Source organism: Hemicordylus capensis, chromosome 2 (genome assembly GCF_027244095.1).
Source record: "Hemicordylus capensis ecotype Gifberg chromosome 2, rHemCap1.1.pri, whole genome shotgun sequence".
In the NCBI taxonomy this organism is placed as follows: Eukaryota; Metazoa; Chordata; class Lepidosauria; order Squamata; family Cordylidae; genus Hemicordylus; species Hemicordylus capensis.
In genome coordinates this window covers 238033671-238174261 of record NC_069658.1, presented here as the reverse complement: position 1 = coordinate 238174261, position 140591 = coordinate 238033671, and the positions used below count along the sequence as shown (strand labels likewise).

Here is a 140591-nt window from a genome sequence, read left to right as displayed (position 1 = left end):
AAGAAATCATGTCAATGCTCAGTGTCTGTGAAAAGCTTCAACCAGAGCACAAACCTGAAGATTAAAAAAATCTACACACAGAAGAGACTATATCACTAGTAGGTAGTATGTTGTACCTAGACTGTGGAGAACCCTCTAAGCCAGGAAGCTTGCTGGATTAGTGTGAGCAGAAAATGGAATTTAATCAACAATTTAATTAACAACAACAACAAAGTTTAAGATGCTTGAAATGCTGGTGTGTGCTTTAAAAATTATTCAGATTGCCTGTTAAGGTGCCCGTCTTCACTTAGGCACCATTTAGCCTGTAAAAGCTTTGAACAGTCTTGTATATTATTTTGACTTTAGAGATGAGGCATAATTTACATTGGTCATTCAGCTCGTGATTGGCTGAAGTGGATGGGCCCAGGCAGAAATCTAATAAGGTTCTGTTTCCCTCATGACTTGCTAGAGATACCCCAGTGAATTTGTCCCTGATTCATCTCCAGAAGGCACAGTGCTTCTGCAAAGTGCCACCTGTATAGATGTCCATCCACAGTCACTTTAGACAGATACACCTGATGGATTTTGTGTGATGCATCTTTTGAGGGCATCTATTTTGCCAACACTTTCCCTCCCCTTAAGGAGTGTAGAATCAGTTTTTCAGTTGGAGATTACACTGTTTGTAAATTATTCTTGCTCCTTTATTTGGCTGAACTCTGAATGAAGTGGGAGCTGCTCCCGTGCTTCCATTCCCCCCCCCCCCCGAGATGCCACCTCAGTTTGCTTTGTTTCTGAGTATATCTCATTGCTGTATCAAATGTCTGTGGTGAGCCTGCCAGCACTGATGGAGTTAACTAAAAACAGGCACCAGCTGACCTTGACTGGCAGCCTGGAGACACTAGCTCCTAACCAATCAGTCAACCAGGTGGGTGGGACATGATGGCTCCTGGGAGCAAGAGTGTGCCGAGGGAGAGGAATATGGAGGATGACTGTGCTCTCACTTTAGGTGAGTCCCTGCAGATTCAGAATTCAGAGACAGAATTGCAGGGGTTTGATCTCACCAGGGTTTTGATGAGCTTCAAGGGGGGAATGAATTCAAGGTTTTGTGGCTTTGGAAGTTAGTGCAGGAGAAAGTATTTCTAGTAAGACTGCGTTGGAAGTTATTTTACTTTCTGTGTGTTGCTTTGCAATTACTAAATACCTGTTTCTTGCAACTGAATCTCTAAGATATGTGCCACCTACAAAAGATCTGGGCATTCTGAATACTCTTGTAACCAAGCTAAACCTTTTCTAAGAGCAACCAAAAAGCTAAAGTTTCAGACCAAATAGACTGTAGCAACTGAATAAACTGTTCATATCTCTCTTTCTCTCTCTCTCTCTCTCTCTCCCCCCCCCCCCAAACCCTCCCAGAGTGTTTGATTAACTCTCAGAGGGTGGGAGCAGAGGGGAGACGCCTCTAGTACAAAATGTCCAACAGGGTTGCTCAGCCCAGCTACCCTTCGCTCTCACCATGTATAGGCATACCTGGGGGTAGGATGTCGATATTTTTGCCTGTTAGAAAGTGAAATGGGGATTTTTGATCACTCCTATTCTCGTTAAGAAAAAATAATAAGGAGTGATCTGGTGGCAGCAAATAAACTACCAGAGTCTCTTCCTTTGCCTTTCTGGTCTTAAAGTTAAAGAGTAAACCGCCCGCTCCGACGGAGACATGACTCAGCTGATAAGGCCTTTCCTCTTGAGCTAGCTGGCCAAGACTGGTTGTTTGGGTTAATCAGTTACCTGGTTAGTCCACTACATGGTTAATAGACCTCTACAATGTCTTTGGGTTCCACAGATCAGTCAAGAAACCAAACGGTAATGGTTATTTATTTATTTATTTATTTATTTATTTTCATTTTTCTATACTGCCCTTCCAAAAATGGCTCCGGGCAGTTTACACAGAGAAATAACAAATAGATAAGATGGATCCCTGTCCCCAAAGGGCTCACAATCTAAAAAGAAACATAAGATAGACACCAGCAACAGTTACTGGAAGTACTGTGCTGGGGGTGGAGAGGGCCAGTTACTCTCTCCCTGCTAAATAAAGAGAATCACCACGTTAAAAGGTGCCTCTTTTCCAAGTTAGTAGGGGTTATATTATATCTTCTCTGTTTACAGATGCTAGTAAAGATTTCAGGTTTGAAAAAAAGTTCTTAAATGCTTGAGAAAGAATAAATTGCTTGATTCAGTTATCTGCAATTCCTCTGGCTGCTTTTAACATGTTTAGCTGAAGTGTGTGCAACTGCTGTCAACCTGAATGCCTTTCCAGCACAGGTTATTGGAGGAGTACATCTGGATACTGTTACAATTCATGCTACAATGATTGACAGAAGGTCATTGAGTGAGTTCATGACTTGCCCTCCAAAAGTGAGGCCTTAAGGAGGTAAAGTCTTCTTCGTTTAGATCGAAACATGCCTCAATAAATGTAGATAAATCTGATAAAGTATGCTGATTGGAGTTGAAATGTTTTGCACTTGATGGTTCTGGAGACTTGAGAGCTCACATTAGGAACAGGTCTGCTATCATCAAACTAGAATAGAATAGAATAATAAAATAAATGGAACCACCAACTGCAAAACACTTTCACTCCAATCAGCATACTTTATCTGATCTGTCTGTATTCCCTGTTGATCAACGCTTTAGGGCCAATACAGTAGACACAAGGAAGAGTTGTTTAGATCTGTAAGTTGAGGACTTGTGGTCTCAGTTTGGAGGACAGTTCATAAACTATCACAGTGATCATCTTCCATCCCTCTCACCTGTCCATCTGCCACAGAACTCTTCTGCTTATTTTACATCTGATCCAAAACTGGAGGAACTAACCTTTATAAGCTAGATTGTGGCTCCCAGTAAGCATGCCTGCCCATTCTTACGACTGTCTATACCTAGGTGTGGACTCCGACCTGGTTTGTATATGGTTGTGTGAATGGTGTTATGCGGGGTTGGGGTTTTCCCCACCATCAGAGCATTCAAGGGAGGAAGACCCTGGAGGCCTGATACAATTTTGACATTAATAGAAGTGTGGTACATGCACATCCTGTTTCCAGATAGAGGCTTCTCCATTTTAGCTCTCCCAGACGGTCTCTTTTATGGTCAAACTTTCAAGGATGTGTCTTCCTGGCATAATATTCTTCTGATCACCCCAGGTGGTTGGGGTTAAATAGACCCATTTACTCAACATGTTGCAAAGTCCCCAAGGTTTCATTTGGGGAGTCTCTTAGGGCACATGTCTTTCCAGGAGACAAGATCCCTTGCTTCTTTGTGGTGCAGATCTATGTTCTGCCTTCACCCAGCATTTTGCTACTTCCCTGATTATGTCATGGGTACTCTCCATACACATAGACGATTGCTCAATAGCAAAAATAAACATTAGGCTGCTAATGGCATCTAAATTGAACTGTGTCATGCTTGAGCAAACAATGCTGGGGCATCTGGATTTCAGCAAAACTCATACCTTTTTTGAGGTATGAGTTTTTGAGGTATGATTTTGAGGCCTGAATCAAATGTTTTTCATGACTAAGAGTGGGGCACAGATTTCCTAATCCCTTCTATGCACAACAATTGGCACATGTGTACACACATGCCCCTTCACACAACCATATACAGTCAGTCTCTCTACCCAGGCAGAGGTGCTCTTACCCCTGGACTTCAGGGTCGAAGTCTAGGGCCTCCACACCCCCTGGGGACCTCCAGATCCTTTTTAGTCTGTCCCCGGTGGTGTGTTCACGTAAAAAATGTGTTTAAAATGCTGCTTGTGTGGGTGGGTGGGTGGGGACCTCCAAAAGTCTTTAGGTCAAAGCTATTATTTATTTATTTATTTATTTATTTTCCATTCATTCAATTTTCATGACGCCCTTCCAAAATTGGCTTAGGGCGGTTTACAAATAAAAACAATTAAAATCAATCAACAATTAAAAGTTATAAAATACCATTAAAAACCTAAACAAAAAAACCATTTTAAAACCCTGAAAAACAGGTACATTTAAAAACCCTTTACAATAATTTTAAAACCCTGGAAGGCCAGGCCAAACAGATAGGTCTTAAGGGCTCTCGTAAAAACCAATAGAGAATTCAAATTACGGATTTCCGCAGGGAGTGCATTCCAAAGTCCAGGAGCCGCTACAGTGAAGGCCCGCCTCTGAGACACCACCAGACATTCCGGTGGTAACTGGAGACGGACCTCCTCAGATGACCTTAATGTGCGGTGGGGATCATACAGAAGAAGCCATTCAGGGCTTTAAAGGTAATAACCAGCACTTGGTATTTTGCCTGGAAGCATATAGGCAGCCAGTGCAACTGTTTTAAAACAGGCATAATATGGTCTCTCCGAGTTTCCCCAGAGACCAGTCTGGCTGCCACATTCTGAACTAACTGAAGTATCCAAACTATGTACAAAGGCAGTTCCATGTAGAGCCCATTGCAGTACTCAAGCCTGGAGGTTACTAGCTGGCGCACCACTGTTTTGAGGTCATCCTCTTCAAGGAATGGCGCAGCTGTCGAATCAGCCAAAGCTGATAGAAAGTACTCCTGGCCATGGCCTCCACCTGAGATACCAGGGTGAGGCCTGGGCCCAGTAGTACTCCCAAGCTGCATACCTGCTCCTTCTGGGGGAGTGTAACCCCATCCAGCACAGGAAGATCTAACTCTTCCCTCAGATTCTGAGCCCCTACAATAAGCACCTCCGTCTTGCTTGGATTCACCTTCAATTTGTTATTCCTCATCCAGCCCATTACTGCCTGTAGGCAGGCATTTAGGGAATGAACACCATTTCCTGATGATGCAGATGAAAAAGAGAAGTAGATTTGGGTGTTGTCAGCATACTGATAACACTCAGCACCAAAACTCCTGATGACCTCACCCAGCAGTTTCATGTAGATATTAAAAAGCATTGGTGACAGAATGGAGCCCTGGGCGGGGGGGGGGCTCCATATAACAGCTCCCATTTTGAGAAGCAACTGTCTCCAAGCTCCATCATCTGGAATCTACCTGAGAGAGGAGTGGAACCACTGCAAAGCAGTGCCTCCTATCCCTAATTCCCCCAGGCGGCCCAGAAGATACCATGGTCGATGGTATCGAACGCCGCCAAGACATCCAAGAGAATCACACTCCCTCTGTCGATTCCCTGGTAAAGGTCATCCATCAGGCCGACCAAGGCTGTCTCAACCCCATAGTCCATTCTAAAGCCAGTTTGAAATGGGTCTAGATAATCAGTTTCCTCCCAAACTGCCTGGAGCTGGTCAGCCACCACCATCTCGATCACCTTGCCCAACCAAGGGAGATTGGAGATTGGCCTATAACTATCCATTGCTGAGGGATCCATGGAAGGCTTCCTAAGTCTTCTGTGCATGATACGTATGTTAGAGTTCTAGACTACAGTCACCAGCCTCATTCTTCTGCTTGCAGGACCATCCTTGGGCACTCGATAGTGTTGTGGGACTAAAGGTGTGTGGGACTAAATCCAGAACACAACTGGGACTGGGGGGCGTGGGCATCGATCTCGTGGATCGGTCGACGGTGGATGTTATTTGCTCAGTTTTGCCAGTTCTGCTGTATTTCCTGGAGGATAACTCACGTTCAGACGTTCTTGGGTCCACTTGGGTGGAAATGATCTAGTTAGGGGTCTCCCTTGTCCATAAGGCTTGGGCAGATCTAGATTTGGGCCTGCACTGGTCCCCAGGCTTGATTGTCCTCTGGTCTGGCCTGCTACAACAAGGGTGTGGAGGGGGGCCAGCAAACCAAGGAAATTGGCAGGGCTAGAAGGAAGATCAATGCCGATTTGACCCCTTTTTGTGCAAACTGTGGGGGGAGGCGGTTTGGCACACTCAGATATAGTTTCTCAGTTCCAGAGTGTATGGGGGTGTTAGGGTCCATCTCTTGCCTCAAGGCATTGAGATAATTCTTAGAGGACCTATGGAAGGGATTGGCTGTGGTTCTGGTGGGCAGTACGGGGTGTGTTAAGCTAGGCTAACCTCCACTGTGGCAGGTACAGTGTGGTGGGAAGTAGCATCTAAGCTTTGGTGAGCACCTTCAGGTAAATGTTTGGCTACAGAGTGAGCTATGGGGCCCTGGAGCCAAGGTGTTTTCGCCCATGTGAACTAGGCAAGGCTGCCATGGAAGTGGCATGCCTTTAGGGACCACCCCGTGGGGGTGGACAGCCAATCCCAGTTTCTGTTTACAGTTACGGTGAATATTACATTAATAAAATGGTGGCACTTTTCAACATAACTCAGTGTCTCTTGTCTTCTTGGCGTGTGGGAGCATAAGATTCCTAAAGGAGGAGGGCATTGAATGATGATCTGATAATTTGTTATGAAAACAGAGAGGACAGCTTTGAAATAATAAAGCATCTGAATAGTGAGATAAAAGTAAAATAACTTGGGCCTATTTCACACTATCTTGGGATACACACATAGAGAGAGAAGAAGATGAGATCTATTTGCTTAACCCAAACCAGAAAATAAATGATGTACTAGAGTATTTGGGACTTACCGAGGCCAAAGAAACAAGTACACCTATGGAAACCCTAAAACAGAAGGAGGAGAGTGAACGTCTGCCAGACAACCGTGAGTACAGGACAGTAATAGGAAAGCTTTTATATGTAGCTATGAAGCCACCTAATGGTGCAGCAGGAAAATGACTTGACTAGCAAGCCAGAGTTTCTAATCCCCGCTGGTATATTTCCCAGACTATGGGAAACACCTATATCGCAGCAGCGGTATAGGAAGATTCTGAAAGGTATCAGCTCATAATGCACGGGAGGAAGCAATGGTAAACCCCTCCTGTTTACCAGGGCTCTGTGGTTGCCAGGAGTCGAAACCAACTCGGTGGCACACTATAGCTGCATCTGTGGGAATCTTGAGTAGAGATTCTTCATTAGGAAAGTAAGCACACCCAGCAAAGATGACAGGACTGCTGTAAAGAGACTAAAGGACTTGTAAAAACCTTAGAACATAAGAACAGCCCTGCTGGATCAGGCCCATGGCCCATCTAGTCCAGCATCCTGTTTCACACAGTGCCCCACCAGATGCTGCTGGAAGCCACAGGCAGGAGTTGAGGGCATGCCCTCTCTCCAGCTGGTACTCCTCTGCAACTGGTATTCAGAGGCATCCTGCCTCTAAGACAGGCCTGTAGCCCTCCAACTAGTAGCCATTGTTAGACCTCTCCTCCATGAAGTTATCCAAGCCCCTCTTAAAGACATCCAAACAGAGAATTCCACAAGTGGATTATGCATTGTGGAAAAAAGTACTTCCATTTGTCTGACCTAAATTTCTTGGCAATCAATTTGATAGGATGACCTTTGGTTCTAGTGTTATGTGTGTGAGAAAGAAATTTTCACTTTCTCTATGCCATGCATAATTTTATAGACCTCTATCATGTCTCCCCACAGTTTTTTTCCCTAAACTAAAAAGCCCTAGGTGTTGTAGCCTTGCATCATAAGGAAGGTGATCTAGGCCCCTGATCATCTTGGTTGCCCTCTTCTGCACCTTGTCCAGTTCTATAATGTCCTTCTTTAGATGTGGTGACCAGAATTGTGCACAGTACTCCAGGTGTGGCCGCACCACAGTTTTGTATAAGGGCATGATAGTATTAGCAGTTTTATTTTCAATCCCCTTCCTAATGATCCCTATCATGGAATTGGCCTTTTTCACAGCTGCTGCCATTGAGTTGACACTTTCAACGAGCTGTCCACCATGACCCCAAGATCCCTCTTCTGGTCAGTCACCGACAGCTGCAAAGTCTCATTGTGACCATAGGGTGGGGGTGGATTTGGGGTCATGGATAAAAGTGCTGGACTCCTCCCCACTTTGTTCTTCTAGTATTAGTCTCCATTTTTGTCTCTCCAGAGATTGCTGTTTAGTCTCTCTCCCCTTTCAGCCTTAAGCGCAGCGTTCCTATCCTTTTGTAACTTCTGAATAAATCCTTCTTGTTCTTCAAACTTAAAGACCTATCTCCAGACCTCTTGCTTGGCTGAATTCTCCCCAAACTGGCTTTGCTCTGCTAATGGGAGTTGATTCCCTGCCATTCTTCCTCTACAGGATCCATCTTATTTATTTATTTTTATGTACTACTACAACTATTTATATACCACGTTTCAACAAAGGTTTTCAAAGCATTTGTGTTGCTAGTGTGTTGGTGTCGTGTGTTGCATCTGTTTGTACATTTCTGCATTGTACACGTTATGATTGTGCGTTTCTGCATTCATGTTGCATGTGGGTTTGCATATTTGTGTTGTGTATGCGTGCCTTTGTGTTTGGCATGTGTCATTTGCATGTGCCTATGTTGTATGCATACTTTTGTGTTGTCTGCTTGTCAATAGGCAGGCTAAATGTAGCTGAGATTACCTCTGTGTATTTTATAGGAATATATAATAGATGTATGTAAAGAAGTCCTTCCCAGTGAAGCTAATGAGAGCTTCTTATTGCAGAGGTCAAGTGCAGTTTTCCTGTCAGCAGAGGAAAGTCTGAGGTATTCTGAAGCCTGCCCATGAAGGTGGCCTCCTTTGGTCAGGAGGGAGAAGAAAAGGAAGCCACCTTTATGGGGCAGGCTTACTCAGAAATAATCCCACACTCTGCTTCTTCCCCACACTGCTCACCTGGCTTTCCCAATATATGTCTTCCTCTTCCCTCCTTCCCTAAGGATCCTTGCACCTCTGCTACAGAATCCAATGGCTGACTCCCTGTGCTGATGTCAGACTAGTGGCAAAATGTGACAGTATACCAGCTTCATCATCCAAACTCACATGCTCTGAATAATTTTGCCAGTGCTTGCTTCTCATTGACTTTACTGGGGGAGGAAAACCTTAATAACTTGTGAAGCGCAGAACTTCAACAAACCAAAAGCAGCACTCTTCCTACACAACCCTAAGAGGACATTGGTCATTTCCTCCCAAATTTGCAACAGATTTCTGATATGCTGTTCCAAAGTGGGAGGGGAGGACCAAAGTGTTAATTTTCTATTTAACCTGCTGTAGCTGTGGCATTTTTAAAAAATCAAATCTTGAAATTCAGCACATTTGTTGACTTCATTAAGTAGATCACACACGCCATGTTTTCAGATTAGGTCAATTATTGCCATATTTGTAAGCAATAGAATCTTTAGGTTTATAATGGCGGAAACTTTGTTTTGCTACAGCTTTTAACTAAAGTGGCACCACCCTGCCCCTTTAATGTGTTTCTCATCATTTTTTATCCACCTATGTCCTATTGGAGAAGAAAGGGTTGTAGTGAGGGATCACTTTCATGGAAAAGAGCAACTCTCAAGGCATTTTGGTGAAAAGCTGGTAAGCTCATCCCCACACATCAATGTGTATGTCCTAGATTCAAAAATGCTGTTTACCAAGCTCCATTTTGTAGGTTTGTACTTGAAAATCAAAATGGCAAATGCAGTTTGTTCCTAGTAGAGCTGCATAAGCAGTTTGAATAAGGACTAATGTTTTCATGCCATGACACCCCAGAGTATACCACATATCATATACCCTCCATGACTGGGAGACTTTCCTCTATCAAATGCACAATGATTCAGCCCAGCCCAAAGTGCTGCTTTCATGTAAAATGTACTGACACACCATGCCTCTCTGGCAACACTTACCATTACAGAACTAGGGGTGTTACACTCTAAAACCGATCTTGAGCTACCATAAACCATACACCCCAACGATCAGGAGACTCTACCCTACAAGCTGTAGCAGCACAATGTCCTGCTTTGTTTCTGCACAGGAGAATGATATTTAACTATAGGAGACTCTTCTGGTCTTGAAGGTATATGGTCTGAGGGGTGCGAGTTCCACCCTGCCTTGTTGAGATGCACCAAGCAGAAATTCCTCAGGGGCATTTCCAGGAAGTGTTTGGGGGAAGTAGAAAAAAGAGGTCTTAGGGGCAGCATAAGGCTGGAGGATTCTAAAAGGTAAGAATGGTTTTGAGGAAGGGAAAAGAGAGTAATTCTTGATATTTGGTTTGTTACTTGCTTAACAAGAAAATTTCATAAGAACGTGGATGGTAATTTGGTGCAGGCTGTTACCAATATGCTGACAACACTCAAATCTGTTTCTCCATATCAACTTCATTAGAAAATGGCATAGTTCTCTAAATGCGTGCCTGGAGGCGGTAATGGGCTAGATGAGGGATAACAAGCTGAGGTTGAATTTAGATAAGATAGAGGTACTGATTGTGGGGGGCAGTGGCGGTCAGGACTCTAAAGTAAAGTTGTGCCATCAAGTCAGTGTGGACTCCTGGTGACCACAGAGCCATGTGGTTTTCTTTGGCAGAATACAGGAGGGGTTTACTATTGCCATCCCCCGCACAGTATGAGACTATGCCTTTCAGCACCTTCCTATATCGCTGCTGCCCAATATAGGAGTTTCCCATATTCTGGGAAACACACCAGTAGGGATTTGAACCAACAGCCTCCTGTTCTCTAGGCAGGTTACTTCCCCACCGCGCCATTAGGTGGCTCTAGCAACGGTTTATACATGCCTGTTCTGGATGGGGTTACACTCCCCCAGAAAGAACAGGTACTTGGTACATTTCAACTCGCATTAGCATATTTTATCATATTTATCTACACTTCTCAGGGGGATGTTTGGATCCATAGGAGGAAGACGACTTTAGGCCTCACTTTTGGACGGCAAGTCATGAACTAACTCAATGACCATCTGTCAATCATTGCAACATGAATTGTCACAGGATCCAGGTGAACTACTCCAATATCCTGCACTGGAAAGGCAGTTTCAGCCCTGCAGAATAATCCACGTTGACAGCATCTTCTCACAATTCAGCTAAACATGTTAAAAACAGGAGGAAGAATTGCAGCCAACTGGATCAAGCATTTGATTCTTTCTCAAGCATTTAAGAGGAACTTTTTTTCCAAAAAAGAAGAAGTTTAAAACTGAAAACTTTAATAGCACTTATCAACAAAGAAGAAAGTATTGCCATTACCGGTTGCTTTTTTGACTGATGTGTGGAACTCATTAACATTTGATACATTCATGATATACTTTACACTCAGAAACTAAGGTAGCATCTCTGACAAAAAATGGAAGGACAGGAGAAGACTCCGGACAGCAGCTAGTGCATTCAGAGCTCAGACAAATAAAAGAGCAGGAGTAATTCGCAAACATTTTCTTCTCCACTTGAAAAACTGATTCTGCCCTGCTTGAAGAGAGGAAACATGTGTGCATGTTCTGAGGCAACCAGGCTAGGATCCCCATCATTTTGTTTTTGACTGGCATGCAGAGAAATGCAGCTAAACACAGCCAACAAAATCAGAAAGATTCCCATCCCTTTCCTCCCTCAAAAGATGCAACAGACAAAATCTATCAGGTGTATCTGTCTAAGGTGACTGTGGCTGGACCGAGGTCCTGTTGCATATCTGGTCGAACACTGACTATACAGGTGGCACTTTGGGGAAGCACTGTGCCTTCTGGAGATGCATCAGGTAGAAATTCACTGGGGTATCTCTAGCAAGTCATTAGGGAAAATGAACCTATTAGATTTCTGCCTGGGCTCATTCCACTTCAGCCCAATCCCGAGCTGAAGGACCAAGGCAAAGTATGCCTCATTTCTAAAGTCAGTATAATATACAAGACTATTCAAAGTCTTTACAGCCTATATGGTGCCTAAGTGAAGTTGGGCACCTTAATGGGCAATTCCAATGATTTTTAAAGCACAAACCAACATTTAAAGCATCAACTCCTAATCTTAAACTATCTTTTTTGAATGAGTAAATTCCATTTTATGCTCACACTAACCCACCAAGCTTCCTAGTTTAGAGGGCTCTGAAACTGGCTCTCCAGAGTCTAGGAACAACATGTTACCTACTATTGATATTTTCTCTTCTGTGTGTGGATTTTTGATCTTTACTTTTGAGCTCTGGTTGAAGCATTTTCCACACACTGAGCATTGACATTTCTCACAGCAAGTAGGCTGTGAACTGAAGCTGAAGCTTTTTACACACACTAAGTCTTTGATATGCTTGCTACCCTGTATAGATGCTTTGATGGCAAGCAGGCTGTGATATCTAGCTGAAGTTCTTTCCACATTATGAGCATTGATATTTTCTCTTCTATGTATGGATTTCTTGATGTTTCTTTAACTCTGAGCTGCACTTGAAGCTTTTTCTGCATACTGAGCATTCTTATGGTTTCTCCCGTGTGATTTTTTTAAAATGGCAAACAGGCTGCAAGCTGCACCTGGTTATTTCCATATTCTGAGCATTGATTAGGTTTCTCCCCTGTGTGGATTCTTTGATGACAAGTAAGCTGTGAGTTGTGGCTGAAGCTCTTTCCACACACTGAACATTAATATGGTCTCTCCTCTGTGTGTATTCTTCGATGGAAAGTATGCTGTGAATTGCAGCTGATGGTCTTTCCACACACCAAGCAATGAGATAGTACCCCACCCCCACCCCGGGTGGATGCTTTGATGATTAATAAGATGTCTTCTCAAATGGAAGTTCCTTCAACATCCTGAGTATTGGTACGGTTTCTCCTCATGTGGATTCTTAGATGGGAATTAAGTTGTCCTTGCTGACGGAAACCCTTTCCACACATTGAACATGGATATGGCTTCTCCCCTGTGTGGATTCTTTGATGGGAAGTAAGGTTAGCTTTCTGACTGAAGCTTCTTCCACACATTGAACATGGATATGGCTTCTCCCCTGTGTGGATTCTTTGATGACAAATAAGCTGCGAACTGAAGCTGAAGTTCTTTCCACATTCCCTGCATTGATATGATTTCTCCCCTGTGTGCATTTTCTGATGGGACTTAAGTTGTCCTTGCTGGCTGTAGCTCTTGCTACACACCAAGCACTGATATGGTTTATTCCCTGTGTGGATTCTTTGATGATAAATAAGGTCACTTATCCAACAGAAGCTCTTTTCACATTCTGAGCACTGATATGTTTTCTTATCTGTCTGAATTCTTTGAGGTGTGTGAAGGCTTGAGTTGTGGTTTATGACTTCCACACGTTGAGGGTATTTATCCCTTCCATTTCCAGTGTAATCCTTTGTTTGGACCGGAATTTTAGGGGCATTATTGCATTCAGAAGTAGCAGATTTCTTCTCCCAGAGATATTTTGCTTCCCTTTTCCTACTCGGCAGTTCATCCTTTCTCCCACCTCCATCATCTGCAGGAGTAAAATAAAGAGAGCCTCCCACTAAGGGAGAAATAGAACTCAAGTTACAGAAGAGAATTCTTTTCTCATGGGGAACCTGATCCTTTTGTATTAATCAGCCCCTCTTCATTGTCTCTAACTGGCAGCCTGGGGGGTGTTGGGGAATTGATTTTCTGGTGCCCCGCAAGCATAAAGACCCAGGTTCAATCTCTTGAGGAAAGATCTGAAGTAAGGGAGCAAGAAAGAACTTGGAGGCTCACTGCCAGTCAAGGCACACAATACTGGACATGGTGGACCAATGGTAGCTTCATCTGCTGGCAAGTTCTAGGAAACCTGCTATGACAAAGACTCTTCCTCACCCACAGTTTGGACCTAAATGATCCTTCACTATAACCTCCTCATCACAGTTCCCAGAGTCCCCACCAGATATTTACTGCATGGCTACTGTAGTTGGCACTGCCTTTCTGGGGTGCCCCATGCCCCCACCTCTCATGTTTGGGGCTACAGGCTTTTAGTGTATTTATTTATTTTATTTAACATATTTATATACCATCCAAAACCTGCATCTCTGAGAGGTCTGTAGTAAAAACAATACAGATTAAACAAAGTTAAAATGATAAAAACATTAAAATCATTTAAAATCAAACATTAAGAGTTTAACAATGATAAATCTAATTAAAAGCCAGGGTGTGTTTTCAGTGCCTTATTAAAAGTTGCCAGTGATGGGGAGCTCTTATTTCAAGTGCATTTCAAGTGGGAGTGCATTCCAAATCCCAGGGGTAGCAACAGAGAAGTCCTGTCCCCACAGAAGAACCTCTCCAGCTGATCTCAACGGGCGATGGGGCTCATGGCAAAAAAGACGTCCTATTAAACAGGTCTAAGCTGTTTAGGGCTTTATAGGTAATAACCAGCACCATGTATTTTGCCCAGAAACTTATTGGCAACCAGTGTAGCTCTTTCAAAAAAGGAGTAATGTGGTTTCTCCGAGGTGATCCAGAGACCAACCTCGTTGCCGCATTCTGTACCAACTGCAGTTTCCAGACTACGTACAAAGGCACACAGAACGCATTGCAGTAGTCCATTCTAGAGGTTACCAGCATATGTGCCACCATTCTGAGGTAGTTTTCCTCATGAAACTGATGCAGCTGGCCCTTCAGCCGAAGCTGATAGAAAGCACCTCTGGCCACCGCCTCAATCTGGGACACCAGGGAGAAGTGTGGAGCCATAAGAACAGCCCTGCTAGATCAGGCCCAAGGCCCATCTAGTCCAGCATCCTGTTTCATACAGTGTCCTACCAGATGCCACTGGAAGCCACAGGCAGGAGTTGAGGGCATGCCCAGGCAATGTACCTGTTCCTTCTGGGGGATTGTGACCTCATCCAGCACAGGCAGATCAAAATCATCTCCCGAGTTCCAACCCCTAACAATAAGTACCTCAGTCTTATCTGAATTCATCCTCAGTTTATCCCTCATCTAGCCCATCATTGCCTCCAGGCAGACATTTAGAGAGGTTATGCCTTCTCCCAATGAGGTTGACATGGAAAAATAGATTTGGGTGTCATCAGCATATTGATAACATCCTGCACCAAATCTCCTGATGATCTCTCCCATCAGCTCCACATAGATGTTAAACAACATCAAAGACAATATGGAGTCCTGAGGGACACCATATGAAAGAAAGTTCAGATTTTGAAGAACAGTCTCCAAGAGACAACATCTGGAATCTGCCTGTGAGGTAGGAGCGGAACCACTGCAAGGTGGTGCCTCACATCCCGAAACCCTTCAGGCAATCCAGAAGGATACTATGGTCAATAGTATCAAAGGCTGCTGAGAGATCCAAAAGGACCAACAGAGTCACACTCCCTCTGTCAGTTTCCAGTTGGAGATCATCTATCAGGCCCACCAAGGCAGTCTTCACCCCATAGCCCACCCGAAAGCCAGTTTGAAATGGGTCTATAATCAGTTTCCTCCAAGACCGCCTGGAGCTAGGAGTCCACCGCCCTCTCAATCACCTTGCCCAGCCATGGAAGGTTGGAGACAGGCCTGTAGTTGATTATCTCTGAGGGATCCAAGGCAGGCTTCTACAGAAGTGGTCTAATGATTGCATCCTTGAGACAAGGAGGCATTCTGCCCTCCCTCAGAGACGCATTTATAATTTCTAACAGGCCCTGTATAACAGTATCTCTGCCAGATAGTATAAGCCATGTTGGGCAAGGATCAGGAAGGCAAGTGGTAGGCTGAACCATGCCAAGTAACTTGTCTATATCCTCAGGAGTCGCAAAATGAAACTGATCCAGGTTCACCACATAAGAGGACCTGCTGGACATCTCAGCATCAGACACTGTAACAATTGTGGAGTTTGAATCTAAGTCAGCCCAAATACAAAATATTTTGTCCACAAAAAACTCATTAAGAATGTTGCAGTGAGTAATTGTTGGTTCCAAGTACTGATTCAAGGGGGAAGGGGCAAGCACTAACCTGTTCACAACCCTGGACAACTCCACTGGATGTGAATTTGCGGACGCGATATGGGCAGAGAAGAATTGCTTTTTGCCATACTTACCACCTGAGGATAGATCTTCAAATGCACTCCATGGAATAATCTGTTGGATTCAAGTTGAGTCTTTCTCCACTTGTGCTCTAGTCGTCTACCTCGCCGCTTTAGCCCTCATAGCTCTTCCATATACCGGAGATTCGAAGCGGGTCAGAGAGGACACTTAGGACCGATTGTGTCCACTGCTCTGGTGAGTTGGCTGTTCCAGTTCTCCACCAGGGTATCAACAGGGTCACCGGCAGAGCCAACATTAAATCCCTCCAAGGCTTATCGGAATTCTATTGGATCCAATAACCTTCTCGGGTGGACCAACCTAATGGGCCCCTCGCCCTTGTGGAGGTGGGAAGTGATCATGAGTCCGACCTTAACCAGATGGTGATCATGACAATGGGGAAATCACAGGAGTCTCCACCCACGGAACACCATACTGTTCAGAGTTAAAGACCAGATCAAGCATGTGACCATCAATGTGTGTTGGTCCCAAGACTACTTGGTATAGGCCCATAGTCATCATGGCTGCTATTAACTCTTGAGCCAACCTGGACAAACTGGACCAAAGTGAACATTGAAGTCCCCTGCCACCGGAACCTGGGAGACTCCAACACCAAGACTGAGACCAAGTCCGCCAGTTCTGTTAGGGACTCTGTTGGGCAGCAGAGTGATTGGTACACCAACAGACCAGTCTATCCCTGGTCCCCAAACTGAAGTACATATATTCAATATGGTCAGACACTTTGTCAGGGATCCTGGCAATGGAGATGTTGTTCAGCCATTCCACCTCCCCGCCCACATCAGTGTTCCCTCTAACAAGGATTCCCAGATGTGGTTGACTACAACTCCCAGAATCCCCAGCTGCAATGGCTTTTGCTTGGGGATTCTGAGAGTTGTAGTCAACAGTATCTGAGAATCCCTGTTAGAGGGAACACTGGCCCACATCCCCTTCCCTGCTCCTCAACAGAGTACCCTGGAGAAAGAAGCTGGGACCAGACTGGGCCACCAAGCCACCACAACCAAGTCTATATGATACATACCAGGTCAGCCCTTTCATCCAGAATCGGATTATGGATTATTTCAGTTCTGGCCTGACCTGGCATTACAAAGGAGCAAGACAAGGCTCTGTGGGTGGCTGGCACTGCTCCCCAAGGTCAAAGAGCTGACAGGACAGCCAGAAGAGGAAACAGCTACTAAGCTTCTGATTTTCCTTCCCCTGCAATGGCCTGCTGACATCCTAATATTACTTCTTCTATTCCTCACCACCACTGGAAGAGCTGACCCATACTCAGTAGGTACACCCCGTCTCCCCATCTCCAGAGAAACCTAGGTGCATTGGAACTAAACTCATACAGGATTTAAAACAGAAGCCAAATTAAAAAATACCCACTCACCACTATCACACCTACGAAGAATGCAGGGCCAAGCAGCCTGGCCCTCACCTTCATTATCCCCTGAAATGGATGTCCCAAAGGGCTCTCCCTGCCACCACCATAGAGGTGGCTTCTATCAGCTTTGGCTGAAAGGCCAGCTGCATCAGTTTCATGAGAAAAATGACCTCAGAATGGTGGCATATATGCTGGTAACCTCTTTGCCAGCCCAATCTGTGCAGCATGTCTGGCTGCTATGATAAACTGGTCTCATGAATCCAATAAATGCAGGTTAGGCTGAACACCAGTCTAGCCTGGACTAGATAGACCTTGGGCTTGATCCAGCAGGGCTGTTGTTATGTTCTGAGCACTGAAGGAGAAAGGGGGACGTTTTAAGCCTAAGGGAGTTTGGCCATAACAGTTCAAAGACTTCTGGGGTGGCAGCTAAGAAACTTACAAATGGAAGCCAGGCCTCTAAGCCAAGAGTTTTGTTATCCCAGGAGTAGAAATTGCAGGTTTGGGGTTCCAATTTTATGGAACAGAGCCCTCTTGCACTGGATTTAGCCAGACAGCCCTGTTCCCTCTAAGGCGTGTGCATGTGTGCGTGCTCACAAGTTTTTTGATGTCTGCACTTAGTTTTAGATCCCGTTCAGGTTGAATCAGGAAGGCCTCATTCTGAATGCATGTGCGCACATGCTGCCTTGATACTGCCACCCAGAGATGAGAAAAATTAGAAGGACCACTGACAGACAGATGTTGATTTGACTTTAGGAGGGGAGGGTGGTGGTTGGATACAACAAGTACCAGTAACTATGCCAGCAAACAGGTGTGTGGCCTTTCAACCCTCTGAATAAATTCTGCCTCCCAATGAGGAATGGGCTGGGGGCTTCCTTAAAATGTGCACTTAGAGCAGAGATGACAGTGGGGAAAAAGATCTTGCAGACATCGGAGAAGGGTCAGATCCCACATTGTAGTTGTAGTCAATAACGTCGGGTAATCCCTGTTACAGGGGGAAATGGTGCTAATCTATTTTGATTGTAAGTATATGGCCTTGTGCATGCAAAAGCTGGGAAGAGTCAATAATGTCCTCAACCACAGCCCTCTAGTTCACTGTTGCAGATCAACAGCAGCAGCAAAGGGAAGGAGAGGCCTTACCCAGAGAGGCCAGATGCCCACAGATCTCCTCCATGACTTCTGAATGCAGAGCCCGTTGGTCTGGATTCAGCAGAGCCCACTCCTCCTTCCTGAAACACACAGCCACATCCTCAAAGGTCACTGGACCCTGAAAAAAAGAAAGAAACATTGTCACTAATGCAGTAATCCAAGAAAGGAGGAAAGGTGAGGTGGCAAGCAATCCTCCTTCAGGGCCCAAAGCTTCCCAAGTGGGTCGCTTGGACAGTCTAAGCCAAGGGAGAGAGATGGATTCTTTAAGACCCAGAGAGATGCACAGGGAATAGAGGTCCCCAGGCAGTGCTCCCTCTTCTCCTGCATGAACCCTCCTTTACCTGGTTCAGTTGGACAGAGGCTGTCTCCGCTCTCCCAGAAAGAGGGGAAGGTCTGGATGGAAGAGTCAATGGGACTTCACCACCTGGGAAGGAGACCAAAACAGATGCCTGATCATCACTCAAAAGGCCTGTCCCTATGCTGCTTTGGTTTATGTAGTATACACAGTTTTCCATCCTACATTTAAATCCCAAGATGGCTCACATTTTAGGAAAACTATATACAGGTTTTTCAGAAGTAAAAAATATCCCAAGCAAAGATTCAATCAGCCTCCATGCAATGACTAATATCAGATGGCATTAAAAGCCACAGAGAATAAACACGTCTTCAGCTGCTACCTAAATGTCCTTCCCCACATACAGGTTCCAAAGAGGCTGTCAAAGCAGCTGATGAATATCGGCTATATTCAAGAGAATGAGATCAAGTTAAAATATGCCTCATTAATGCTCCATGTTAAAACTGCTGCTCTTGCATCTACCAAGGAAGGCGAAGAGATGATTAGCAGGCAGCCTCCTGGGATACCAGATTTCTGGCTACAGGTGGGCAAGTTCATCCTGGGACTCCTTACCCTGCACCGTGGCACCTCCTTCACTTGCTTGCATGATCCACCTGAATGATGGCCTCTCTCTATGGTCCAAAGAAGCCATCTCTGCTAGAGACAAATCAGTTTCTACTTTGGGTGCCTTCTGGCCCTAAAAGACAAAGAGCGAATTAACGGAGAGAGGGATTAGCAGATGGTTTACAATTCGGACTGCTTTCCCTCACAGGACGGATCTAAGATCTTCCATGCACTAAGATCTTTCATGGGACACTGCTGTACCTTCCCTCAAGGTACCTTGCACAACACCTCACCAACAGGTTTTGAGAGGTTTAAAGTGGGATATATAATCAGCGGCCACAGCCACTTGAGGAAACTCTCAGCACTCACCCTGAGCCCTAGAGCCTCTCAGGGTAGCTGTTTTGTCTGGGCACAACAATTTTATCTTCAAATGGAAGATAAGCTTGAAGCATGCCACCTAGCCCAGGATAAAGCCACTACCAAGGATTTATTGTTGTCTGAATACAATACTTTTCTCCTTCTCATAGAACTACAATCAAGCACATCTTCCATCCAGAAACAGTCTCACTCCCAACTGACATTAACTGGCACAGACTCTCTCACCCAATCTGTATATGGAATCCCCACTGCCCAATCACCACAGCCCTTTTGCTGCCTCTGCTACATTCAGTATGAGAGTTTCCACAGTCTATTTGGCAGAATGCTTATTCTCCTCATTTCCTCATGACTGCTGCACACTAAACTTTGGAGAAAGATCAGTGTTCCACTAGGGGGGAAAGGGAGGTGGGGAGATTTGACCAAATGGGGCTGAAAAGCCTTTTGAGAGATTATAAATCCCTTACCTATCTGAATTGTTAAGCAAAATGGATTTGGGGGGAAGATTCCTGAACATTTTAAAATCCTTATACTCAAATTCAGAAGCTCATACGAAAGGAAATAACTGTCATTCTACTAACTGGCTTCAAAATATCAAAAAGAACACGCAAAAGTTGTCCTTTATCTCAATCCTTTTTGCTTCATCAACCAAACAACTAACTAACTAACTAACTAACATTTATTTATTTATTTAGAGGCATTTAGATCAGATGATACTTTTTAAAGATGTAAAAATAGGAAATCTTAGAAATGTATTCAGTTTATCAGCAGACAATTGTGATACTTTTCATCGCAAACCCAAAGGATGGTTTGGAGAGCATAACTAAAATATAGTTCTGCTTTCAACAGCTTTCAAGTTTTAAGATAAACTATTCAAAATTAGAATTTTCATGTGTTAACATGCATGATGAAAGAAAGAGTCAACAAGGAAATAATGAATTACAACAAGCTCTTTTTTAGAGTTAAAAAAATTCATTTAAATGTTCAAAATTAAACCTGTCATAGTTAATGAGAATTCACACTATAACAATCTTAGTGTTACAGAGAAAAATCAGAAAACTTCTGTGATTGGTAGAAAACAAATGGATTTGGAAAAATGTATAAATAATATTTCCTATTCAAAAGGCTCAATATATACCATTTATAAATTATTAAATACATGTACGAGGAACAGAAAAAGCCATAATTATATGAAAGGGTGGAAATTGGATTAAGATACAGTGTTGGGATCTGGCTGTTGGACAAAAATATGGAATCAAACCTGTTTAAAATCACAAGGTTTGGATATTAGGGAACTAAATGTGAAGGGGAGTATTAGGTAGTATGGAACACTAGTATGGCTGCTACTACTACAACAAATATTTATATAAAACTTTGGAGCAATTTTGTTGTTCCTTGTTGCTTTCAGAGTGTTTAATTACATCTAATGTGGCTAAATTCTGTGCTGCTGCCATAAATATACGTCACCAGATGGTTAATAAGGATATTTTACTGTTTTAAATTTTTATTATCACTATGTTTTCAATTTTGTTAAAAATTTTTAACTAATTCTAATTTCAGCCTGTTTTAACTATATACACTCAATTTATTGTTATATAACTGTAATCTTTCTCTTCTGTTTTGGCTTGTGGCTGTAACATTAAAGTATATAAAACTTTTCAACCAAAGTTCTCAAAGCTTGAAAAAACAAACAAGATGGTTTGTTTGAACACCACTCCAATTGTCGCATATGTTTAATAATAATTCTCCATGTCAGAGAAAATGTAGTGAACTTGGATCTTATACTCATATGTGCTCTAGTTGTCTACGGATCATACAATTCTGATTCAGAATTTGCCGTATATAACCAATATTAATCTACAACTAGATTTAAAGTTCCTCTTGCCAAATTATTTAGATTAGGGGTGTCAAACTCAAATCAAGTGGTGGGCTGGATTTGATTCCAATGCATCTCTTGGGGGCTGTGCATAGCCTCCTACCGCTTTCCATCTCCCTCCTCCTCCACCCTCTCTTCCTTTCTTCTTCCCTCTTCCTGAGGTGGCAGCAGGTGGGAAGGAATGGGCCGATGAGGGAAAACACAGGAGCAGCGGCTTCTTGGGGGCTGGATTGCAAAGCTCTGTGGGCCAGATGCAGCCCACAGGCTGCACTTTGACACTCTGGACTTTGATAAGCTGCAATTGGTTTGTAGCGTATAATTCTTGATTATACAACTAGTAACAGACTTGGTATAGCAAGGAATAGTCTTGATATAGCAAGGAACTGGAAGAACAAAAAGCCTCTTTCTTCTACCAGAACTTGGTTTGACAAGATATGGAATCTTTTAGTGTAATACAAATTTTCGCAAAGTATCGAAGTGACCTTAAATTTGAGTCATATTGATATTTTTCTAGTAACATGGTTACCATTTTTAAATTTTATTTTCAGAAATAGGATTAATTGTAAGAGACCACAACAATTGTAAGCTAATTATATTGTGTAACAATATTTAAAATCTGGTTTTGTCTATGGATCAAATGGATCTAATGGGATAAAGAAAAATTACATACAGGTTTGTACATATTTAGAATTATCTTATTCTTGTAATTTGATGATTTGTGAAATTTTTCATAATTTTTTTTCTTGTATTAATTGAACTGTATATATGTTTCTGAAAAATAAATGATAAAATCTCCAGCACAACCCTGTACCTTACCTCAAACATAAATACAAACCAGTATTTTCTACCTGAAATTCTAGAGTAAGCAAAACACCAATTTCAGCACACCTTGGACAGGGCCTTCTCACTAGTGGCTCCGAGATGGTGCAGCTCCATTCCCAGGGAGTCCTCCCTGCTGTCTCTCTTGGCTTTCAGGCACAGGACAAATGCAGATATATTTCAGAGGGTATGGGGTGGTTGAAGATAGTGGTAGATGGTATGACTCTATTAGCTGTGGCTACTGCAGTTTTTGTCCCAATTGATTTCTACTAGGGGTATCCACAAAACCTGTTTGTTTGGTTCGAGTCGGAACCGGACTCGAACTGAACCAAGCATGTTTAGTTCCCCACCCCCAAACAGACCCCCTGGCTCAGCTCAAATTCGAGCCCATCATGCAGATGGCCAGTGTGCATGCACTGTAGCCTCCAAAATAGCTGCCACCAGTGCAGAGAGGCCCAGAATGGCCCAAAAATTCCCTAACCAAGCAATTTGAAACCAGAGGAGGGGGGGGAGAAAACTGTCAAGAGACTCCACTGCAGTTGCAGCAGCACCCCCTAGAGACAGAGAGTGTTGGATCCCCACCCCCCATCGAGCCGGCAGAGGGTGTGGGGTTGGCTCGACCTCGAGCTGAACCAGGCTTGGACGGAAGGTGAGCCCCTGAGGCAGACCAGTTCGATGGCAAACCAGCTCATGGTTGAGCGGTTCGCACATCCTTAACTTCTACTACTTTTACAGCTACTATAACACGTTTTGTTAGCGACCTTATAGACTTTTTAATCAAAAGATGACATATAAATATCTCAGAATCATCTTCCAGGTATGGTGCAGTCAAAAGGAAAAAGCTTGAGACAGCCTTACCATCCTGAAGGGCCAACAGCGGGGATGTCTAAGATAGCCTCATACATATGTTTTGCCTCTAGGAGGTACCAGGATGAAAGAGATGCTCTCACCTGCTGCTCTTCCTGCTTCTTGGCCTCTGCCTGGCTCAGGAGGAAACCTTCTGCCAGCGCCACTGCCTGGGAACTGGTCTCCACTCCGCATTCTCTGACCCAGCTTTCCATCTCCGGGGGCATGACGCTCAGGAACTGTTCCAGAATCACCAGGTCCAGGATCTGAGCCTTTGTGTGCTTTTCTGGCTTCAGCCAGTGACAGCAAAGACTGTGGATTTGGCTGCAAAGCTCTCGGGGCCCCTCGGTCTCCTGGTAAGAGAACTGTCTGAGCTGGTGGCACTTTGCAGCTGAGCTGGTGGCATCCTCACCCAGCATCTCCTGCACGGTTCTTTCCCAGAGTTGCTCACTGCTCTTAGTCTGTTTGGCTAGAGGGTCCCTTCCTGCTTCAGGGCCAGCTGAGTGTTCCTTTTCCATCTCCGCTCTGCCCTCCAAGGCGCTTCCAGGAATACTCCTTGCTCTTTGGTAAGTCTCTTGGTAAAGATCTCCTTGCTCTTTGGTAAGTCTCTCTTTTAAAGCAAGGACTAACTAGGCAGATGGAGCTCTTCAGTCCTGCCAACGCAACACATTACTCACTCTGCAGTATCACAAAAGTGAGTGATCCTAGCTAGCAACCAAGGTTTCTCCCTCTAATACAACAAGAAAGGTAAACCCATTTGAAAGGAGTGCCAAGGCTTCTAATGGGCTGTCTGGTTGCCTTCCCACAGGATTCCACCATCAGTACCTCCTGGCTAAACACACCGGGGGTGGGTGGGTGGAATCTATGGGTATGGGTGTCTCAGGGTTCAATGTGTGGTAAGGGATCTCTCATTTCCTCTTCCCTTCCCACTTCAAGCCCTACCTCCCTTGTGTAAACCACCCAGAGATTTGCAGATGGGGCAGTACAGAAATGTTCTAAATACATAAATCACATTACATAGGTAGGAGTGTACATACATCTGTACACTTGTACAACATAACATCTTACATAGCCCTACCTTGGAGATTCCAGGGAAGGAACTTTGAATCTTCTGCATGCAAGCATGCAAATGCCCTTCTCAGAGTGGCCCCATCCCCTGAAGGAAATATGTTACAGTGCTCACAGCTCTCCCATTCAAATGCAAATCACGGTTGACCCTGCTCTGCAAATTCATGCCTGCTGCCATAAGACCACCACCTTAAGTGGTGCAGCGGGGAAATGCTTGACTAACATGAGAAGATTGTCATTTCGAATCCCTGCTGGTATGTTTCCCAGACTATGGGAAACACCTATATCAGGCAGCAGCAATATAGGAAGATGCTGAAAGGCATCATCTCATACTGCATATGGGAGACCATAGTAAACCCTTTCTGTATTCTACCAAAGAAAACAACAAGGCTCTGTGGGCACCAGGAATTGAAATCGACTTGACGGCACACTTTACCTTTACCACAAGACCAGCTCTCCTCCCATAATATGGCGGGCCATATTAACGTATCATGCCCTATTGTGTCTCCGGGTGTGAGCTCTCTCACTTTCTCTTTCCAGCCCCACCTCCACGTGGAGCTACCCTTCTGCCTTTTCTCTCCATCCACTACCTGAGGATCTCCACATGAGCATTTCCTATGCCCACTCCCCACTTTTTGGCCAGGAACCCACTCTTTACCCTGGGAAATTCTAGACCACCGCCATCCTATATGGGCTGGGTGGTGGGGGCTATGCAATGCATGATCCAATGCACAGTCCTTATTTTATGCAAATACCCACTTATGAATGTGGAGCCCCCTTGCTTCACCCCTGAGACTGAGTCTGCCAGGGCCGCTCTGGCTGATGCCAATATCCTGCCTTTGCCTCTCTTCATGGCTCAGAGGCTGAAACTGCCGTTTGTTTTTTTTTGTAGGGGGACGAGATAGCAACTCCCCAGTGAACAACGAGGATACCACCCTACCCCCCACCCCAGCTCCCCTAGCACTCCTTAGCCCCAAGGTCACCAGCGTTACATAGGAAGCGGCCATATATTGAGTCAGACCATAGATTCATCTAGCTTAGTATTGTCTTCACAGACTGGCAGCGGCTTCTTCAAGGCTGCAGGCAGGAATCTCTCTCAGCCCTATCTTGGACGCACAAGGCGTCCTTCCCTTTGGCCCGTGTGGTAGCATTTAAGGAGGTTGAGCGGGGAGGCCTAGCAATACCAGCCCTGCAACCCTATTTTGTAACTGAATTCATGTCCTACAATTTTGGAAACTGGATTTTCGTGAATGTTCATAACATGTCCAACCTCCTACAAAAAACCTGGGTTTCGCTTTTCACTCTACATTGACGAAAGTCAACATGGGGCATAGCGTGGTGGGGGAAAGGTTCTTTCAATGGTAATATTACACAAGTATTGAAAAGAGACAACCCAGACTACTTGAGAGATTTGTTATTCACACTAAAAAAACTGAAGGTTAACCGGATCTATTTAAAGGATCCTCCTCAGTTAAGCAGCTAAGGAAAACAATTTATAGAGAGATTCTAGATGTGGCTTTTTAAAAACCCGATTTAGAACGTAAACTCTACAAACACCGCACTTCACAGTACTTGTTGCAACTCGATCACACTATCGCTCTCTTTAAGGAGAAAAACGTCCCTTTTCATTTATGGGAAACAAGGTGGCACTTATACCACCAAGTACTGCCGCTTGGCTCCCAGAGGACCAGCAAGAGTGTCCTAAAATCACCTGCAAACAGAAAGCTGGTGAGTTAGGCAAGACATTCAGGGAAACTCACTCACATTTCTTAAAAGTGTGTGGTAGCCAAAAGAGTGTGGCAGGGAGTAAGCAAGTTTTTAGAGTGGCCTGATTTGGAAAAACAGACTTGGGAAGAACTAACTCGGGTTTGAGCAACAGAACCTCTTTTTGAGGTCCCAGAAAGAAACCTTCAAGGAAACGAGACGGAACGGGTGCCCTCATACTAGGGAATTGGAACATTCCCCTTCTCGTAATCAGGTTAGTAAACCTGTATGTCATTTATGCTATGCTCCTGCATAGGAATAGGGAGGGAAGACACAACCAAGAGGTTCACATGGATGAGACAGTAAATCTCTTCTGGAAGTTTGTATGATTATGTGCAAAAAGACAAGTGTATCCCTTCTAAACAGCAATGGGACAAACCCTCCCCCCTCATTACTGGATGTGCCTTGAAATCCACCACCCCGTTACAGTACTGCCTGCATATACTTTATAACCCTGTAGGTTACCAAATCCTTGTGTGTAAATTTATTATTATTATTTTTACATTTATATCCTGCTCTTCCTCCAAGGAGCCCAGAGTGGTGTACTACATATTTGAGTTTCTCTTTCACAACAACCCTGTGAAGTAGGCTAGGCTGAGAGAGAAGTGACTGGCCCAGAGTCACCCAGCTAGTTTTATGGCTGAATGAGGATCTGAACTCGGGTCTCCCCGGTCCTAGTCCAGCACTCTAACCACTACACCACACTGGATCTACAATAAATCTTTGTAGATATATGATGTACAAACAACCACTTTGTATATAATTGTGCTTTGGTAACGTACTGTATGCTTTGGTAGTTTGTTGGTTGTTGGTTCAATAAAAAAATCTTGTCCTATTAAAAAAATCTTGTCCTATCTTGGAGATGCCAAGGAGGGAACTTGGAACCTTTTCCTCTTCCCAGAGAGCAGCTCCATCCCCTATGGGGAATATCTTACAGTGCTCACACATCAAGTCTCCCATTTATTTACACTTTATATCCCGCTCTTCCTCCAAGGAGCCCAGAGCAGTGTACTACATACTTTGGTTTCTCCTCACAACAACCCTGTGAAATAGGTTAGGCTGAGAGAGAAGTGACTGGCCCAGAGTCACCCAGCAAGTCTCATGGCTGAATGAGGATTTGAACTCAGGTCTCTCCAGTCCTAGTCCAGCACTCTAACCACTACTCCACGCTGGGTGCGTTTAGCTCAGGGGACAAATCGTGCTTGCTACCACAAGGCCAGCTCTCCCTGCTGCAGCCCACATAGCCTTTTGCACTCACCAGATCTCCCGCCCAGCCTGACGCCGGCAAGAGGGAAAAGCCAAATCTCCTCCAGGCAGCTCTAGGACTCGCCTCTCGCTCCCTTTAACCCTCCGCTTGCTTTGTGGCTGCAAAAGCCAGAGTTCAGGAGGAGAAGGAATCCGGCGTCGTGGTAAAGCTCCCACCGCTTCCCTGCTCCACCTCCTCCTGGGTATCCCCTCCCTGCTGTCTTTGTTCCCAGGGGGCTGGCTGGAGGGGAAGTTCAGCCACCACCACCCCCAGTCCCGGAGCGGAAGGGTTAAGTTGCCAACGCTGCTAGTTAGTCGCGCCTGTGCTGCGCTAGTGAGACTGATATGTAAACCTGAGGGGCTGAAACGCACCTCGGGAGTCAGTGGGGATCCCTCCGTGGCTCCAGATTGGAAGGGAGGGAGCCCTTAGCAAACAGGGATATAATGGATGGACTGACAGAGAGAGCACAATAACTCCTAAACCCTAAGTTAACCCAAACGTAGCACTCAGGAAATTTGGATCAATCCTTGGCAGCATCTCCTGGTAGCAGGGCTGGGAAAGACCCTCCTTTCTCTGGAACGCTGCCTGTCGGTGAAGTCAATCAGGAGCTAGGCGGGAAATGGTCTAACTCCAGATAAGGCTGCTTCATCTACTGCCATAAGACTCAGATCCCTACATAGCGCACTGCCGACTTGCAAAATCTCTCCAATATATATTGGGGACAGAAATTGGCATAATATTCTGTTGTTCGAAATACCTTGGAACAGGTTTAGGAAACTCTTCTTGAAAGCCTGGAGAACGGGCAGCTGCCAATCAAAACTGAGCTGATTGGTCCAATATTCTCAGCGAGGCAAATAGCCCAGGAGCAGTGTGTGTATGTGATTTCATTTGCAAAATCTGTGATAAAATTAATGAAGATGGTTTTTTAAAAAATGAAAATGAAAATGAAAACTTCTCTAGATGAAGAATTCCCTTGATGTCACTCTTCCATGTGTGAGGCTTGGTTGTGATGACTTCATCAAGATGACCACCATCACTATAATTATCAGAAATTATTTGATCAATTTTGTTGTGTACCGTGTCACTGGAAATGTATTTTCAGAAACTACAAAGCATGACCACATGACATCCAATGGGTTGGTTTTTGGGGGGAGGGGGGCTTCCCCCCCATAGACCAAACAAGAAAAATGGTGTTTTAACATCAATTTTGAACCAATTAGCCCTACTCATCGAAGATCCACTGAAATAATGGGACTTCATTTACTCATGACAAACTTAAATTCCATTATTTCAATGGGTCTACTTTGCACAAATTTAAGTTCAGATTGCGGCCATTGCGTATAGTAAGGTTGCAGGCAGACAAGACCACAAGGGCCCTCCTATGTTAAGTGCCTCAAGCCTCCCAAAGCCTTAATCTGGCTCTGGTTAGAGCAGTGATCTTCCTTAAGCTGGCCACAGTCCCCTCGTGGCCCACGAAAACCCCACTAGTGGCCTCTGGCTTGTCTCTTCATTTCAGGATGCCTGAAAACATCTGTTTCCCCTTCTCTCCCTCACTGGAAGGAGAGGAAAGCGGGGGAAAGGCTCCCAGGCAGCAAAAGCTACTTGAAAAGGACAGGGGAGAGCTCGCTTGGGGCTCTCCAGAGCCCAATAGTAGGCGGGGGAAATTCACTTGGGGCTTTTCCAGAGCCCGAGCCACACACCCCTGTGGGCTTTGGCGGCCTTTTCCATTGGTGGCCCGGATTCTTTGAACCCATTTACACAATGGCAGCTCTGCCCCTGTAGTCCTCCCCACTGCCCACCAGCACTGGGGAAAGCACAGCAAGGTGTAGTGGCTAGAGTGCCGGACTAGGACTGGGGAGACCCGAGTTCAAATCCCCATTCAGCCATGAAACTAACTGGGTGACTCTGGGCCAGTCACTCTCTCTCAGCCTAACCTACTTCACAGGGTTATTGTTGTGAGGAGAAACTCATGTATGTAGTAGACTGCTCTGGGCTCCTTGGAGGAAGAGCGGGATAAAAAATGTAAAAAACAAACAAAAAAACCAACAAAACAAAAACAAAACAAGGAGGTGGGAAATGGCTCCCACACTGCAGATTTTCTTTTTTTAACCCAAAGTGAAACTTGAAAAATAATGATGATCACTTCACTGCCCTGTGGAGTTTTGTCACTGTAAGGCAAAAGTCCTGCTCCTTCACGCCCCACCACACGCACACACCCCAAAGTTTAGGAGACAGCCAGGAGAGCAATATTAGCCAGTTGGTCATGTGCAGTGCCAGTTTTCCTGTCAGCAATCTGACAACAGAGAAAAGTGTGAGGTGATTCTGAAGTGTTGCAGGGTAATCACTCTCTGGTCAGGTGGGGGAGAAAAGGAGGCCACCTTCATGAGCAGGCTTACTCAGAAATAATGCCACTCACTGCTTCTTCCCCACACTGCTCACTTGGCTTTCCCAATATGTCTTCCCCTCTCCGGCTTCCCTGAGAATCACCCCTTCCATCACCCCTAGGATCCTTGTATCTCTGCGACAGAAGCCAATGGCTGACTCCCTGTACTGATGTCAGACTACTGGCAAAATGTGTCAGTATTCCGGCTTCGTCATCCAAATACTCATGCCGGGCTTGCTTCTCATTGGCTTAAATTGGGCTGGAAAACCTTAAATAACTTGTGAACTGCAGCTCAGAACTTCACCAAACCAAACACAGCACTCCTCCTAGACAAGCCTGTTAGAGGACATCGGTCATTTCCTCCCAGATTTGCAAGACATTTCTGATATGCTGTTCGAAAGATGGGGGGGGGGGAGGGCCAAAGTATCGATTTTCTATTTAACCTGTTGCAGCTGTGGTATTTTTAATCAAATCTCCTTGAAATTCAGCACGATTGTTGACCTCATCAAGTAGATCACACACGCCATGTTTTCAAGTTATTAGATCAACTATTGACATATTTATAAGCAACTAGCTTAACCCGCGCAGAGCATCTGCATGCTAGCACTTGATTGCTCCCCTCAACCCCTGCTACAGCCCCACTCACCTCAGAGAGATCTCCACCCTCACCTGAGCTGAACCCCTGCTCCTCACCCTCACCCCTCTTGGTTGCGGCTGCAGTGTTGTGGTGCCTATTGGCCAAGCTGCAACCCCCTATCCCCAGAGACCTCTCCACCCTCACCCAAGCCTCGCTCCTGCTCCTCTCCACAGAAGCAGCAGCAGTTGACTGGGCCGTGGGCCCTTTTCTCGCTGCTGCCACCACCATGGCTGCTCAGGCGTTCCCCTCAGGCCGCTGACAGGCCCAGGCCCGTCCCTTGTCTGCCTGCCTCCCTCCGTCAATGGCCTCGGTAGCCCCAAACAGCCACAGTGGTAGACTGGGCCCTTCCATGCTGCTACGATTGCCATAGTAGCTCATTCCCCTCCGGTCGCTGAGAGGCTTGGGCTCGTCCCTTGTCCTCCCTTCTTTCTTTCTCCCCCTCCCTTCTTTTTCTTTCTCTCTCCTCCACTTGCTCTTCACCTGTCTTTCTTCCTCTCTTTTTCCCTTCCTTCCTTCCTTCCTCCCTCCCTCCCTCTCTCTCTCCCTGAGTTAACAGATCTTGTTCATCTTGTTTCCTCATCTAATTCCCACAACCCTAATTCTCCTGAAGGGGCTCTTTCCTCCCTCACAACCCCTCTCTTCACAGACCCCTGCCCACTATCCTTTTATAGAGAGAGATTCCTCTCCTCTACAATCAAGAACATCTTCCGACCAGTAACAGTTGAATTCCAACTGACCTTAACCATCATTGGCTCCTCCTCCCTGCCTGCATATGGAATCCCCATCGCGACTTCTTTTACCTACCATGCCCCGTTCATTCATTCATCTTTTATCCACTTCAGCTGACATGCCAACCATGCCCATTTTTAGAGATACACAATGTCCAAACAGTGGTACATATGCTGGTAGTTTCCAGGTGAGACTTCTATAATGTGCTATACTTGGAGTTGCCATTGTACCATATGTAGTTCGAAAACTGTAATTGCTGCAGAATGCAGCAGCCAGAAAGATCTCCAAGGTGTCCCGAAGAGACCATATAACAACATCCCTTTTAAAAGAACTGCCCTGTCTACCAATACATTTCTAAGCAAAAATACAAAGTGTTGGTGATGACCTATAAAGCCCTTAATCGTCTGAGTCCAGGGTATTTAAGAGAGAGCCTTCTTTGTCATGAATCCCACTGTTTACTGAGACCACATGGGGAGCTTTGATTGCCATGGACTTGTTTAGTGGCTGTATAGGAGCAGGTCTACTCTGCAGCTACCTCAGGGCTTTGGATTGTTGTCCCAGTCCATACAAGAGCTTCTCCACGTCTGGCTGCCTTCAAAAAAACCACTTAAGACACATCTGTTTTCTCAGGCCTTTTGCTGAAACTATTTTAAAGTGTCTTTTGTTAAAACCATTTTTAATGTTCATGATTTTAAAATTGTTTTCTTTTGAGTTTTATCTATTTTGTGTCACGTACGGTTTGTAGATGTGATAAATAAATAATAAACTAAAAACATGTCACCCCCTCCAACAGCATTTGTGTTTCTGTGAGTGAGAGAGACCTTTTTTTTTTTTTTTTTAAGGACAGGCTCCTTTCTTTTAGCCCCTACACAGATGTTTCCACATGAGTAGAATAGTTACATAATCACCTCATTCACACGGTTATATATACCTGGGTTGAGAGACTGACTGTATATGGTTGTGTGAAGAGGCACATGTGTACAGATGTGCCAACTGTTGTGCACAGAAGGGGTTAGGAAATCTGTGCCCCAATACTAGTCATGGAAAGCATTTGATTTAGGCCTAAAAAATCAGAGGTATAAGTTTTGTTGAAATCCAGAGGTGCTCGGACACAGTTCAACTTAGAAGTCATTAGTAGCCTAATGTTTATTTTTGCTAGTGCGCAATTGTCTGTGTGTGTGGAAAGAGTACGTATGACATAGTCAGGGAAATAGCAAAATACTGGCTGAAGGCAGAACATAGATCTGCACCACAAAGAAGCAAGGGATCTTGTCTCCTGGAAAGACATGTGCCCTAAGAGACTACCCAGATGAAACCATGGGGATTTTGTAGCATGCTGAGTAAACAGGTCTTTTCACCCCAACCTCCATAAGTGGGGTGATCAGAAGATTATGCTGGGAAGACGCTTCCTTGAAAGTTTGAGCATAAAGGAGACCCTTTGGGAGCTAAAGCGGATAAGCCTCTATCTGGAAACAGGACGTGCACGGACCACACTTCTATTAATGTGATTCTCTTTATTTAGCAGAGGGAGAGTAACTGGCTCTCTCCACCCCCAGCACAGTACCTCTAGTGACTGTTGCTGAAGTCTATCTTAAGTTTCTTTTTAGATTGTGAGTCCTTTGGGGCAGGGAACCATCTTATTTATTTAAAATAAACTGCCCTGAGCCATTTTTGGAAGGGTGGTATAGAAATTGAATAAATAATTAAAATAAAATAAATAAATAAAATAATGATGTCAAAATTATATCAGGCCTCCAGTGTCTTCCTCCCTCGAATGTTCTAATGATGGGGGAAACCCCAACCCCGCATAACACCATTAACACAACCATATATATCCAGGTCGGAGTCCGTACCGAGGTATATACAGTAGTATGAATCGGAAGACATGCTTACTGGGAACCATAATCTAGCTTATAAAGGTTAGTTCCTCCAATTTTGGATCTGATGTAAAATAAGCAGAAGAGTTCTATGGCAGATGGACAAGTGAGGGGGATGGAAGACGATCACTGTGATAATTTATGAACTGTCCTCCAAACTGAGACCATAAGTTCCCAACTTATAGATTTAAAAAACTCTTCCTAGTGTCCAATGCATCTGCCCTAAAGCGTTGATCAACAGGGAATACAGAGAGATCAGATAAAATATGCTGATTAGAGTGGAAGGGTTTTGCAGTTGGTTGTACCATTTATTTTATTATCTAGCTCGCCAGGTGCAGAGTATCTATGCCTCTAGTTGTCCCTCCCCCCCATAACCCCCCCTTGTTCTCGTCTCTCCCCCCATTCTTGTCCCCCCCCCCGCCACCACCGCTTTCTCTCCCCCTCCTTCCCTCCCTCTTCCGGCAGCTCGCTCGCTCGAGCTGCCACACACAGGATCAACCACGAGTACGTCTTAGCAAATTATATATAGAGAAGATTATACTAGCTGAACTCGCATAGAGCATTTGTGTGCCAGGACTTTGTTGCTCTCCGTGCTGCCTGCCCCAGCCCAATTTATTGCTGTCAGCCACCCACTCTCAGCAGCCTCCCCGCCACCACTCACTTCCTCCCTCCCCACCACTCGCTTGCTTACTTGCCCCCTCTGTGCCCCTCCCTTGCCCACTCGCTTGCCCCTCACTCACTCGACCCTTCCTGCCACATTCACTTGCCCCCGCCCACCCCCTTCTCACCGCTTGCTCACCCACCCCCTCCCTGCCGCTCACTCACTCACTCCCTACCCACTCTTCTTCCCTATCTGGATATGGAACCCCCGCTGCCCAATCACTATGGTGATTCTGCTGTTACCTCAGCACTGTGTGAGTGGGACGTGCCATGTATGTCCTTAGCATATTACATATATAGATTATGATGATAGCAGACTTGTTCCTAACTTGAACTCTCAGGTCTGCAGAACCATCAAGAGCAAAATATTTCAGCTCCAATCAGCATACTTTATCTGACTTATCTACATGTATTGGGGTATGTTTCGATCTAAAGGAAGAAGACTTTACTCCTTAAGGCCTCACTTTTGGAGGGCAAGTCATGAACTCACTCAATGGCCTTCTGTCAATCATTGTAGCATGAATTGTCACAGTATCCAGATGTACTCCTCCAATAACCTGTGCTGGAAAGGCAGTTTCAGTCCTGCAGAGTCATACATGCTGACAGCAGTTCTGCACACCTCAGTTAAACATGTTAAAAGCAATCGGAAGAACTGCAGATTTATTCTTTCTCAAGCATTTAATAACTTTTATCAAACCTGGAAACTTTAATAGCACCTGTAAACAGAGAAGATATAATATAGCCATTACCATTTTTTTTCTTGACTGATCTGTGGAACCCAAAGACATCATAAAGGTCTATTAACCATGTAGCGGACTAACCAGGTAACTGATGAACTCAACCAACTAGCCTTGACCAGCTAGCTCAGTAGGAAAGGCTTGATCAGCTGAGTCACATCTCTTTCGAAGCTGACTAGTGGTTTAATCTTTAACCTTTAAGACCAGAAAGGCAAAGGAAAAGGCTCTGGTAGTTTATTTGCTGCCACTAGATCACACATTAATTTTTCTTAACGAGAACAGCAGTGATCAAAAATCCCCATTTCACTTTGCTAATAGGCAAAAGTATTACAAAAAACCACTCTCCCCCACCCTGGGTATGCCCGTACGTGGTGAGAGTTATGGGTAGCTGGGCTGAGCAGCCCTGTTGAAGAGGTTTTGCACTAGAAGCTTCTTCTTCACTACCCCCACTCCGCTTGAGAGTTAATCAAACACTCCAGGAGGGTTTGAAAAAAGAGCAAGAGAGAAACAGTTTTTTCAGTTGCTGCAGTCTATTTGGTCTGAAACTTTAGCTTTTTGGTTGCTCTTAGAACACGCTAAGCTTGGTTACAAAAGTATTCCAAATGCCCAGATCTTTTTGTAGGCGGCATGTAACTAATCTTAGTTATTCAGCTGTAAGGAACAGGTATTTAGGAAATGCAAAGCAACACACAGAAAGTAAAATAACTTCTAACACAATCTTACTAGAAATACTTTCTCCTGCACTAACTTCCAACGCCACAAAACCTTGACTTCATTCCCCCCCTTGAGGCTCATCAAAACCCTGGTGAGATCAAACCCCTGCAATTCCGTCTCACAAGAATCTGCAGGACTCACCTAGAGAGAGAACACGGTCATCCTCCATATTTCTCTCCCTTGGCACACTCTTCCTTCCAGCAGCCCCAGGAGCCCTCATGTCCCACCCACCTGGTTGACTGATTGGTTAGGAGCTAGTGTCTCCAGGCTGTAAATCAAGGTCAGCTGGTGCCTGTTTTCAGTTAACTCCATGAGTGCTGGCAGGCTCACCACAGACATTTGATACAGCAATAAGAGATACTCAGAAACAAAGCAAACTGAGGTGGCATCTCTGGGGGGAAAAGATGGAAGCACAGGAGAAGACACTGGGCAGCTCCCACTTCATTCAGAGTTCAGCCAAATAAAGGAGCAAGAATAATTCACAAACAGTGTAATTTCCAACTGAAAAACTGATTCTACAACCCTTAAGGGGAGGGGAAGTGTTGGCAAAAAAGATACTCTCAAAAGATGCATCACACAAAATCCATCAGGTGTAACTGTCTAAGGTGACCATAGATGAACATCTGTGGATGGACAGGAACTGAAGCATCAGGGACAAATTCATTAGGGTATCTCTAGCAAGTCATGCGGGAAACGAAACCTATGAGATTTCTTCCTAGGCCGATCCACTTCAGCCCAAGCACAAGCTGAATGACCAAGGGAAAGTATGCCTCATCTCTAAAGTCAAAATAATATACACTGTTCCACGTTTTTACAGGCTAAATGGTACCTAAGTGAAGATGGGCACCTTAACAGGCAACCTGAATAATTTTTAAAGCACAAACCAGCATTTCAAGCCTCCTAACTCTAATCTTAAAGCATTTTTTTGTTGTTTACTAAATTCAGTTTTCTGCTCACACTAATCCTCCATGAAGTACCAGTTGCAGGGGAGTAACAGCAGGAGAGAAGGCATGCCCTCAACTCCTGCCTGTGGATTCCAGTGGCATCTGGTGGACCACTGTGTGAAACAGGATGCTGAACTAGATGGGCTTTGGGCCTGATCCAGCAGGGCTATTCTTATGTTCTTATCTTGTTCAAGTTCTTTCAACATTATGAGCATTGGTAGTTTCTCTTCTATGTCTGGAATTCTTGATGTTTCTTTATCTCTGAGGCACAGTTGAAGCTACATACTGAGCATTCAATGCTTTCTCCCATGTGTGGATTATTGGAAGGCAAATAAGTTGTGAGCTGTACCTGAAGTTCTTTCCACATTCTGAGCAACAATATCATTTCTCCCCTGTGTGGATTATTTGATGACAAGTAAGCTGGGATTTGCAGCTGAAGCTCTTTCCACATGTGAAGCACTGATATGGTTTCTCTCCTGTGTGGATTGTGAGATGACGAGTAAGATTTGAGTTGCGGCTGAAGCTCTTTCCACACACTGAACATTGGTATGGTTTCTCCCCTGTGTGGATTCTTTGATGATAAATAAGTTGCATTCTCAAACGAAAGCTCTTTCCGCATTCTGAGCATTGATATGGTTTCTCCCTGGGTCCTGTGGTGATACAATGATGGGAATTAATTTGTGAGCTGTAGCGGAAGCTCTTTCCACACACTGAACATTGATATGGTTTCTCTCCTGTGTGGACTCTTTGATGACGAGTAAGTTTTGGGTTGTCGCTGAAGCTCTTTCCACAAACAGAACATTGATATGGTTTCTCTCCTGTGTGGATTCTGTGATGGCGAGTAAGTTTTGAGTTGTAAGTGAAGCTCTTTCCACACACTGAACATTGATATGGTTGTTCCCCTGTGTGGATTCTTTGATGATTAAAAAGGTCCCTTCTCCAACGGAAGCTCTTGCCACATTCTGAGCATTGATATGGCTTCTCCCCTGTGTGGATTCTTTGATGACAAGTAAGCTGTGAGATGTAGCTGTAGTTCTTTCCACATTCTAAACACTGATATGGTTTCTCCCTTGTGTGGATGCTTTCATGGGAGGTAAGGGTAGACTTCTGATTGAAGCTCCTTCCACACACCAAGCACTGATATGGCTTCTCCCCTGTGTGGATTCTTTGATGTTTAATAAGGTCGCTTCTCCAACGGAAGCTCTTCCCACACTCTGAGCATTGATATTGTTTTTCTCCTGTTTGGATTCTTTGATGGCAAGTACGATATTGCCTGCGGCTGAATTTCTTTCTGTATTCTGAGCATTCATATTTTTTCTTATCTGTATTAATTATTTGATGTGTATGAGGGCTTGCGTTCATGAGTTTTACACGTTCAAGGTTTTTATTCTTTCCATTTCCATTGCAGTCCTTTGTTTGTACTGGAATTTCAGGGACATCATTGCATTCAGAAGCAGCAGCTTTCTTCTCCCAGATATATTTTCCTTCCTTTTTCCTCCTCCACAATTCATCCTTTTTCTCACTCACCCCTACATCACCTGCAGGAATAAAATAAAGAGAGCCTCCCAGTGAGGGAGAAACAGAGCTCAAGTTACAGAAGAAACCCATCCCTCCCACCTCTTGGGGAACCTGATCCTTTTGTATAAATCAGCCCCTGTCCATTGGCTCTGTCAGCCTGAGGGTGGGGGGTATTGTGGAATTGGTTTTGAGGTGCTCCACAAGTATAAATACCCAGGTTCAATCTCCAGAGGTAGGATGTAAAATAAGGGAGCCAGGAAGACTTCTGAATCACACCTTGGAAGCTCAGTGCCACTCAGAGCACACCATACTGGAGAGCCAGCGTGGTGTAGTGGCTAGAGTGCTGTACTAGGACTGGGGAGACCCGAGTTCAAATCCCCATTCAGCCATGAAACTGTCTGCGTGACTCTGGGCCAGTAACTTCTCTCTCAGCCTAACCTACTTCACAAGGTTGTTGTGAGGAGAAACCTAAGTATGTAGTACACTGCTCTGGGCTCCTTGGAGGATGAGCGGGATATAAAATGTAAATAATAACAACAACAACAACAGCTTTATCTGCTGGTGGGTTCTATGAAACCTGCTATGACAATGACTCTCCCTTCCCCACAGTTTGGACTTAAATGATCCATCACCATAACCTGCCCTTTCAGTTCCCAGAGTCACTACCAGATATTTACTGTGTGCCTTCACACATCAAGACGGCAAGTGAACTGATGCCAGCCTTCAGTTTCTGGCAACTGTGTACTTCAAGCAAGAGCTGCAAGTTCAACTCCTTGTATCAATGTTGGGTTCCCCAGTTGCATTTCCCACAGGGAATCTGTAACTAACTTCAAATCCAGTTGAAAGATGCCTTGTTCTTGGAGGGAAGAACCCACTGATATTGGTAGTTTTGGACAACACTCTGGGAGCAGAATTTGCAGTGTGCACCATGGGTCTTGGTCGGGTCCTGCATACCAAGATAAATCTATGAGGAACTTCTCATCATCTTGGTAGATCCCCAGGAGCAATCCTGCTTCCAGTAACAGGGAATTTTACTGGACTCACTTGGGAACTATACACAGCCTTTTTGACCCAATGGGGTCCCCAACTAGCTTATCCCCTGCAGCTAGAGAGCCTGCAACTCTGTTGGTGCCCACCTGAGGTTTCAGGCCTTTGAACTAGTCACCTGGACAAAGCTAAAATGGAGATTTCGTCAGCTGAATTTTTGACAATTAAATTGTTTCAAAGATAGCGTCGGCATGGGCATCCTTTCCCACAATTAGTACAAGTGGGTGGAGAGAATGGATGTCTTTGAAAAGAGCAGGCTTCAGCAAAGCTGGACCCACAGAAACTAGACATTCTGGCTAAGTGCAGTGAGTGCTAGTGCTGCATTCATAGACATAGCCAACCTAGAAATACTAGCTAATACATTTTCAGAAGCCTCCTCTTCGGTAGAGCAAATCAGAATCCCCCAGGAAAATTCTCTGTTGCGACCACACGAGAACGATATGCCATTTCCCAACTGTTCCCTCAAGTTCTCAGGCAAGATGGCTGCCTGCTCCTGTCTGCTTTTCAAGTCACTTGAACAGAACACTTCCCTTCCCCTTGCCTGTGAGCAAGCTTTGTACAGACAATTGTTCTGGGTCTGGTCCATCAGTCACTAGCATGATCTATCCCATTCAAGATCCAGAGTCTGCTCTCTTGTCAAGTCACTCCCAAGGAAAGGTCTTTGCAGCAGTGGTGAAAACCGGCAAATGTTAGATAGGATGTCTATGAAAATGAACTAACTCTGTATATTGGTATGCTTTCTAAAGCTGACGTGCTGCTTATTCAGCCTATTGTAGCTACTGGGTGGCAAATCTCACAGCATCTTCTATTCTATCCAGAGAATTAATGGAGATTTGCTTATGTAGAAAATGGGACATATTACACAGTCAACAGCAAATAGGATGCTTTCCAGATACAAGTTTAGGACATCATGATCAAATCACCTTTTCCTGTCCTTACCAAAACCCAGATTTCATCACCCAGATTAGCAGATTTCCTGTCTAATGCTTTTTAGTTTTCAATTTTCACTTTTTGTCACTTGATTTTTCTTTTTGTCCCACACGGGAAGTGCCCTCAGGCAATCACTAACTAGATATTTTTCCAGACACTAGAATTCACCCTAGAGAATATGCCTCTTGCCCCTTCAAAATGGCACAATCTTTGAGAACCATTGTTGAGATTTCTGCCCATCTGGACTTTTCATCGCACCCCAGCATCCTTCCCTTCCGAGACCCAGCTTGTCAGTGCTTTTCTTGTGCCTGAAACCCTTCCGAGACTGGGCTTTCTGATGCCTTGCTTCCTAAACCCTCCAAAAAGGTCAAAGTGCCCTGTTCTCTGCTACAATGTTGTGTCTCACAGTCTGTCTTCCCCTTCCGTCACCCCTCTCCTTATAGTATGTGTGTGTCCAAACTTGATCGGGCTTGTCCAACCAATCCCTGTTCTCCTTCTCCAGATCCTCTGGAACCTGGGAACTGTTCAGGTTCCCTCTTTAACACAACTCACAGTTCATCTGGAAGTTCAGATGGACTCGGTCTACTGCTACTACTACTGCTACGAATATTATTTATATACCGCTGTTCAACCAAAGTTCTCAAAGCGGTTTACTTAGGAAAATAAATAATACACAATTAATAGTCCCTTTCCTCAACTCTGGCATCAGTTCATCCAGTCCCTAATGTGGTCTTCTAGTCTGACCCCCATTGTCTTTCTCCATTCAGTTCCTTCCTCTGGTTTTCTGACCAACTCAGTCACTCTAGGGACCCAAGTTAGCCTGGGTCCCATGTCTGACTGTCCCTATAGATCTCTGTGCTGACCTTTCTCCCTTTTGTACCCGATTTCATTCTGATATTCTTTGTCCTGACTTCCCCTTGACACACCCTCCTTCCATTGCTCTCCTTTTTAATAGATTACACTTAGTATAAGCACATGTATAGCCAAGAATAAGCAATAGTGCCTAGACCTGCGTTTCATCTTATGTGTTCAGTATCATGTCGTGTGGTGCACCAAACTGGCCCAGCTTAAATCTGCATCAGGGACAGTTAGAGTAACACCTAAGACAGATACTATGCCTACTCGTAGAGCTTGAGATTCTTTTAAGAGTTCTGAAATCTGAACTTTTGTCTCTGGGAATGGGGTAAAGATGCTGTAGAAATGCTGACATAGAGACCTTTGAAACTGTGATCTAACTTCAGGCCATCGGGCCAGGTTTCTGTAATAATCGTGCCAATTAATGCTTTTCTGTGATGTAACTGGAGCGGTCAAGCCCCTGGTGGTGCAGTGGTAAAACTGCCGCCCTGTAACCAGAAGGTTACAAGTTCGATCCTGACCAGGGGCTCAAGGTTGACTCAGCCTTCCATCCTTCCAAGGTCGGTAAAATGAGTACCCAGAATGTTGGGGGCAATATGCTAAAATCATTGTAAACCGCCTAGAGAGCTCTGGCTATAGAGCGGTATATAAATGTAAGTGCTATTGCTATTGCTATTGCTATGTATCACTGAGATGTTAGAGATAGTTGTCAATAAGGATCAATACGTTTAGTTTGCACCTCTTCCTTTTCCTTTCTCCCACCCCCTCCTCTCATCTTTGGAGTGGCAATAATGCTGTATTTAGCTACCCAGAGAGAGCAATAAACATGCTGTCCCTCTTCAAGGAGAGCTGCAGAGACCAATGCTCCAAAGGGAGGGGCAGGGGCAATTTCCCACTAAGACAGAGTGAGAGAAAAGGCTCCAAAGGAAGACCAAGAGATCATGGGGGGCTTCTTGGGCTTTGAACTCTTGACTCTTTGGATGGGCACTGCAGAGTGTGATCCAAAGAGACGGATGTTAGCCTGGCCTTCATCTACAGCACTGAGTCTGTTTGTGATCTCTGCTGAAGGGCAGAGTTCAGGGTCGGGATTTCTCCTTGTTCCTGTGTCGACCCGGACCTATGCTCTCGAACGGTTCCGAGACCCTTCAACATCCGTGGCCAGCCTCCAGCAAGAATCAGCCTCGTGTCCTAGCCTCCAGCCAACACCTCAGCTGCTGGAGTCTGGTAATATGAGCGCAACCCTTCCTAGAGGAATGCAGCTCCCCTCCCACTTCCATCCCTAATCTCTTCCCCCCCCACTTCCTTTCCTCCCCCTTCTGCCTTTCTTCCTTTCTCACAATGTTAAGAAATTAGTGGCAGTTTTTATGTATTAGTTATTGCTAATCATTAAGGCAACACACACACCACTTGCCAGCTCTTTTTTCATTGTAAAAACTCTTTGTTAGTTATTTAAAAGACTTTGCCATCTGTGTCTCTCTCATATCTCTGCCAAGAAATTGCTATATCTCACCAAAGGAACAGAGAGAGAGTCCCCAAATGGTACTGTTCAGTTCCTTTGACTCTGAGGTGTCTCTAGAGCACATGCAGAGTGGCTGGGAACACAGCATCTGAGAGGCACCTTTTCTCAGAACAGTGTATGGACTCAAAGTTGAAGATCTATGACTATATGGACTGCTAATTTGGCAAAGTATCGTGGTGAATCTCTTTTATTTAGCAAGGGGAGGGTAACTGGACCTATCCACCCCCAGCACAGTACTTCCAGTGATTGTTGCTGGTGTCTAATGTTTCTTTTAAGATTGTGAGCCCTTTGGGGACAGGGATCCATATTATTTATTTATTATTTCTCTGTGTAAACCACCCTGAGCCATTTTTGGAAGGGCGGTATAGAAATCGAACAAACAAACAAATAAATAAATTTTCAATCCCCTTCCTAATGATCCCTAGCATGGAATTGGCCTTTTTCACAGCTGCCACACACTGAGTCAACACTTTCAATGAGCTGTCCACATGGACCCCAAGATCTTTCTTGTAGTCAGTCACGGACAGCTCTGATGTGAAGCTGGGCGGTTTTTTGCCCCAGTATGCATCACTTTACACTTGTTTACACTGAACTATACAGGTGAAACTCGGAAAATTAGAATATCGTGCAAAAGTCCATTAATTTCAGTAATGCAAATTAAAAGGTGAAACTGATATATGAAACAGACGCATTACATGCAAAGCGAGATAAGTCAAGCCTTAATTTGTTATAATTGTGATGATCATGGCGTACAGCTCATGAAAACCCCAAATCCACAATCTCAGAAAATTAGAATATTACATGGAACCAAGAAGACAAGGATTGAAGAACAGAACAATATCGGACCTCTGAAAAGTATACAGTGTACTGTGCTTGATTGGCCAGCAAACTCGCCTGACCCGACCCCATAGAGAATCTATGGGGCATTGCCAAGAGAAGGATGAGAGACATGAGACTAAACAATGCAGAATTGCTGAAGGCCGCTAATGAAGCATCCTGGTCTTCCATAATACCTCATCAGTGCCACAGGCTGATAGCATCCATGCCACGCCGCATTGAGGCAGTAATTGCTGCAAAAGGGGCCCAAACCAAGTAGTGAATACATATGCATGCTTATACTTTTCAGAGGTCCGATATTGTTCTATTCTTCAATCCTTGTCTTCTTGGTTCCATGTAATATTCTAATTTTCTGAGATTGTGGATTTGGGGTTTTCATGAGCTGTACGCCATGATCATCACAATTATAACAAATTAAGGCTTGACTTATCTCGCTTTGCATGTAATGCGTCTGTCTCATATATCAGTTTCACCTTTTAATTTGCATTACTGAAATTAATGGACTTTTGCACGATATTCTAATTTTCCAAGTTTCACCTGTATTTTCCATTTTGTCACCCACTCTCCATTTTGAAGAGATCCTTTTGGAATTCCACCGAACCTGTTGTAGATTTCACTGCCCTAAATAGTTTAGTGTCATCTGCAAATTTGGCCACTTTGCTGCTTATCCCAACTTCTAGATCAGTGATTCCCAACCTAGGTGAACTACAATTCCCATCAGCAACATCTGGGTGAACCCAGATTGGGAACCACAGTTCTAGATCATTAAGAACAAATTAAAAAGCACTGATCCCAGTATGTATGTTGGGGGACCCCACTTCTTACTTCCCTCCATTGTGAAAACTGTCCATTTATTCCTGTAACAAGTTACCAATCCACACATAAACCTCTTCCCTTATCCCTTGACTGCTAAGTTCACTCAAGAGCCTTTGGTGGGGAACTTCGTCAAAAGCTTTTTCGAAGTCCAAGTATACGTCAACCGAACCACCTTTATCCACACTCCTGTTGATACTCAGAAAGAACTCCAAAAGGTTGGTGAGGCAAAACGTGCCCTTGCAGAAGCCATGCTGGTTCTCCTTCAACAGGGACTGTTCTTCTATATGCTTAACAATTTTATCTTTGAGAACACTTTCCATCAATTTACCTGGCACAGATGTTACAGTAATTGGCCTGTAATTTCCTGGACACCCCCCTCCCGGCCCCTTTTTGAAAATCTATGTCACACAAGCTGCTTTCCAGTCCTCTGGTACAGAGCCTGATTGTAAGGATCTATATATTTAATTCTCCTGGGTGTGCCTTGGAATGTGCATTCCAGCGCCCAGCTGATTGGCTGGGCAGTGGACGGGCCTGATTGGCTGAGGCACACCCAGGAGGATTTGTCACCACGGCAGCGGCAGGCCTGGCCACAGAGGCCAGAGGCAGCAGCAGGCCCAGCCCAGCCGCGGAGGCAAGGCCCGGGGCGGGGGGGGGGAGAAAGGGGGGGCAGGAGTGCTGGAGGGGAAGAAAGGAGAAGTGGAGACTGGGGCAGAAGGTGGGGGGGAAGAGGTAACCGCAGGCCCCACAAAGCGCACAGATGCTCTGTGCAGGGTCGCTAGTAAGTTACATATTCTTGGAAGGAGGTCAGCCATTTCTCATTTGAGTTCCTTCAGAACTCTTGTGTGGATGCTATTTGACACTGGTGATTTGTTAATTTTTAGTTTTTCAAAACCGTTTAGAACATCCTTTCTTGTCACCTCAACTTGGCCCGGTTCTTCAGCCTTCAAGCCTGAGAAGCTCAGTTCCAGAGCGGGTATATGGCCAGTATCATCCACGGTGAAGACAGATGCAAAGAACTCATTCAGCTTCTCTGCAATCTCCTTATTCTCTTTAATAATCCCTTTCATTCCCTCATCATCTAAGGGGCCAACTGCCTCCCTGGCAGGTTTTCTGCTTCTGATATTTTTAAAGAACTTTTTCTTATTCCCCTTGACACTTCTAGCAATATGTTCCTCAACCTCTCTTTTTGGATCTCATAGAGATTCCGTGCATTTCCTTTGCCAGAGTTTATGTTCCTCTCTGTTCTCTTCCAAAGCTTCTCTGACTCTACTTGTTAGCCATGCTGGTGTCCTCCTGCACTTGGTAGTACCTTTCCTCCTTCTTGATATATGGTCCAACTTACTGAGCTAATGTTGTGGTTTTGAATAAGTTCTATGCTTTCTGAAGTGAGCGGACCCTTCTGACTTTCCCTTTCAGCTTCCTTTTTTCTAGTCCCCACGTCTTTGAGAAGTTTCCTCTTCTGAAGCCCAAAGCATCTGTGTTGGACTTCCTTGGCAGTGCTCTACTTGTATAAGCTGAATTGGATCACACTATGGTCACTATTTCCCAAAGGTTCTATAACTATGACATCTCACATCAGGTCCTGAACACCACTCAGGATTGTCCAAGGTCACTTTCTCCCTGGCTGGTTCTGTGACCAACTGTTCTAAGGCACAATCATTTAGTATCCCTAGAAATTTAGCCTCTGTCTATACCCACACATGAATTTACCCAGTCTATGTGTGGGTGATTAAAGTCACCCATTATTACAGCTCTGTCTTTTTTTGACACCTCTCTGATCTGCTTCTCCAACTCCAGGTCACTCTCATCATTTTGATCTGGAGGGTGATAGCACGTGCCTGGTAACACATTTTGTTTCGGCCCTCATATTGTCACCCCAGGAGTTCTCTGTTACAGCAGGCAAAAGTGGGGTGCATGGCCTGCCACCCCGCTGTCAATCACACCTTCGTCCTGACATCACAGTTACAGCGCCTTCCATCTGAAGGGGGTGTTGTAAGCATGATTGTGATCTGCAACCTGGTTGGCTTTCAGAATCACCACAATCATGCTAACCATAACCATAATGGTTGGCACAAGGGGGTGATTGACAGTGGGGTGGCGTGACTTCATCTCACTTTTGCCCACTGTAAGCGTGAGTGCCCAGGGCACTCGTAACATTTGAAGAGGTCTGCTGAATCCAATAAATCCAGGATAGATTAAGCACTAGTCTAGCCTGGTCTAGGTAAGCCTTAGGCCTGATCCAGCAGAGTTGTTCTTAGCATTGGAAGTGAGGGGTGAGGAGGATGGCGGTTTGATCCAGGAAATAGGTGCGTGCCCTTTCAAACCTCCAAGGAAATTCTGCCTCATAATGAGGAATGGGCCTGGGGTTCCTTAAATGTGCACTTAATGCATAGATGACAGTAGGGAAATAGACCTTACAGAAATCGGAGAAGGTTCAGATCCCATACATATGTGCCAGGATCAGACACAGAAGAGGGAAAGAAAGGCACTCCAAGATTATGAGGTGAGGGAATTGCTGTGCTGAACATGGTTCCATGTAACGGGTTCCCAGATGTTGTTGACTACAACTGCCATCAGCCCCATCCATGTAGTCAACAACATCTGGGAACCCCTGTTACAGGGAACACTGCTGCTAATGTAAATATATGGCCTTGTGCATACAAAAGCTGGGAAGCCACCAATGATGTCCTCAACCACAGACCTCTAGTTCACTGTTGCAGATCAACAGCAGCAGCAAAGGGAAGGAGAGGCCTTACCCAGAGATGCCAGATGCCCACAGATCTCCTCCATGACTTCTGAATGCAGAGCCCGTTGGTCTGGATTCAGCAGAGCCCACTCCTCCTTCCTGAAACACACAGCCACATCCTCAAAGGTCACTGGACCCTGAAAGAAGAAAGAAACATTGTCACTAATGCAGCAATCCAAGAAAGGAGCAAAGGTGCAGTGCCTGGAAATTGTCCTCCGGGGCCCAAAGCTTCCCAAATGGGTGACTTGGAGAGTCTGAGCAGCAGCAGAGAGAGAGATGGATTCTTTAAGACCCAGAGATGTACGCAGGGGATAGAGGCCCCCAGGCAGTGCTCCCCTCTTCTCCTGCATGAACCTTCCCCTACCTGGTCCAGTTGCACAGAGGCTGTTTCTGCTCTCCCAGATAGAGGAGAAGGCCTGGATGGAATAACCAGTGCGACTTCATCACCTGTGAAGTAGACCAAAACAGATGCCTGATCATCACTCAAGAGACCTCTCTCACATTGCTTGGTTTTATGTAGTACAGGAGAACCTTGTTAATCGGAGGTGCAACACCCACAGTTTCACATATCTGCAGTCAGGTAATCGACACCTGGCCTCAGTATATGCAGGGCAGGGGAAGGGTGGGGGGGAGGTTACACCTGCCTATCTGCCTGTTGGGATGGCCAGAAATGACCTTGGAGGTTATTTCCGGACACCATTTTGTGTTTCAGAGTGATTTTATGGCTCATTTACTATCAAAAAAGCAGGGCCGGGGGAGCGCAATTGTAGGCTGATATTTGGTGTCGTTTTTGCTCAGGGGTGACTCTTGATCACAATAGGGCTCTTTATTTGGCCCATTTACTGGTTTTGGACCACCTTAAGTGGCGCAGCAGGAAATGCTTGACTATCAAGCAGAAGGTTGCTGGTTCGAATCTCCACTAGTATGTTTCCAAAATATGGAAAACACCCATATCAGGCAGCAGCAATATAGGAAGATGCTGAAAGGCATCATCTCATACTGTGTGGGAGGAGGCAATGGTCAACCCCTCCTGTATTCTACCAAAGACAACCACCAGGCTCTGTGGGCGCCAAGAGCTGAAATCGACTTGACAGCACAGTTTACCTTTACTGATTTTGGGGGAGTCTGGTGATATTTGGGGGTAATTTTGGCCAGTCCGGGAACCTAATCCCCAATTCCGATAGCCCTAAAGCTCCATTATCTGCCAATTCACTATCTGCCCCGGAATGGAACTGCAACGAAAAATGGGGTTTTCCTGTATACACATTTCTCGACCCTACTTTTCAGTCCCAAGATGATTAACACCACATTTTAGGACAACCACATAAAGGTTATTAAAAAGTTAAAAATACAGCAAATAGAAATTCAATCAACCACTGTGCAAAGACTAAAACTAGAATATATTGAAGCCACAGAGAATAAACACATCTTCAGCTGCTGCCTTAATGTCCTTTCTCGCAAAAAGTTTCCAAAGAGGCTGTAAAAACAGCTGATGAATATCGGCTATGTTCAAGAAAATTAGATCAAGTTAAAATATGCCTCATTAACTCTCTGGCCAGGAAAACTGCTGCTCTTGCATCTACCAAGGAAGGGGATGTGATCAGCAGGCAGCCTCCTAGGAAACCAGCCTTCCAGCTGCAGGTAGGCAAGTTCACCCTGGGACTCCTTACCCAGCTCGGTGGCACCTCCTTCACTTGCTTGCACGATCCACCTGAATGGTCTCCTCTCTCCATGGTCCAAAGAAGCCATCTCTGCCACCGAGAAATCAGTTTCTACTTTGGGTGGCTTCTGGCCCTGAAGGACAAAGAGGGAATGAATGGAGAGAGGGATTAGCAGATAGTTTATCCTTTGGACTGCTTTCCCTCACATAAACCTACCCATGCACTAAGATCTTCTTCAGGACACTGCTTCCCTCAGGTGCCTTGTGCAATGCCTCACCATCAGATTTTGAAAAGTTTAAAGTGGTGGAATAATCAGCTGCTGCCACCACTTGTGGAAACTTTCAGTCCTCACCTTGAGCCCTCGAGCCTCTCAGGGTAGCTGTGTTGTCTGGGCACAACAATTCTATCTTCAGATGGAAACTGACAATGCAGTATGCCACCCAGCCCAGGATAAAACCACTACCACCACCAAGGATTTATTCCTGTCTGAAATAAATACCACACTTTCTTCTTCTCAAAGAACGACAATCAAGCACATCTTCCAACCAGAAACAGTCTCACCCCCAACTGACCTTGATGGTCCCAGACTCTCTCTCACTCAATCTGCATATGGAATCCCCACAGCCCTTTTTCTGCCTCTGCTACATTCAGTACAAAACCTTCCTCCAATCTATTTGACAGAACGCTTATTCTCCTCATTTCCTAAGGATTGTTGCACACTGATCTGATTTTGGAGAAGGATCAGTGTTCCACTTGAGAAAAGGGGAGGTGGGGGGAGATGTAACCAAATGGGGGATTGTTCTGTTTTAGAATTGTGACTTTCGGCACAAGCTTATCTCCCCATATATTAGCGCATATCCAGGCTGTACTGACTTCTTAAATCTTAATTTCCTCAACAGATCAGAATGACTTTAGATCCTATAATGTGGCCAAGTTCTGTCTCATAGCTAGCAAAACCCATTTAGAGTTTAATAAGAACTAAACACTTTAGAGCCTGTATGTATGTTGCATCCTCTTCTTGGATGTGCTGATGCCTTACATAGTATAGAACACAATATGGAATGAGATTTAACACCATTCTGTATTAGGCACACAATTTTGCTGTCTCACCCCCTTTATACTCAGTATCATTCTGATATCAGTGTTGATTAATTTTTACAGATAGTTTTATGTTCATAGTCTTAACTTTTAGCTTCTTCTACTCACTATTCTATGTTTTTAGGTAATTTTATAGAGACCCTTTATTACTTTGTTGGGTAGATTGTCTACAATCAGGAGACAATCAGTGACAGGAGTCAGTGACAGTTCAGGTCAGTTAGGGTGACTTTACTGATCTTACTGGATGGAAGATTGCTTTATGTAGCTCTGTGTGAAGGAGAGAAATCTCTTCCTCTAAATTCAGAATCTTATAGACTGATTTCACTTTTGAATCAGGATGCAACGTTATAGACATCTATTTTGGCTATGAGCTTGGACCATTTTATTGAAGATCATATACATCCATTCCAGACCAAAGTGACTTCATCCCAGACAGACATCAGAAGAACAAAACTTTGATGCTCTTCTCATTAGGGGTTGAAATGACTTTTGAGATATTAGAAATCTCTTACCAATCTGAATTGTTCAGTAAAACGAATTTGAGGGAAAGATTCCTGAACATTTTAAAATTCTTATACACAAATTCAAAAGCTCATATGAAAGTAAATAACTTTCATTCAACTGTCTTCAAAATATCAAGAGGAACCCGCCAAGGTTGTCCTTTATCTGCAATCCTTTTTGCTTCATCAACAGGACACCTAACAGATTTAGATTAGACAATACTTTTTAAAGGAGTAAAAATAGGAAATCTCAGAAATGTGTTCAGTTTATCAGCAGACAATGGTGATGTCTTTCACCACAAACCTAAAGGATGGTTTGAAGAGTATAACTAAAATACAGTTCTGCTTTCAAAAGGCTTCAGATTTTAAGATAAACGATTCAAAATTAGAATTTTCATGTGTTAACATATATGATGACTTGAAAGAAAGAGTCAACAAGGAAATAATTACAACAAGCTCTTTTTTCTAGTTAAAAAAGATTTGTTGCAATGTTCAAAATTAATGCTGTCATGGTTAAGGAGAATTCACACTATAACAATGTTTGTGTTACAGAATAAAGTCGGAAAACTTCTGTGATGGGTAGAAAACCAATGGATTTGGAAATATATACCGTATATAATATTTCCTATTCAAAAGGCCCTTTACAAAATATTAAATACATGTAAGTGGAACAGAAAAGACCATAATTACATGAAAGAGTGGAAATTAGATTTAGATACAGTGTTGGGATCTGGCTGTTGGATAAAAATGTGGAATCTTTTGGAGTACAAATTGTCTGAACGTGGCAAGGCAACCTTAAATCCGAGTCATATGAATATTTTTCTAGTAGCATTGTTACCATTTTTAAATTTTATTTTCAGAAGTAGGATTACGGGATATATGAGAGACCAGAAAGAATGTAGGCTAAGTATATTGTATAATAATGTTTAAAAACTGATTTTTTTTCTATGGATCAAATGGATCTATTGCGATAAAGAAGCATTACATAGAGGTTTGTACATATTTAGAAATATCTAATTGTTTTTGTAATTTGATGAATTGTGAATTTTTAATTATTATTGATCTTTGTGTACGTGTTAACTGTATATATGTTTCTGAAAAACGGTGAAAGAAAATCTCCAGCACAACCCTATACCTTACGTCAAACATAAATAGGTAAAATGTGTCCTTGAGTTGGTGTCGACTCCTGGTGACCACAGAGCCCTATGGTTTTTCTTTAGTAGAATACAGGAGGGGTTTACCATTACCATCTCCCGTGCAGTATGAGATGACATTCCTATATTGCCGCTGCCCATTAAAGGTGCTTCCCATAGTCTGGGAAACATACCAGCAGGGATTCGAACTGGCAACCACATGCTTGCTAGGCAGGTCATTTCCAGCTGTGCCATTATGTAAGGTAAAGGGAAAGTATGCTGTCAAGTCGATTTCAACTCCTGGTGCCCACAGAGCTCTGTGGTTTTCTTTTTGGTAGAATACAGGAGGGGTTCACTATTGCTTCCTCCTATGCAGTATGAGATGATGCCTTTTAGCATCTTCCTATATCGCTGCTACCTGATATTGTACCAGCAGGAATTCGAACTGGCAACCTTCTGCTTGTTATTTATTACATTTTATATCCCGCTCTTCCTCCAAGGAGCCCAAAGCGGTATACTACATACTTAAGTTTCTCCTCACAACAACCCTGTGAAGTAGGTTAGGCTGAGAGATAAGTGACTGGCCCAGAGTCACCCAGCTAGTATGGCTGAATGGGGATTTGACCTCGGGTCCCCTTGGTCCTAGTCCAGCACTCTAACCACTACACCACGCCGGCTCTCAAGCATTAAGTTAGTCAAGCATTTCCCTGCTGCGCCACTTAAGGTGGCATGCCATTAGGTGGCTCAAACATAAATACAAGCCAGTATTTTCTATTTGAAATTTTAGAGTAAGCAAAACCTTCATTCCATTACTCCTTGGACAGGGCCCTCTCACTAGTGGCTCCAAGATGGTGGCGGCTCTATCTCTCTTGACTTTTAGGCACAAGGCAAAAGCAGATTTATTTCAGAGGGTCTTGGGTAGGGATGTGCATGAACCTGTTCAGCATTCCATTGAAGGAACGCCAAACAGGTTCGGAACCCCCGCGCACATGTGCCACTTCTGGCTTCATGCTGACCAGTGTGGCAAGAGGGAGTACAGTTGCCCTGCACCAGCGCTTTTCAGAACAGCACCAGAGGGGGAAGGGCAGCAGGGGAGGTAAGAACACCCTCCCCACACCTTAAAGCCACCACCTCCAGCCTCCCAGGTGTGCACGGAACCGGATCCATGTACACCCCTAGTCTGAGACTGTTGAAGACAGTGGTAGATTATATGGGTCTATTAGCTGTGGCCACTGCATTTTTGTCCCAACTGATTTCTACTTTTACAGCTATGTTAACACAAATTTTGTTAGCGACCTTCTGGATTTTTAATCAAAAGATGGCATATTAATATCTCAGAATCATCATTCAGGTATGGTGCAGTCAAAAGAAAAAAGCTTGAAATGTCTTTCTAGAATACCACCCCTGTCCCAAAATGAGCTAACAGTGGGGATGTCTAGGATAGCTTCACATGTATTTTCGGCCCCTGGGAGGTACCTGGATGAAAGAGATGTTCTCACCTGCCGCTCTTCCTGCTTCCTGTCCTCTGCTTGGCTCAGGAGGAAACCTTCTGCCAGGGCCACTGCCTGGGAACTGGTCTCTGCTCCACATTCTCTGACCCAGCTCTCCATCTCCGAGGGAAGCATGGTCAGGAACGGCTCCAGAACCACCTGGTCTAGGATCTGAGCCCTTGAGTGCTTTTTTGTCTTCAGCCACTGACAGCAAAGACTGTGGATTTGGCTGCAAAGTTCTCGGGGTCCCTCAGTCTCCAGATAACAGAACTGTCTGAGGCTGCAGGACTTTGCAGCTGAGCTGGTGGCATCCTCACCCAGCATCTCCTGCACGGTTCTTTCCCAGAGTTGCTCACTGCTCTTAGTCTGTTTGGCAAGAGGGTCCCTTCCTGCTTCAGGGCCAGCCGAGTGTTCCTTTTCCATCTCTGCTCTGCCCTCCAAGGCAGCTTCCAGGAATACTGCAAGATCTCCTTGCTCTTTGGTAAGTTTCTCTCTTAAAGCAAGGACTAACCAGGCAGATGGAGCTCTTCAGTCCTGCCAAAGCAACACATTACACACTGCAGTATCTTCTTTATATATAAAAGCCTTAGGAGGCATGTAACAAATCCAGTGGTACATGGCACATCTTGCGAGGGGGTAGCTGCTGCCAAGGAGGAGCAGGAGGGCAGAAGAAAGAGCAGCAGCATCACTCACTCACTCCCTCAGCTCCAACCTCCGGCCTCTGAGGCCTCCTCGGTACTCTCTCCCGCCCTGGCTTGGCCATCCTCCTTGTGAGGAAACTTGGCAGGGCATCAGAGGCTGGTGTCTGAAGCTGAGGGAGTGAGCGGTTTGGGCGAGCTGAGAGAGTGGGGGAGTGGAGGGGAGCGGGTGGCTGCGAGTGGGGTGGCTGCAAATGGGGGAGGGGAGGGGTGGCCATGAGTGGCATGGCTGAGTGTGGTGGAGGGAAGAGGGTGGCTACAAAAGGAGTGGCTGAGAGTAGGGGAGTGGAGAGGAGGGGTTGGCTCCGAGTGGGATGGCTTGAAATGATGGAGGGGAAGGGAGGGGAGGGGAGGGGTGGTTGCTAGTGGGGTGGCATACACTGAGCAATAAAGCAGGGGCTGTGGTGGGACTTTAAGGAGAACAATAAAGTCCTAGTGCACAGATGTTCTGCACAGGGCCAGTAAGTTGCATTCTTATAGCTGAAAGGGGTTTTGGAAACAAGCGTGTGATGCTAGCTAGCAACCAAGGTTTTTCCCCTCTAACAAAACAACAAGGGTAAACCCATTTGAAAGCAGTTCCAAGGATTCCAAATGGCTGTCTGGATTGAAGAACCTGAAGGATCCTATAGGATTCCACCATCAGGACCTCCAGGCTAAGCAAAGGAATTGATGGGTATGGGTGTCAGTGTGGGGTAGGGCATATTTCACTTCCCCTTTCTGATTCTAGGGCTACCTCCCTTGTGCAAACCACCTAGAGATTTGCATATGGGATGGTATAGAAATATGCCAGATAAATAAATACATTTAGACAATGGGCGTCTCAGAGTTCAATGTGGGGTAGGGCATAAAGCCACATCTCACTTCCCCTTCCTAATTCAAGGGCCGCCTTCCTTGTGCAAACCACTAGAGATATGCATCTGGGACGGTACAGAAATATGCCAGATAAATAAATACATTTAGACAACATGTGTACAAGCATCTGTACACTTGTACAACATAACATCTTACAATGGCTTGGGGGTGACCTACGTGTGTGTCTGTATGTAAGACCTCTTGCTTTCTCCCTCCAGACTCGACCCACATGGAGCTACCCTTCTGCTTTTTCTCCCTATCCATTACCTGGGCATCCCCACCGAAGCTTCTCGGGTGTCCACTCCCAACGTTTCTGCCTGGCACCCACTTCCACATGCTCATTGCTTTGGGAAATCCTAGGCCACCCCCAACCCATACGTGTTGTGCACAGTCTTGCAAATGCCCACTTATGAATGTAGACCGCCCCTCTGGCTTCACCCCCGAGACGCCTCTGCTCGGGCCCCTCTGGCTGCTGTCTCTAGTTTTGCACTCTGGGCACCCGCTTGCTAATAGCCTGACAGTGACTATGCCTCGCTTCAGGGCTCACAGGCTGAGACTGCGTGCTTGTGTGTGTGTGTGGGGGGGGGGGGGGGGGGTGAGACAGCAGCTCCCCAGTGGGCACATCGGGGCAGCGGGCAGCAAGAATCTCTCCCCACCCCCATCCTCACCCTGCCAACACTCCGGAGCCCCCTTCTCAGCCCCACCGCCACCCGCCTCGCATTGCCCTCCCTGCAACAGCCCGCATGCCCTTTGCATTCACCAGGTCTCCCCGCCGCGGCTGCTGGTGCTGATGCTGGCAAAGGGGAACAGCCAAGGCTCCTCTCCGGTGGGGGCATGGGGGGGGATCCTCCCAGTATCCAGTACAATGCCTTCCGGGCCGCTCTAGGACTCCTCTCTCTCTCTCTCTCTCTCCCTTTAACCCTCCGCTTGCCTTGTCCCTGCAAACGTCAGAGCTCAGCGCAGACTTGGAGGCTTGTGCAGCAGAGCAAGTGCCAGAGCGCAGGTAGAGCTCGCACCGCAGCACTCCTCCTTGTAGGAATATCGCCCGCGCCTGCCTTTGTTCCCAAGGGGCTGGCCTTTGGGGTGAGTGGAGTTAAGCCTCCCTAGCCCAGCCCCAGAGCAGAAAGGCTAAGTTTGGCGGACCTTGCCAGTGTTGCTAGCCCTAGGGATGTGCATGCGTCCGGACCGGCCCGGCACGCGGGGTCTACCTTTAAGGGCGGGGGGGGGTAGAACTTACCCCTCCCGCCACTCTTCCCCCTCCGACGCTGCGTTTAAAATTGAAGTTTTTGGGGCGGCAGCGTTCCCCGACAAGTGTGCGCACTCCGCGACACGCGCATGCGTGCTTCTATTACAGCTCCTTCCGGGCAATGACGGGGGCAGGGGTGGCAGGGAGGAACGCTGCCGCCCCAAAAACTTCAATTTTAAACGCAGCGCCGGAGGGGGAAGAGCGGCGGGAGGGGTAAGTTCTACCCCCCCGCCCTTAAAGGTAGACACCCCCTCGGTGCCGGACCACCGGACCGGTCTGTTTCCGAACCGGTTCGGAGGCCTCCAACATGGCCTCCGAACCGGTTCGTGCACATCCCTAGCTAGCCCCAAAGCCCTGGCGAGATCGAAGCCCCTGCAAATCTGTCTCATAAGGTTCTTCAGACTCACCTAGAGATTATATGCCTAGTTTCCATTCTTTTCCTCTCCCCGGCAGTGGCACACCCCTCTTCTTCCTTCCTCCCAGCAGCCCTCCTGTCCCGCCCACCTGGTTGACTGATTGGTCAGGACCCAGGATCGCCAGTCTGTCAGTCAAGGTCAGGGCTCCTTTCCTGTTTATCAGTGCTTGCAGGCTGCTCACTACACCCCCCTCATGGATTTTGCCAGGGCTTTTGGGGGAGAGTAAAGGGAGGAAAGTTTGTGCAGGATAAAGTATGTGTAATAAGACTTTGCATTAAAAGTTACTTTATTTTCTGTGTGTTGGTTGGCACTACTATCAGAGGGAGAATTGTTACAATCAGTTCTTTATAACTGAAGAACTAAGATTAACTATGTGCTGCCTACAAAAGATCTGGGCATTTTGAATGTTCTTGAAACCAAGCTAAGCATTTCTAAGGCAACCAAAAAGCTGAAACCTAAACCCAACTAGTTTGTAGCAATCTAATAAAAAGGTTTTTCCTCTGTTTTTACAAGGCCTCACCGAGTTGTTGATTAACATTCTCAGCAGAAGGGGGGTGGCTGGAAAGCCTCTAATGCAATCCATCTTCAACAGGGCTGCTCGGCCCAGCTATCGTTACCTCTCTCCAAGTGCAGGCATACAAGTGGGGAGCAGTTGTTTTATATTTTTGCCTGTTAGCAAGGGGAAGCAAAGTTTTGAAACTGGGATTTCTACTCCTGTTAAGAAAAATTATTAAGGAGTGAGTTGGTGGCAGCAGTTTAAATTACCAGAACCTCTGCTTTACCTTTTTGTCCTAAAAGTTAAAGGTTAAACCACCAGTCAGCTTCATACAGAGTGCACAGTGAGGGATGAGTGACTCAGCTGATAAAAGCCTCCTTCATGGGCTAGCAGACTGAGTAACTGACCAGGACTGGTCAGTAGGGTTAATCATGTACAGGATTAATCCTCTACATGGTTAGTCCACTCCACAGGGCCCTTAGCAAACAGGGAACTTGTGGGAAACATCCAACATCATGCACTGCCAAACAAAATAACAAGGAGAGCACTAATTTCTGAAACCCCAAGAGCTGGTCTTGTGGTAGCATCTGAATGGGAGACATCTGAATTGGAGACTTGATGTGTGAGCACTGCAAGATATTCCCCTCAGGGGATGAAGCCACTCTGGGAAGAGCAGAAGGTTTCAAGTTCCCTCCCTGGCTTCTCCAAGATAGGGCTGAGAGAGATTCCTGCCTGCAACCTTGGAGAAGCCGCTGCCAGTCTGTGAAGACAATGCTGAGCCAGTGGCATATTGGGGGGAAACGGCGCCCAGGGCAAGCTCTGGCCCTGAAATGGTGCCCCCCCAGCCCCCACATACCTGTGCCAGTGCGGCGGCGCCCCAGGTGGCAGATTGCCGGTGGTGGCGGCGATTTGGCGGCGGCGGGCGGCGGTGGGTGGCGGTCGGTCACCCGCCGAGTGCAGCGGCAGCGATTCGGCAGTGGGTGGCAGCGGCGGGTCACCTGCCGAGTGCGGCGGTGGAGGCGATTCGGTGGCAGCGGGTGGCGGCGGCAGGTTGCCCGCCGAGTGCAGCAGTGGCTGGTGGCTGGTGGCTGGCGGCGATTGGCTGTTGTGGCCCGAGCGGCGGCGGTGGATCGCCTGCCGAGGAGTGCAGGCAGAGTGACGACGAGGCTTGCCTGGCCCGGCGTTGCTTCCCAACTGCGCAGGCGTGCCTGCGCAGTTCACAGAATGAACTGGGAAGCGACACCGGGCCAGGCAGGCCTCGGTGTCGCTCTGCCTGCACTCCTCGGCGGGTGATCTGCTGCCGCCGCTCGGGCCGCTACAGCCAATCGCCGCCAGCCACCAGCCACCGCTGCACTCGGCCGGCGACCCGCCGCCACCGAATCGCCACCGCCCGCCGCCACACTCGGTGGGCGATCCGGGGGGCGGGGGGATGCCACTTTTTGGCGCCCCCAACGTGACCCGCCAGGGTGGCGCCCAGGGCACGTGCCCTGCCTGCCCCCCCCTATTGTTACTCCCCTGTGCTGAGCTAGATAGACCAATGGTCTGACTCAGTATATGGCAGTTTCCTATGTTCCTATGTAACCCAAACTTAGCAGTCAGGAAATGTGGCCATGAAAGACAAAGGGGTCGTTCACACAATCAAAAACTGTATTCTACCTTGGTTTGGAAGTTGTGTGTGCTCTCAGTTTTTGGTTGTGTGGAAGCACACTAGGAGGAGAAGCTATTAATCACAGCCTCAGGGCAGGGGCGTAGCTATAATCGGGCGAACGGGTTCAAAGAACCTGAGCCGTGCCCAATCAGGAGCCGCCATTAGCGGCCCTGACATGCCCCCCGCCTCTGACATCAGACGCGGGGGCGGGAGTTTAGCTTCCGAGTGGGGGCCACGCGGCCCCTTCAAGAGCTAAACAAAGGCTGGTGCTGCGTTCACAGCGCCAGCCAGGAGCGGCTCTTCCTGCAAAGGCCGCATGGCCCCTTCAGCAGTTAAGCTGCTTCTTCCGAACAGAGCCTCAAGGCTCCGTTCGGGAGCCAGACCACGCCCCCCACATCTGACGTCAGATGTGGGGGCGTGGCTATCCCCTGCATCTGACATCAGACGCAGGGGGCAGGGCTATCGGGGTGCCCGCCGCAGCCACACACGGGCCGCCGGCGGGCTAGCTACGCCCCTGCCTCAGGGGAGCTGTATTGTCTGGGCACAACAATTCTATCTTCAGATGGAAACTGACAATGAATTATGCCTCCCAGTCCAGGATAAAATCACCACCACCAAGGATTTATTCCTGTTTGAAATAAATACCACACTTTTCTCCTTCTCATAGAACTACAATCAAGCACATCTTCCAACCAGAAACCGTCTCACCCCCAACTGACCTTCATGGTCCCAGGCTCTCTTTCACCCAATCTGCATATGGAATCCCCACTGCCCAATCACCACAGCCCTGTTGCTGCCTCTACTACTTTCAGAACAAAACCTTACACAATCTGTTAAAAGAAGGGTTTAATACCTATTCGGCAGAATGCTTATTCTCCTCGTTTCCTAATGATCGCTGCCCATTGAATTTTGGAGAAAGATCAGTGTTCCACTAGAGAAAAAGGTAGGGGAGGTGTGAACAAATGGGGAATTGTTTTGTTTTAGAATTATACTTTTTTTTAAAATTGCTTTTATTTATGTTGGTGGCAAAGTATAAAATTGTACTGGAACTTATGTACTGAATGTAGCAGAGGCAGCAGAAGCTCTGTGGTGATTGGGCTACGGGGATTCCATATGCAGATTGGGAGAAAGAGTCTGTGACAGTTAAGGTCAGTTAGGCTGAGACTGTTACCGGATGGACCGAAGACTGATTTATGTAGCTCTGTGTAAAGAAGAGAAACCTCTCCCTTTGAATGTGGGGTAGTAATGATGCAGAGACCACAAAAAGTCCGAAACTCGAAGTTAACCCCAACTCAGCACAATACATGTGGATGAAGCCGCAGCCTGGCAGCATCTCCAGGTAGACCCTCATATCACTGGAGTGCGGCCGGTCAGTGAAGTCCAGTCAGTCAGGAGCTAGGCGGGAAAAGGATCTACTACTGTGTCTGGACAAGGTCTCTTCAGACAGCTATTGGAAGCATCCATAGCTCGCCCTGACTTGCAAATGCCATCCAATACCTTGGCTGCCTGCTGGAGACACCAGCTGAGGAAATGTCCTCTCCCATGAAGAATTCTTGCACGTCTTGCTTAGCTGTGAGACTTCATCAAGATGGTGGACATCATACAAATATTAAACCTCATTATCTCATTAATTATTTGGCTAATTTTGTTATTGGAAAGGTGACTTCACAACTTACAAAATGTGTCTGTATAATATCGGTGAAATGTTGTGTGTGCTTTTAAAAATTACCCTCAAACAGAAAAATAGTATTATTTAATACTAATTTTGAACCAATTAGCCAAGATCCTGAGTTAGCCCTACTCAGAGAAGACCCATTGAAATAATTGGTCATAATGGGTCATTATTCAATTATTTACTCATGACAAACTTAAATCCCAATATTTCAATGGGTATGCACTTAGTAGGATAAAGTCAGGATCCCGGTCATTGTGTGAAATCCTGTTCCTACTTTCCTGGTAGTAAAGCTTGTTGAACACAACAGGACTCACTTCTGAGTAGACCTGCATGGGATTGCACTGTTAGGCAATTGCAAGTAACTATCAATTTGATGAAACTGGGTTCCTTTCCTTCCTCCTAAGTCACTGGTAGAGTCATTAAAATAGTTCACAGTACTCTAGTATATTTAACAACCATTTTATTAAACACTTCAAAAAGTATCAAAAACTTGTCAGCACCATACTGCAACTAACCTTGTAAGCTAGATTGTGGCTCCCAGTAAGAATATCTCCCTATTCACACGACCGTATACACCTAGATGCAGTTTCTGACCTAGGTGTACACGGTTGTATGAATGAGCACATGTGTACACACATGCATATTCACACAATCATAAACTGTCAGTCTCTCTACTGAAGAATACATGGTTGTGTGAATGGAGTGATTATGTAACTCAGTAACTCAATAAATTGCAGCTGGGGATGCTAGGAGTTGTAGTTCAGCAACATCTGGAGGAACCCAGGTTGAGAATCGTGGATATAACTGTTCTAATCATGTGGAAAGATCTGTGTAGGAGCTAATAACAAGCTCCCAGCCGAAGAAGAAGAAGAAGAAGAAGAAGAAGCTCCTTTCTCACTCACACATACACAAATGCAGTGGAAGGAGGGGGTGGCATTATTTTTTTGTCATTTTATTCTTTACTTATCACATTTAACCCAACTAACACCTAAATTTCAAGGTGGTGTGTACACAACTTAAAATAGATAAAACTCAATAAAACAATTTTAAAATCATAAAAATTAAAAATAGTTTTAAGAAAAAACATTTTTTAGAAGTTGCAGCATATATGTCCTAAATGATTTTCTGAAGGCCGCCAGAAATGGAGAAGCTCTTATATGGACAGGGAGCGCACTCCAAAGCTCTGGGGCAGCCGCAGAGTAGACCTGCTCCCACATTGCCACTAAACAAGCCCTTGGCAGCAGCAATCAGACCTCCCCATGTGATCTCAGTAAGCGGCGGGATTCATGACAAAGAAGGCACTCTCTTAAATACCCTGGATTCAATCTTTTAAGCGCTTTATAGGCAATCACTAGCACTCTGTATTATTTTGCTTGGAAACATATTGGCAGACGGTGCAGTTCTTTTAAAATGGGTATTATGTGGTCTCTTCAGGACACCTCAGAGACCTTTTTGGCTGCTCCATTCTGCATCAATGACTGTTTCCGAACGATGTATAAAGACAGCCCCATGTACAGCCCATGACAGAAGTCTCGCCTGGAAATTACCAGCACATGTACCACTGTTTGGAGGTCATGTATCTCCAGAAATGGGCATGGCTGACATGTCAGCTGGATAGAAAGCATTCCTGGCCACTGCCTCAATCTGAGGAGCTAGAGAAAGCTTTTGGGTTCAGAAGTACTCCTGAACTACATACCTGTTCTTTCTGGGATCATCATTTGCATGATGATGAATACAGCAATTGAATCCTAACATGGATTCAGTTATGGTTATGTACTATGGCCAGTTCTTTTAAAAAAACCCCAAAAACCACACACACACACACACACAATGTAGCTGTATTGTGCTGACAGCTTTTTGATACTTTTTGATATATGAAATAAAATGGTGGTTATATATTTACTACTAGAAAATGAGGCATAGGATTCCAGACATACTATATACAATGGCCAGGATCCTGACCAGTGGTGTGCTTTGGACTGGATGTTCAGTCCCTTGCAGGCCTGCCCCCACCCCCAATTTTTTATTTATTTTATTTTATTACATTTTATATCCTGCTCTTCCTCCAAGGAGCCCAGGGCGGTGTACTACATACTTGAGTTTCTCTTTCACAACAACCCTGTGAAGTAGGTTAGGCTGAGAGAGAAGTGACTGGCCCAGAGTCACCCAGCAAGTATCATGGCTGAATGAGGATTTGAACTCGGGTCTCCCCAGTCCTAGTCCAGCACTCTAGCCACTACACCACACTGGCTCTCAAATGCTGGCCTGGGGGCCTCCAAATGCTGAGCATGCAAAATGTGGTATCCCTCTGTAAGTCAGTGAGAAGTCTCTTATTCAGAACCTCTTCTAAAAATAAAAAGTTTCCAGCTTCCCCTGAGCATGTTCTGGTGTAAAAAATAGTGCGCTACAGCTTATCTGGTGGCGGGGTGGGGGGCACACCTTTAAACCCAGGCTCCAAAATTACCTAGATGCACCTCTGATCCTGACTTAATCCTACTCAGAATAGACCCATTGAAATAAGGGATCTAAATTTGTTGTGAGTAAATGAAGTCCCATTATTTCTATGGGTCTTCTCTGAGTAGGGCTAACTCAGGATCCTAGCTAATTGGGTCAACATTAGTGTTAAACAACACTATTTTTCTCTTTGGGGGTAATTAAAAAAAATATCACTGGCTATCACACAATCACATTTTGTAGCTTGTGAATTAACCTTTCCAATGACAAAATTAGCCACATAAGGACTGAGATAATAAAGTTTAACATTTGTATGATGGCAGCCATCTGGATGAAGTCATCACAGCCAACCACCATGCATGCAAGAATTCTTCATCTATGGAAGAGGAGGAGGACATTTCCCCAGCCTGTGACTCCCGGGATAGACCAGGAGATGCCAGCGATTGACACTAGGACTAGGGCATCCTGCAGCCAGCCAAGACATTGAAGGGCTTTTGCAAGTCAGCAGTGTGAACTATGGATGCCTCTGATTGCTGTCTGAAGAGGCCTTATCCAGACTTACGTTAGTCCAAACTGGACTTCACCGTCCGGCAGCACTCCAGAAAGATGAGGATCTCCCTCAGACCTGCTACCTGAAGATGCTGCCAGGCCACGGATTGATCCATGTGTACTAAGTGCAAGTTGGGGTTAACTTTGGGTTTCAGGAGGAGAGTTTTTCACAAGCAATTTAACATTCTTCAAGTATGCAACCACGGCGGCCAGAATAGTATATGCACAGAAATGGAAGGACAATGAACTGCCCACAAAAGAAGACTGGCTGATAAAAATTTTGGAATATGCGGAGATGGCAAAACTTACAGTACTGATAAGAGATCAAAATTTGGAAGGTTTTAAAGAAGATTGGAAATCATTCTTACTGTACCTAAAGAACTTTTTTCCTAATATTGATTTTTCAACAGGGTTTGAAATTTAGTAACATTAGCAGGTTGAGTAGACGAAAATTGAGTTTGTTAAGATATAGGATATATGTTTTGAATTATTATAGCAAGGCTTAATTGTATAGTTAGTGATTCGCGCTGATTGGTGAGCTGGAAGTCAATTTTTTGGTATGTTTAAGATATTGATAAAATCAATAAAAATTTAAAGCAAAAAAACAACAACTTTGGGTTTCAGGTGTTTTGTGCTCCCTGCGTCAGGACTTCATTCGGTAATGGTAGCCCATGGAATTGATTGTTTTCCATAGGTGCAGATGGTTCACCCTGTCTGGTCAGGTCTCTGTCTCATCCTGAACCATGGAGGGATCTCCGGGTGGATTCCAGCTTCTGCACTGCTTGCAGACTGATCCCAGCTCTGGGAAGAGTGGCCCAAACCCTTTTGCTCCGGGGCTGCTCTAGGAAGGTGAATCCACCTGTGCCTGCTACTGGGGACCAAGGAGGTGTCAGACAATAACTGGACTATTGGGAGCAAAGACAGGTCATGCCCATGGGGGAGAAGCAGGGTGCTTTCCAGATTGGACACTACAACAGTGTCACTACGTGTCTGTTAAATGCTCTTCCGTACTGCCTGTGTGTCGACATCGCAGTCCCTACGCTGACAGCAAGGTGCCGTTCATATTTCCGATGCCTTCTTTCCTGTTTTATTGCTGCGCTACAGTCCTACAACACTGCAAAAAAATATAGCTGCACAGTATTTTCCCATTGCAGGGATATTCGGCATGGCGCTTTCAAGTTTACCCGCTCGACAGTGGCAAAATGCTTCGGTTTGGGCAAATCGCATTCAAAACGTAAATAGCAAAACGTGTCCAGCAGGGGGAACAGTCTCGCGAAAACTGACCACCGGAAAACGCGGCAACCTTTTTACGCTGTATATAGAACGTTATAAACCACAACAATTAAATCAGAAACAAGGCATCAAAGCGCCCTGCTGTAGGGACTGCGATGCCACAACACAGGAAGTGCAGAAGCACATCCCATTGCAAGGTCTAATCTGGAAAGCGCCCAAGCTCGAAAAGACTGCTCCCCGTGCTGGTGGCTTTGGGCAACGACCTCTATTAACGTTTTTAAAAGTTTGACAAAAGTTTAATAAAACCCATTCTCAAAGGATTTGGCCATGCCTATGTAAATCACCGCTGAACAAAGCGCCCAGTAGAGGGACGGTGGGTGGAGCGTGGGAGACCCCCGACTCCTCCTCCTCCTCCTCTCGAGTCGACTCTCTCCAGCAGAACCCTGAGAGGCTGCGCTGCGTTCTCGAGTTTGCAGGGTGGGACAAGGCAAGAGAAGGGTTAAAGGGAGAGAGCAGTGAGTCCTAGAGAGGACTGTATGTAATCCCCCCCCCTGTGGAAGGCAACCATTGTTTTTCCACCTTGTGCTAGCATTGGGCTTTGCGGGGAACCTGGTGAGTGCAGAGGGCATGTTGTGGGGTGCAGCAGGGCCGGAGTGGTGTGTGTGTGTTGGGCTGGCAATGCAAGGCGGGTGGCGGTGGGAGCTCAGCAGGGGAGCTCCGGAGTGCTGGCGGTGGTGGGTGGGAGTGCCCACCACTGGGGAGTTGCTGTCTCCTCTCCTGCCCAAACGCGCAGTTCCAGCCTCTGGGTGGCCCTGGAGAGAGGCAAAGGTAGGATATTAGTATTAGCAAGCGGATCCCCGGAGTGCAAAACCAGAGACAGCAGCCTGAGGGGCCCCAGGCAGACTCAGTCTTGGGGGTGGGGTGGGGGGGGGTCCCCATTTATAAGTCTAAGTGGGCATTTGCAAGAGAAAAGGGATTGTGCATTGGACCATCCGCTTGATGCATACTACCCCACGCCTTGCAGGAAGGTGGCCTAGGATCCCCCCCCCCACCAGACACACACACACTTCTGGGGAGGGCAAAGAGCATGTGGGATGCAGGAGGAGGTGCCGGGCAAGAGAGTGGAGAGGGAGCACTGAAAATGCTCAGATAGAGGCGCCGGGGAGAAGAGGCAGGGAGGCAGAGAGGTGGCTCCAGATTGGGAGAAAAACAGAGGCTGGGAAGAGAAAGCGATGGAGCTCACCTCCCCTTCTCTATGCACTCCCTGCCAGGATATCAACCTCTGACACCAACTGTCATGACTCCTACCAGAGCCAGAGGAGGAGGGGGGAGTTAACTGGGGTGAATCCTTGACTGCAAGTGATTCACTTAATATGGGACAAATCGCTCTTTCCACATAAGATTCCTGCAGGAAGTTAAAGTGGCAAAACCCTTCCTAGGAGGGCTGAGCTGTCCTAGGCCTCCAAAGGCGTGTGACTAAGGCAGACCCAAAATGAGAGTAGCACACTTCAGCAACAAGGATTGATTATTAGAAAAAAATAAAAAGGTATGCAGTAAGGACAATTGTCTTTTCATAAAACAGGTTGTAAGAGAGAGTTTTTATTCAATTAGGCAGATTCCAAGCAATTACAGAAAAGAAAAATAACTTTCCTAACACCTCTGACTGTACTGGTCCTTATTGCTCACAGGCTGTGGAATTCCCATATCTACTTCCTCACAGCCTTCCTGGGACTGACTAACTAACTGAACAAAGTTTTCTCCTCTCCAGTAGTTTTTGATGTGTGGAGTTCCTGGACTTGTTTCCATATTGGGAGAGGCCCATCCTCCCAGCAGTTGCTCCCAGTGATGCCTAGGCCTCCCTCAATACCTTCCCATCATTACAGCAACAGTGGGGAAATTCTAAGCCAGGCGGCAATTTCCTTTCCATAGAATTTGTGACCCTTCCTCTTAACTTTGGTTTCACTGGAAAAAGCTTTAAACGGGTTGAATGAGAAGTGAGTGCAAAGTGCACTTGGGCGTAGGGGACTCAGGGGCAGGAGTATAAGGTGGGTGGGAAATGAAAGGCAGGGAAATGGGGAGGGGAGTTGGAAGTGTATGTCGAGGGTCAGAGGAGCCCAAGTAGTGAATGGAAACACAAGGCAGGGAAGCAGCCATTGAATCAGGAAGGGAAGAGGAAGTGAGAGATGCCCTACCCCTCTTTGAGCCCTGTTACACCCATACCCAGAGCTTCTTTTCTTCCGGAGTTTTATAAGAGGGAGAAACCTTAGTTGCTTGTTAAGAATACTCACTCTTGTTTCCAAAACCCCTTTCAGCTACAAGAATGTCATACTGCAGAGCACGTAATGTGTTGCGTTGGCAGGACTGAAGAGCTTCATCTGCCTGGTCAGTCCTAGCTTTAAGAGAGAAACATACTGAAGAGCAAGGAGATCTTTCAGGATTCTTGGAAGCTGCCTTTGGAGTGCAGAGCAGAGATGGAAAAGGAACACTTAGCTGGCCCTGCAGCAGGGCGGGACCCTCTTGCCAAGCAGACCGAGAGCAGTGAGCAACTCTGGCAAAGAACCGTGCAGAAGATGCTGGGTGAGGATGCTACCAGCTCAGCTGCAAAGTGCCACAGGCTCAGACAGTTCTGTTACCCAGAGACCGAGGGGCCCCGAGACGTTTGCAGCCGACTCCACCACATTTGCCGTCAGTGGCTGAAACCAGAGAAATACACGAAAGCTCAGATGCTGGACTTGGTGGTTCTGGAGCCATTTCTGACCATGTTGCCCCCGGAGATGGAGAGCTGGGTGAGAGAATGTGGAGCAGAGACTAGTTCCCAGGCAGTGGCCCTGGCAGAAGGTTTCCTCCTCAGCCAGGCAGAGGCCAAGAAGCAGGAAGAGCAGCAGGTGAGAGCATCTCTTTCATCCTGGTACCTCCCAGGGACCGAAAATGTATGAGGCTAGCCTAGACATCCCCATTGTAAGCCCATTTCAGGACAAGGGTGGTATTCCAGCAATGACATCTCAAGCTTTTTTTCTTTTGACTGCACCATACCTGAATGATGATTCTGAGATATTGATCTGCCATCTTTTGATTAAAAAATCCAGAAAGTCACTAACAAAATGTGTTAACATAGCTGTAAAAGTAGAAATCAATTGGGACAAAAATGCAGTGGCCACAGCTAATAAACCCACACAATCTACCACTATCTTCAACTGCACCAAACCCTCTGAAATAAATCTGCCTTTGCTTTGTGGCAAAGGTAAGGTATAGGGTTGTGCTGGAGATTTTCTTTCATCGTTTATTTTTCAGAAACATATCCAGTTAAAACAACACAAAGGATTTAAGCTTACTGTGATACATTCTGACAATTTGTATTGCCCTAAAACATCCTATATCTTGTCAAACCAAGTGCTAATCAGCCAGGCTGCAGAATAGGGATGTGCCTGAACCTGTTTGGCGTTCCATTCAAGGAATGCACGTTCGAACGCAGGGGCGGGGGTGGCTTTATGGCATGGTGAGGGTGCTCTTACCTCCACCGCTGCGTTTCCCTCTCCGGTGCTGCTTTTAAAAATGCTGGCACAGGGTGGCTGTATTCCCTGTTGCCACCCCAGGCAGCGTAAAACCGGAAGTGGCAGGCGCGTGTTCCAGTTTTACGCTGACCGGGGCGGCAAGAGGGAATACAGCTGACCCGCGCCTACATTTTTTAAAGCAGCGCCAGAGGGGGAAACGTGGCGGGGGAGGTAAGAGCACCCTCACCACACCTTAAAGCCACCACACACACACCACCTCCAGTGTGTGCAGGGAACCAGTTCTGTTTATTGCACTAAAGCATTCCATCTCTTGTCAAACCAAGTTCTAATCAGCCAGGCTCCAGAATAGGGATGTGCACGAACCTGTTTGGCATTCCATTCATGGAACGTCGAACAGTTGAGTGCACAGAAAGCCAAGAGAGAGCCAACTGTTGCTTTGTGCCTGAAAGCCAGTTCCGTGCACACCCCTACTCCAGAAGTCCACATGACTGAGGCAAGCTAGAAGCACAGCCAATGGCACAGGTGCCGTTGGGCGGGCCACCTGGCTTTCGGTGTGGGACACAGGTCTGAGGGGAAGCTATATTTAAGGACTTCCAGTCTTAGTTTTAGGCCATCTTAAGTGGTGCAGCAGGAAAATGCTTGACTAACAAGCAGAAGCTTGCTGGTTCAAATCCCCATTGGTATTATATCGGGCAGCAGCGATAGAGGAAGATGCTGAAAGGCCATATCATCTCATGCTGCGCAGGAGGAGGCAATGGGAAACCCCTCCTGTATTCTACCGAAAGAAAACCACAGGGCTCTGTGGGCACCGGGAGTCGAAATCGACTTGACGGCGCACTTTACCTTTACCGTTAGTCTTCATTTTACTTTGGGGTTTTTTGTTTTAGCGTTTTGTGCCGGGCAGGTTACAGGGATGTGTCTGGGCTCTCTTGTTAAGGATGGAATAGGGGGTGCATTCGATGGGGTTGGGGTGGCTGTTTCCGTAGTGGTGGGGAATAGAGGATCAGGCGTTGGCAAGCCAGCATGCCATTACAGGGGAATGGAGTCCAGTAACTTAATTACTGTTTCCCCTTCTGGCTGCCCTGTCACCTTTCAGGCCTCAGAGAGTAGTTCTAACTCCCCACTGAACCTAACCAGGCTCCTCTGTAATGCCATGTCAGTTCAAAATAAGATCGAAATAATCCATTATTTCATTGTGGAAGAAGGAGCCGACCTGGCTTGTATAACGGACACCTGGTTGAGAGAGGCTAATGGTCCTGAGGGTACCCAGCTTCTTCCCCCAGGATACTCTTTTGTTCAGCAGGTATGGGGAAGTGTGTGCGTGTGTGCGTGTGTGTGTGTGTGTGTGTGCGCGCGTGTGCAGTGGTCCATAAAAATAACATCTTCTTAACCAGGATCCCTGTGAAAGAATTGACTTATTTTGAGTGTGTATACCTTAGGCTGGGGACTCGGGAAAGATTGGGGATTATGTTGGTGTACCGTCTACCCTGCTACCTAACTGAGCTGACAGAGCTGACAGCTGATTTGGTCTTGGAGTCGCCCAGGGAATTGACAGAGGGAGTGCACTGTAAGATATTCTCTTTAGGGAATGGAGCCACTCTGGGAAGAGCATCTAGGTTCCAAGTTCCCTCCCTGGCTTCTCCAAGATAGGGCTGAGAGAGATTCCTGCCTGCAACCTTGGAGAAGTCGCTGCCAGACTGTGTAGACAATACCGAGCTAGATGGACCAATGGTCTGACTCAGTATATGGCAGCTTCCTATGTTCCTATGAGTGTGACTCTGCTAGTTATTTTGGATTTCTTAGTGGCTTTCGATACCATTGACCATGGTATCCTTCTGGATCGCCTGAGGGATTTGGGCATAGGAGACACTGTTTTACATTTGTTCTGCTCCTATGTTAGTAGATTTCAGATGGTGCCGCTTGGGGACAGTTGCTCTTCAAAGCAGGAGCTATTATATGGAGTCCCCCAGGGCTCCATTCTGTCACCAACATCTGTCAACACTTTTTAACATCTGCTTGAAACCGCTGGGTGAGATCATCAGGGAATTTGGTGCTGGGTGTTATCAATATGCTGTTGACACCCAAATCTATTTCTCCTTGTCATCAACATCAGGAAATGGTATTAGCTCCTTAAATACCTGCCTCCGGGCAGTAATGGACTGGATGAGGCATAATAAACTGAAGCTGAATCCAAGCAAGATGGAGATGCTCTGCAAGATGGGATAGAACCTCCTGTTCTGGATGGGGTTACACTCCCCCAGAAAGAACAAATTTGTAGCTTGGGAGTACTTTTGGACCTGGGCTTTTTACCAGCTGCAACTGATTTGACAACTCCGCCCATTTCTTGAGAAGAATGACTTGAAAACAGTGGTGCACCAGCTGGTAATCTCCAGGTTGGACTACTGCAATGCGCTCTATGTAGAGCTGCCTTTGAATGTAGTTCGGAAACTTCAGTTAGTTCAAAATGTGGCAGTCAGATTGGTCTCTGGGGTATCCCGGAGATACCACATTATGCCTGTTCTCAAACAGTTGCACTGGCTGCCGATTTGTTTCTGTCTGGGCAAAGTACAAAGTGCTGGTTAGGAACATAGGAAGTTGCCATATACTGAGTCAGACCATTGGTCTATCTAGCTCAGTAATATTGTCTTCACAGACTGGCAGCATCTTCTTCAAGGCTGTAGGCAGGAATCTCTCTCAGCCCTATCTTGGAGAAATCAGGGAGAGAACTTGGAACCTTTTGCTCTTCCAAGAGCAGCTCCATCCCTTGAGGAGAATATCTTACAGTGCTCACACATCAAGTCTCCGACTCATATGCAACCAGGGTAGCCACTGCTTAGCTAAGGGGACAAGTCATGCTTGGTACCACAAGACCAGCTCTCCTCTGGTTATTATCTTTAAAGCCCTGGATGGCGTAGGCATGGGTTACCTGAAGGAACGCCTTCCTCTAAAAGATCCCCACTGCTCATTGAGATAATCAGGAGAGGTCCATCTTCAATCCACCAGTTCATCTGGTGGTGACCTGGGATAGGACCTTCTCTATTGTGGTTGTGGAACATGCTCCCTGTGGATATAAGAGGATTGTCTTCATTGGAAGCCTTCAGGAGAGCCTTAAAGACCTTAAATGTCTTTTTAGCCTGGCTTTTAATGATATTTAGTTTTAATGTTATCTAGTTTTAATTATAATTTTAATCTGCTTTTAACTGGCTTTTTATTTTAATGTAAATAGCCCATAGCCACCTTTGGAAGGACAGTATAGAAAATAAATAAATAAATAAATAAATTTAGACTTTTTGTTCTTCCAGTTCCTTGCTATAATAGGTTTAGCTGATGTTACTAGTTGTATAATCAAGCATTTTACACTACCAACCAATTTAAGATAATCTAAATCCGGGGTGTCAAACTGCCAGCTCGCGCACTACATCCGGCCCACAGAGCTCTGAAATCCAGGCCCCTGCAAGCCACTGCTCCAGTATTTTCCCTCTTGAGCCTATTTCCACCCCCTACCCCCACCACCTCGGGGAAGAGGGAAGAAGAAAGGAAGAGAGTGAGAGGGAAAGAGTGGTGGAGCAGGGAGACAGAAGGTGGCACAAGACTATGTGCAACCCCTTAGAGGTGCATTGGAATCAATTCCGGCCAACCACTTGATTTGAGTTTGACATCCCTGATCAAAATAATCTAATAAGAGTACCTTTTTGAATCTAGTTGAAATTGAATATTTGGTTATATATTTTATATATTGCCAAACTCTGAATCAGAATTTTATGATCCATGGACCCCTGTCCCCAAAGCCATATGAGGACAAGTCCCCAATTTCACTGCATTTTCTCCAACCTGAAGAATTATTATTAAACATATGCGACAAGTGGAGTGGTGTTCTATACTATCTAGCATTGGACACCCGAGTTCAAATCCCTATTCAGCCATGAGACTTGCTGGGTGACTCTGGGCCAGTCACTTCTCTCTCACCCTAACCTACTTCACAGGGTTGTTGTGAGGAGAAACTTAAGCATGTAGTACACCGCTCTGGGCTCCTTGGAGGAACAACAGGATACGAAATGTAATATAAATAAATAAATAAATAATATCCAAACATTTAAAATATGTTTAATTCCATATATCAAGCCTTGATTCCATATATTTTTGATACTGGATTTTAAATGCTTTTAAATGATTTTAATTGTAAACCGCCCAGAGATGCAAGTTTTGGGCGGTACAGAAATATTTTAAATAAATATAAATATATTTCTCCAACAGTCCAATCTCAACACTTTTATCTAAATCTAACTTCCACTCTTCCATGTAATTACGGCTTTTTCTGTTCCATCTACATGTATTTATCAGTAATCCAAAAACCTTTGGTTTGAGGTGAGAGTTAAGATGCTTTACATTTTCACTTGCGCCATAAAAAGAATGGAAATTGCAAGTTAAGGTGCCCATTTTAACTTCCATTCTTTGCCATCTAAGCTGTAAAGACTTTGTACAGTCTGGTATATGATGATGGCTTTAGAAATGAGGCTCCATGCACCCAGTTTTGCCTTGCTTAGAGATGCATCAGGCAGAAATTCTTCATGGGCATCTCTATGAAGTTATTGGGGACACTGCACCCATTAAATGCCTGTTTGGATGCATCCCTCCCCAGCCTAATGTCTAACTGAAAGACCAAGGCAAAACATGGGTGCATGCAGCCTCATGTTTAAAGCTATCATCATATACCAGACTGTACAAAGTCTTTCCAGCTTATATGGCACAGAAGTTAAGATGGGCACCTTAACTTGCAACCCCACCCCTTTTTTTAGAGCACAAGTGAAAATTCAAAGCATCTTATCTCAAACTGAAAGTTTTTGGATTATTGAATTTCCAAGTGTTTTAGAATGGAAAATCTGATTAGACACTATGGAGAAGAGCTTGAACATGGTGGTTAAGTGGAATCTTCCATTCTTATGCCGTATACCTCTTATGGAAAACTTCTGTGTTCAAAGACTGTCTGCCATCATCTTAAATGCTGCCATGAGGCCCCAGTCATCTCACTTCCACCTTGCTTACCCTGGTATGTAGAATTTTCACCTCATTGCTGCCATACATGCCTTCACAGGTCCCTTTGTCACTCTGCCCCCACTGCCTCATATAAATTTGTAAGGACCTTGTTACCTTGCTACCAGCTTGTGCTTCCTCATAAGCATTCACCCTAGCTTGAGTTCTCTTCCACAGCCTATTGCCACTTCCTTGCATTCCCTCAGAAGTTCATACACCACTCCACTGTAGCCATGGAAATAGCCTGGGGTAGAAGCACATTTCCCAGGTGTCCCCATGTGCTTTCCCAAAGTCCCTGTGTGATATCTCAGGCCCATGGGCCTTGCTTCCTGAAGAAGAGGCCCTCTCAGTACCGGGAACGTAATGAACTGCACCAGAGATGGTCATGGTGGAAGCAACACCTGAGGGATGCTACAGATTCATTGGGATTGCAGCGTCCCATGAACAGCACTGGTAGCCAATACTTGTTTTCTAGAGTTTAATGGTAGGGATGTGTACGAACTGGTTCAGCTATCCTTTTATGGACACCTGTTTGGAGGGGCAGTGGTTCGGAGGCTTCGGCGGCAGGGGGGTTTACCTTTAAGGATCAGGGAGGAGTGCTCTTACTAGGGATGTGCACATTCAACTGAAGTTCAAACTGGTGGCGTCGGAGGTTTCCCTTTAAGGTTCAGGGAGGGTGCTCTAACCCACCCCACCACCCCCCGCCATGTTTCCGCTGCTGGTGCTGTCCTTAAAAGTGGTCCTCGGGGTGCCTGTAGACTCTCTTGCCACCCCTGTGCGCAAACCAGTTTGTGCACATCCCTAGCTCTTACACATCCCTAGCTCTTACCCCCACTGCATTTCCCCTGCCAGCACTGTCTTTAAAATCGCTGGCATGGGGTGAGTGTGTATCTCTTTGCTGCCCCGGCCAGTGTCAGACTGGAAGTGGCCGATCCTTGAAGGTAACACCCCCTCTCCCCGGCCGATGACGAATTGGCTCTCACCGGTTCTATGCACATCCCTATATATAACAGGCTTTTAAAAAATTATTTTTAAACTGCTGCATCTTAGCCACTTTCTGCTCTAGATCTGAAAGGGTTGTGTCCCTTTGTTGATGTCTGCAAGCATGGAGGTTCTACATGAGAACCCAACTGCCTGTGAATATGGAGGCTTCATTTCTTAAGTAGGGGTGCATGACGCTTCCATATTCATTGGCAGTTTGGCTCAAGAGCAGTCTACCCCATCATGATGGTTTCTTGGTGCTGGGTGGGAATGGTTTTTAGGATTTCCTTGAGGTTCCTCCTTTGCAACTTCCTAGCATAGGGTCCTTGGTCTCAATCCTATACATTTTCACTCAGAAGTAAGCCCCCCAAAAATAAATGGGGTTTCTCCCTTGTATGCTTTGCTGAGGGGTGGGGCGGGGTGGGGGGTGGGGGGAGAACACACATTCTTGCCTAGGATTGATGCTGGTCCTGATTCCTCTGTGTGTTTTTACTCAAAAGTAAGCTCCAGTGAAATCAATGGACTTACTTCCTAGTAATTTATTTCAAGATTTGCTGGGGGTCTCTGCTTCAGCGGTGTGTGTGAGAGAAAAAGAGGCTGAGGGAGAAACTGAGGCTGAGGGAGAAAAAGAGGCTGAGGGAGAAATGCCCATGAAAGGAAAGGGGGAGGAACGGTTGTTGCTGGTTGAACTATACAAGTGCCTGAGTTCTTCTTATCAGGCTCCTGTGTTCAGAACAAGGAAGTCACTCACTAGAAATTGCCAGGATTTGCCTCTCCCACATTTGGCCTCAGAATTCTCAGTGGGCAGACTTAGTTATGCTCTTAGCTAATGTAAACTTAGTTATTTTCCCTGTACATGGGATTTCGAACAATAATTATTCAAAAATCATTCGATTGATGTTTTTCAAACCAGCAAAAGGCATCAGTCCCATATGGATCTGAATTTTTTGGGAATGCTAAAAAGACGTCAGTCATTGAAAAATATATACATTAGGTCATTCACACAATCAAGAATTGTGTTCTACCCAGGTTTGGGAGCTGTGTGTGATCCTAATTTTTGGCTGTGTGGAAGCAAGGTAAGATGAAAACCTGGGTAGAAGTGATAGTGTGGAAGCAAGGTAAGAGGACAAGCTGCCCAGATTTTCTTCCTACCTTGCTTCCACGCAATCACTTTGGTGGAGGAGGAGAAGAAATGGTAGATAAGTGCAGGCAGGCACAGACGGTGGGCGCTCCTTCAAAGCCCCTGCCAGCCTCCCAAAGATCAGCCCAGGCTGACTGCGTTCCCATTTGGGCTGATCCAAGAGCGGCCCGTGAACACACCTCCGGGTATGTGTGTGCGGCGGGCGGTTTCTTTAAGTGCAAACGGAGTCGGTACTCTGTGCCGCCCAGCAGCACCCGCGGCGGGGAATCGCCTCCACCACTCACCTGGCTCCCATGGAGGCGAGCCCCTGCCAGCGGTCAGTTGAGTGGTGGAGACAATTCCCCGCCGTGGGGGTTGCTGGGCAGCATGGAGCACCGGCTCCGGTTACACTTAAAGAAACCGCCCCCCCTCCCGGAGGCACATTCACGGGCCACACCTGGGCTGATCTTCAGGAGACCAGTGGGGGGTTTGGAGGAGCCTTTGCCTCCATCACTGCCACAGCCTGCCTGCCGTTATCTGCCTTTTCTTTTGTCTCCCCCACTTCCCCCAGTCTTTAGGCTACAGATTGCCATTTGTAAAGGGGAATCCTTGCCAGATTCCCTGTTACAAGTATATACCCAGACCAGTTCTTTAGAACTGAGGTCGGTCCGGTATGAACTCGGACCACCTCCCCCGTTTGCGGGGCCGGGCCGGTTTGAACTCAGAAGACCACCTGAACTGGGCCAGTTTGATTTGAACTGCGGTTCGAATACAGCCAGCTCACACAGCCCTATTTCCTGTAAGGGAAAGCAAGCAATCTAAAGTGCACCCTCCTAATCCCTCTCACCATTCCCTTTTGTCTTTTAGGGCCAGAAGCCATCCAGAGTAGGAACCGATTTCTGGGTGGCAGAGATGGCTTATTTGGACCATGGAGAGAGGTCCCCGTTTGGGTGGATCGTGCAAGCAAGTGAAGGAGGGGCTACCGAGCTGGGTAAGGAGTCCCAGGGTGAACTTGCTCACTTGCAGATGAAAGACTGGTTTCCCAGGAGGCTGCCTGCTGATCGTCACTTCCTCTTCCTTGGTAAATGCAAGAGCAGCAATTTTCCGGGAGAGAGAGAGTTAATGATGCATATTTTATCTTGATCTCATTCTCTTGAATATAGCTGATATTCATCTGCTGCTTTTACATCCTCTTTGGAACTTGTTTGCGGGGAAGAAAATTTAGGCAGCAGCTGAAAACGTGTTTGTTCTCAGGGGATTTTAATACTGTCTGGTTTTAGTCTTTGCACGGTGACTCATTGAATATCTGCCCGCTATATTTTTTACTTCATGAAAACCTTTATGTAGTTGTCCTAAAATGTGGTTTTCACGTTATCCACTGATTCATGTATCCACGGTCGGGTAAAAGAAACCCAACCTCGGCATACATGGAAAAAAGGAGGGGGGAAAACCCCATCAACATCATGTGTCCGTGGGTTGGAGGTGACCAGAAATGACCGTGAAGGTCATTTCCGGCTGCCATTTTGTTTCTCGGAACCACCAAATGGCTCTCATTTAAAACAAAAAAATCCCAGTTACCTTCTGCCAATTCCCGGATATTATGGGGGCACACAGCACGATGCAGGGAGGAGCAAAGTATGGTAAGGAGTGTGTCCCGTCCCCCCCCCGGTGATTTGGCCGAAAATTGCCATCTTTTGACATTTCCCCAGTGACTGGGAACCGAACTCCCAGTGCCCCATTGAAACAATGCCTTGATATTTGCGGTTTCTGTCTTCCACGGTATACTGTGCAAGAGAACGCCTGCAAATATCGAAGTTATCCTGAGCTACATAAAAGAAATCAACGTAGGGAAAGGCCTCTTGAGTGATGATCTAGCACATGTTTGTACAGCATAAGGCCTGGGAGCCAGATTTGGCCCACAGGGACTTTTTTGTTGGCCAGCAGGTAGAAATATCCTGCAGCAAAAGCACCCTAGAAAGGAAGACAATCACCCTTTGGGTCAGTTACAGTGACTGAACGGGAGCAGGAACAGGGCCTATTTTCTGGCAACTATCTCTAGTTAAAATTGTGGGTCCCCTGACAAAGGGAAAAGATCCACCAGTAACGAATGACTGCTTTCATTAATATATGTATTGATGTGCTGAAAATTGACCTCGGCCCTCGAATACCCTGTCGTGGTTGGTTCTAGCCCACCAGGGTATTTGAGTTGTTTAGCCCTGATTCTAGCATCTGTTTTGTCTCCTCCACAGGTGACGAAGTCACACTGGCTCTTCCATCCAGGCCTTCTCCTCTTTCTGGGAGAGCCGAGAAAGCCTCTGTACAACTGGACCAGGTAGGAGAGAAGAGGGGAGCGCTGCCTGGGGGCCTCTATCCCCTGCACATATCTCTGGGTCTGAAATAATCTGTTTCTCTCCCTCGCCTTAGACAGTCAAAGCCACCCATTTGGGAAGCTTTGGGCCCTGGAGGAGAATTCCCAGGCACTGCCTATTTGTCCCTTTCTTGGATTGCTGCATTAGTGACCATATTTCCTTTTCTTTCAGGGTCCAGTGACCTTTGAGGATGTGGCTGTGTGTTTCAGGAAGGAGGAGTGGACTCTCCTGAATGCAGATCAACAGGCTTTGCATTCAGAAGTCATGGAGGAGCTCTGTGGGCATCTGGCCTCTCTGGGTAAGTCCCCTCCTTCCCTTTGCTGCTGTTGGTCTGCAACAGTGAACTAGAGGGCTGTGGTTGAGGACATCATTGGTGGCTCTTCCCTGCTTTTACATGCACAAGATGATATATTTACATTCAAAATAGATTAGCACCAGGATTCCGAGATGTTGTTGACTACAACTCACACCATCCACATGGCTGAGGATGATGAAAGTTGTAGTCAGCAATGTCTGGGAATCCCTGTTACGGGGAACAGTATTCAGCACGGCAATTCCATCACCTGATAAAAATAATCTTGGAATGCTGAGAGTTGTCCCTTACTTTGCCTCTTCTGTGTCTGATATTGACACATATGTGTAGGATCCGACCTTTCTCTGATTTCTGCAAAATATATTTTCTCACTGTCATCTCTGTGCTAAGTGCACATTTTAAGGAAGCCCCCAGCCCATTACTCATTGGGTAGAAGAATTTCCTCAGAGGTTTGAAAGGCCACACACTTGTTTGCTGGAATAATTGCTGGAACGTCTTCATATCCAACCACCATCTTCCCTTCCTGAAGTCATATCAACACCCGTCTGGCTAAATCCAGTGCAAGGTGGCTGTTTTTTCATAAAACTGGAACCCACAGTCCCCTGTTTCTCCTCCTGGATAACACAACTTTTGGCTTAAGGGCCTGGCTTCCATTTGCAAGAGGAATAGCTGCCATCCCAAAAGTTGTTGTTCGGTTACACCAAAACTCCCTTAGGCTTAAAATGTCCCTCTTTCTCTTCCAGTGTCATGAACATAAAAGCAGCACTGCTGTGTCAGACCCAAGGCCTATCTAGTCCAGGCTAGACTAGTCCTCAGCCTAGTCTGGATTTATTGGATTCAGTTGACCAAATGTTATGAGCGCCTTGGGTGATAATGGTTTCAGTGCGCAAAAGCAAGGTGGAGGTCGCGCCACCGCATTGTCAATCACCTCCTGCTGATGATTATGGTTATGGTTACCATATGAACTGTTACAGTGCCGTTCATTTGAAAGGGGCGGCATCGTAAGCATGTGTGGAGGGATAGCTGTCTATATAGATATTTATATAAATATTTGTCATATCATATATCCCACAGCTTGCCACCACATGTGGTAGATTGCCTGTCCCAGCTTTGTGATACTACATGTGGAGGAATTACAGATCCCACCAGCCCCGTGATATCCATTTTTTCACCACTGCCACCGAGTAGACTTTTCCTTTCTAAGTAGAAGACCCTATTACAACAGCCCTTACCCCTTTTCAAAAATTACAAAAACAAAACTCAGAGTAGAAAGGCTTGTAGGCGTGGGGTGGAGACAATTAAACTAGCTCCTGAATTTTAAATGTAATAAAGTTTACTTTGAGGGAAAATTCTTCAATTAAAACATTATATTTTGGGGCTCTTTACACACCAAAAATAAAACACAAAACCATTGCCCTAAGAGCAGTACAAGAGAAAATAAAAGTTTGGAAAAACGCATCCACTAACCTATACTAAACTGGTCCCTACACAGAGTCCTCTGCATTTACCCTCTTCTCAGCAACTGGCTTTTTGTGCAATCTCACATCCTGGTTGCAGCACAGGCCTGGGACTCAATTTAGCCTGGCTCTTCTGTGATTTCAGCTTCCCACTCTGATTTTCCAACTGTGTCTTCAGAGAGGCTCATCTGCTGACCTTTTCCAGGACTCCCCTGCAGAGTTCTCTCCTGAAGACAGAACTCTTTGCAGACTGAACTCTCTCTCTCTATGCACATTTTTGCGCCCACGCACAGTTTTTCAAACCATCCAGTTGGAACAACTCAAAGGGTCTTCCATTTTTCAAAATATCTTTCCCCTCCAAAACCAAACTGTCAAGTTGACATTCTAAATACGAAACTGAGAAAACAGCAGGCATGAACTTTTTACTCTGCCAGCAACACAGAGTCCAGCCAGCATTCTAACACACATATATATTTACAGTACTGGCTGGACCCCTGCTAACTGGGCAAAGAGGCACCTTTTTAACATGGTGATGCTCTTTATTTAGCAGGGGGAGAGTCACTGGCCCTATCCAGCCCTGCACAGTACCTCCAGTGACTGTTGCTAGTGTCTATATTATGTTTCTTTTTATGTTGTGAGCCCTTTGGGGACAGAGAGCCTTCTTTCTTTCTTTCTTTCTTTCTTTCTTTCTTTCTTTCTTTCTTGGGGGTGGCATGTATCCCTCCTGAGGGCCAAGATGTGGTTATAAATCATGCGGTCCACCCAGAAATAATTGGCACTCAGAACTTGGATTGAGGCTTTAATGATTTGAACATATGGGAGACTTCCCACACGACACAGAGCACATAAGTTGAAACGCGTGTCTAGCCGCTATTGCTTAACCTTCACTTCTAGTTACCTGGTGTATTAACTGAATACACAAACGTGTGTGTGTGTGTGTACTTAAACTAAGTGTAATCTTTTAAAAGGAGGGAAGGGGGATGAGGGTGTGTCAAGGCAAAGACAAGACAAAGAATATCAGAATGAAATCGGGTACAAAAAGGAGACAGGTCAGCACAGAGATCCCTAGTGAAAGCGGGGACAGTCAGACATGTTTTCCTTGCTCACAATCTCTGCAAACTGTTACTAACCACTCGTACACCTTCATAACACAAGTAAGGTGTCTCCAAGCTCCAGTTACTGGTGAGTGTACATTGGCTTGTGATCTCACAGTGCATGCTGCGGCTTCTGCTTCCAGGGTGTTGTCCAAACCCACCAAAAATGGTGGGTTCTTCCCTCCAAGAACCAGGCATCTGTCAACTGAATTTGAAGTTGGCGACAGGTGTCAGATTCCCTGAGGGAAATGCAACTGGGGAAGCCAACATTGATACAGGGAGTGGAACTTGCAGCTTGTACCTGAAATACACAGTTGCCAGAAACTGAAGGTTGGCATTGGCTTACTTTCCGACAGGATGTGTGAAGCCACACAGTAGATATCTGGTGGGGATTCTGGAAACTGTGAAAAGGGAAATTTATAGTGATGGATCATTTAGGCCCAAACTATGGGGCGGGTTGAATCTTTGTCATAGCAGGTTTCATAGAACTCTCCAGCAGCTGTGGGTCCACCTTGTTCAGTGTTGTGTGAGTCTTTGTCATGGCAGGTTTCAAAGAACTCTCCAGCAGATGAAGCTGCCATTGGTCCACCTTGTCCAGTGTTTTGTGCTCTGACTGGCAGTGAGCCTCCAAGGTGTTATTTGGGGGTCTTTCTGGCTCTCTTTACTTCAGATCCTCCCTCAGGAGGTTGGACCTGGGTCTTTATGCTTGTGGAGCACCCCAAAATCAATTCCACAACATCCCCCAGGCAGCCAGTTAGAGCCAATGGACAGGGGCTGATTAATAGAATGGATCAATTCACCATTGGGGAAAAAATTAATTTTTTAAAAATTCAAACAGAAGTAATTGAGTTTCTTCTGAGCTCTATTTCTCCCTTATGGGGAGGCTCTCTTTATTTTATTCCCGTAGGTGATGGAGGGAAGAGTGAGGAAAAAGATGAAACACAAGGTAGGAAAAGCAAAGCCAAATATCTGTGGGAGAAGGAAGCTGCTGCTTCTGAATGCACGGATGTGCCTGAAATTCTAGTCCAAACAAAGGATTGCAATGGAAATGAAAGGAATAAAAACCCTCAACATGTGAATCTCATAAAGAATAATTCAAGCCTTCAGACACATCAAAGAATGCATACAAATAAGAAAAAATATGAATGCTCAGAATGTGGAAAAAGCTTACGTTGCAGAGCAGACCTCATTAATCATCAAAGAATCCACACAGGGGAGAAGCCTTTTCAGTGCATAGTATGTGGAAAGAGCTTCAATCAGAAGGCTAACCTAACTTCGCATCAACGCGTCCATACAGGGGAGAAAACATATCAGTGCTTAGAATGTGGAAAAAATTTCAGGTGCAGTTCAAACCTTACTTGTCATCAAAGAATCCACACAGGAGAGAAACCTTATCAGTGTCCAATGTGTGGGAAGAGTTTCTGTCAGCAAGGATCACTTATTTCCCATCAAAGAATCCACACAGGGGAGAAACCATATCAATGCTCAGAATGTGGAAAGAACTTCAGCCAAAGCTCATGCTTTACTTCCCATCAAAGCATCCACACAGGGGAGAAACCATATCAGTGTTCAATGTGTGGAAAGAGCTTTAGGGAGATGTCACATTTAACTGTTCATCAAAGAATCCACACAGGGGAGAAACCATATAAATGTTCGGTGTGTGGGAAGAGGTTCTGTCAGAAAGCACAGCTTAATTCTCATCAAGGAATCCACACAGGGGTTAAACCATATCAGTGTTCATTGTGTGGAAAGAGTTTCCGTCAGCGACAAATACATACTTCTCATCAAAGCATCCACACAGGGGAGAAACCATATCAATGTTCAGAATGTGGCAAGAAATTCAGTTACAGCTCACACCTTAGTTACCATAAAAGAATACATACAGGGGAACAACCATATAAGTGTTCAGAATGTGGAAAGAGCTTCCGTTTAGGACAGGACCTTATTAATCATCAAAGAATCCACACGGGGGAGAAGCCATTTCGATGTTCCACGTGTGGGAAGAGATTCCGTCAGCAAGGACAACTTACTTCACATCAAAGAACTCATACAAGGGAGAAACTATATCAATGTTCAGTGTGTGGAAAGAGCTACATACACAGCTCAAACCTAAACAGACATCTACAAATCCACAGACAGAATAACAATGCTCAGAATGTGGAAAGAGCTTCCATCTGAAAAAAGACCATATCAGTTCTTGCTCTGTGGAAATAATTTAGTCAGAAAGATAGCCTTTCTTGCCATCAAAGCATCCACACAGGATAAACCAAAGTTTAGTGTTTGTTAAAAACTTCTATGTTAATGGAATTTAGTCATCCAAAAATGATGGTTTAAGGTATGCTTTAAACGTCGGTGTGTGCTTAAAAATCATTTAGATTGCCCATTAAGGTGCCCATCTTAACTTAGGTATGATAGAACTTGTAAGGACTTTGAACAGTCTTGTATATTATACTGACCTTAGAAATGAGGCATACTTTATCTTGGTCTTTTCACTTCTGCTAAAATGTGCTCTGCTAAATTATTACTAATGTAATTAAGAATAAAAGGATTATCCCTGTTCCTGGATTGTGTGTTTCCAGTAGGCAAGCAACTAGGTCATGATCCAACAACCCATAGTCAAATTCTGGCTATTGGAAGTAAACAAATTTCTACAATCCATAAATCTTTAGTTTTTGCATGGAAATTCCAAGTGAAGGTGTCCATCTTACCTTCCGCACCTTATAAGCTGAAAGGACGTTGTACAGTCTCATATATTGTGCTGGCTTACAAATGAGGCCACATGCAGCCACACTGTGTCTTGGTCTTTCAGCTGGACATTGGGTTGGAGAGATATAGCCCGGCAGAAATCCACAGGTGCAGCTTCCTCAAACACTTCCTAGATTCCCCTGATGAATTTCTTCCTGGTGCATCTCAACAAGGCAGAGTGGAACTTGGCCACCTCAAACCACAGACCCCCATGACCAGAAGACTCTCCTGTAGTTAGGGATCATTTTCATGAAATGATAGTGCACATGTGTGGTTTGAGGTGGCCAAAGGTTGTTGTTTTTTGCCGGGTGAGGGGGCAGAGGAGGATGTGCAGCACGGTCCAGTTCCTTGTTCATCCAAACATATACTGGACACTTTGAGCTGGACAGCATGTCCAGAAAGCATAGGTTCAGACACTGTGCTACTACAGCTTGTAGAGGAGAGTCTTCTGGTCATGGAGGTGTGTGGTTTGTGGTAGCCCAAGGCTTGTTTTGAGGTGGAACACCCCCAGTTTCTTAATGGAAAGTGTTGCTAGGGAGGTACAGTGTGTCAATCTGTCTTACATGGAAACAAGACCATGGGCTGGGCTGCATCACTGTGTATCTGACAGAGGAAAGTCTCCCAGTCATGGAGGGAATATATGTGGCGTGCTTTGGGTTGCCATGACATGAAAGCATCGCTCCTTATCCAGGCTGCTCATGCAGTCCTACTAGGAACCAGCTTCCGTCGCCATTTTGGTTTTCAAATCAAACATGCAAAATCTAACTTAGTAAACAGCCTTTTTGAATTCAGCACATTGTAACTGGTGGGACAAGGACAGTGGTACGCCTAGGTGAAACTGGTGCCCAGGCTGCCCCCGCCACGAAGCCCCCCTGCATTTGGGGGACCCTCCTCCCGCCACCCCACGCATGCCCCTGCCCCACCATGAGCTGCTAAAAGTTACCTTACTTAAGCCGCCAATGTGTGTGGCCAGGGGTAGGTGGGGCTGAGTCAAGCAGGTGCCCCCCCCCCGCCCCATGGTGGGTGGAGCAGCCGTTGAACCTGCTTATCTGTTCCAGCAGTCCTTACAAACTGTGATGCACTCCTTTCTGTGCAGGTGTGCTGGAATGCATCGCAGTTTGCAAGGACCGCTGGGCCAGACAGGCATGCCCAGTGGCTGCTCTGGCCACCGGTGCCACCATGGGGCGGGGGGAGGTCTGCTTGGCTCACCCCCTCCCCCTGGCTGTGCACATTGGTGGCTAAAGTAAGTTAACTTTTGGCGGTTTGGTGCAGTAGTGGGGCAGGCACGGAGTGGTGGCAGGAAGCCCCACTGGTCCATTGGAGGCCCCCCGGACCTTGGAGGCCACTGGCCGGGTCCCCAAGGTCCGGGGGTTAGAGCGCCTCTGGGCAGGGATGGGATGGGTTTACCAGCTTTTCTGCTAAAAATGCCTCTAATTTGCTCTTTCCATTAAAGTGGTCCCTTATTACAACCTTTTCTTCTCCAAAAGAACATGAGTAAATAAAAAAAATGGTAACAAACATGTTTTTACCCACATGTCCCAAGTGCTCCTAAGTTGACCTTATGGCTGGTCAACTGCTCACGTGTTAAGAAAAAAATGCTTCTCTCCCCCCCCCCCCCGGAGGCTTTACAGACAGGGCTGTTACCGCAAATCTCCAGAAGAGTGTGTGTGTGTCCACACACCAGCCAAACATACTCTGAAGTCCATTCGAGATGCTTGGAAGCATTTCACACACAAATCGGGCTTTGTCTTCTGAATTCTAGCTTATCTTGATGTATTTCCAGGTTCTTAAAATGCTGGTTTTAAGGAGTTTTTCTGAAAACGCTGGAGCAAATAGGGAGAGGCACTGACATAGAATCATTAACATAATAAGAGGGATACGCTCTTTTAGGAGTGCAGATATAGGCTTTAGAAATCTCTTTCCCCCCATCCCATTGGCTAGAAGGAAAACACAAAGGCATGCGAAGTGAACCTGCACCAAAATAAAACCCGAGAGCAGAGGGGAGGGGCTGCTTCTGTCAATGCCACCAGTGTTATTCAAATTGGCCCCGCTCAACATTTACTCCGCTCAACATTTACTCCGCAGCATGAAGCCATATGTCAATAACTCCCAGCAGATTCTTGGCTTAGAACCTTGCATATACTGAGTGGTGTGCATGCAGTGGGAATGAAATCCTTTGTGATCTTATGTTCCCCCAAGAAGACTGCAGTGAAGAGACTGATGATGAATACAGCAATTGAATCCTAACATGGGCCACAGTATTATGGTTGGTTCTTTTTAAAAACAACAACACAACATACAATTCATGTTGCTGTATTATGTTGACAGGTTTTTGATACTTTTTGATGTGTAAAATAAAATGGTTGTTAAATATACTAGAGTATTGTGGACAATTATAATGACTCTAGCAGTGACTTGTGAGGAAGGAAAGAAACCCAGTTTCACTCAATAGATGGTTACTCACCTAACTGCCTAACAGTGCAATCCTTTTCAGGTCTACTCAGAAATAACTCAGAAGATCTATGAAGGTCTAATCAAAAGTCCTGTTGAGTTCAACAGGGTTTACTACCAGCAAAAGGGGCATAGGATTGCAAACAATGGTTGGGATCCTGACTTAATCATACTCAATGCAGACCTGTTGAAATAATGGGATTTAAGTTTGTCATGAGTAAATGATTGAATTATGACCCATTTCAATGGGTCTTCTCTGAGTAATGCTAACTCAGGATCCTGGCTAATTGGTTCAAAATTACTAAAAAATAATACCATTTTCCTCTTTGGGGGTAATTAAAAAAAAAAAACACACCAAAAATTTCATTGGCTATCATACAGTCACATTTTGTAGCTTGTGAAGTCACTTTTCCAATGACAAAATTAGCAAAATAATCACTAATAAGGTTTGATGTTTGTATGATGGGAACTATCTTGATAAGGTCACCACAGCCAAGTGTCATGCATGCAAAAACTGTTCATCTAGAGAGGCTTTCAAATCAAACAAAACCACCAGGGGTGTGGGGACAATGGAGCCCCCAGCCCTTTTCTTCCATGGTCAGGCTTTTGTTGCACGCCAGCAACAACAGCCAATCAGATCAGCCCAATCGGAGACTCTTCCATGCTCGGGGCGGGAAGCCCTGCTCCTCCCACACAGGCAGGCCCGACCAGCAGGCAGTGTACCGACCAGCAGGCAGTGTACCGCAGCAGTTTTGGTGGTGGTGCGAGGAGACAAGGCAGCCAACCAGCAGCAAGCAGCCTGCCTGCCACCATCACGAGGATGAGGAGGATATTGATGGGGAGTCAGCATGGCATCTTCAGTGCTTACCCTTTGGCTAGTGTTGAGCAGACTACTCCTAAACCCCTGTCATTATAGATGTTAATGGTTTAACATCTTTACCGGCCTTCAAACACAACCCTTAAGACACATTTTATTTAGCCTAGCTTTTAATAATCTTTGAATGTTTTAAATTGTTTTAACAGTTCATTTGATTTTGTCTTTATTGTGTTTCTTACATCATTGATTTCTTTCATCAGGCCTGGACCTTTTTTCATTCTTTTGCCTCCCTCTACCAGCCATTTTCATGGCTTTCTCCATACACTCTCCATCAGTACTGTTATAATATGCTTCCAGGCACCAAGCGTATGTGTGACCTTGTTGCAGGCACAGATTGCAATGAATGCTTTTCTTTTCTTTTGCTTTTAGCATGACAGAATACTATGGCTTCCCTCCCCACATTCAGAACAGAAAGTCAATGTACAAAATTTCCAGTTATGCTCCAAGCCTTCTCATAGGAAGCATGCAGATGACTGACCATTATAATCAATGGTCAATCCTCTGCATGTGATTAACCATCCTCTTATAACTGGATCACCCAATCTCCTTTGTAGTAATATAAGGTTATGATTCTCTAATGCCAGATGCTTTGTGTTCATTATTTTTTCATAACAAGTTATGGTTCCATCAACCCAGGTACTTTCCCTAACTTGTATTCCTCCTAGCTTGTATTTCCATTCTCTTCTTGAAGTTGCCCTTCAATTTGACTGCGAGGTGGCAGAGCAAAGTATGTTCCACTAATGTTCTCGTGAATGCTTTTCTTTTCTTTTGCTTTAAGCATGACAGAATACTATGGCTTCCCTCCCCACATTCAGAACAGAAAGTCAATGTACAGAATTTCCAGTTATGCTCAAAGCCTTCTCATAGGAAGCATGCAGATGATTGACCATTATAATCAATGGTCAATCCTCTGCATGTGATTAACCATCCTCTTATAACTGGATCACCCAATCTCCTTTGTAGTAATATAAGGTTATGATTCTCTAATGCCAGATGCTTTGTGTTCATTATTTTTTCATAACAAGTTATGGTTCCATCAACCCAGGTACTTTCCCTAACTTGTATTCCTCCTAGCTTGTATTTCCATTCTCTTCTTGAAGTTGCCCTTCAATTTGACTGCGAGGTGGCAGAGCAAAGTATGTTCCACTAATGTTCTCGTCCACATAATGACATGATGCTATTGCACTGGCCCTCTTTGATTTTGGTTATTGCTTTTGGTTAAAGCTGAACAATATATCCATAGGAATGAAAGGAGATGGGTGTTGTCTTTTGTTTCTATGTATTTAAATATTGGATGATGACTGTCGGTAAACACTGGTTCAATTCAATAGGGTTCTAGTAGTGTTGTTCTAGTAGAACAACATTGTGAGAGAGGAAGAAAAATTTCTCTCTGTCTACCCTCTCCACTCCATGCATAATTTTATACACCTCAATCATGTCTCCCCTTAGTCGCCACTTTTCCAAGGTAAAGAGCCCCAGATGCTGTAGCCTAGCCTCATAAGGAAGCTGCTCTAGGCCCCTGATCATTTTGGTTGTCCTCTTCTGCACCTTTTCCAGTTCTATAATATCCTCCTTAAGATACGGTGATCAAAGCTGTACGCAGTACTCCAGATGTGGCCACACCATAGATTTGTATAAAGGCATTATAATATTAGCATTTTTATTTTCAACCCCTCTCCTTTTTTTTTTTTCCAAATTAAATTTTTATTGATTTTGACAATCTTCTTATTAACATTCACAACAAATAAATAAGGACTTCCCACTCAGACCTCTTCGTGAATCATCAACTATCAAATTTACCTTTGCTATAATAATGATTCAAAATATAGATTTAAACCTTACAAACACAATTTTAATCTACCCAACCTGCTGTTATTACTAAATTTCAAACCCTGCTGTAAAGTCCATAGTAGGAAAATAACTCTTTAGATACAACAAAAATGGTTTCCAATCTTCTTTAAAACATTCTAAATTTTGAACTCTTATCTATACTGTAAGTCTTGCCATCCAAAATTTTTATCAGCCAATCTTCTTTTGAAGGGAGTTCATTGCTCTTCCATTTCTGTGCATATATTATTCTGGCCGCCGTGGTAGCGTACATAAAAAATGTTAAGTTAGTTGTAGAAAACACTCCTTGTGTTATTCCCAGCCTGTGGGCTCCCCAGAGGCATCTGGTGGGCCACTGTGTGAAACAGGATGCTGGACTGGATGGGCCTCCTTGGGCCTGATCCAGCAGGGCTGTTCTTATGTTAGCCCACCCTCTTTTGTGATCCCCTGCCACAAGAGCTGGCTACGGGCCTGAGCGTTGGGAAGAGCGGCTCATGTCCTTCCCCTCCATTGCTGCTCTTGGGAGGCTAATCTACCCACTGCCAGCTAGTCGCACTGGAGAGCTAGTGGCGATGCAAGACAAAAGCCAGGCCCTTGGGAGCAAAGGCAGTGGGCATGCCCAGGGGCAGCAGCAGCAGCAGCAGCAGAACGGTGGGCGGGGCGGCTCCCAACTCCTTGCTCCTCTGCCGCAGAAGCCTCAAATCCTGCACCGTCATCCCGAGTTTGCAGGGACAAGGCATGGCAAGAGGAGGGTTAAAGGTAGCGAGTAGAGAGTCCTAGAGGGGACCTTGAGTAATAAGAGTCCTAGAGGGGCTTACCCACCTGCGGAAGGCAGTAGTTGATTTCTTCTGCGAGCCTTTGTGGGGACCTGGTGAGTGCAGAGGAGATCTGGGGTGCAGCAAGCAGCGCGGGCGGGCTATGAATTGCCCAGGTGCGGAGTTCCAGAGTGGTGTGTGACTGTGCGTATGTTGTTGGGGCGATACAAGGCCGATGGCGATGGGGCTAGGGAATGCCCAGGGAGGGAGCTCCGGAGTGGTGGTGGGGGAGGTGGAATTCTTGCAGCCCGCTGCCCTGATGTGCCCACTGGGGAGCTGATGCCCCCACCCCACCCCGCCCCACTCCACCAGCACTCAGTTTCAGCCTCTGAGCCCTGAAGCGAGGCAAAGGCAGGCTATTAGCAAGCAGGTCCCCAGAATGCAAAACCCGAGAGACAGCAACCAGAGGGGCCCGGGCAGACGCGGTCTCGCGGGGGCGGTGGGTGAAGCGGGGGAACATAGGAAACTGCCATATATTGACTCAGACCATTGGTCTATCTAGCTCAGTATTGTCTTCACAGACTGGCAGCGGCATCTCCAAGGTTGCAGGCAGGAATTTCTCTCAGCCCTATCTTGGAGAAGCCAAGGAGGGAGCTTGGAACCTTCTGCTCTTCCCAGAGCGGCTTCATCCCCTGAGGGGAATATCTTGCAGGGCTCACACATCAAGTCTACCATTCATATGCAGCCAGGGCAGACCCTGCTTAGCTAAAGGGACAAGTCATGTTTGCTACCACAAGACCAGCTCTCCTCTGGGGGGGAGGGGTTCCACATCCATAAGTGTGCATTTGCAAGAGAAGAGGGACTCTGCATGGGAACAGCCCCGACCTGCACACTGGCCAGTGCCTTGCAGGAAGGTGGCCTAGGATTCCCCCCACCAGACACACAGACACTGAGTTCTGGGGAGGGCAAAGAGCATGTGGGATGCTGGAGGGGGTGCCAGGCAGGAGAGGGGGCACTGAAAATGCTCAGATGGAGATGCCTGGGAGAAAAGGCAGGGAAACATTTCCGGACTGAGGGGGCACTGGGAAGAGAAAGTGAAGAGATCTCTCCACCCCACCCCCTGCACACAAATATGTAGGTCACAGACACACACAGACACCCCCACAGCCTTATTTGGACTTTATCTATCTATCTATCTGACTTTCTTTACAGATCTCTCTATCTGTCTAATTAATTAATTTATATACTGCTTGACTGCAAAGGCTCTAGGCGATTCACAAAATGCAAGAAAAACAAAACAAAACAAACCATTAAAAATTAAAAATTTGAAACATGTTGTAGAAATGTACAGATGACTCTACACAGGTACATATTTTGTAGGAAAGTCTGCATCTGTATTCATTTTAAATGTGCCTCTTGGGTGCATGGTACAGATAGTGGGTATGCTGCTGTATGTACCAATGTTAAACATAATGTGTTAATACCTGTATACAGATCTGTACACTTGTATGTGTGTTGAATATAACATATGAATTGGGCTTCCATAACACTTTCTTTAAAGGGTTTCTAAGTGAGGAAATCCTGACAGAAGAGCTATTGTTTCTTCCTCTCCCCCTCCCCACACACTCCCACCCCTGCCCCATTCAGCTTCTCCATTCTGAAGAAAAGTTAATGCAAATTTTATCAAGATGAACTCAAGATGCAAAGAGAGAGAGAGAGAGGGAGGCCAGGGGCTAGAAGGAGTGAGACTTTGCTTCCTTCTGGGGAAGATTTGGCCTAAGTGGTAAGGGGAGGGGAGGTCCACATTTGGAAGGGAGCATTTGCAAAAGGAGAAGCCATGCTTGGGACAGCCCTTCCCTGCACAGCTCCCAGGCTTTGGGAGATGGTTACCATTGATCACCCCTCCTGCCTGGGAAATGTAGACAGCAGAGGACATTAGAGGGAAGGAGGGAGTGCCAGGCAGGAAAGGGTGGAGTGGGCATAAAAAATGCTCAGGGGGGACTCCTAGATAGTGGATAGTGGGGAAAAGGCAGAGAGGTGGCTTCAGATTGGGAGGCTGGGAAGAGAAAGTGATAGAGCTCACCTCCCCTTCACTATTCCCCCCCCCCCCCGCATGTCACTCCCTGACTCCATCAATGGGGAATTTCTAAGCCAGGAGGTCCTGGCAGCAAAGTCCTTTCCATAGAGTTTCTTCTGACTCTTCCTCTCAACTCTGGATGCACTGAAAAAAACATTAAGCGGGTTGAATGAGAAGTGAGTGCAAAGTGCACTTGAGCGTAAGGGGCAGGAATGTAAGCTGGGTGGGGAATGCAAGGCAGGGAAATGGGGAGGGAAGTTGGAAGTGTATAGGGGGCGGGGGGGGTAGAGGAGAGCCATGTAGTAGCTGGAAACACGAGGGAGGGAAGCAGGCCTTGAATGGGGAAGGGAAGAGGAAGTGAGAGATGCCCTACCCCACACTGAAACTTGGGATACCCATACCCAGAGTTTTATTGCTTCCGATGTAATTAGCTAGGAGTTCCTGATGGTGAAATCCTGTGGGAAGGCATCCAGATAGCCTTTTGGAAAACTTGGAACTGCTTTCAAATGGGTTTCCTCTTGTTGTTTTATTAGAGAGAGAAACGTTGCTTGCTAGCTAGGACCACTCACTCTTGTTTCCAAACCCCCTTTCAGCTATGAGAATATTATACAGCAGAATGCATAATGTGTTGAGTTGGCAGGACTGAAGAGCTCCATCTGCCTGGTCAGTCCTTGCTTTAAGAGAGACATTTACCAAAGAGCAAGGAGATCTTGCAAGATTCTTGGAAGCTGCCTTGGAGTGCAGAGCAGAGGTTGAAAAGGAACACTCAGCTGGTCCTGCAGCAGGAAGGGGCCCTCTTGCCAAGCAGACAGAGAACAGTGAGCAGAGAACAGTGAGCAACTCTGTCAAAGAACCATGCAGAAGATGCTGGGAGTGGACGCAACCAACTCAGCTACAAAGTGCCGCAGACTCAGAAAGATCTGTTACCAGGAGACCGAGGGGCCCCGAGAGCTTTGCAGCCAAATCCACAGTCTTTGCTGTCAGTGGCTGAAACCAGAAAAGCACACAAAGGCTCAGATGCTGGACCTGGTGATCCTGGAGCAGTTTCTGACCATCCTGCCCCCGGAGATGGAGAGCTGGGTGAGAGAATGCGGAGCAGAGACCAGTTCCCAGGCGGTGGCCCTGGCAGAAGGTTTCCTCCTGAGCCAGGCAGAGGCCAAAAAGCAGGAAGAGCAACAGGTGAGAGAGTCTCTTTCATCCAGATACCTCCCGGCGGCCGAAAATAAGTATGAGGCTATCTAGACATCTCCAATGCTAGCCCATTTGGGGGCAGGGGTGGCATTTTAGTAAGGCTATCTCAAGCTTTTTCCTTTTGACTGCACAATAGCTGGATGAATATTCTGAGCTATTGATATTCCATCTTTTGATTGAAATCCCACAAGGTAGGTAACAACATGTAACGAAATAGCTGTAAGAGTAGTAGAAATTATTTGGGACATAAACACAGTGGACACAGTGAATAGAGCCATGCAAGAAGCTGGTCCGCCAGTGGTGCATGTGCAGCCGCAGCGGGGGCCCTGCTCACCCTGCCCCCCGCATCTGCCATCACATGTGGGGCCTAGCCACGCCCTAGTGTGGCTCTGTTGGGAAGTTGGAGTCCAGCCGGTGCATTCGCAGCCCCTGGCATTTAACTCCCGAAGGGGCCTCGCAGCCCCTTTGGGAACTAGACTGGGGCTGGCGCTGTGTTCGCAGCGCAGCCAGGAGTGGCTCTTCCCTGCCTTAAGGCAGGGAAGAGCTGCTCCTAGCCGCGCCGCTAATGCAGTGCCAGCCATTTAACCCCCAAGTGGGCCGCGCGGCCCCTTCAGGAACAAGACTTGGGCTGGCACTGCGTTTGCGGCGCAGCCAGGAGCAGCTCTTCCCTGCCTTAAAGGCAGGGAAGAGCTGTTCCTGGCCGTGCCGCAAACGCAGCGACCATTTAACTCCCAAACGGGGGCTGCATGGCCCCCACGTGGGAGCTAAACCGGCATCCCTGCGTCTGATGTCAGATGTGGGGGGTATGTCGGGGCCGTGAGGCGTGGCCTGTGATTGGGCGCAGCCCGGGTTCTTTGAACCGGTTTGCCCAATGGTGGCTCCGCCCCTGAATAGAGCCACACAATCCACCTGTATTCTCACCTGCCCCAGACCATCTGCAATAAATCTGCTTATGCCTGAAACCCAAGAGAGACCAAACAGAGGGGACCTCCCTGGGACCGGAGCTGCTCTATCTCACATTGCGATTTAAAATAGATTTAAATCCTTCGTGGTGGTTGTATCCTGGTCTGGGTGGCATACTTCATTGTCTATTTCCATCTGAAGATAAAATTGTTGTGCCCAGACAACACAACTACCCTGAGAGGCTCCAGGGCTCAGGGTGAATGCTGAAAGTTTCCTCAAGTGGTGGCAGCAGCCGATTTCCCCACTTTAAATGTCTCAAAATCTGATGGTGACATGTTGCATGAGGTACCTTGAGGGTACCTCGTGCAACAGAGTCATATGGAAGATCTTAGTGCATGAGTGGCTTCCTGTTAGGAAAAGCAGTCCAAAGTGATAACCATCTGCTAATCCCTCTCTCCATTCCCTCTTTGTCTTTCAGGGTCAGAAGCCATCCAAAGTAGAAACTGATTTCTCTGTGGCAGAGATGGCTTCTTTGGACCACTTGAGGTCACTGTCCAGGTGGATCATGCAAGCAAGTGAAGGAGGTGCCACCATGCTGGGTAAGCAGTCCCAGGGTAAACCTGCCCACCATCTTTGTATGATGGCTGAAATTTTTTTTTACTTTTTAAAGGTCCTTATGTGGTTGTCATAAAATGTGTTGTTAAAAAGCAGGGTGGGGAAATGTGTATACCACATAAAAGAAAGAAATGTGGGGACAGGCCTCTTGAGTGATGATCAGGCATCTGTTTTGTTCTACTTCACAGGTGATGAAGTCACACTGGCTCTTCCGTCCAAGCCTTCTCCTCTTTCTGGGGGAGCAGAGACAGCCTCTGTGCAACTGGACCAGGTAGGGGGAGGGTTCATGCAGGAGAAGAGGGGAGCACTGCCTGGGGGCCTTTATCCCCTGGACATCTCCATGGGTCTTAAAGAATCCATCTCTCCCCTTTGGCTTAGATGATCCAAGCAACCCACTTGAGAAGCTTTGGACCCCAGAGGAGGATTTCTTGCCACTGCACCTTTGCGCCTTTCTTGGATTACGGCATTAGTGGCAATGTTTCTTTCTTCTTTCAGGGTCCGGTGACCTTTGAGGATGTGGCTGTGTATTTGAGGAAGGAGGAGTGGGCTCTGCTGAATCCAGACCAACAGGCTCTGCATTCAGAAGTCATGGAGGAGATCTGTGGGCATCTGGCCTCTCTGGGTAAGGCCTCTCCTTCCCTTTACTGCTATTTTTGGTCTCCCATAGTGGAGTAGAGGGCTGTGGTTAAGGACATCTTTGGTGGCTCTTCCCTGCTTTTAGATGCACAAGGCTGTATGTTTGCATTCAAAAAAGATTTTCACCAGTGTTCCCTGTAGCAGAGATTCCCAGATGTTGTTGATTACAACTGCTATCATCCCCATGGCTGGGATTGATGGGAGTTGTAGTCAATAGTGTCTGGGAATCCCTGCAACGGGGAACAGTGTTCAGCACAGCAATTCCATCTCCTCATCATAATAATCTTGGAATGCTGAGAGTTGTCCCTCATTTTGCTTCTGTGTCTGATACTGGCACATATGTGTGGGATTTGGTCCATCACTGATTTCAGCAACATCTGTTATTCTCACTGTCATCTCTGCGCTAAATGCACACTTTGAGGAAGCCCCCAGCCCATTCTTCATTGGGAGGCAGAATTTCCTCAGAGGTTTGAAAGGCCACACACCTGTTTGCTGGAATAATGACTGGTACTTCCTCGTATCCAAACACTTTTTTTCCCTTCTTGAAGTTATATCCACACCCGTCTGGCTAAATCCAGTGCAGGATGGCTGTGTTTCATCAAAGTGGAACCCAAAATCTCCTATTTCTCCTCCTGGGATAACACAATTCTTGGCTTGGGGGCCTGGCTTCCATTTGTAATAGGAATAGCTGCCACCCCAGAAGTCTTTGAAATTTTACTGTCGGAGTCACTTTGGTTTAAAACGTCCCCCTTTCTGTTCCAGTGCTAAGAAGATAAGAACAGCCCTGCTGGTTGAGGCCTAAGGCCTATTTAGACCATCCTAGACAATGGCTCAGCCTAGCCTGGATGCATAGGATTTAGCAGTCCTCTTCAAACATTATGAGAGCCCTGGGCACTCACCATTATGTGGGCAAAAGTGGGGAGGAAGTCCTGCCACCTCACTGCCAGTCACCGACTTGTGTCAACGATCCTGGTCATGGTGCCGATCATCTGAAAAGGGTGGGATCATAAGCATGATTGTGGGAATCCATGTGCTGCAACCTGGATCCAACCCGGTTGAAGCTCACGATCATGCTTATGATAATGGCTCCTTCAGATGAAAGGCACCATAACTGTGATAATCTCAACGAGGAGGTGATTGACAGTGGGGCAACAGGACAGAGTCCATAAGACACAACATTGTAGCAGAGAACAGGGCACCTCTATCCCTTTTGGAGGGTTGAGGAAGCAGGGCACCAGAAAGCCCAGTCCCTGAAAGGTTTCAGCACAAGAGCCCATCCAATCCCACTAGGCTTCCAGAGAAGGGTGTGGGGGCCCTTCTTTGAGAAGAGAAATTGATATTGTTTTGATTATTATAATGTTGTTTTAAAAATATTATTTTTTAAAAAATTGTTGTGTTTTAAATTTCTTGTTTTTGTCTTTAACTAATGTTTTACCTTTGTTTTTATCTTGCTGTAAATGGCCCAGAGACGTAAGTTTGGGGCGGTGTAGAAATGTGTTAAATAAATAAATAAATAAACCTGAACAGGTGTGGGCAACCCAGTCAGGGAGAAGTGGCTGCAGCTTGGCTCTCCAGCTTGGGTTCCCTGATGGTGGGGAGAAGCTATGCAAACGAATCAGGAGTGGTGGTTTCTGGGGCCAGGTGCCCAGGAGGAAGGCAATTCCTGGGCCACCAGGTGAGCAGCACTGTGAGCAGTGGAGAGAACCACGTCAACTTTAAAGGGATCTCAGTGTTCTGGGGACACGATTAGCGGAGGTAGCTGAAGTTCAGTGGGATTTGAAGGGATATTCCTCTGAGGCGCCTGGCAGGGAAATTCTCCTGGAAATTATTCCTGGCTAGGCAGTAAATGCCCCAGAGCCATTGCCTCCAGTCTATGCTCTCATGAGCGAGTAGTCTGCCAGCAAAAGTCTGACATCTCCAAACAGAATGCTGTACACATTCTGGCCTGGTTCCTTTTTGACTGTTTTTTTCCCTGTGGCTTTTTGACAGGCGGGGAAGACTCTCATGAGGTAGTGCCCTCTTGGGTGTCAACATTTAGTCGAGGACTCCGAGGGTTTCCTGTGGTGGGGGTGGGGTTCTCTCTTTATTCTGGGTAGGAGTTGGCTGCTCTCCTCACAGGGATTGGGGACAAACCCCAATTCCACCAATCTGCTGAAATATAGATCTCAAGGAAACCTTTTCACCTAGCTAGCTGGAATTCTACCCACATCTTTCACACATATATAAACATGCATACCCACATTCAGAATAGGAAGGGGGCTTTGGGGAAGAGAGGCATATTTACTTGCCCCGCAGGCTGGGTATGAAAACCAGCACACATGTTTTCCTTTCCCGCATTCTCCACCAACTGTTCTGAGGGGATATACCGTTCCAGAGAGCAACTATAGCTTCGACAGGAGTAGCCTATCATGCCAGCTGGAAAATCCCCCAGAGCCCTCAGGGATGGACCATTTTAATAGGTTCCCCCACCCTTACAGAGAGATGTCGCCACTAAGACTCTAAACCTCAGAAGGAAGCGATATGACCATGACAAGGGCATAGATGACATATCCCCCACTTTCAAATCACCATTCTTCTGTCCAGTTGGAAAAACCAGATCCAGAGTGTGCCCCAATTCATGTCTTGGGCCAACTACGTGTTGGGACAGCCCCATGGTTGTCACGGCAGCCATGAAATCCTGAGCCACCCCAGACAAGGTAGCCTCAGCATGGATGTTGAAGTCACCCGGAACAATCATTCTGGGAGTCCTCAACACCAAATCTAAGACCACCTCCATGAACTCAGGCAGGGAGACACCTGGGCAGTGGGGTACACAGTACACCAACTGGATCCCCACTCTGTCCCGAGAGCCCAGCACCAGGTACAAATACTCTGAACCAGCACTCACTTGGACAGGGGGCCTAGAGAGGAAAATAATGCTTTTATAATTACAGTGACCCTTGCTGCCCGGCCCTCCAGGCTATGCTAATGCTGCACTAAATACCCAGGTGGACACAGCTGGGAAAGACGAATCTCTCCTAGTTCCCCTACCCAGATCTCCGTAATACAAACCAGGTCAATCCCTTCCTCCACAATGAAATCATGGGTAATAGAGATCTAATTCTGGACTGACCTGGCATTAGACAGCAGCACCATCAGGCCAAAGGACAAGCTGGTAAAGCAGCCAGGAACCCTCCCATTATAAGAACAACCAGAAGAAGGGATAGGAATGAGATGTTGAGCCACTGTTCCCTTCTTCTGATGTATGAGACCCCATTCCATGCCTTCCCCTACTGCAATCACTCTAATTCAGGCCTGCTCAACTTAGGCCCCCCAGCTGTTTTTGGGCTACAACTCCCATAATTCTCAGCCGCAGATGCCAATAGCCAGGGATTATGGGAATTGTAGGCCAACATCTGCAGGAGGGCCAAAGTTGAGCAGGCCTGCTCTAATTGAAGCATCCCCAGCTCTCTCCAGGTTCACACCCTCACTCGGACACATAATTAAGACAACTAAAAATTACTCCCAGCCCACAGAATAGAGCTCTTGCCCTTGTGGTTCCCAAAGGAGCTCCCAAAGTGTGGCAGGGCAGAGTGCTCTTTTATACTGCCAGACCAGGAAATGATGTAAGGCCCAGCAGAAACTGCTGAGGTAGCACTCTGGGTCCTCTTGAGAGCTGTAGCTCTGTCACCAACAGAGGGCTGCAGCAAGGTTGCTGAGAGAGAGAGAGAGAGAGAGAGAGCGCGCCTCAGGGAGACAGAGGGTCAGTTGCTGGCACTTACCACAGGCTCTGCTCACCGCCTTCCAGGACAAGATGACACAGGGCAGATGGAACCCTCTCTCGTCTTCCCCTCTGCTGAAACTGGTGTTCAGTTATAATACAAGATACTGTGTGGTTTGCAACCCAGAAGCTACAGTAGGATGAATAAGCAATACTTCAGCATTAGAACACTTATCCATATACAGAGTTAGTTCATGTGTATAAACATCCTATCTAGCATTTGCCAGTTTCCACCACCATGGCAAAGACCATTCTTTGGGAGTCACTTGATGAGAGTGCATACTCTAATGCAGGGCTGCAGATATTGGCCTATAATTCCCATGATCCCTAGCTATTGGCCACTGTGGCTGGGGATTATGGGAGTTGTAGTTCAAAAAACAGCTGTGGGGGGCCTAGGTTAAGCAGGCCTGCTCACATGGGATAGATCCTGCTAGGGACTGGCGGTCCAGACCCAGAACAATTGTCTGTACAAGGCTTTGCGCTTGAACACGGGCAAAGGAAAGGGAAGTGTTCTGTTCAAGTGACTGCAAAGCAGACAAGAGCAGGCGGCCATCTTGTCTGAGAACTTGAGAGAACAGTTGGGAAATGGCATGTTGTTCTTGTGGTCGCAACAAAGGATCTTTCTGTGGGGATTCTGAGTTTCACCACCGAAGAGGTGGCTTCTGCAGATTCATTAGCCAATATTTCTAGGTTGGCTGTGTCTATGAATGTAGTGCCAGCACTCGCTGGATTTAGCCAGTCTGTCCAGCTTCTTTGGGTTGGGCTTCGCTGAGGCCCTGCTCCTTTCAAATACTCTTGAACGAATTGTGAGAAAAGATGCATATACCAATGGTATCTTTGAAATGTATAGTTGCTGAAAATTGATCCTAATTTCCTTAAATGAAGTGGATGCCCTTAAGCTGTTTCTGCTTGTTCCATTTGAATACTTAAGGACCTATGACTGGGAATTTAAAGCACTGAGGTCAGTCATATTTTGTATCAGTGGATCAATCTCTACTGCTAGTTGTTTGTTATAGCTGAATTCAAATTGATGAATCCTATTTTAGCTTTGTGCAGGTGACAGGTGACTAGTCCAAAGGCTTGAAACCTTAGGCGGGCACCAACAGAGTTGCAGGCTCTCTAGCTGCAGGGGGTAACCTAGTCAGAGGGACACCATTGGGTAAAAAAGACTGTGTCTAGTTCCCAAATGACAGTCCAGAACCAGGACTGCTCCTGGGGATCCACCAAAATGATGAGGAGTTCCTCATGGATTTGTCTTGGTATGGGGGACACACCCAAGACAGAAACTGTTGCTGAGGTGTCCTCTGCCAGAAGGGCAGTAGTGATGATGGCCATATAACACCAAGATGCCTGACCCCGGATACTGTACTGGTTGTTCATCATGGATGGCATCACTCAGGAAAAAGGTTCTTTTTCTTGGGCTCACCCCCAGGAAGAAGGAGGCATCAAAACAAAAGCTGGTGTTGCCTCCAGTGGCTTCTGCCACACAATCAATGATATTCTCCAGTGGGCACCCTGGCAGGGTTGTTAGCGAGCCAAGATCAGCATGGTATGCCTGGGATAGTTGGGAGAGATCCAGAGCCTCTATTCCCCAAGTCACTACACCCCACTCCAGGGAGCTCCACTCCTACGAGAGACCATGGATGGGAGGAATTCTAAACCCGTCTTTAGACACCTGTGTTACAGAGGAAAGGTGGGGAAGTGAGTGGATTGTAATCCTTAGACTCCTGCTAACTTGGCAAAGAGGCACCTTTTAACGTGGTGATTCTCTTTATTTACCTCCAGTGACTGTTGCTGTTGTTGGTGTCTATCTTCTTCATCTTCTTCTTCATCATCAATTTGTTTTCTATGCCGCCCTTCCAAAAATGGCTCAGGGCAGTTTACAAATAAGATGGAACCCTGTCCCCAAAGGGCTCACATTCTAAAAAGAAACATAAGATAGACACCAGCAACAGTCACTGGAAGTACTGTCATGGGGGTGGATAGGGCCAGTTACTCTCCCCCTGCTCAGTAAAGAGAATCACCAAGTTAAAAGGTGCCTCTTTGCCCAGTTAGCAGGGGCAAATGTTATCTTATGTTTCTTTTTAGATTGTGAGCCCTTTGGGGACAGGGATCCATCTTATTTATTTGTAATTTCTCTGTGTAAACCGCCCTGAGCCATATTTGGAAGGGCGGTATAGAAATCGAATTAATAAATAATAAATAATAACGTAGATACCCGGTGGAACACCACCTTCCTCTCAGAGGGACAGAGCTCCCCCTCCCCTCCCCTTCCATGCCCTGACTGTCTTCTTCCTGGGAGCGAATGAGCTGTGCCAACCTGGCCAGGAACTCAGGCATGGGTTTTCCATCCCTTTTTGTCTCAATTGATAGGTGTGAGCTGTATCAGGAGAAATAGCCAGTGGGTGGCTTCACACATCATGGCGGCAATTTAGGTCTGCCTCCAGAGTGTTGTCCAAACCCACCAGAATGAGTGGGTTCTTCCCTCCAAGAACCAGGCATCTGTCAACTGGATTTGAAATCAGTTACAATTGTCAGATTCGCTGAGTGAAATGCAACTGGGGAACCCAACATTGATACAGGGAGTGGTATTCGCAGCTCATGCCTGAAGTAAGCAGTTGTCGGAAGTAGGAGGTTGGCATCGCCTTACTTGCTGCCATGCATGACGTGTGAAGCCACACAGTAAATAGCTGTTGGGGTCTCCAGGAACTGTGAAGGGGGAGGTTATTGTGATGGATCATTTAGGTCCAAACTGTGGGGAAGGGAGAAGCTTTTTCATAGCAAGTTTCCTAGAACTCTGCAGCAGATGAAGCTGCCATTGGTCTACCTTGTCCAGTGTTGTGTGGTCTGACTGGCAGTGAGCCTCCAAGGTGTGATTCAGAGGACTTCCCGGCTCCCTGATTTCAGATTCTCCCTCAGCAGATTGAACCTGGGTCTTTATGCTTGAGGAGCACCCCAAAATCAATCCCACAACACCTGCCAGGCTGCCAGTTAGAGCCAATGAAAGGGGGCTAATTAATACATGTGGATCAGGTTCCCCATGAAAAAAAAAATCAGACAGCAGTAATTGGGTCTCTTCTGCAACCTGAGCTCTGTCTCGTCCCTCATGGGGATGCTCTCTTTATTTTATTCCTGCAGGTGATGGAGGGAAGAGTGAGAAAAAGAGTAGGGAAAGGGAAGCAAAATATATGTGGGAGAAGAAAGCTGCTTCTTCTGAATGCACCGATGTCCCTGTCCAAACAAAAGATTCCAATGGAAATGGAAGGAATGAAAACCCTCAATGTGTGAAATCCATAAACCATAACTCAAGCCTTCACACACATCAAATTATTCATACAAATGATAAAAAATATGAATGCCCAGAATGCGGAAGGAAATTCAGCCATAGGCGATATTGTACTTGCCATCAAAGGATCCACACAGGGGAGAAACCCTATCTATGCTCAGAATGTGGAAAAAGCTTCCGTTTGAGAAGGCACCTTATTAATCATCAAAGAATCCACACAGGGGAGAAACCATATCAGTGCTTGGTGTGTGGAAAGAATTTCAGTGACAGGAGAAACCTTATTTCCCATCAAAGAATCCACACAGGGGATAAACCATATCAATGCTTAGAATGTGGAAAGAACTTCAGCTACATCTCACAGCTTACTTCTCATCAAAGAATTCACACAGGGGAGAAGCCATATCAATGTTCAATGTGTGGAAAGAGTTTCCGTCAACAAGTACAACTTACTTCTCATCAAAGAATCCACACAGGAGAGAAACCATATCAGTGTTCAATATGTGGAAAGAGTTTTCATCAGCAAGGACAACTCACTTCCCATCAATGCATCCATACAGGGGGAAAACGATTTAAATGCTTGGAATGTGGAAAGAACTTCAGCTACAACTCACAGCTTACATATCATCAAAGAATCCACACAGGGGAGAAACCATATCAATGTTTAATGTGTGGAAAGAGTTTCCGTCAGCAAGGACAACTTGCTTCCCATCAAAAAATCCACACAGGGGAGAAACCATATCAATGCTTAGAATGTGGAAAGAATTTCAGCTACAACTCACAGCTTACTTACCATCAAAGAATCCACACAGGGGAGAAACCATATCAGTGCCCAATATGTGGAAAGAGTTTCTGTCAGCAAGGACAACTTACTTCCCATCAAAAAATCCACACAGGGGAGAAACCATATCAATGCTCAGAATGTGGAAAGAACTTCAGGTACAACTCACAGCTTTCCTACCATCAAAAAATACACACACGTGGGAAACCATATCAGTGCTTGTTGTGTGGAAAAGGTTTTAGTGACAGGAGAAACCTTACTTCCCATCAAAGTATCCACACGGGGGAGAAGCCATATCGGTGTTCCGAATGTGGAAAGAGCTTCCGTTGGAGAAGGGACCTTATTAATCATCAAAGAATTCACACAGGTGAGAAACCATATCAGTGTTCAATGTGTGGAAAGAGTTTCCATCAGCAAGGACAACTTACTTCCCATCAAAAAATCCACACCGGGGAGAAACCATATCAATGCTCAGAATGTGGAAAGAACTTCAGCTACAACTCACAGCTTTCCTACCATCAAAAAATACACACACGTGAGAAACCATATCAGTGCTTGGTATGTGCAAAAGGTTTTAGTGACAAGAAAAATCTTATTTCCCATCAAATTATCCACACGGGGGAGAAGCCATATCAGTGTTCAGAATGTGGAAAGAGCTTTAGGTACAACTCACAGCTTTCCTACCATCAAAAAATACACACACAGGAGAAACCATATCAGTGTTCAATGTGTGGAAAGTGTTTCCGTCAGCAAGGACAACTTACTTCCCATCAAAAAATCCACACAGGGGAGAAACCATATCAATGCTCAGAATGTGGAAAGAACTTCAGCTACAACTCACAGCTTTCCTACCATCAAAGAATACACACACAGGAGAAACCATATCAGTGTTCAATGTGTGGAAAGAGTTTCCGTCAGCAAGGACAACTTACTTCCCATCAAAAAATCCACACAGGGGAGAAACCATATCAATGCTCAGAATGTGGAAAGAACTTCAGGTACAACTCACAGCTTTCCTACCATCAAAAAATACACATACAGGAGAAACCATATCAGTGTTCAACGTGTGGAAAGAGTTTCCGTCAGCAAGGACAACTTACTTCCCATCAAAAAATCCACACTGGGGAGAAACCATATCAATGCTCAGAATGTGGAAAGAACTTCAGGTACAACTCACAGCTTTCCTACCATCAAAAAATACACACACGTGAGAAACCATATCAGTGCTTGTTATGTGGAAAAGGTTTTAGTGACAGGAAAAACCTTACTTCCCATCAAAGTATCCACACCGGGGAGAAGCCATATCCGTGTTCAGAATGTGGAAAGAGCTTCCGTTGGAGAAGGGACCTTATTAATCATCAAAGAATCCACACAGGGGAGAAACCATATCAGTGTTCAATGTGTGGAAAGTGTTTCCGTCAGCAAGGACAACTTACTTGTCATCAAAGAATCCACACACGGGAGAAACCATATCAGTGCTTGGTGTGTGCAAAACGTTTTAGCGACAGGAGAAACCTAACTTCCCATCAAAGAATCCACATGGGGGAGAAACCATATCAGTGTTTAGAATGTGGAAAGAGCTTCAATCAGAAGGCTAACCTAACTTCCCATCAACACATCCACACAGAGGAGAAACCATATCAATGTTCAATGTGTGGAAAGAATTTCCGTCAGCAAGGACAACTTACTTCCCATCAAAGAATCCACACAGGGAGAAACCATGTCAATGTTCATTGTGTGGGAATAGCTTCAGCTGCAGCTCAGAGCTAAAGAAAGATCAAAAAATCCATACACAGAAGAGATAATATTGCTCATATTGTGGAAAGACCTTCCATCTGAAAATAGAACTTATTTCTTTTCAAAGAATCCACACGGGAGAAACCATATCAGTGTTTGGTGTGTGCATAGTGCTAGAGCAACAGGAGAAACCTCATTTCCCATCAAAGCATCTGAACAGGGGAGAAATTATTTAAATGCTCAGAATGTGGAAAGAGCTTCTGTCTGAAAAAAGACCTTACTTGGCATCAAAAAATCCAAACGGGGAGAAACCATATCAATGCTCAGAATGCAGAAGGAACTTTAGCTAGATGTCACAAGTTGCTTTCAATCACACAGGAGAATCTATATCTCTGCTTTTTCTGTGGAAAAAGCTTCAGTTGGAAAGGTAGCCTTTCTTGCCAACAAAGCATCTACTTGGGGTAGAAACCATATCAAAGTTTAGTGTGTGTGAATAGATTCAGCTGCAGCTCACAGTGTACTTACTGTGAGAAATCATATCAATACTCAGTTTGTGGGAAAAGTTTCAACCTGAGCTCAAAACTAAAGATTAAAAAAATCCACAGACAGTAGTAGGTAACATGTACTTAGACTGTGGAGATCCAGTTTCAGAGCCCTCTAAACTAGGAAGCTTGGTAGGTTAGTATGAACAGAAAATGGAATGTACTCATCCAAAAAACATGGTTTAAGATAAGAGTTAAGGTACTTCACATGTACGTTTTGTGCTCTAAAAATAATTCAAATTGTACATCAAGTTGCTGTAAAGACTTTGAACAGTCTTGTATGTTATCCTGATTTTAGAAATGAGGCATATTTTGCCTTGGTCTTTTATATTGAGATTGGGTTGAAGAGGAATGTGCCCAGGCAGAAACTTAATAGGTTCACTTTCCCTAATGTCTTGCTAGAGATATCCCAATGAATTTCTCCCTGTTGCATCTCCAGAAGGAACAGTGCTTCCCCAAAGTGCCACCTGTATAGATGTCCAGCCAGAAATGCAACAGGACCCTGGTCTAGCCACAGTCACTTTAGTGAGATAAACCTGATGGGTTTTGTCTGACACATCTTTTGAGGGCATCTTATCTGCTGACACATTCCCTCCCCTTAAGGGGGACAGAATCAGTTTTTCAATTGGAGATGAAAATGTTTGTGATTGACTCCTGTTCCTTTATTAGGCTGAGCTCTGAATGCATTGGCTGCTTCCCTGGTTGCCTGGTGTTTTCTCCTGTCCTTCCAATTTTTGTTAGAGATGTCACCTCAGTTTGTTTTGTTTCTGAGCATAAAGTATATCTCAGTACTGTATCAAATGTCAATGAATTCCACAAATCAGTCAGGAAAATAAATGGTAATGGCTATGTAATCTTCTCTGTTTACAGGTGCTATTAAACTTTTCAAGTTTGACAAAAGTTCCTCTTAAATGCTTGAGAAAGTATCAAATGTTTGATCCAGTTTTCTGCAATTCTTCCAGCTGCTTTCAACGTGTTGGGCTGAGGTGTGAGGAGGTGCTATTTAATGTGGATGATTTTTCAGGGCTAAAACTGCCTTTCCAGTGCAGGAATTATTGGAGGAGTATACCTGGATACTGTGATAATTCATGCTGTAGTGATTGACCCATGGTAGTTGAGGTAGTTCATGATTTGCCCTCCAAAAGTGAGGCCTTAAGGAGTTAAATTACTCCTCTTCTAGATCCAAATATCCTCCTGATGAACATAGATAAATCAGATAAAGTATGCCAATTGGAATTGAAATGTTTTTCATGAGATGGCTCTACAGACCTGAGAGCACGTGTTAGAAGTCACAAGTCTGCTATCATCACAATAAAATACATTAAAATAAATGGAACCACTAGGTTTAAAGCACTTACACTCCAATCTGCATACTTTTATTTGATTTGTGTTCCCTGTCTATAAGTTGAGGACTTATGGCCTCGGTTTGGAGGACAGTTCATTGAACTATCGCCGTGACCAACTTCTGTTCCTCCAACCTGTCCATCTGCCACAGGATTCTTCTGCTTCTTTTATATCTGATCCAAAATTGAACGAACTAACCTTATAAGCTCGATTGTAGCTCCCACTAAGCATGTATGTAACTGAATGTATGTATTGCATGTATGTATGTAACACACGTCGACCCACACACGGTGGGGATTACATTATTTCTCTCTCTCTCTCTCTCTCTCACACACACACACACACACACACACACACACACACACACACACTTTTTATTATTTTATTACCATCCACATTATTATGAAATGTTATTGTTAAAAAGTAACAAACCAATTATTAAGGATCAATTAATAGAAAGGTTGACGTTTAATTCTACTACAGCTGGAGAAAGAAAATCTCCTCTTCCCTTTCTTTAAACCATTCTTATCTTTTACGATACGATACGATACGATAAATCTTTATTGTCATTGCCCTGTACAGAACAACGAGGATGAAAGAATCTACAACAACCTCTACAGGACCTAACAAAGGATAGCTGAATATATCCCAATATACCCCCCCCCCATATACCCATTACTCTAAAAACTCTAAAAGAAACACTAAAGAACTCTGAGAACTGAAAAACAAAAACCCCATCAGAAACTGTATTTTGCTGCATTCAAAGCTAAAACCGCTTTTGGATAGAAGCTATTTCTCAAGCGGCTGGTCCTGGCCTTTATGACTCCATACCTCCAGCCTTAATGCTCACCCCGACAAGTCGTCTCATCATTCCAGTTGGCCTTTTCTGTACTATGGTGGCATAGCAGAGCCAATATCGTTAAAATTCAGTTGTCCAAAAACCTTTGGTTTACGATGGAGGTAAGATGTGTGGGGAGTGTGTGCTGGACTGAGGCCAGGGGTGAATGACTCAGCAGTTCCTGGTACCACCTGACTTGCGCCGGACCTTTTATAGGAATGCTGCCTGTGGCACAAGCTTCTGTTTGAAAATCCTGAGTGAGTTGAGTTTTAATGTACCTGAGTTTGTCTGGAGATGGGGATACACGGGGTGTATCCACTGATTATGGGGCAGCTATTGCAGTGGTGGTGGGGAATAGAAGAAGTAGGATTGACAATCAGCAGGCCATTGCAGGGAAAGGGAAATCAGAAACTTAATTGCTGTTTCCCCTTCTGGCTGTCCTGCCAGCTCTTTGACCTTGGATAGGGCCAGTTACTCTCCCGCTGCTAAATAAAGAGAATCACCACGTTAAAAGGTGCCGGTTTGATGCGGCTCTAGGGTTTTCTGGGATGTGCAACAGGACCAGTCCCTTATTCATAGAAACATATACTGGGCACTTCTAGCTGGGTGGGCAGCATGCTTGATGATGTCCTGTGCAGAAAGAAAGTGGGACACTGTGCTATAGGGATGTGCACGGAACCGCGGAGGCACGGTTTGCCGCCAAGGGGGGGTGTCTTGCTTGGGGGGGGGTTTATACTTACCCCTCCCGCCGCTTTCCCCCTTCCGGCGCTCTGTTTTTCTGCAAAGTTTTGGGGGCAGCAGCGTTCCTCCCTGCCCCCCCCCGGCCCCCATCATTTGCAGGAAAAAGCGGAAGTAGCCGCCGCACGCACATAGGACTGGTTTATAGACTTAGAAGATGCTAAAGTTTTTGTTGTAAACTGCCCAGAGACTTGCATTTTGGGCAATATACAAATGTGTTAAATAAAATAAAAATGGTAGCATTTCCTATACTCTATTGTCCCATAGACTATAAAATATACTAGAGTCACCAGTGTCTCCTTTAGTCCCTTCCAGGTCTGTTCTTAAAGTCTCAGCCAGGTCATGAAGCACCAGAGGAGGATGAGGACCCTGCTCTAACAGATGAGTGGTTACCCCAGGCAAGGAGGCCTGCCCTGGTACGCCAAGAGCTAACACTGCCTGGCCCTAGGAGGTCCCCTGCTGAATGATGCAAGAGTTCAAGTTCCTCATTCTGGATTTGAGAAAGCAACATAAATGGGTTTCCAGAGATTGTGGGGCAACAGCTCCCATCTTCCCCTGCCACAGTGGCATAAGGCTCAGATACTTCCCAAGGCAGTACAGTATGGGAAAGGAAACCCCTTTCACCAAATGGTTTGTTACTTAATTGCCTAACAGTGCTATCCTATATATGTCCATTGAGAAGTGAGCCTTGTTGAGTTCAGCAAGGATTACTACCAGGAAAGGGTGCCTAGGATTGCAGCATTACTATATACAATGGCTGGGATCTTGACACAATCCTACTCACTGTAGACCTATTGAAATAGAATTAAAGTTTTTCATAAGTAAATGAAGTCCGATTATTTAAATAGATCTTCTTTGGGTAAGGCTTAGTCAGGATCCTTGCTAACTGATTCAAAACTGATGATTTAAACACTATTTTTGTTTGCTCTATGTAAAAAAAAAACACCCCTCCATCACTGGATATCATACGGTCATGTTTTGCAGCTTGTGAAAATACATTTCCAGTGACACAGTACACAACAGAATTGGTCAAATAATTTTTGAGATAATAAGGTTTAATATTTTTGTTATGGTGGCCACCTTGGTGAAGTCATCACAGCCAGGCATCCTGCATGGAAGAGGCACACCAAGGGAATTCATCTAGAGAAGTTTTCAATTTAAAAAAAACAACTCCCATCCCTATACTATCCTCGCTGAGAATCTTGGGACCAACTGGCTCAGTTTTATCTTCTTTGACTGGCAGCCGTTCTCCAGGCTTTCAAGAAAAGAACAAGGACATTTCCTAACTAAACCTGTCCCATCCCAAGATACTTCGAACAGCAGGAGATCATGCCAGGGATTGAACCTGGAACATTCTGCCCCCAGTACATTGGAGGGTTTTTGCAGTGAGCTATGGAAGCCTCTGTCGGCTGTATGAAGAGGTCTTATCTAGAGTTAAACCCGCCTGGCACCTGATTGACTTCACTGACCGGCAGCGTTTCAGAGAGAGGAGGATCTCTTGCCAGCCCTGCTACGAGGAGATGCTGCCAAGGACTGATCCACATGTCCTGAGTTGGGGTTAACTTAGGGTTTCGGAGTTTTCGTGCTCTCGTTGTTTCTTCGTTTGGCAGCACGATGTCGGCTGTTTTCCACACAGCCTGCTAAGGGCTCCGTCTCAACCGGGAGGCATGGAGGGATCCCCGCCGTCCCGAGATGGATTTCAGTCCCTCAGGCTTGCGCATCAGTCTCACTGGCACAGCCCGGGCGCGACTAACTAGCAGCGGGGGCAAGATCCGCCCAACCTAGCCCTTCTCCATCTGCTCCTTTGGGCTGCGCGAGGGTTAGGGTGGCCGAACACCTCCCCACCCCCAGCCAGCCCCTTGGAAACAAAGACAGCCGGCGGGGAGGGATACCCAAGAGGAGGAGGACCAGCGGGGCAGTGGGAGCTCTGCCCCGCCCGACGCCTCTTCCTCCTCCTCCTCTCTGGACTGAGGAATACGAGCCTCAGACTGAGCTATGCTATGCTCTGGCTTTTGCAGCAGGGACAAGGCAAGCGGAGGGTTAAAGGGAGCAAGAGGCGAGTCCTAGAGCTGCCTGGAAGGCATTGTACTGGAAGAGAACTCCCCACCCGCCACCAGCCCCAACACTGGAGAGGAGACTTGGCTTTTCCTTCTTGCTGGCGTCAGGCAGGCTGGGCGGGAGATCTGGTGAGTGCTGCAAAAGGGCACGTGGGCTGCAGCAGCGGGGAGGGCAATGCAGGGCGGGTGGCGGTGGGGCTAGGAAGTGCTCAGGAAGGGAGCTTCAGAACGATGGCTGGGCGGTGGGTACTGGAATTCTGCCCCGATGTGCCTACAGGGGAGCTGCTGTCTCTCCTCTCCCGCCAAGTTTCGGCTGCTGAGCCCTGAAGAGAGGCAAAGGCAAGATGTTAGCAAGCGGGCTCTCAGAGTGCAAAACCAGAGCACCAGCGCCCAAAGGGGCCCTGGCAGACTTGGTCTGGGAGGGGTGTGTGTGTGAAGCGAGCGGGGTCCACATTCATAAGTGGGCATTTGCAAGAGAAGAGAGACTGCCTGTGCACTGGGTCAGCCCCTTGATGCACAGGCCCTTGATGCACAACCCCCAGGCATGTGGATGGTGGCGGCCTAGGATTTCCCAGAACAAAGAGTGTGTGGAAGAAAGGGTGTCAGGCTGAAAAGTGGGGTGTGGGCACCAGAAATGGTCAGGTGTTGATGCCCAGATAGTGGATAGGGAGAAAAGGCAGCAAGGTAGCTCCATGTGGGGCGGAACTGGAAGGGGAAAACGAGATCTCTCTATCTCTCTCTCTCTCTCACACACACCCCATATTAAAATGTAATTTTGTACAAGTGTAAAGATGTTTGTACACTCGTACACGTTTTGTGGATTAATGACTTCATTTGGCACATTTTTAGTAAATGCAGAATTATATAAAGATGATCTCTCCAGATGCAAAAATAGGGCCAGAACCTAGAAGAATCGGGGGGGGGGGGCTTTGCTTCCTTCTAGGGCAGACTCGGCCTAAGTGGTGCTTGGTACACTCCCTTCCTGCACAGCTCCCAGCCCTTGGAAGATGGTGACCTTTGATCACCCCTCCTATTTGGGAAATGCAGATAGCAGAGAACATTAGAGAAGGAGGGGATGCCAGGCAGGAAAGTGTGGAGTGGGCATTAGATATGCTCAGGGGACTCCTAGATAGTGGCTAGGCGGGAAAAGACAGACGAGGCAGCTCCAGTATGGGAAGAAGAGGGAGGCTGGGGAGAGAAATCAACAGAGCTCGCCTTCCCCTCACCATGCCCCCTCCCCCCATGCATATCACCCCCTGACTCCATCACTGGGGAATTTCTAAGCCAGGAGGTCCTGGCAGCAAACTCCTTTCCATAGAATTTCTGACCCTTCCTCTCAACTTTGGATGTACTGGAAAAAGCATTAAATGGGTTGAATGAGAAGTGAATGCAAAGTGCACTTGGGAGTCGGGGACCCAGGGGCAGGAGTATAAGCTGGGTGGGAAATGAAAGGCAGTGAAATGGGGAGGGGAGTTGGAAGTATGTGTTGAGGTGGGTGGGTTAGAGCAGGGTTTCTTAACCTTGGGCCCCCGGATGTTGTTGGACTACAACTCCCATCATCCCCAGGCATGGCCTTTATGGCTGAGGATGATGGGAGTTGTAGTCCAACAACATCTGGGGGCCCAAGGTCAAGAAACCCTGGGTTAGAGGAGCCCAGCTAGTGTCTGGAAACACGAGGCAGGGAGGCTATCCTTGAATCGGGAAGGGAAGAGGGAATGAGAGATGCCCTACCTCACACTGAACCCTTGGACACCCATACCCAGAGCTCCTTTGCCTCCAGTGTAATTAGCCAGGAGTTCCTGGTGGTGAAATCCTTTGGGAAGGCATCCAGACAGCCCTTGGAACTGCTTTCAAATGGGTTTACCCTTCTTGATTTATTAGGGGGAGAAAACGTGCTTGCTAGCTAGCTAGGATCACTCTCTCTCTTGTTTCCAAAACCCCTTTCAACTACAAGAATGTCATACTGCAGTGTGTAATGTGTTGCATTGGCAGGACTGAAGAACTTCATCTGCCTGGTCAGTCCTTGCTTTAAGAGAGAAACTTACCAAAGAGCAAGGAGATCTTGCAGGTTTCCTGGAAGCTGCCTTGGAGTGCAGAGATGGAAAAGGAACACTCGGCTGGCCCTGCAGCAGGAAGGGACCCTCTTGCCAAACATACTAAGAGCAGTGACCAACTCTGGCAAAGAACCGTGCAGGAGATGATGGGTGAGGATGCCACCAGCTCAGCTGCAAAGTGCCACCAGCTCAGACAGTTCTGTTACCTGGAGACTGAGGGGCCCCGAGAACTTTGCAGCCAAATCCACAGTCTTTGCTGTCAGTGGCTGAAGCCAGAAAAGCACACAAAGGCTCAGATCCTGGACCTGGTGATCCTGGAGCAGTTCCTGACCATCCTGCCTCCGGAGATGGAGAGATGGGTCAGAGAATGTGGAGCAGAGACCAGTTACCAGACAGTGGCCCTGGCAGAAGGTTTCCTCCTCAGCCAGGCAGAGGCCAAGAAGCAGGAAGAGCAGCAGGTGAGAGCATTTCTTTCATCCTGGTACCTCCCAGGGGCTGAAAATATATATGAGGCTATCCTAGAGATCCTCACTGTTGGCCCATTTCGGGACAGCAGTGGCATTCCAGTAAGGCTGTCTCAAGCCTTTTTTTCTTTTGACTTCACCATACCTGGATGAATGTTCTGAGATATCGATATGCCATCTTTTGTTTTAAAATGCAGAATGTAACTTAAACATGTCTTTTTAATAGCTGTAAACATAGTAGTAATCAATTGAGACAAAAATGCAGTAGACACAGCTAGTAGAGCCATACCGTCTACCACTATCCTCAGCCACCCCAGACCCTCTGAAATATATCTGCCTCTGCCTTGTGCCTGAAAGCCAAGAGAGACAGAGTAGAGGGGACCTCCCTGGGGCCGGAGTTGCACCATCCCAGAGCCACTACAGAGAAGGCCCTGTCCAAGGTGTGATGAAATGGGGGTTTTGCTTACTCTAGAATTCTGGGTAGAAAATATTGCTTTGTCTTTATGTTTGAGGTAAGGTATAGGATTGTGCTGGAGGTTTTCTTTCATCGTTTATTTTTCAGAAACATACATACAGTTAAAATAGCACAAAGGACTTAAGACTACCTTGATCAGTTCTGTTAATGTGTATTGCTCTAAAAGATTCCATATCAAACCAAAGCCTTGATTAGAAGGAGGCTTTGAGGCTAGCCTGATTTTCTCCCATCGTGAGAACCACCAGGCTCAGCTGCAAGCCCACTGGTTCTTAAGCGAGTCACCTGCTAAAGTACCCCTGCCCTTAAACCAGGTTTGTGGAGCGAGCGCTCTGCAAACCCGGTTTTTAAAATTGTGTGTTGCTGTGGTGCGGCTCCGTGCCGCGGCAACTCATGAGTAAACCCCCTACTGGGAGGCTCAGAAACAGCCTTCATGCTTGCGCAAGGCATGCTGGAACTTCTGGGGGCCACGTGGCCTCCGATCTCCCCAGCCTCCGCCGGCTCCATAACGGAGCCGGCAGTCATGTGGGCGGCCACTTCGGCCGCCCGGATCAGACTGACTGCTCGTCTGTGGGGAGAGCGGGCTAAGCAAACCCCATCCAGGCTCTTCTCACTGATTGTGAGAAGAGCCTCTTTTTGTTCTTCCTTGTAATAGTTCTTTGCTATAACAAGTTAAACTGATGTTACTAGTTGTATTATTGAACATTTTACACTACCAACACATTTCAGATAATCTAAATCCGGGGTATCAAACTGATGGCCCTGAGGCTGTGTCTGGCACGCAGAGCTATGCAATCCAGCCCCCAACAATCTAACTTCCACTCTTTCATATAATTATGGCTTTTTCTCTTCCATCTGCATGTATTTATCAGTAATCCAAGAACCTTTGGTTTGAGTTGAGAGTTAAGATGCTTTACATTTTCACTCGTGCTCTAAAAAGAAAGGAAATAGCAAGTTAAGGAGCCCATCTTAACTTCCGTGCCGTATAAGCTGTAAAGTCACTGTACAGTCTGGTATATGATGATGGCTTTAACAATGAGGCTGTATGCACCCACACTTTGGCTTGATCAGAGATGCATCAGGCAGAAATTCATCAGGGGCATCTCTGGGAAGTTATTGGGAGCTGTACCTGTTAAATGCCACTCTGGTCAGGAATTGATGTCTATTTATGAATTCTTCCCCAGCCCAAAGTCCAACTGAAAGACCAAGATATCCTGTCATCATGCATGTCAATACATGAAAATTCTAAGTTTGAATCATTTATCTTAAAACCTGAAGCCTGTTGAAAGGAGAAACATATCTCAGTTATGCTCGCTAAATCATCCTTTGAGTTTGTGACAAAAAGCGTCACTTTATCTGCTAATAAACTGATCACGTGTCTAAGATTTCCTATTTTTACTCCTTTAAAAAGTATCATCTGATCTAAATTTGTTTGTTAGAGGTTCCGTTGATATAGCAAAAAGGATTGCAGGTAAAGGACAACCTTGTTGTGTTCCTCTTGATATTTTGAAGTCAGTTAGGAACATAGGAAGCTGCCATATACTGAGTCAGACTATAGGTCCATCTTGCTCAGTATTGTCTACACAGACTGGCAGTGGCTTCTCCAAGGTTGCAGGCAGGAATCTCTCTCAGCCCTATCTTGGAGATGCTAGGGAGGGAACTTGCAGCCTAGATGCTCTTCCCAGAGCGGCTCCATCCCCTGAGGGGAATATCTTACAGAGCTCACACGTCTAGTCTCCCTTTCGTATGCAACCAGGGTAGATCCTGCTTAGCTTAAGGGGACAAGTCATGCTTGCTACCACAAGACCAGCTCTCTTCCTGTTGAATGACAGTTATTTAGCAATAGCAATAGCAGTTATTTGACAGTTATTTGACAGTTGAATGACAGTTATTTACTTTGATATGAACTTTCAAATTTGAGTATTTTAAAATGTTCAGGAATATTTCTCTCAAACTTGTTTTACTGAAAAATTCAGATATGTAAGAGATTTCTAATCTCTCAAAAGCCATTTGAGCACCTAATGAGAACAGCATCAAAGTTCTTCTGTTTTGTTCTGACTAGGCAACCCTGCACAGAGCATCTGTGAACTCTTTGGGGCCGGCGGTTACCTCTCCCCCACACTTCTGCCCAGTCTCTGCTTCCGGGCCCAGCCACCTCTCCTCCCCACTGCCACTTCTGCCCTCCCCCCACTTTCTTTCCCCCCTCCTGGGCCTTGCCTCCATGGCCAGGCCGGGCCTGCCACCTCTGGCCTCCACGGCCAGGCCCACCACCGCCGCGGCGACCAATCCTCCTGGGTACGCCTCAGCCAATCAGGCGTGTCCGCCACCCAGCCAATCAGCTGGGCTCTGGGATGCACATTCCAAGGCACACCCAGGAGAATTAATATAATAGATGTTGTCTGTCTGGGATGAAGCCGTTTTGGTCAGGAATGGATGTATATGATCTGTAATAAAGTGGTCCAAGCTCACAGCCAAAATAGATGTCCATAACGTTGCATCCTGATTCAAAAGTGAAATCAGTCTGTAAGATTCTGAATTTACACAGAGCTACATAAAGCAATCTTCCATCTGTTAACAGTCTCACCCTTACTGACCTTAACTGTCACAGACTCCTTTTCCCAATCTGCATATGGAATCTCCGCTGCCCAATCACCACAGAGATTTTGCTGCCTCTGCTACATTCAGTACGTAAGCCCCGGCAGAATTTTATACTTTACCACTAACATAAATACAAAGTAATATTTTTTCATTATAATTCTAAAACAAAAATGCTCCCCATTTGGTCACATCTCTCCTCCCTTTTTCTCAAGCAGAACACTGATCTTTCTCCAAAGTTCAATGTGCAGCAATCATTAGGAAATGAGGAAAATAAGCATTCTGCCAATTAGATTGTACTGGATGTAGTAGATGCAGCAGGGCTGTGGTGATTGGGCAGCAGGGATTCCATATGCAGATTGGGAGAAGGAGACTGTGACAGTTAAGGTCAGTTAGGGTGAGACTGTTTCTGGCTGGCAGATGTGCTTGATTGTAGTTCTATGAGAAGGATAAAAGTGTGGTATTCATTTTAAAAAAGGAATAGATCCTTGGTGGTGGTTTTATCCAGGACTGGGTGACATACTTCATTGTCTGTTTCCATTTAAAGATAGAATTGTTGTGCCCAGACAACACAGCTACCCTGAGAGGCTCCAGGGCTCAGGGTGATGCTAAAGGTTTCCTCAAGTGGTGGCAGCAGCTGATTATCCCACTTTAAACAACTCAGAACCTGATGGTGTGGCATTGCACAAGGTGCCTTGTGGGAATAAACCGCTGTGTCCTTTGGAAGATCTTAGTTCCTTTCTGTGAGGGAAAGCAGTCCAGCATGTAAACCATCTGCTAATCCCTCTCTCCATTCATTCCCTCTTTGTCTTTCAGGGCCAGAAGCCACCCAAAGTAGAAACTGATTTCTCGGTGGCAGAGATGGCTTCTTTGGACCATGGAAAGAGGAGACCATTCAGGTGGATCATGCAAGCAAGTGAAGGAGGTGCCACCGAGCTGGGTAAGGAGTCCCAGGGTGAACTTGCCCACCTGCAGCTGAAAGTCTAGTTTCCCAGGAGGCTGCCTGTTGATCATCACTTCCCCTTCCTTGGTAGATGCAAGAATAGCAGTTTTAACTTAAGAGAGTTAATGAGGCATATTTTAACTTAATCTCATTCTTCTGAATATAGCTGATATTCATCAGCTGCTTTGACAGCCTCTTTGGAACTTGTTTGTGGGGAAGGACATTTAGGTAGCAGCTGAAGATGTGTTTATTCTCAGTGGCATCTAATTTTAATGTTTGCATAGTGGCTGATTGAATCTCTGTTTGCTGTATTTTTAACTTTGTAAAAACCTTTGTGGTTGTCCAAAAATTTGGTGTTAGCCATCTTGGGACTGAAAAGTAGGGTGGGAAAATGTATATACTACATAAAACAAAGCAACGTGGATACCGGCATCTTGAGTAATGATCTGGCATCTGTTTTGGTCTACTTCACAGGTGATGAAGTCACACTGGCTCTTCCATCCAGGCCTTCTCTCTCTGGCAGAACAGAGAGAACATCTGTGCAACTGGACCAGGTAGGGGAGGGTTCATGCTGGAGAAAAGGGGAGCACTGCCTGAGTACCTCTATCCCCTGCACATCTCTCTGGGTCTTAAAGAATCCATCTCTCTCCCTTGGCTTAGACTTTCCAAGCGACCCACTTGGGAAGCTTTGGACCCTAGAGGAGTATTTCTTGCCACTGCACCTTTGCTCCTTTCTTGGCTTGTTGCATTAGCAACAATGTTTCCTTTGTCTTTCAGGGTCCAGTGACCTTTGAGGATGTGGCTGTGTGTTTCAGGAAGGAGAAGTGGACTCTGCTGAATGCAGACCAACCGACTCTGCATTCAGAAGTCATGGAGGAGATCTGTGGGCATCTGGCCTCTCTGGGTAAGGCCTCTCCTTCTCTTTACTGCTGCTGTTGAACTGCAACAGTGAGCTAGAGGGCTATGGTTGAGGACACCATTGGTGGCTCTTCCCAGCTTTTGCATGCACAAGGCCATATATTTATGTACAAAATGCATTAGCACCATTGTTCCCCAAAATGGTGATTCCCAGATGTTGATGACTCCAACTCACACGATCTGCATGGCTGGGGCTGATGGGAGTTGTAGGAAACAATATCTGGGAATCATTGTTTCGGGGAACAGTGTTCAGCATGACGATTCCATCACCTCATAATAATAATCTTTGAATTCTGAGAGTTGTCCCTTACTTTGCCTCTTCTGTGTCTGATATTGGCACATATGTGTGGGATCTGACCCTTCACTGATTTCTGCAACATCTATTTTTCTCACTGTCATCTCTGCTCTAAGTACACATTTTAAGGAAGCCCCAACTTCCCAAGCCCATTCCTCATTGGGAGGCAGAATTTCCTCAGATGTTTGAAATGGCACACACCTGTTTGCTGAAATAATTACTGGTACTTCCTCGTATCCAACCACCATCCTTACTCCTGACATCATATCAACACCCGTCTGGCTAAATCCAGTTCAAGATGGCTCTGTTTCATAAAACTATCTCCTATTTCTTCTCCTGGGATAACAGAACTCTTGGCTTAGGGGCTGGCTTCAATTTGTAAGAGGAATAGTTGCCAACCCCGAAGCCTTTGGTCAAACTCCCAAGAACAAGCTTACTGAGCAAAGAGGCACCTTTTAAAAGTGGTGATTCTCTTTATTCAGCAGGGGGAAGCAATAGGCCCTATCCACCGCATTCCTCCAGTGGCTGTTGCTGGTGTCTGTCTTATATTTCTTGTTTAGATTGTGAGCCCTTTGGGACAGGGAGCCATTTTATTTATTTATTTAAACCCCTTCAGGATCTTTTGTTGAACAGCAGTATATAATTATTCATCGTATCAGAATGAAATCAGGTACGGAAGAGAGAAAAGTCGGTAAAGAGATCTGTAATGATAGTGGGGACAGTCAGATGTATTTTCCATGCCTGCAATCTTTGCCAGCTGTTAAAAGGAGATACTCTAAACCCCTTTGTAATGCAAGTAAGGTTCTTCCTAGCTTCAGTTAACCGGTCAGTGTTACAATTTCTGTCTCCAGAGTGTTCTCCAAACCCACCAGAACCCAGTTGGTGAGTTCTTCCCTCCAAGAACCAGGCATCTGTCTCCTGGATTTGAAGTTGGATCCTGGTGTCAGATTTCCTGAGGGAAGTGCAACTGGGGAACCCAACATTTATACAGGGAGTGGAACCTGCAGGTTCTACAAGTACACAGTTGCTGGAAACAGAAGGTTGAACAGCCCAGCTGGATCAGTCCCAAGGCCTATCCAGCCCAGCATCCTTTTTCATACAGTGGCCCACCAGATGCCTATGATAAGCCCACAGGCAAGAGGCGAGGACATGCCTTCTCTCTTGCAGTTGCTTCCTTGAATCTGGTATTCAGGTGCATTGTGCCTCTGAGGCTGGAGGTGGCCAGACTAGTAGGCATTGATAGACCTGTCCTCCATGAATTTGTCTAATCCCCTTCGCATTGCCTTACTTGCTGTCATCGCCTTACTTGCCGCCATGACGGGTGAAGCCACACAGTAAATATCTGGTGGGGAGGACTATGAAAGGGAGAAGTTATAGTGTTGCATCATTTAGGCTGAAACTATGGGGGAAGGGCAAGTCTTTTTCATAGTAAGTCTCATAGAACTTGCCAGCAGATGAAGTTGCCGTGGGTCCACCTTGTTCAGTGTTGTGTGCTCTGACTGGCAGTGAGGCTCCAAGGTGAGATTCAGAGGATTTCCTGGCTCCCTTATTTCAGATCCTCCCTCAGGAGGTTGGACCTGGGTCTTTATGCTTGTGGAGCACCCCACAATCAATTCCACAACACTCCTCAGGCTGCCAGTTAGAGGCAATGAAAGGGGGCTGATTAATACAAGTGGATCATGTTCCCCATGAAAAAAATTCAAACAGCAGTAATTCAGTTTCTATTGTGACTTGAGCTCCATTTCTCCTTCACTTGGAGGCTCTCTTTATTTTATTTTTGCAGGTGATGGAAGGGAGAGTGAGAAAAAGTGTGAACTGCAGGGTCGGAAATGGGAAGCAAAATATCTGTGCGAGAAAAAAGCTGCTGCTTCTGAATGCACCTATGTCCCTGAAATCCCAGTACAAACAAAGGATTGCAGTGGAAATGGAAGGAATAAAAACCCTCAACATGTTAAAATCATAAACAATAACTCGGGCCTTCAGAAACTTCAAAGAATTCTTACAGATAAGAAAAAATATGAATGCGGAAAGAAATTTGGCTGCAAGCAATATCATGTTTTCCATCAAAGAATGCACACCAGGGCGAAACCATATCAATGTTCAATGTGTGGAAAGAGTTTCCGTCAGCAAGGACAACTTATTTCCCATCAAAGCATCCACACAAGAGAGAAACCATATCAATGTTCAGTGTGTGGAAAGAGCTTCAGCCGCAGCTCACACCTTACTTGTCATCAAAGAATCCACACAGGGGAGGAACGATTTAAATGTTCAGAATGTGGAAAGAACTTCAGCTACATCTCACAGCTTACTTGTCATCAAAGTATCCACACAGGGGAGAAACCATATCCATGTTTAATGTGCAGAAAGAGTTTCCATCAGCAAGGACAACTTACTTCCCATCAAAAAATCCACACAGGGGAGAAACCATATCAATGTTCAGTGTGTGGAAAGAGCTTCAGCCGTAGCTCACACCTTACTTCTCATCAAAGAATCCATGCAGGGAATCAGCCATATCAGTGCTTAGAATGTGGAAAGAGCTTCCGTTTGGGAAAGAACCTTATCAGTCATCAAAGAATCCACACAGGGGAGACGCCATATCAATGCTTAATGTGTGGAAAGAGTTTCCGTCAGAAAGGACAACTTACTTCCCATGAAAGCAACCACACAGGGGAGAAACCATATCAATGTTCTGTTTGTGGAAAGAGCTTCAGCCGCAGCTCATACCTTACTTGTCATCAAAGAAGCCACACAGGGGAGAAACCATATCAATGCTCGGTGTGTGGAAAGAGCTTTAAGGAGATTTCAAATATTACTAAGCATCAAAGAATCCATACAGGGGAGAAACCATATCAGTGTTCAATGTGTGGAAAGAGTTTCCGTCAACAAGGACAACTTACTTCCCATAGAAGAATCCATACAGGGGAAAAACCATATCAGTGTTCAGTGTGTGGAAAGAACTTCAGCCGCAAGTCACACCTTACTTGTCATCAAAGAATCCACACGGGGGAGGAACGATTTAAATGTTCAGAATGTGGAAAGAACTTCAGCTACATCTCACAGCTTACTTGTCATCAAAGAATCCACACAGGGGAGAAACCATATCAGTGTTCAATGTGTGGAAAGCGTTTCCGTCAGCAAGGACAACTTACTTGCCATCAAAGAATCCACACAGGAGAGAAACCATATCAGTGTTCAGTGTGTGGAAAGAACTTCAGCTACAATTCACAGCTTACTCGTCATCAAAGAATCCACACAGGGGAGCAACCATATCAGTGCTCAGAATGTGGAAAGAACTTCCATTCGGGAAATAACCTTATTGATCATCAGAGAATCCATACAGGTGATAAGCCATATCAATGCTCAATGTGTGGAAAGAGTTTCCGTCAGCAAGGACAACTTACTTCCCATCAAAGAATCCACACAGGGAATAAGCCATATCAATGTTCAGTGTGTGGAAAAGGCTTCACCCACAGCTCACACCTTAGTTGTCATCAAAGAATTCACACAGGGGAAAAACCTTATCAATGCTCAGTGCGTGGAAAGAGCTTTAGGGAAATGTCACATATTAATAAACATCGAAGAATCCACACAGGGGAGAAACCGTATCATTCTTCATAATGCTGAATGGACTTCAGCTAGATCTCACAACTTGCTTGCAATCAAATAATCCAGTGAAGGGACAGTCTTTATCAGTACTTGTTCTCTGGGAAAAGCTTCAGTCAGAAGGGTAGCCTTTCTTGCTATCAAATATCCACACAGGGTAGAAACCATATCAAAGTTTAGTATGTGTAAAGAGCTTCCGCTGTCGTTCACAGCCTACTTGCTGTGAGAAATCATGTCAATGCTCAGTGTGTGGGATAAGCTTCCACCAGAGTTCAAACCTAAAGATCAAAAGAGGAAAAGACTATATCAAGGGACTATATCAATAGTAGGTAGCATGATGTACCTAGATCGTGGAGACCCAGTTTCAGATACCTCTAAGCCAGGAATCTTGGTGGGTTAGTGTGAAAAGAAAATGGAATTTAGTCATCCAACATTTTAAAGATAAGAATTAAGATGCTTTAAATGTCTTTTTTTGCTTTTAAAATCATTCAAATCGCCCATTAATGTGCCTACCTTAACTTATGCACCATATAGCCTGTAACGACTTTGAACAGTTTTGTATGTTATATTGTGCCTTGGTCTTTTAGCTCGTGATTGGACTGAAGTGGAATGTGCCCAGGCAGAAACCTAATAGATTCATTTTCCCTAATGACTTGCTAGAGATACCCCATGATTTTCTTCCTGATGCATCTCCAGAAGGCACAGTGCTCCCACAAGTTCCACTTGTATAGATATCCAACCAGAAATGCAACAGTCCAGCCACAGTTACTGGATTTTGTCTGATGAATCTTTTGAGGGCATCTTTTTTGCTGACAGGTTTCCACCCCCTTAAGGGGTGCAGAATCAGCTTTTCAATTGAAGATGAAAATGTTTGTGATTTACTCCTGTTCCTCTATTTGGCTGAGCTCTGAATGCATTGGCTACTGCCCTGGTCGCCCGGTGTCTTCTCCTGTCCTTTCATTTTTGGTCAGAGATGCCACCTCTGTTTGCTTTGTTTCTGAGCATAGAGCATATCTTGATTACTGTATCAAATGTCGATGAGTTCCACCGATCAGTCAGGAAAATAAACAGTAATTGCTATGCTGTTTTTTCAGTTTACATGTGCTATTAAATTTTTCAGGTTTGAACAGAGTTCCTCTTAAATGCTTGAGAAAGTGTCAAACACTTGATCTAGTTTTCTGCAATTCCTCCAGCTTCTTTTAACATATTTAGAGGAGGTACTGTCAACATGAATGACTGCAGGACTGAAACTGCCTTTCCAGCGTTGGTCATCGGAGGAATACACCTGGATACTGTGAGAATTCACGCCACAATGATTGGCGGATGGTCATTGAGTTAGTTCTTGACTTGCTGTCCAAAAGTGAGGCCTTAAGGAGTTAAAGTCCTCCTCCTATAGATCTAAACAGCCCCCTGATGAATGTAGATAAATCAGATAAAGTTTGCTGATTGGAACAGAAATGTTTTGGTAGTTCTACAGACCTGAGTGTTTGTCTTAGGGACCACAAGTCTTCTATCATCACAATAACATCAAGTAAAATATAAAATAAAATAAATGGAACAGACAGCTGTAAAACACTTCCACTCCAATATTCATAGTTGATCTTATCAGTCTGTATTTTCTGTTTATCAACTCTTTATGGCAGACATATTGGATCCTAGGAGGAGTTTTTTGGATCTATAGATTGAGGACTTATGGCCTCAGTTTGGAGGCCAATTCATGAACTATCCTCCTGTCCATCTGCCACAGACCTCTTCTGTTTCTTTTATATCTGATCCAGAATTGAAGGCACTAACCTGATAAGCTTGATTGTAGCTCCCACTAAACATGTATGTAACTGACACATGCAGACACACCCACGGACCGGGTGACATTATTTTGAAACTATTTTTTTATTTTATTACCATCCACATTATTATGAAATGTTCTTGTTAAGCAAGTAACAAAACAGATATCAAGAACCAACTTGCATAAAGCCAACCTTATATTCTCTTGTTATGACTGAGTGATTAAGTGCTGTCAAGTCGGTGTAGACTCTTAGCAGCCACATAGATAGATTCTCATTTTGTGTATCCATGTGGTTTTCTTTGTAAAATACAGGAGTAATTTACCATTGCCATCTCCCGTGCAGTATGAAATGATGCCTTTGTCGTTGTCACTGAAGTGATCATCCTTCTCCAGCACCTTCCTGTATCACTGCTGCCCAATATAGGTGCCTGCTTGCTTTAGCTGGGCAGCTGGGATGACCTTCGCGCTTTGGGTGACTCTACTGGAAGTATACCTCCCAGCGTACTTTGCTCATCCCTCCCAGGAACACACACACACACACACACACACACACCCTGCCGCCGCCATAATGAGGCAGCATAGCATGACTTGAGGGGATTCTACTGTTATATCGGAGAAATAAAATTTCTTCTTCCCTTTCTTGAAACCATCCTTAGTTTTTATAATTCTCTAGCCTTAAAGTTTGCCCCTATCAGGAATCCATCGTGATATCCCTCCCATGTCCAGGGAGGTGATTTGTTTGTTATGATTTTATATCAATACATGATTACTTTCTTTCGCTGCCACCATATGATTGTTTATTACCCTGCCCTCAGCAATTAACTCTTTGCTCACATAGCCTCGTGAGTGCAGGATAGACATGTATGTTCAGTGCATAAAAAGAAAAAAAAGCTTAAAGTGTAGAAACAAATAAGAACAGGTTTATTATTTACAAGAGAATGAAGTAAAGATCTCTACAAAAACCAACTTCACTACAATGTTGCCAAATAAGTCAGCTGTTAGACTCTCTCAGTGTTTTGACCTTTACAAATATAGCTCTTAGGGTGCTAACTGAGCAAAGAGGCACCTTTTACCGTGGTGATTCTCTTTATTTAGCAGGGGGAGAGTAACTGGCCCTATCCACCGCCAGCACAGTACTTCCAGTGACTGTTGCTGGTGTGTGTCTTATGTTTCTTTTTAGAATGTGAGCCCTTTGGGGACAGGGAGCCATCTTATTTGTTATTTCTCTTTGTAAACCGCCCTGAGCCATTTTTGGAAGGGCAGTATAGAAATCGAATTATTTATTTATTTATTTATTTATTTATTATTATTATTATTTAATAACTCAGGACAGATGTATTTTAGCTTTGTTTGTGGAACTTGGTGTAAGGATCCGGAGCTTTGAGTCTGTTTAACCAGGAGTTTTTGCCTTTGGGCACCTTTTTCCCTCAGGATTATAACTCCAGACTTCCAGAGTACTGTACCAGTGCACCGTTGGCTATTCAGTCTCTGTACATCCACTGGCCAAGAACTCTCACAAAACCTGAACAATTTCCCTTGTTCAGTCACCACACAGAACCACTCTGGCTCTTAAGTTCTGTTCCGTCCAACTGCTTCCAACTGTCACCACCTGTCATTATATAAATCACTCCCTGAACATTCCATATATGGTTTCCATGACAACCTCTGCTCACCCACTCCCCCATCTCTCTCCAACACTCTACACATGTTTATTCACAGCCCCCGACGAGTCATCTTTTTTTCTAGACTGAAAACAGAAATATTCATCTCTCATCTCACCAATTGTGATCCAATCCCTTTATCACGCCACATCCTTTCCTGTATTATATTGGCACAGCAGTGTCAATATACTAAAGATTCAGTCATCCAAAAGTCTTTGGTTACAATGGGAGGTAGGATGGCTGTATATTTTCACTTGTGTGCCAAAAAATATGGAAATTCCACGTGAAGGTGCCCATCTTACCATCTATACCAGGGATTCTCAACCTTGGGTCTCCAGATGTTGTTGGACTTCAACTCCCATAATCCCCAGCCCCAGTAGCCTTTGGTTGGGGATTATGGGAGTTGAAGTCCAGTAACATCTGGGGGCCCAAGGCTGAAATCCCTGTTCTACACCACATAAGCTGGGTAGACTTTGTACAGTCTGGTATATGAAGCTGGCTTTAGAAATGAGGCCCAATGCCGCCTTGTTTTTCAGCTGGGCATTGGGCTGTGGAACAGATACAGGCAGGCAGAAATTCAATAGGTGCAGCTTCCCCAAAACACTTCCAAGAGATTCCCCTGATGAATTTCTGCCTGATGCATCTCAAGAAGGCAGAGTGGAACTTGGGCCACCTCAAACCACATACCCCCATGACCAAGAGACTCTTTTAGAGTTAGGGATCATGTTTATGAAATGATCATGTGGGTGTGTGGTTTGAGGTGGCTCAAGGGTTTTGTGGGATGTGCAGCAGGACCAGTTCCTTATTCATTGAAACATATACTTGGCACTTCTAGCTTGTTTGAGGGCAGCATGTTTGACAATGTCCTGTGCAGAAAGAAAACAAAACACTGCTACTACAGCTTGTAGGAGAGAGTCTTCTGATCAGATGGACTTGTGGCTTATAGTAGCTCAAGATTTGCTTTGGGGTGTAACACCCCCACTATCTTAATGGTAAGTGTCAGGGAGGCTTGGTGTGTCAATATGCTCAAAACCTCTAAAGTCCTAAACTTGGGATGTGCACAAACCTGGAAAACCCAATATGGTTCAAGTCGAACCTGACTCGAACTGGGTCCAGTCCGATTCGATGCACACCCAAATTGGACCCAGTTTGGCTCATATTAGAACCTGGTTTTGGTGGGGTTGGAGCTGTATTGATAAAGGGGGACTCTAGTAAGAGGGCAGTTGGTGGCCTAAAACAAATGAGCTGGGAGTGGGGAGCTTCAAATTACCTTAAATCTGCTGCTGGCCGCCGCCACAGTGGTCTCAAGGACGGTTGGGGATGGGGACTCCTCTCACCCCCGCCAGACCAGCCTCTGAAAAAATGGCCTCTGCGCATGCACAGTGGTGGCCATTTTCATTGCTACCATACAAGCACAGAGGCCCGCAACAGGTCCCAAACAGCTCCGGCCCTGAGCATTTAAGAGACTGTCTTTGTCATGAACCTCACCACCCATTGAGATCATCAGGAGAGCTTCATCTTCATTTGCCACCAGCCCTTTCCGTTGCTGCCCTGACACTCCCTGCTGAAATAAGAGCCTCCCCATCTCTGACACATTTTTTAAAGTCCTTAAAGATGCATCTGTTCACACAGGCTTTTAATTAGATACTGTTTTAATAGTTTTTAACATTGTTCTAAAATTTTAAATCATTGTAATGTTTTAACCTCCCCCCTCTCTCATTGTAATTTGTATTGTTTTACTGTAAACTGCCCAGAGACGCAAGTTTAGGGCGGCATACAAATATGTTAAATAATAAATAAATAATAAATTCTGACATGAAAATAGTTTTCATGAAAAATGTTATACATGAAACAGCCCCTTGGCTTGGGCTGAATCATTCTGCATCTGATAGGGGAAAGTCTCACATTTGTGGAGGGTATATGATATGTAGTGTACTTTGGGGAGCAACGACATGAAAATATTATTTCTTATCCAGACTGTTTATGCAGCTCTACTAGGAACTAACCATTTTGATTTTCAAGTACAAACCTACAAAACTGATCTTGGTAAAAGGCATTTTTGAATCTGCACATTCACATTGATGCTGGGGGATGAGTTTACCTGCTTTTCACCCAAATGCCTCCAAAATTGCTCTTTCCATGGAAGTGATCCCTGACTACAACCCTTTCTTCTCCAATATGACATTGGTGGATAAAAAACGATTTGAACCAAATTAGGTACAGTTGCATTACAGTGAGTGACACACAGGGATACCTCAATGGCATAGTTTGTGATGATGTCTTCCACACCAATTCAAGATGGCAGATGCATAAATTTGTGAGGCGCAAGTGGGCTAACTTGTGAACTGCTTAACCAGCAGTGGTAAGTGCTATTATTTGGGTCTACTCTAAACATAAATAACATCAGATACTAGGCAACAAATTTGTAATGGTTATAAACCAGCATTGACAGGGCTGAGGAAATCCACTAGTCTACTAGTCTGTGAGGACTGAAAAATACTCAAGCATCATTTTTCACAGACTAGTAGACTAGGGGATGAGTGAAACAAATCCTGATGAGTAATGTACCAAAATAGCTTGAGGAACCATCTGATGAATAAAATATTTTGTCTGGCTGATAAAGGCTGGATAAATTGTATCCTGATAAAGGCCCCACTACTCTACTTCTTTCTCCCCTCCCTCCTGCACCTGAAGAGCTTTGTCTGCTTTAGTTGCCAGGATATGAAAAGCAACCTTTTAAAAGGCCATAGCATGTTGGCTGCTGCTGAAAGTCTATTGCCATCCCTGAGGACACACGGGACTGGATGGTGTTGCTTCTGAGACTATACAGAGTGCCATGATCCCTCCCACCCATTCCTGGGCAGAGGAGGTGAAAGCAAGCAGAATGGCTTCTGAGTATGTGCAGATAAGAAGAGTTTTAAAAAAACAAGAATAAAGCAGCCCAACAGGAGCTGTGTCTCTTATTCCTTACAGGAGTTAAACAGCTAGATGAGAAAAGACCCTAAGGGTTCTTTTTAGCTTTTCTTCAAAAATGGCCCTTAGTCTGAAAGGAGTGGTTGGTTGAAGCAGAGGCAGAAATATTCAGTCTTTTTTGTCTTGCTTCTTCCCAGTCAGAATATACTTCTGCTGCAAAAATACCCTCCATCCCCCATCAACACTGACCTTTACTGAATACTACATACATAATTTTGATAGAATTTGTATATTAATAGTTTCATGACTAGCTGACCCCGCACAGAGCATCTGTGCGCTCTTTTGGGCCGGCAGTTACCTCTTCCCCCCACCTTCTGCCCCAGTCTCCACTTCCAGATCCAGCCGCCTCTCCTCCCCACTGCCACTTCTGCCCCCGCTTCCCAGGCCTTGCCTCCGCGGCTGGGCCCACCACTGCCTCTGGCCTCTGCGGCCAGGCCTGCCGCGGCGACCAATCCTCCTGGGTGCGCCTCAGTCAATCAGGCCCGTATGCCGCTCAGCCAATCAGGTGGGCGCTGAGACGCACATTCCAAGGCACACCCAAGAGAAGTAATATAATAGATTGTTATTTTGTTTATTACATATCCTTGAATGTCTTTTGATTACTTTCCCATACATTGTCAATACACTGATTCTTTCCCCCTCTCTGCCCCCTACCCCGAGGTAAAAAAAGGCCAAAAACGATTCAATGGGAATGCTAAAATAAATTGCCAATGACACCGTCCACAACAAAATTGGTCAAATAATTACTGAGTTAATGAGGTTTAATATGAACCCCACGGTTATGAACCCCACCGCCCATTGAGATCATCAGGAGAGGTCTGTCTGCATTTGCCACCGGCTCGTCTGGTGGCTACTCAGGGACGGGCCTTCTCCGTTGCTGCCCCGAGGCTTTGGAGTGCACTCCCTGGTGAAATAAGAGCCTCCCTTCCCATCGCTGACAATTTTTAAAAAGTCTTTAAAGACGCATCTGTTCACCCAGGCTTTTAACTGATACTGTTTTGATTGTTTTTAATGTTGTTTTGTTTTTAAAAAAATTAAATTATTGTTTTAAATTTCTTGTTTTTGTTTTTATTATTATTATTACATTTATATCCCACTCTTCCTCCAAGGAGCCCAGAACGGTGTACTACATACTTAAGTTTCTCTTTCACAACCACCCTGTGACGTAGGCTAGGCTGAGAGAGAAGTGACTGGCCCAGAGACACCCAGCAAGTATCATGGCTGAATGGGGATTTGAACTCGGGTCTCCCCGGTCCTAGTGCAGTACTCTAACCACTACACCATGCTGGCTCTTTTAACTAATGTTTTAATGTTTTTATCTTCTTGTAAACTGCCCAGAGATGTACGTTTTTGGGAGGTATAAAAATATGTAAAATAAATAAATAATGATAAAAACAAATATTTGTGTGATAGTGATGAAGTCATCATCACAGCCAAGCACCACACATGCAAGAGTGACACCATGGGGATTCTTCATCTAGAGAAGTTTTCTATTTCTGTGTACATGGACACGCACACACTGCTCAGGGACATAGCAAGGTTGGAGTGGGCCCAGAGACAAGATTTTAAAATGGGCCTCTTGCTGATATACACACACAAACCCACTTCACAATATATCATGCACTCACACTTACATCCCCATTATGAATACGGTGAATATCTAGTTCACATTGAATCTAGTTTTTTTACTCTCTGCTCCTGCCGATCTCCAAGAGACGCAACGTAATTCATAGGGGGTGCAACATGGGCGGGTGGGGAGTCATGTGATGTGCCTCTGGGGGCCCCCTCGAGGCAGTGAGGCCCCAAGACGACTGCCTCCCCTTGCCCAATAGTAGTTACGCCCCTGACACTGCTCCTGGGCTATTCTCCATGCTGAGAATCTTGGATCAACTGGCTCAGTATTAGCTCTGATTGGCAGCCGTTCTCCAGGCTTTGAAGACAAAAGGAACATTTCCCAAACCTGTCCCAAGATTATTCGAAAAACAGGAGATCATAGCAGGGATTGAACCTGGAACATTCCGCCCACACAATACATTGGAGGGGTTTTGCAAGTCAGCAGTAAGCTGTGGAGGGCTCTGGGTCTGATGGCAGTATGAAGAGGCCTTTGCTGCAGTTAGACCATTTCCCGCCTAGCTCCTGACTGACTTCACCGACAGCAGGCAGCGTTCCAGAGAGAGGAGGGTCTTTCCCAGCCCCACTACCAAGGACTAATCCACATTTCCTGAGTTTGGGTAAAAGTAGGGTTTCGGAGTTCTTGTGCTCCCTTTGTTTCTTCGTTCGGCAGTGCACGATGTCGGCTGTTTCCCACAGGCTCCCTGTTTGCTAAGGGCTCCGTCTCAACCGGGAGCCACGGAAGGATCTCCACTGACTTCTGAGATGGGTTTCAGCCCCTCAAGCTTGCACATCTATCGCACTAGCACAGCACGAGCGGGACTAGTAGCGCTGGCAAGATCCGTCCAACTTAGCCCTTCTGCTCCCCCGGGGCTGTGCTAGGGAGGCTGGACCCCTCCCCGGCCACCCGCCAGCCACCCTCCCTTGAAACACAGGCAGCAGGCGGGATGCCGAGGAGGAGCAGCAGCAGCGGAGCGGAGGGAGCTCTGCCCGCTCCTGATGCCGCCGCCTTCTCTGCAACACAAGCATCGACGTCTGCCCGCTCCTGATGCCTGATGTGGTATCCTGGTCTTGTGGTAGCAAGCATGACTTGTCCCCTTAAGCTAAGCAGGATCTGCCCTGGCTGCAAACAAAAGGGAGACTAGAAGTGTGAGTGCTGTAAGATATTCCACTTAGGGGATGGAGCCGCTCTGGGAAGAGCATCTAGGCTCCAGGTTCCTTCCCTGGCATCTCCAAGATAGGGCTGAGAGAGATTCCTGCCTGCAACCTTGGAGAAGCTGCTGCCAATACTGAGCGAGATGAACCTATGGTCTGACTCAGTATATGGCAGCTTCCTATTTTTTAGGAGAGGAGAGCTGGTCTTGTGGTAGCAAGCATGACTTGTCCCCATAGCTAAGCAGGGTCCACCCTGGTTGCATATGAATGGGAGACTTGATGTGTGAGCACTGCAAGATATTCTCCTTAGGGGATGAAGCCGCTCTGGGAAAAGCAGAAGGTTTCAAGTTCCCTCTCTGGCTTCTCCAAGATAGGGCTGAGAGAGATTCCTGCCTGCAACCTTGGAGAAGCCGCTGTCAGTCTGTGAAGACAATACTGAGCTAGATAGACCAATGGTCTGACTCAGTATATGGCAGCTTCCTATGTTACTATGTCTGTGCTGTGCTCTGACTTTTGCAGGGGCAAGGCAAACAGAGGGTTAAAGAGAGCGAGTGGCGAGTCCTAGAGTGGCCCGGAAGGCTGTGCAATTCAAGAATTCCCCCTCATACCCCCACGGGAGAGGAGTCTTGGCTTTTCCCTCTTGCCCGCATCAGCCTAGTCGGAAGACCTGGTGAGTGCAAAGGGCATGTGGGCTGCAGCCGCAGGGAGGGCAATGGAAGGAGGGTGGCGGTGGAGCTAGGAAGTGCTCAGGAGGGGAGCTCCGGAGTGGCGGTGGGTAGTGGCATTCTTCCTGCCCGCTGCCCCGACGTGCCCACTGGGGAGCTGCTGTCTCCCGCCCAGTTTCGTCCTCTGAGCCCTGAAGAGAGGCAAAGGCAAGGTATTAGCAAACTGATCCCCAGAATGCAAAACCAGAGACAGCACCCAGAGGGGCCCGGGCAGACTCGGTCTCGAGGGTGAAGCGAGTGGGGTCCACATTCATAAGTGGGCCTTTGAAAGAGAAGAGGGGCTGTGCATTGGATCAGCCCCTTGATGCACAGCCCTCAGGCGTGTGGGATGGTGGCGGCCTACGATTTCCCAGAGCAAAGAGCGTGTGGAAGTGGTGCTGGGCAAAGAAGTGGGGAGCAGGCACTGGGAAAGCTCAGGTGAAGATGCCTAGATAGTGGATAGGGAGAAAAGGCAGAGGGTTGGCTCCCTGTGTGTGTGGCGGGGGCTGGAAAAAGAAAGTGAAATCTCTCTCTCTCTCTCTCTCTCACACACACACACACACACACACACACACAGACACAGGTCACCCCCCCACCCCCGGCCATATTAAGATGTTATGTCGTACAAGTGTACAGATGTTTGTACACTTGCACACATGTTGTTTATCTAAATGTATTTATTTGGGATATTTCTGTACCACCCTATATATAGCTCTCTAGGTGGTTTACACAAGGGAAGAGTATCTAGATTCTAAGTTCCTTCCCTGGCATCTCCAAGATAGGGCTGAGAGAGATTCCTGCCTGCAACCTTGGAGAAGCCACTGCCAGTCTGTGAAGACAATACTGAGCTAGATAGACCAGTGGTCTGACTCAGTATATGGTAGCTTCCTTTGTTCCTAAAGAGGAACTGAGAGATCCCCTACCCAACATTGAACCCTGGGACAGCCATACGCTGAGTTTCTTTGACTCTGGTGTTGCTTAGCCAGGAGATCCTGATTGTGGAATCTTGTGGGAAGGCATCCAGACAGCCCTTTGGAAATCTTGGAACTGCTTTCAAAAGGGTTTACCCTTCTTGATTTATTAGACGGAGAAACCTTGGTTGCTAATTTGGATCACTCACTCTTGTTTCCAAAACCCCTTTCAGCTATAAGGATGTTATACTGCAGAGCATGTAATGTGTTGAGTTGGTAGGTCTGAAGAGCTCCATCTGCCTGGTCAGTCCTTGCTTTAAGAGAGGAACTTGCCGAAGAGCAAGGAGATCTTGCAGGATTCCTAAAAGCTACCTTGGACCTGAAGCAGGAAGGGACCCTCTTGCCAAACAGACTGAGAGCAGTGAGCAACTCTGGGAAAGAACTGTGCAGAAGATGCTGAGTGAGGACGCCACCAACTCAGCTGCAAAGTGCCGCAGTCCCAGACAGTTCTGTTATCACGAGACCGAAAGGCCCTGAGAGCTTTGCAACTGAATCCACTTTTTTTGCTGTCAGTGGCTGAAGCCAGAAAAGCATACAAAGGCTCAGGTCTTGGACTTGGTGATTCTGGAGCAGTTCCTAACCTTCCTGCCCCCAGAGATGCAGAGCTGGGTCAGAGAATGTGGAGCGGAGACAAATTCTCAGGCAGTAGCCCTGGCAGAAGGTTTCCTCCTGAGCCAAGCAGAGGCCAAGGAACAGGAAGAGCAGCAGGTGAGAGCATCTCTTTCATCCTGGTACCTCCCAGGGACTGAAAATATATATGAGATCATCCTAGATATCTCCATTGTTAATCCATTTCAGGACAGGGGAGCGAGAGTATTCCAGTAAGGCTGTCTCAAGCTTTTTTGGAGATATTGATATCCCATCTTTTGATTGAAAATCAAGAAGATATGCATTAAAGTAAATGTAAATGTAGTAGAAATCAATTGGGACAAGAAAAGAACAGTGAATAGAGCTGCACAATCTACCACTATCCTCAGCTGCCTCAGACACTCTGAAATAAACTTCCCTCTGCCTTGTGCCTGAAATCCAAGAGAGACAGAACAGAGGGGACCTCTCTGGGACAAGAGCGGCACCATCTTGGAGCCACTAGTGAGAAGGTTTTGTCCAAGGTGTGATGAAATGGGGGTTTTGCTTACTCTAGAATTTCAGGTAGAGAATATTGGTTTGTATTTACATATGAGGTAAGGTATAGGATTGTGCTGGAGGTTTTCTTTCATCATTTATTTTTCAGAAACATATATACAGTTAAAATAATACAAAATATAAAAGATCCATTATAAAATATTTCACAAATCATCTAATTAAAACATAATGACAATTCTAAATGTTCACACAACTTTATGTAATTTTTCTTTATCCCATTAGATTCATTTGATCCACAGACAAAACCCGGTTTTAAACAGTATTACACAATATAATTAGCCCACAGTCTTTCTAGTCTCTTACTGTTAATCCTAAGTCTGACAATAAAATTTAAAAATAGTAAGCATGTTATTGGAAAAATGTCCACATGACTCAGATCCAAGGATACCATGATATGTTCAGACAATTTGTGTTGCACTAAAATATTCCATATCTTGTCAAACCAAGTACTAATAGGAGGCTTTTTGTTCTTCTGATATAGTTTCTTGCTATAACAAGTTTAGCTGATGTTGCTAATTGTATAATCAAGCATTTTGCACTACCAACCAATTTCAGATCATCTAAATCCGGGGCATCAAACTGCCGGCCTGTGGGCTTGCATCCAGAGTGGCTCCATCCCCTAAGGGGAAGATCTTACAGTGCTCACACTGTAAGGAAGAGAGTGAGAGAAAGTGGCTATGTGCAGCCTCCCAGAGGTGCATTGGAATCAAATCTGGCCCACCGCTTGCTTTGAGTTTGACACCCTGATCTAAATAATTTAATAAGACGACCTTTAAATCTAGTTGAAATTGAGTATTGGTTATATATTTCTAAACTCTGAATCCAAATTTTAAGATCCTTGGACAACTAGAGCACATATGAGGATTAAGTCCCAATTTCACTGCATTTTTTCTAACATGAAGAATTATTATTAAACATATGTCACAATTGGAGTGGTGTTCTACACTATCTAATAATCACCTTCACATTTAGTTCCCTAATATCCAAACATTGTGATTTAAAACAGGTTTGATTCCATATTTTTGTCCAACAATCTGATCCCAACACTTTATCTAAATCTAACTTCCACTCTTTCATATAATTATGGATTTTTCTGTTCCATCTACATGTTTTTGCTATTTTGTAAGGAGTAGTTATTGAGCCTTTTGAATAGAAAATATTATTTATGTTTTTCAAAATCCACTGATTTACTACCCATCGCAGAAGTTTTCAGATAGTTCTCTGTAACACTAACATTGTTATAGTGTGAATTCTCATTAACCGTGACAGATTTAATTTTGAACATTGCAACAAATCTTTCTTAACTTTAAAACAGAACTTGTCTTTTTAAAGTGGCATACTTCATTGTCAGTTTCTGTCTGAAGATAGAATTGTTGTGCCAATTCAACAAAGCTACCCTGAAAGGCTCCAGAGCTTGGGGTCAGTGCTGAAAGTTTCTTCAAGTACGAATATGAATATGATGAATATCTATATACCGCTTTTCAACAAAAGTTCCCAAAGTGGTGTGTGTGTGTATAAAAAATAAAAAAAGGCTCCCTGTCCCCAAAGGGGTCACAATCTAAAAGAGGAACATAAGATAGACACCAGTAACAGCCACTGGAGTGATGCTGTGCTGTGGTTGGACAGGGCCAGTTGCTCTCCTCCTGCTAAATAAAGAGAATCACCACTTTAAAAAGGTGCCTCTTTGCTCAGTTTGCAGGGTGGTGGCAGTTGATTTAAACCGATGGTGAGGTGTTGCACAAGATACCTTGAGGGAAGATACAGCAGTGTCCTATGGAAGATCTTAGTGCAAGGGTAGATTCCTGTGAGAGAAAGCAGTCCAAATTGTAAACCATCTGCTAATTCCTCCCTCCATTCCCTCTTTGTCTTTCAGGGCCAGAAGCCATCCAAAGTAGAAACTGATTTCTCAGTGGCAGAGATGGCTTCTTTAGACCATGAAGAGAGGAGACCATTCCGGTGGATTGTGCAAGCAAGTGAAGGAGGTGCCACCTTGCTGGGTAAGGAGTCCCAGGGTGAACTTGCCCACTTGCAGCTCAAAGGCTGGTTTCCCAGCAGGCTGCTTGCTGATCATCACTTTCCTCTCTTTGGTAGATGTTAAGAGCAGCAGATTTCCTGGCCAGAGAGTTAAGGAGGCATATTTTAACTTGATCTCATTCTCTTGAATATAGCCAATATTCATCTGCTGCTTTTACAGCCTCTTTGGAAGGACATTTAGGCAGCAGCTGAAGACATGTTTATTCTCAGTGGCTTTTAATACTGTCCGATTTCAGTCTTTGCATGGTGGCTGATTGAATCTCTTATCCTAAGTAAGCCTCTAGTCCTTTCTTCATTGGGAGGCAGAATTTCCTCAGAGTTTTGAAAGGCTACCTACCCGTTTCCTGGAATAATTATTGGTACTTTCTCAGATCCAACCACCACCTTCCCTTCGTTAAGTCATATCATATCATCACTCGTCTGGCTAAATCCAGTGCAAGATGACTCTGTTTCATAAAACCGGGATCCAAAATTCCCTATGTCTCCTTCTGGAATAACACAACTCTTGGCTTAGGGGCTGGCTTCCATTTGTAAGACGAATAGCTGCCACCCTAGAAGTCTTTGATTTGTTACGGTCAAACTCCTTTAGGCTTAAGAAGTCCCCCTTTCTTTTCCAGTGCTAAGAACATAAGCCCTGCTGGATCAGGCCCAATCCAGCGGGATTTGAAGGGATATTCCTCCAAGGCTCCTGGCATGGAAATTTGCCTGGAACCTATTCCCAGCTGGGCAGTAAATGCCCCAAAGCCATTGCTTGCAGTGTATGATCTCACGAGCAAGTAGTCTGCCAGCAAAAGCCTGTTGAAGAGGGCTGCACACCCAGCCTAGTGTAGTAATGGCCTGGGTCCTTTTCAACTTATCTTCTTCCATGGCTTTTTGACAGGCGGAGGAGGCTTTCTTGAGGTAGTGGCCCCTTTGGGGGTGGGGTGTCACCATTTGGTCAAGACCTCCTTCAGGGGTTTCCTTAGTGGGGTTCTTTTTTATTCTGGGTAGGAGTTGGCTGCTCTCCTCATGGGGATTTGGTACAAACCCCGATTCCACCAATCTGTTGAAATATAGATCTCAAGGAAACCTTCTCACCTAGCTAGCTGGAATTCTACCCACATCTTTCACTCATGAGCATACATACCCACATTCAGAATAGGAAGGGGGCTTTGGGGAAGAGAGGCATATTTACCTGCCACAGGCTGGGTATGAAAACTTACACACGTGATTTCCTTTCCCGCATTCTTCACCAACTGTTCTGAGGGGATACACAGAACCCCCTCGTAACACAAGTGAGTTGCCTCCAAGCTCCAGTTACTGGTGAATGTTCACTCATGGTGCACGTGGCAATTTCTGCTTCAGGGATGTTGTCCAAAATCACCAGTATTGGTGGGTTCTTCTCTCCAAGAACCAGACATCTGTCAACTGGATTTGAAGATGGTTACAGGTGTTGGATTCCCCATGAAATGCAACTGGGGAACCCAACATTGATGCTGGGAGTGGAACTTGCAGCTCGTGCCTGAAGTACACACTTGCTGGAAGCTGAAGGTTGGCATCGCCTTACTTGCCACCATGACGTGTGAAGCAGGGCAGTAAATAGCTGGTGGGGATTCTGGGAACTGTGAAAGGGGGAGGTTATAGTGGTGGATCATTTAAGTCCAAAATGATCTTGGACTGGGGAGACCTGAGTTCAAAGCCCCGTTCAGTCATGAAACTCACTGGGTGACTCTGGGCCAGTCACATATCTCTCAGCCTAACTTACCTCACAGGGTTATTGTGTGGATAAACATAACCATGTACACCACTCTGAGCTCCTTAGAGGATGAGCAGGACATACATTTTAAAATGAAATGAAATAGAAATAAACTATCGGGGAGGGCAAGTCTTTGCCATAGCAGGTTTCATAGAATTCTCTAGCAGATGAAGCTGGTATTGTCCACCTTGTCCAATGTTGTGTGCTCTGACTGGCAGTGAGCCTCCAAGGTGTGATTCATAGGACTTCCTGGCTCCCTTATTTCTGATTCTCCCTCAGCAGATTGAACCTGGGTCTTTATAGCAATAGCACTTACATTTATATACCGCTTTATAGCCGGAGCTCTCTAAGCGGTTTACAATGATTTAGCATATTGCCCCCAACATTCTGGGTACTCATTTTACCGACCTCGGAAGGATGGAAGGCTGAGTCAACCTTGAGCCCCTGGTCAGGATCGAACTTGTAACCTTCTGGTTACAGGGCGGCAGTTTTACCACTGCGCCACCAGGGGCTCATTTATGCTTGAGGAGCACCCCAAAATCAATTCCACAACACCCCCCAGGCTGCCAGTTAGAGCAAATGGACAGGGCCTGATTTATTCAAAAGGATCAGGTTCCCCATGATAATTTTTTTAAAAACCAGACAGCAGTAATTGGGTTTCTTCTGTGACTTGAACTCTATTTCTCCCTCATTGGGAGACACTCTTTATTTTATCCCTGCAGGTGATGGAGGGGAGAGTGAGAAAAAGGATGAATTGCAGAGGAGGAAAAGGGAAGCAAAATATTTGTGGGAGGAAAAAGCTGTTTCTTCTGAATGCATGGATGTCTCTGAAATTCCAGTCCAAAAAAAAGATTGCAATGGAAATGGAAGGAATAAAAACCCTCAAAGTGTGAAACTCATAAAGAACAACTCAAGTCTTCACACATATCAAAAAATGAATACAGAAAAGAAAAAATATGAATGCTCAGAATGTGGAAAGAAATTCAGCCTCAGGCGATATCGTACTTTCCATCAAAGAATCCACACAGGAGATAAACCACATCAATGCTCAGAATGTGGAAAGAGCTTCCGTTTGAGAAGGGACCTTATTAATCATCAGAGAATCCACACAGGGGAGAAACCATATCATTGTTTGGTTTGTGGAAAGAGCTTCAGTCAGAAGGCTAACCTTACTTCCCATCAAAGCATTCACACAGGAAAGAAAACATATCATTGCTTAGAATGTGGAAAGAACTTCAGCTACATCTCACAGCTTACTTGTCATCAAAGAATCCATACAGGGGAGAAACCATATCAGTGTTCAGTGTGTGGAAAGAATTTCCGTCAGCAAGGACAACTTACTTCCCACCAAAGAATCCACACAGGGGAGAAACGATTTAAATGCTCAGAATGTGGAAAGTTCTTCAGCTACATCTCACAGCTTGCTTGCCATCAAAGAATCCACACAGGAGAGAAACCATATAAGTGTTCAGAATGTGGAAAGAGCTTCCGTTTGCAAGGACAACTTACTTCCCATCAAATCTTCCATACAGGGGAGAAACCATATCAGTGTTCAGTGTGTAGAAAAAACTTTAGCTACATCTCACAGCTTACTTGCCATCAAAGAATCCACACAGGGGAGAAACCATATCACTGCTCAGAATGTGGAAAGAGCTTCCGTTCAGGAAAGGACCTTGCTAATCATCAACGAATCCACACGGGGGAGAAGCCATATCAATGTTCAATGTGTGGAAAGAGTTTCCGTCAGCAAGGACAACTTACTTCCCATCAAAGCATCCACACAGGGGAGAAACCTTATCAATGCTCAGAATGTGGAAAGGGCTTCAGCCGCAGCTCACATCTTACTTGTCATCAAAGAATCCACACAGGGGAGAAACCATATCAATGCACCATGTGTGGAAAAAGTTTCAATCGGAGCACAAACCTAAAGAAACATCTACCTATCCACACGCAGAAGACAGAATATCAATGCTCAGAATGTGGAAAGGGCTTCCGTTTGAAAAAAGACCTTACTTCTCATCAAAGAAACCACACAGGGGAGAAACCATATCAGTGCTCATAACGTGGAAAGAACAACAGCTAGATCTCACAACTTGCTTGTCGTCAAAGAATCCACACAAAGGAGAATCTGTATCAGTTCTTGCTCTGTGGAAAAAGCTTCAGTCAGAAGGGTAGCCTTTCTTGCCATCAAAACATCCACAATGGGTAGAAACCATATCAAAGTTTAATGTGTGTAAAGAGTTTCAGCTGCAGCTCACTATGTACTTGATGTGAGAAATCATGTCAATGCTCATTCTGTGGGGAAAGCTCCAACTGGAGCTCAGCCCTAAAGATCAAAAAATCTACACACAGAAGAGACCATATCAGTAGTAGGTAGCATATTGTAAGTATACTGTGGAGACCCAGTTTCAGAGACCTCTAAGCCAGGAAGCTTGGTGGGCTAATGTGAACAGAAAATGAAATTTAGTTATTAAAAAATAATGGTTTAAAATAAGAGTGAAGATGCTTTAAACATCAGTTTGTGCTTTAAAAATCATTCAAATTGCCCGTTATGGTGTCCATCTTAACTTAGGCATTATATTGCCTGTTAAGACTTTGAACAGTCTTGAATCTTATACTGACTTTAGTAATGAGGCATACTTTGCCTTGGCTGTTTAGCTTGAGGTTGAGCTCTCAAGAGGAATGTAAAGGTAAAGTGTGCCGTCAAGCCAATTTTGACTCCTGGAGACCACAGAGAGCCCTGTGGTTGTCTTTGGTAGAATACAGGAGGGGTTTACCATTGCCTCCTCCTCCTATGAGAAGATGCTGAAAGGCATCATCCTTTATCGCTGCTGCCCAATAAGTACTAACAGGGATTCGAACCGGCAACCTTCTGCTTGTAAGTCAAGCATTTCCCCACAGTGTCACTTAAACAGAAATCTAATAGGTTCAGTTTCCCTAATGATTGGCTAGAAATATCCCAATAAATTTCTACCAGATGCATCTCCAAAAAGCACAGTGCACTGCTTCCCCAAAGTGCCAACTGTATATAGTAGATGTCCAGCCAGAAATGCAACAGGAGGACCCCAGTCCAGCATTTTTTGAGGGAATCTTTTTTGCTGACATGTTTCCACCCCCTTAATGGGGACAGAATCAGCTTTACAATTGGAGATGAAAATATTTGTGAATTACTCCTGCTCCTTTATTTGGCTGAGCTCTGAATGGATTGGCTGCTGCCCTGGTTGCCCAGTGTCTTCTCCTGTCATATTTTTTGTCAGAGATGCCTCCTCAGTTTGCTTTGTTTCTGAGTGTAAAGTATATCTAATTACAGTATCAAATGTCTGTGAGGTCCACAGATCAGTAAGGAAAATAAACGGTAATGCCTATGCAATCTTTTCCGTTTGCAGGTGCTTTTTATTTTTCAGGTTTGAACACAGTTCCTCTTAAATGCTTCAGAAAGTATCAAATGCTTGATCCTATTAACTGCAATTCCTCCAGTTGCTTTTAACACTTTTGGCTGAGGTCTGAGGAGATTCTGTTCTGAGTGACTTTGCAGGGCTGAAACTGCCTTACCAGCATAGGAATTATTGGAGGAGTACACCTGGATACTGCAACAATTCATGCTGCAAAGATTGATGAATTGTCTTCGTGTTCATTCATGACTTGCCCTCTATTTCCCTTTCTATCTCCCTTTCTATCTATCTATCTATCTATCTACAGGAGAAGATTTTAACTCCTTAAGGCCTCACTTTTAGTGAGGCCTTAAGGAGTCAAAATCTTCTCCTGTAGATCCAAACATCCCCCTTATGAATGTGAATAAATCAGATAAAGTATGCTGATTGGAATTGAAATGTTTTCCAATTACTGGTTCTACTAGGGGCAGAGCCACCATTGTGTGAACGAGTTCAAAGAACCCGGGCTGCCAATGGAAAGGGCTGCCAAAGCCTGCAGGGGTGTGTGGCTTGGGCTCTGGAAGAGTCCCGAGTGAACTCCCCACACCCGGGCTCTGGAGAGACCCATGAGCTCTCCCCTGCCTTTTTCAGACAGCGTTTGCTGCCTGACAGCCTTTTATTTCCCTTTCTCTTCCTCCAGCAAGGGAGAGAAAGGGAAATAGATGTTGTCAGGCAGCAAGCGCTGCCTGAAATGACAGGAGGAGACCTCGCTCGAGCTATCTAGAGCTCGAGGCCACGCCCCTGTTGCATATGACATCACCTAGTAAGGTGTTAACTCTCTTGCGAGAGGATGAGGGGAGTTTTACAGTTCATCCTAAGTCCAAAATGACCTCAGATGGCAGATAACTCGTAATAGCTATTTCTGGAGTCTGCTTAGCCAGTCCGCTACATAGAGAGAGGGTGTGTGAAGCTAATCCCTCTTTGCAATTTGTGTTACTTGCAGCCCAAATCTAGGGGCGACCAGACCACTGCCAACTAAGCGATTTGTCCCCATGTATAACATGGACTGGGAGCTCACGTTGCGGTGCAGCTCCTAAGCATAGCAAAACTGCAATCTCCAAGCCTGGAGATGCAGCTGCAACCAGGGAGGCTTCTGGGAGTGGGCAGAATAAGCTCAGCTGGTAACACTGGACATTGGGCTGGGTAACAGATACAGCCAGGTAGAAATTCAATAGGTGCAGCTTCTCCAAACACTTCCAAGAGATGCTCCTAATGAATTTCTGCCTGATGCATCTAAAGAAGGCAGAGTCCACCTCAAACCACATACCCCCATGATTAGCAGACACTCCTGTAGTTAGGAATCATTTTTATGAAATCATGTGGGGGTGTGGTTTGAAGTGGCTCAAGGATTTTTTGGGATGTGCAACAGAAAAGGAAAAAGATTGTGCCGTCGAGTTGGTGTCGACTCCTGGCGACCACAGAGCCATGTGGTTTACTTGGTAGAATACAGGAGTGGTTTACCATTGCCTTCCTCCCACGCAGTATGAGATGATACTTTTGCTGTGCCACTGAATGAGCATTTGTCTCCAGCACCTTCCTATATCACTTTTGCCTGATATGGGTGACTACAAATATATATTGACTATATCTGGGAAGCACACCTCCGGGGATCTGAACTAACTCTTGCTCCCTGGATAATCTGCTTCCCCACTTCGCCAATGCAGCTGGACCAGTCCCTTATTCGTTGAAACATATACTGGGCACTTCTAGCTGGGTAGGCAGCATGTTTGACAATGTCCTGTGCAGCAAGAAAGCAGGACACTGTGCTACTACAGTGGTAAAGTCTTCTGATCATTGGAGTATGTGGTTTATG

General features: G+C 45.6%; 7 protein-coding genes across 24 annotated transcripts in view; 5 read left to right on the top strand and 2 right to left on the bottom strand.

The window, feature by feature from the left end:
* LOC128344643 (zinc finger protein 883-like) overlaps positions 1-1342 on the top strand; it is a 13848-nt gene extending 12506 nt beyond the window's left edge. For both annotated transcript variants that reach the window (XM_053295215.1, XM_053295216.1), the window contains exon 6: positions 1-1342. This exon is cut by the window's left edge and continues 1453 nt beyond it. The gene's annotated coding sequence lies outside the window, so the exon portion shown is untranslated.
* Positions 1343-10895: 9553 nt separating this feature from the next.
* Positions 10896-28968, bottom strand: LOC128344644 (zinc finger protein with KRAB and SCAN domains 8-like). 7 transcript variants are annotated; one of them, XM_053295221.1, is made up of 7 exons: positions 27111-27127; positions 24099-24176; positions 23125-23673; positions 19114-19237; positions 18548-18630; positions 18198-18324; positions 10896-13170 (listed from the first exon to the last, which is right to left on the bottom strand). In XM_053295221.1, exons 3-7 carry the CDS (start codon positions 23536-23538, stop codon positions 12458-12460), a joined length of 1461 nt encoding a protein of 486 aa, XP_053151196.1. In that variant the 5' UTR covers positions 23539-23673; positions 24099-24176; positions 27111-27127; the 3' UTR covers positions 10896-12457. The 7 variants fall into 7 exon arrangements, with proteins under 7 accessions (XP_053151196.1, XP_053151194.1, XP_053151197.1 ...); XM_053295219.1 differs by lacking the exon at positions 27111-27127 and adding an exon at positions 27856-28968 and having other exon boundaries at positions 23125-24176; XM_053295222.1 differs by lacking the exons at positions 24099-24176; positions 27111-27127 and adding an exon at positions 27856-28968.
* Positions 28969-34341: 5373 nt separating this feature from the next.
* Positions 34342-54348, bottom strand: LOC128344642 (zinc finger protein 501-like). Of its 2 annotated transcripts, XM_053295212.1 has the most exons (6): positions 54240-54348; positions 51939-52463; positions 47718-47841; positions 46412-46494; positions 46058-46184; positions 34342-37317 (listed from the first exon to the last, which is right to left on the bottom strand). In XM_053295212.1, exons 2-6 carry the CDS (start codon positions 52350-52352, stop codon positions 36161-36163), a joined length of 1905 nt encoding a protein of 634 aa, XP_053151187.1. In that variant the 5' UTR covers positions 52353-52463; positions 54240-54348; the 3' UTR covers positions 34342-36160. The 2 variants fall into 2 exon arrangements, with proteins under 2 accessions (XP_053151187.1, XP_053151188.1); XM_053295213.1 differs by lacking the exons at positions 47718-47841; positions 54240-54348 and having other exon boundaries at positions 51939-52165.
* A 9308-nt stretch (positions 54349-63656) lies between these two features.
* LOC128344641 (zinc finger protein ZFP2-like) lies at positions 63657-81632 on the top strand. 3 transcript variants are annotated; one of them, XM_053295211.1, is made up of 6 exons: positions 63657-63808; positions 65509-66081; positions 74708-74831; positions 76090-76172; positions 76381-76507; positions 79981-81632. In XM_053295211.1, exons 2-6 carry the CDS (start codon positions 65668-65670, stop codon positions 81249-81251), a joined length of 2019 nt encoding a protein of 672 aa, XP_053151186.1. In that variant the 5' UTR covers positions 63657-63808; positions 65509-65667; the 3' UTR covers positions 81252-81632. The 3 variants fall into 3 exon arrangements, with proteins under 3 accessions (XP_053151186.1, XP_053151184.1, XP_053151185.1); XM_053295209.1 differs by having other exon boundaries at positions 74708-74921; XM_053295210.1 differs by lacking the exon at positions 63657-63808 and adding an exon at positions 63905-64024 and having other exon boundaries at positions 74708-74921.
* A 6021-nt stretch (positions 81633-87653) lies between these two features.
* LOC128346853 (zinc finger protein 420-like) lies at positions 87654-104153 on the top strand. 3 transcript variants are annotated; one of them, XM_053300597.1, is made up of 6 exons: positions 87654-87844; positions 90399-90984; positions 92378-92498; positions 92703-92785; positions 93010-93136; positions 100049-104153. In XM_053300597.1, the coding sequence occupies exons 2-6, from the start codon at positions 90661-90663 to the stop codon at positions 102742-102744; spliced, it is 3351 nt and encodes a 1116-aa protein (XP_053156572.1). In that variant the 5' UTR covers positions 87654-87844; positions 90399-90660; the 3' UTR covers positions 102745-104153. The 3 variants fall into 3 exon arrangements, with proteins under 3 accessions (XP_053156572.1, XP_053156573.1, XP_053156574.1); XM_053300598.1 differs by having other exon boundaries at positions 87815-87904; XM_053300599.1 differs by having other exon boundaries at positions 87842-87932.
* Positions 104154-107026: 2873 nt separating this feature from the next.
* On the top strand, positions 107027-120705 carry LOC128347356 (zinc finger protein 271-like). Of its 3 annotated transcripts, XM_053301842.1 has the most exons (7): positions 107027-107724; positions 108192-108359; positions 110223-110742; positions 114632-114755; positions 115233-115312; positions 115536-115662; positions 117755-120705. In XM_053301842.1, exons 3-7 carry the CDS (start codon positions 110329-110331, stop codon positions 119587-119589), a joined length of 2580 nt encoding a protein of 859 aa, XP_053157817.1. In that variant the 5' UTR covers positions 107027-107724; positions 108192-108359; positions 110223-110328; the 3' UTR covers positions 119590-120705. The 3 variants fall into 3 exon arrangements, with proteins under 3 accessions (XP_053157817.1, XP_053157818.1, XP_053157819.1); XM_053301843.1 differs by lacking the exons at positions 107027-107724; positions 108192-108359 and adding an exon at positions 108386-108569; XM_053301844.1 differs by lacking the exons at positions 107027-107724; positions 108192-108359; positions 110223-110742 and adding an exon at positions 114288-114505.
* Positions 120706-127788: 7083 nt separating this feature from the next.
* Positions 127789-138719, top strand: LOC128347225 (zinc finger protein OZF-like). Of its 4 annotated transcripts, XM_053301533.1 has the most exons (5): positions 127789-128225; positions 129280-129430; positions 130609-131143; positions 133452-133575; positions 136070-138719. In XM_053301533.1, the coding sequence occupies exons 3-5, from the start codon at positions 131033-131035 to the stop codon at positions 137407-137409; spliced, it is 1575 nt and encodes a 524-aa protein (XP_053157508.1). In that variant the 5' UTR covers positions 127789-128225; positions 129280-129430; positions 130609-131032; the 3' UTR covers positions 137410-138719. The 4 variants fall into 4 exon arrangements, with proteins under 4 accessions (XP_053157508.1, XP_053157509.1, XP_053157510.1 ...); XM_053301534.1 differs by lacking the exon at positions 130609-131143 and having other exon boundaries at positions 127791-128225; XM_053301535.1 differs by lacking the exons at positions 127789-128225; positions 129280-129430; positions 130609-131143 and adding an exon at positions 129456-129637.
* The last annotated feature ends 1872 nt before the right edge of the window (positions 138720-140591 follow it).

What these genes read in the sequence shown, in the direction of transcription:
- LOC128344642 (XM_053295212.1), bottom strand. Translation starts at nt 52,352, where the DNA reads ATGGAAAAGGAACACTCGGCTGGCCCTGAAGCAGGAAGGGACCCTCTT. An exon ending in CCTCTGTGCAACTGGACCAG is followed by an intron (nt 46,185 to 46,411) that starts GTAGGGGAAGGT and finishes TTCTTCTTTCAG; the next exon opens with GGTCCAGTGACCTTTGAGGA. An exon ending in TGGGCATCTGGCATCTCTGG is followed by an intron (nt 37,318 to 46,057) that starts GTAAGGCCTCTC and finishes TTATTCCTGCAG; the next exon opens with GTGATGTAGGGGTGAGTGAG.
- LOC128344641 (XM_053295209.1), top strand. Translation starts at nt 65,668, where the DNA reads ATGGAAAAGGAACACTTAGCTGGCCCTGCAGCAGGGCGGGACCCTCTT. An exon ending in AGAAGCAGGAAGAGCAGCAG is followed by an intron (nt 66,082 to 74,707) that starts GTGAGAGCATCT and finishes TTTGTCTTTTAG; the next exon opens with GGCCAGAAGCCATCCAGAGT. An exon ending in TGGGCATCTGGCCTCTCTGG is followed by an intron (nt 76,508 to 79,980) that starts GTAAGTCCCCTC and finishes TTATTCCCGTAG; the next exon opens with GTGATGGAGGGAAGAGTGAG.
- LOC128344644 (XM_053295219.1), bottom strand. Translation starts at nt 23,538, where the DNA reads ATGGAAAAGGAACACTCAGCTGGCCCTGAAGCAGGAAGGGACCCTCTA. An exon ending in CCTCTGTCCAACTGAACCAG is followed by an intron (nt 18,325 to 18,547) that starts GTAAAGGAGGGT and finishes TCTTTTTTTCAG; the next exon opens with GGTCCAGTGACCTTTGAGGA. An exon ending in TGGGCATCTGGCCTCTCTGG is followed by an intron (nt 13,171 to 18,197) that starts GTAAGGCCTCTC and finishes TTTCTCCCTTAG; the next exon opens with TGGGAGGCTCTCTTTATTTT.
- LOC128347356 (XM_053301842.1), top strand. Translation starts at nt 110,329, where the DNA reads ATGGAAAAGGAACACTCGGCTGGCCCTGCAGCAGGAAGGGACCCTCTT. An exon ending in AGGAGGTGCCACCGAGCTGG is followed by an intron (nt 114,756 to 115,232) that starts GTAAGGAGTCCC and finishes TCTACTTCACAG; the next exon opens with GTGATGAAGTCACACTGGCT. An exon ending in CATCTGTGCAACTGGACCAG is followed by an intron (nt 115,313 to 115,535) that starts GTAGGGGAGGGT and finishes TTTGTCTTTCAG; the next exon opens with GGTCCAGTGACCTTTGAGGA.
- LOC128346853 (XM_053300597.1), top strand. Translation starts at nt 90,661, where the DNA reads ATGCAGAAGATGCTGGGAGTGGACGCAACCAACTCAGCTACAAAGTGC. An exon ending in AAAAGCAGGAAGAGCAACAG is followed by an intron (nt 90,985 to 92,377) that starts GTGAGAGAGTCT and finishes TTTGTCTTTCAG; the next exon opens with GGTCAGAAGCCATCCAAAGT. An exon ending in TGGGCATCTGGCCTCTCTGG is followed by an intron (nt 93,137 to 100,048) that starts GTAAGGCCTCTC and finishes TTATTCCTGCAG; the next exon opens with GTGATGGAGGGAAGAGTGAG.
- LOC128347225 (XM_053301533.1), top strand. Translation starts at nt 131,033, where the DNA reads ATGCAGAGCTGGGTCAGAGAATGTGGAGCGGAGACAAATTCTCAGGCA. An exon ending in AGGAACAGGAAGAGCAGCAG is followed by an intron (nt 131,144 to 133,451) that starts GTGAGAGCATCT and finishes TTTGTCTTTCAG; the next exon opens with GGCCAGAAGCCATCCAAAGT. An exon ending in AGGAGGTGCCACCTTGCTGG is followed by an intron (nt 133,576 to 136,069) that starts GTAAGGAGTCCC and finishes TTATCCCTGCAG; the next exon opens with GTGATGGAGGGGAGAGTGAG.